At 43.0% G+C, this 144,179-nt stretch overlaps 3 protein-coding genes and 2 long non-coding RNA genes across 9 annotated transcripts in view; 3 read left to right on the forward strand and 2 right to left on the reverse strand.

Moving 5' to 3' along the window:
- Positions 1-3,637: 3,637 nt before the first annotated feature.
- On the reverse strand, positions 3,638-77,959 carry enpp2 (ectonucleotide pyrophosphatase/phosphodiesterase 2). Of its 2 annotated transcripts, XM_040034898.1 has the most exons (25): positions 77,739-77,954; positions 76,952-77,057; positions 56,145-56,300; positions 53,093-53,218; positions 49,184-49,244; positions 48,981-49,078; positions 48,750-48,829; positions 47,308-47,427; positions 46,882-46,937; positions 42,368-42,433; positions 41,216-41,288; positions 40,997-41,105; positions 39,957-40,082; positions 33,960-33,991; positions 33,681-33,808; positions 16,576-16,651; positions 15,082-15,169; positions 14,756-14,925; positions 11,287-11,332; positions 10,917-11,056; positions 9,247-9,382; positions 9,001-9,078; positions 8,791-8,923; positions 8,510-8,663; positions 3,640-6,225 (listed from the first exon to the last, which is right to left on the reverse strand). In XM_040034898.1, exons 1-25 carry the CDS (start codon positions 77,754-77,756, stop codon positions 6,055-6,057), a joined length of 2,547 nt encoding a protein of 848 aa, XP_039890832.1. In that variant the 5' UTR covers positions 77,757-77,954; the 3' UTR covers positions 3,640-6,054. The 2 variants fall into 2 exon arrangements, with proteins under 2 accessions (XP_039890833.1, XP_039890832.1); XM_040034899.1 differs by lacking the exon at positions 56,145-56,300 and having other exon boundaries at positions 3,638-6,225; positions 11,287-11,422; positions 77,739-77,959.
- LOC120735517 lies at positions 60,562-61,351 on the forward strand. Its single transcript, XR_005696291.1, has 3 exons — positions 60,562-60,783; positions 60,955-61,026; positions 61,129-61,351. It is a non-coding gene; the product is annotated as an uncharacterized LOC120735517 (long non-coding RNA).
- Positions 62,201-63,447, forward strand: LOC120735518. The gene is made up of 3 exons (XR_005696292.1): positions 62,201-62,567; positions 62,671-62,759; positions 63,315-63,447. It is a non-coding gene; the product is annotated as an uncharacterized LOC120735518 (long non-coding RNA).
- Positions 77,960-83,020: 5,061 nt separating the features above from the next.
- taf2 (TAF2 RNA polymerase II, TATA box binding protein (TBP)-associated factor) lies at positions 83,021-117,283 on the reverse strand. The gene is made up of 27 exons (XM_040034901.1): positions 116,756-117,283; positions 116,511-116,565; positions 115,363-115,523; positions 113,215-113,333; positions 111,378-111,519; positions 110,984-111,215; positions 110,245-110,429; positions 109,999-110,112; positions 106,538-106,637; positions 106,166-106,251; positions 105,922-106,057; positions 105,667-105,821; positions 105,309-105,423; positions 105,099-105,208; positions 103,634-103,699; positions 102,659-102,785; positions 101,374-101,499; positions 98,966-99,106; positions 97,382-97,492; positions 96,806-96,999; positions 96,382-96,521; positions 95,744-95,813; positions 94,828-94,937; positions 89,331-89,560; positions 86,654-86,818; positions 86,075-86,177; positions 83,021-84,072 (listed from the first exon to the last, which is right to left on the reverse strand). The coding sequence occupies exons 1-27, from the start codon at positions 116,803-116,805 to the stop codon at positions 83,774-83,776; spliced, it is 3,642 nt and encodes a 1,213-aa protein (XP_039890835.1). The 5' UTR covers positions 116,806-117,283; the 3' UTR covers positions 83,021-83,773.
- Positions 117,284-126,437: 9,154 nt separating this feature from the next.
- The window catches only part of LOC120735525 (hemicentin-2-like), a 23,926-nt gene continuing 6,184 nt past the window's right edge, over positions 126,438-144,179 (forward strand). The window contains exon 1 of one of the 4 annotated variants that reach the window (XM_040034912.1): positions 126,438-126,616. In XM_040034912.1, coding sequence (XP_039890846.1) covers positions 126,562-126,616 — 55 coding nt within the window. In that variant the 5' untranslated portion in view covers positions 126,438-126,561. Of the gene's footprint in view, positions 126,665-141,405; positions 141,705-144,179 lie in introns of those variants that run through there. The other 3 variants (XM_040034911.1, XM_040034910.1, XM_040034913.1) reach the window with 3 other exon arrangements.

The raw sequence follows: 144,179 nt of genomic DNA on the forward strand, positions 1-144,179 counted from the left end.
AATGCAGCCCTCAAATGTGTCCTTCATTTCCCCGAATTTGAAGGATGGGTCGGGTGTGTCCTTTGTGGCCCACCATATCCCAGAATTCATAGCGCATCCCAGCCAAATTTCAGCTGCCAACAATGGCGGCCGCTACTAAGTTTTAAAATTACTCTTATTAATCTTTCTGGGTCACAAAATAAACTTTTAACATATTTCCAGGGGAGAAAGTAGCTGTGTAAATTACAAATATCTGCTTGGTTTATCAAGACATCGTATATTTGCAAAAGTGTGCCGACGTTTTCAGCGACGTCTGTTACCCACCAGCTTGATAGCAAGCCAGGGGTTCAATTTTCACACAGCTGAATAAACGTTAAACAGAAAACTGATTAAACAGAAGTGTGAGACGGTCGAGAATTTACGCCAGTGTCCTGTTATATTTTAGATAGCAAGGAGCAGACGGACGAGTTTATTAAACTCCACCGTCCCAGCGGTGACGCAAATCTGAAGGCTAGACCGTCCCATTTCACAGCCTCGCACTTCCGGTCTTCTCGGTCTTCGAAGGACCCGGCCCACGTAGACCACGAAGGCCGGGTCCTCCGAAGGATGCAGCCGACGTTTTGGGACACAGCTACAGTCTTTACACTTCCAACACGTCTGTATAATAAACTCCACAGGCATGAAAACGGAGAATTTTGTAGAATGGACATTGCTGCCACTCACGGTGAAAGAATTTGGTCAATACGACTTGTAGTTTTTTCCTGGGAAGCATTTGTTTCAGGGTCGGTGAAATGTCTCACTGTAATGTTACCCAGCTAAATAGAGAAAATAAAGAAAGAGACAGTTATTGATCTAAAAGCCTGTAGCATGAGAGATAATCTCGTATTTTCTGGTATTCCAGAATCTGCTGGAGAAGACGCGGAGACTACAGTGAAAAGCTTCATCAAAACCCACCTGAAGCTGCCGGAGCTGATGATCTAAATATTTGATCTAAATATTTGCAATATTTTCTTTATCTTCTAACCCTGGATCTTCCTGAAGATTAATTCTTCCTCCTCATTACACCAGAGGACAATATATGCATTGTTCTACCGGTCTTTCCTTTGCACAACATGGTAAAAAAATTAGCTCACAAGCCTCCAGTGCAATGGAGGGGAACTTTCTGTGTATGTGTTATTGTAGGGTCTACCTTACAATATGAAGCACCTTGATGCAACTGTTGTAGCGATTTTGTGGTATATAAATGAAATTGGATTGAATGTAGAGCACCTGCCTCCTCATTGTGCTGCCTGTTGTTGTTATGACCTTTGTTTGACCCCACACATCAGTGATCCAAGATCAAAGATGTTTGAAAGCAGTATGGTGTGAAAATATGGCCCTTTGCAACATTTTGTACTTTGTGGACGTTTTTGTCCCCGGGGACAAGAGATGTCATAAAACCCAATAAAAACCCCATAAATAAATCAAATTACTTAAAACTCCAATTGTGCACAGCATAGTAGTGAATAACTTGTTATTTTCAGATCATTTGATGAATAAAAAACACATTTTTGATAGGATTTCTTTTGGGGACAAAAATGTCCCAAGGACAACACAAGTTAATCGTGATGACGCATTAACTCGTTAACCTTGACAGCCCTACAAAAAAGTCACTTTCTTGAAAGTCATGAAACCAGGTTCTGCTGTTTTCCTGTCTTCCTCCTCCACTTCATAACCATCCACTGCACCCACTTCTAACTCATCAGCTTACACTCATTTCATTTTTCAGCACTTCAGTTACATCAACTTTATTTTCTTCTTCCTATACTCACTGACACTGTCATCCACATGTCCTCAGCTCAGAGGCGTGACCAGAGAACAGAAGAGGATAACGTGGTTGTTTGATTTACGTGTGGGTGTCAAAGAGAAACTGTTGAGGATGGATTCCTTAATATACATCAGAGTTAAAGAGAATATAGTTTGTGATTGCTTGCAACATTATAATATTGCAGTTAATGGGTGTAAGAATACAAAGACCTGGGGTGCAGGGCAGGAGGGCAATCAACCCCCACCCCCAGGGCAGGAAGCAAGAGTTACTGAGAGTGAGGGGCAGACAAAGGGCAAACGGACACTGCCTTAAAAGGAGGTGGGGGTCAGGGTGTCAGCACCCTTGGCCACTGTACTAGTGTATTTCCATTGTGGGGGTGTTTACTTTAGGGGGGAGGAGACCAGAGGTTATAACTGTAACTGTTGTGTGGAGTTCTTTAGATCAGCCTTTAGCATAGGACTGCATAGGAATGCAGTGTGCTGGTCTCCATCTGTAAGAATAATAGGTAATAAAAGGATTGTGTAAAACATGGAAACATCTCTAGCAGGACCGAAAGAGTCTCAGAGACCAGCTTTGTCTCAACAAAACCAAAAGAACAAAAAAGATAAGATCAAAGACTAAGGCATAAAACAGGTGAGGGTCTAGGCTCAAACACTCCAGGACTCAGGAAATTGGGATGTACCTTGAGAACTCTTCTGATGGTTATTGCACCTGAAACAATAGCGTGTGAAAAGATTCAGACAACAGTGAGCCTGGCTACAAGGTCTCCATCAGAAACATAGTCACAAATGTAGCATGGGCCATTTGAGATTCTCTGTTGACTAAGATTATGTCCATCGCTACCAAAGAAGACCGGAAGAGGGATGCTGCCAAATTCTTAAACGCTGGAATTTTCCAAACTGTGTGTGGTCTATTGACGAAAGATGGCCCTTAATTAGGTCCTGCAAATTGCAGTATAACAATATATATTTTTAGTATTACAGAGCTACATGCTGATCTCTTATTGTAACTTTTGTTCTCATCCTACACAGCCTGAGAAGACCATAATGTCACGATTTGCTAAGGCGACTCGTGCGGAGAGAGTGAGGAGTGGACCCAAATGGAGGCAAACAGAAAGAAGTGGTGGCTCGCTTGAAGCTGACGCTCCGGTGCGTGTCACAAATAACAACACACTGCTTCAGAAGCACTGTCCAATCCAATTTTATTCATAAAGCACTTTAAAATAGCCAGGACAGGACCAAAGCGCTGTACAGAAAATAAGTTAAAAACAACAGAAAACAGCAAAAATAACTAAATAAAACACATAATACATAAATTAAAACAGCCCTATATTAAAACGAGATAAAACTGCATAGAATCAACTAAAAACAACTAAAATCAAACTAAAAACCAACATCGCTCATGGTGTCAAAGGCCAGGGTAAAGAGGTGGGTTTTCAGGAGGCCTCACCCAGCTGATGGTCTGTGCACGCCAGCGTCTTCTGCTCCATGTGAGAGGATTTCCTCTAAGGCAGGAGAAATTATCTCCACGAAAAGAAACAGACTCGACAGTCGCACAGTGGAACAAATTCTCCTCTTAAATAAAAACCAAACAGGTTGACTTTAAATGCATCACTTTTACTTTACAAGTTCATGATCAGTTCTACCCCCGGGTCAAAAATGCGTATAAGAAAACTGGCCTAATTTAATGTGATTTATAAACATAACTGTCCAGCGATTGATTGCATAAGTACACGGAGTCAGGACGTCACAGCATACCGCATAATGTTTTGTACATTATTATATGTATTTTTAATCTATTGCATTTACAAACGCCGAGGAGTCACGAGCAAAGAAAGACCACACCATGGCACATGTTTAAACAAGGAATGTTTATTGATCAAAATTATTTATTAAACAAATAGACATGGCAAGTTTTTCACCCCCCAAAAAATACATGCTCAAAGCAGCACAACGGCGGCCCAATATCAGACAGAACTGTGAACTCCACTCTGTAGAGTGGCCAATCATAATGAAGCAGTTCATTTTATTTTGTAGATTCAAGCTGCTCGTCATATGTTTGGCCACCAGATGTCACCAGAGAGGACTGTGTTGAAAAGCTTTGAGTAATGAACCGTTTTTCAACACGAGCTTCAACGCTTCAGAAAGCGTTGTTTGGCCATCACTAACAAAAAGTCAGCCTTTATTGACGGCAGAACAAAACAATCAACAGGTGGAACACAGAAAATGAGCCAAAACCTGAAATACCTGGAAACACGAGGGGACGGAGAGAAGCGGTTACACGAGGGATGACAAGCAGACAGACCGACAAAGAGCCAAGGACAACGCAAGCAATAAATACACACCAGGTAAGGAGTGGAAACGCACAACAGGAGGGAGACACAGCTGGGATAAATGTGACAGGACGCAGGAAGTAAAGCAGACTATACTGACAAAGGACCAGGACTATCAAGGTAAACCAGGAAACACAGAGCTGAACTCAAGACACGTAAGCTAAAGACAATGACCCTTCCCAAGAACACAGAGGCACAGAAACAGAACAGCAACCATAATCGTAACATAAACAGGAAACCATACCTCACTGAATAAAACTTGAACCAAAAAGACAAAACACAACAGGGATTTCCTCTTGTTGACAGCACCCCAGCAGACAGCACAGCTCTTTTAGTAAAAACACTTGTTTATTGACAAATCTCCATAAAGTTTAAATAAGTCGGTCTCACAGGTGGTGTGTGTTTTTTTTCCAAAAACAATAAATCATCATCAACACTGTTATTGGACACAATTCACAATGAAACCCACATATTTGACAATCAAAAATACAAAGAAAAATCTGGAATTTACCTTCACAATCACACACAAACACCAGTGTCACTCCCTGTGACACACCAAAGACATTTTTAAAGCACTCATCATGTCGAGGAAGAGCTGAATGCATCGTACACAAGACAGCTTTGGTTTTACAGTCCTTACTGCTGATTTCTCTGGGGCTCTGTGGTGCAAGGCGCTTTTCCTTGACATCATTCAAACGTCGCTTCTCTGTAACATGTGGATTCTAGCTCTCTACATCTGCAGTCCCAGATTTGTAAAAGCGTTTATGGATGGGCCTAGTGTAATCCCACAGCCTCACGGTCACTTTGCTTTCCATTTGAATTCATTTTCACTTGATTTGGAAAGTTGACTGAATTGGACAGAAGATGAAATTCCACAGCAAATAAACTTTCTTGCTCTAATGCTTGTGCATTCACAGGAAAACTGCCCACACTCTGACCAAGGAGACCAACGAGGAAGAGAGGAAACAGTGAAAATACAAACCTCCTTTGTTTCTTCATAACCATGAAAAACATCATGATGTCAAGAGAAACGCAGTGCTCTGAGAACCTGACTTACAGCAGGTTTCTTAATGATGTGACAACAGGTCTTATTGATGAATGTCAGCCATGTTGAAGTTACAATGTCCAGAATATGGAATGAAAAAGAATCGTGGATTCTTGACACCGTGCTGTTTCAGGCACCTCCACGTGCAAAAACATCATTTCTTTATTTAGCCTCCTAACAGCCTCCAGGCTGGTGAAACACTTAAACAACTGATCTGATTGTGCACTGGTGCAACATGTAGATCATTGTGTACCTGACAATACACAAACGTGAGGACGTAACCAATGTAACAAAATCCACAATGGCCTTTTATAGACTTTTGAAAACTGATTTCATTGAGTGTATCCAAAAATAGTGGTTGCTTAAAGATGAAGGGAAGTGAGAAAGTTTGTGTTTCTCTTGGCATGTCATACAGCCACACACACATAGGAGAACATCTTACTTATATTCAAAGAAAAATAAAAGCTTTTATCTGATTGGTCAGAATCTGTCTCTACACCGATCTGTTTGTTATGGTGTAACTCTACTCGAGTATCTCGAGACATATTTAGTGATGCTGTGACTCATTTCCAGTCACAGCCTCTGACACATAGGTGGGTACAGTCATGGTTGGATGAAATGAGTGTCATTGTGCAGCAGCATTTCTGCGAATGGATATCGATCTCTGCCTTTTGAAAAGCTAAATATTAAACTCGAGTGGCCTCTTAGCTGAGTGGTGTTCAAAATGTATGCAAAATAACAGTTACTGAGATGAAAGCACATGAAGGAGTCAGTGAAAGGGCCACAGCATAGATGCTGCAGAGCAGCTGGTGGGGTGAGATGACTGCAGCTCCTCCTGGTACCACATGGATCCACCACGGCAGAAGATAACGTCAGGAACATTAGCAGAACTCAGATCTCGCTCTCATAGGTGTGCATGTAGGTCTTGAGCGAGAGGATTTCAGCGTAGCTGCGGCTGGTCCTGCGGTACAGGTCCAGGCCTGTCAGGAGCTCCACGTCTCTGACCCGAGCTGTGTGCATCTTCATCAGGCTCTCCACCCAACGAGACTCCTCCTCTGAGCTCTGTGGAGGCAGTAAGGACGAGCAGCGTTAGCAGCAGTCACCTCTTATTAATGGACATCAGATCGAAAATGTTTCTTTGGTTCATGTTTTGAAAGGCTGTCTTCAGTTGATCTTAAGACTTTGCACATACAAAGTTTCTTATTCACAAGAACATGAGCGTAGTTTGGGGTCCCGGGAGAACAGTTAAAGCTCAGTAACTGTTGAGTTATTATTTCCTTTCAAAGACATGTGATCAGCGCAGCTTTTTATTCAGTTTTTGGACAATGTCTTTGATTTATTGTCCCTCCAGCTAATGCTCTAAACCTCACAGATGTGGAGTTAATCAGCTGTGACGTTGGTGGGCCGTCAAACGAACCACCAATCCTTCACAGTCACATGCTTGTGGTCACTGCATCGAGATCGCTGCACAGCTCAGCAGTATTGGTGTGCACTTTTGTGTCATTTTGAACCTTTTACCTTCATTTTGGAATATTAAAAAATGACACAATGCCATCTTGCCTATCCCAGCTACCACAGGGCAGGAGGTGCTCCAGTTTTGAAAGGTAAAATTATAGTATTTTACTAGTTTGAACTCTCGGCGAAGGCAGTCGCACTTTTTCTCCTCTCCTCTCCCTTATCTTCCTTGCTTGGCTTCTTATGTCCTTGTCTTGTGTTTTTACTTTTCCCTGGAAGACTCTCTCACAGTCTGTTTCTAAACCTAAAAGAGGAATTATGGATTTGATCAACCGGTCTCTGAATGCAATTGACACCCTTTTCTCAACGAGAAGTTTGGGCTCGGGTGAGCCTGAGTGCTGAAGATATCTATCTATTCGGAACCATGGTAACAGGGTTCTTGCTGATCGGAGCTGGCTTGGCCCTGACTTATCGAAGAATTAAGAAAGCAGAACCGGCTGTTCAAACCCCCACAAGGCTGCCCGCTGGGATTGGAACGATGGGAAGAGGCGTGAGTTTCTCAAAATGGGCTCATTGAGTGCAGCACGGATAAGATCTTGGAGAGGCTACGGCTGCTGTGAATACTCAGAATAAGAACTCTGAGCACAAATTGATCACATCATGGAGAAGCTCGCGGCTCTCCAACAGGAGATTGAGAGACCAGTGTCGGACTGTAGAACTGCTTTGAAATTGATATGAGTTGTTCGCACTAAAGGAAAAACCACCATCACTTCATGGGGATACCCCTGTGGCACCAGCTGCGGTCTCAAGGCTGGAGCTGAACAACAACACCCTGATAACGACTGTGTTTAGACTGTTCTTCCCATTCTATGCATCCCCCTCCCTTCCCAAACGCCTTCGATGCTTGTTGCCTCCTGGGAACACGGTGGGTCTGAGCCCGCGCTGGAATGGTAGCGCAGTGCAGGATGGCTGCTGTGTTTGCTTCGGATTACTCCTCACCCCCCACCCGACCCTGTGGCTTGTCACGTGCTCCATAATGTTGTGCTGTGGCTTTCTGTGCAGAGGAGTTTTTTTGTTTCCTGTTCTCATGCTGTCCTCCCAGGAGCCCAGCATGAGTAGAGGTCTCTTTATTTCCTCTTGTACTTTCCCATTATAGTGTACATTTCAGTGGTTTTCTGTAATGTTACCGATCTCCAACCTGTATCACCATGTGATGTCTGTGTTGTGTGTGTAAGGTCGGGGGAGAGGGTCCCATTTCACTGCAGGGCAACCTGCATGTGGCTAATAAAGCTTTGATTGATTGATTGATTGATTGATTGATTGATTGATTGATTGATTGAATACTTCTTCCTAAACTTGCTGGCTGATACTCCACCCTCTAGCCCTCCAAATATGGAGATGTGTTAAGGACCCTCTACAGCTCTGTTCAGCTCTCCTAGAATAACTTTCTGTCTCCTGGAATATCCTCCATGCTCTTGACACTGTCCTTGGAGACACAGCAAAGCTTATTGGCAATAGCACTTATTGCTGTGCAATACTGGAGGACTAACTGTACAGCCTCTTTGCGGTCTGATGGACGGATTTCCTGAAAGACTGTCTGTAAAAAATAATAATATAAGTGCAGGAAGTTGTGTTTGCAAGAACACCCACGCATTAGAGCGTTCCAATTCCCCTGTCGGACTGAAGCTGAGTATGTATTTATCAGTGCTGTTTCTTTATGCAAAAGCAGCTTGAGGAGCAACCTGGTGTGGCTGCAGCTCAGCTGTGTGGTTTTTTAAATTTATTTGTTTGGTGCGGGAAACATTTTTCATGTTATGTTTGCAAGATTGCTCTGCTGTGGATGAGGAAAAGGAAAAGAGCAGAAGGAAAACGTAAACGTGACCATCCGTACGTTGCAGCTCTCATCGTTGGTGGGTCTGTGCGGCAGGATGAAGGTGGCGCTGTTGAGCGGTCCGTTACACGAGTCTGTAGCTTGTGTGAAGTCTAAGCAGCTGGTCAGAACCACAAAGTAGTGAGTGGGGATTGGGATTGTACCACTTATATACCTGCAAGAGAAGATCAAGGTCAGGAAGCTGTTCCACACACTTTCCGAACATTAGCACTGTCCACAGTTAAAAATATACATGGAGTAAGGAGGTTTAACAGAAACGTGGAAATATTAAGTGTGCTTACTCTCGTATCTTCTCAGCTGAGTCTCTGACACCGTCATAGTTGTAGTCAAATATGGGTCCAGTCAGTACATTCACTCCATTTCTCTCAGTGGCGTATTTCTTCACCAGCACTCTCTGGAAATAACCCCATATCTCTGAGAGAGGGAGAGAGATGTTGGTGGTGGACTAAAAGCATAAAACAGAGTTCACTAAAGCTGGGGTAAAGACTTACTCTTGAATGCAGGATACATGGGAACAGTGTTGGTGATGAGGACAGCATCGGATTTTTTGTCTAGATTTGACGACAGTTCTGTCAGCAAGGAAAAAACAGGATTAATGTGGTAAATAAAGTCATGGAATACGATCAAGTGTGGGAAAAAAGAATAATAATATGACTGTATTATTATTGTAGGGATAAGAATCCAGTAAAACCTTCACCAGACATGCTGTGTTAACTCTGCTGCAGGGGCTCACTTACGTGGTGGGTACAGAAAGGCGTACGTGATGTGTTTATCTGCTCTGTAGTTGGTACATGATTGGCTGTAAGCTGGAGGGACTCTGGAATCAGGTCTCACACAGTTGGACAGAGCTTCAGGCAGAGGAGACACTTCTACCTGGAAGACCAGCAGAATACAAAGTTCTGTTAAACATATCGTGGATTTGTTTCAAAGACCAGAGAAAGAAAAATGGCACAGAAAAGATACAGTCAGCAGGCATTCAGGTGAGACAGGTGACACTGTCCAGCACCTGCACGTTTCCTGCTGTGCAGGAGGTTCATAGCATCCTTCGCTGTTTAAAGATACTTAATATAACTGCAGTGATGGAGCTCGGGGCTGAATGTGAGGACAACCGCTGTGTAACAAAGGATTGACTGTATCCTGCAAAACGTGGCTGTGTGAGACCCGGCTGTCTGTCAAAGAGTTGTCAAGTGAACAACAGTTGTAGTTAGATGAGTGAAAATGGAAAATAATGGAAATAAAACAAAATCTTTTCATGGATTTTTAAGATATCTTCAAACTAAGAAGCTAACTTTAAACAAACTCAGGGCGAGTAAGAAGCCTTGAAACTGACAAAATAAGAACGACAGCCGTTATTATTTCAGCCTTTTATCACATTATTACAACAACGTTGGCTCACAGTGAAACCAGAAGCAGCAAAAGATGCAAATTTTCCAAATGTCTTTGATCCAGGTGCACAACCAGACTCATGAGAAATATTGGTGAAAGTCACCAAGAATGAATGTCATCCAGTTTTTGACAAAATGCTGTTAGTACAAGCTGTTTTGTTCTGAAGACAGCCTTTCAGGCATAAAGATTGCTGTTTGGTGTCTGGATCGTAACTGGAGACCAGTAACCACTAAATCATCAGCATGGTAATCGGAGATTAAGATCTCACACAGGAGTTGGTGTTTTCTCTGTCTGAATGTTAAATGCACTGCCTCTACTCTGCTCTATACAACTTAATAATAGATTGGATTTATATAGCGCTTTTCAAGGCACCCAAAGCGCTTTACAATGCCACTATTCAGTCACTCTCACATTCACACACTGGTAGAGGCAGCTACAGTTGTAGCCACAGCTGCCCTGGGGCAGACTGACAGAAGCGAGGCTGCCATATCGCGCCATCGGCCCCTCTGGCCAACACCAGTAGGCAAGTAGGGTAAAGTGTCTTGCCCAAGGACACAACGACCAGGACAGAGAGCCCAGGGATCGAACCAGCGACCTTCCGGTTACAGATGCGATTCCCAACCCCCTGAGCCACGGTCGCCCACTTGCATCTTGCATCCATTCACACAAGCCGTGCTTTCCATCTAACGTTCACAGTCCGACGGATGCATCAGAGAGCTTCCTGGGTTAGTGTGTTGGCATGAAGACTGGAGCAGCAAGGGATTGAACCACCAACATCCTGATCAGTAGATGAGCAGCTCTACCTCCTAAGCTACAGCCCCCCTAAACTAAAGCCTGTTGTGAAATCAGTGACATGACGGCACTCAGAAGAGGTTTCCCCAATAGTAGCAATGGTGCTGGAAGCAGGAGATGAACTTATAGAAAAAATTCGGAAACATCAAATATCTGCTAAACAGTTAACTACACCTAAGCACTTGTACTTCCAACAACTGAAAGACAGAGAGGACGGAGAGAGCAGTACCTGTCTGCTGGCAGTGTACGATGTCCAGATGGGCATGGACAGAGTTTCACTGTAGCCACTGATGTAGTCGCTGTGGTGCAGGATGCAGTATTTGGTACGGAAGAGGACAGCAGGCCGACCGAACGGCAGGTTCCTGCTGTCTATGAGAGGAAGAGCGCAGACAAGCAGGAATGTAGCAAAAGACATTTACAGATCGATGCATTAAAACGACGACTGAGCGTTCATGACAGAATGATGAAGAAATTTCAAATAAAACAAGACGAGCTACAAATCCAAACTTTCACTGCAACTACGCTTAGTTTTATCTGCTGGGACTGAAAGGAAAAGTCACTTATTAATGACATTTTCAGTAGGAGCGTTAAAGACTGACCATCCATAGCTTGCCTCAGTCGCTGGTTTAGCTCCTCCACTTTGTTCTGTAAGAGACAGAGCCAGAGTGACTCCAGGTTATAGCCTCGTACAAGGGTCACTTTCAAACTTCTCTGGCCCCTACTTTTTACACGCAACTGCAAAAAGATCGGAGATTGAAACAATCTCTTGCCAGAGATCTACATGGGAATCACAAACACAGCATAAAGTGAGACAGTGCAGGGCAGAGCTGGGTCTAATTCACCTCAATACAGCAACTACACACACAATATCTGCACTAAGAAGGCTGTTAAACTCAAAAATTGTCAATAAACTATTGATTTTGACGAGGTGAACCGACCCCAGCTCTGCAGCAGAAAGCAAAGAAGCATCAAGGTTATTTAGGCTTAAAAGAAAACAGCAATCGCACATTAAGAAACTTTTTTTTACAAGTAAAAAAGGCACAAACAATCAAATCCTCCTGAATGACAGACCCATGCAGATGAATCTTTTTACACTGTGTAAAATGAAGTTAAACTGCAAAAAAGCAAAACTTCTGCAACAAAAAGCCCTTCAGTCACCTGCTATGGTATAGATCAGCTGATAGCACATTTGACCAATCACACACACTGCTCTGCACAACAAGACGAGCAGCTAACCCCAGTTATGGTTAATAAATCCTGCTGGGTACAGGCAGGGAAACATGGATCTGGGGTCTTACTTTTCATACCAGGTTTATGCTACAGCTTATTTCTTACTCTCCGTTTGCACGATGACTGAGGAGTTTTAATCTGAGGACGTCATCAACACTAAGTGCCCCAGCCCACACCACTGATCGTATAATGTCCAAATGTGTGATTTTGTTGCAATCGGGATCAAAAACAAACCAACACAAAAATTAATTTCTTATTTTATTGTCAAAAAACAAGCTTGGGTCAGGGTAGAGTAGCCAGGGAACTTTAAGGGTGTTACAAATAAGGTCCGAGGGCCAGAAACCAACAATTCAATTCAATTTTATTTATATAGCGCCAAATCACAACAAAAGTTGCCTCAAGGCGCTTCATAGATACAGAGAAAAACCCAACAATCATATGACCCCCTATGAGCAGCACTTTGGCGACAGTGGGAAGGAAAAACTCCCTTTTAACAGGAAGAAACCTCCAGCAGAACCAGGCTCAGGGAGGGGCGGGGCCATCTGCTGCGACAGATAAACAATAAAATGTTTTCACTATCTACAAAAGTAATTACCATACAATTTCTTTTTTGTTTTTACGGGGGGGTGTTACCAAATCTCAGGGATTAACTGGAGATAAAGTATCTGAATTTCAGGAGCTGGACCACGCCTCCAAACACGCCTCCTTCTGGTCCTCATCTACACATGTTCCCCCAGCTCCACAAGCTGTTCGCTCTCGTTTATGTGCCCCACCCTCCCTCCCCTTTTTAATTCTTTACCTTCTTCATTTCTGTTTTAGTCCATGAGGATCTGCCAGGCCCGGGAGCTGCCACCAGTCCCCTTCGAGGACTTCCCCAAACCACAGCTCATGTCCAAGCCATTCAGCTTTATCTACTAAAACTGTGTCAAACCTCAAATAAGGACGTGGGGCCAGTGAGTGAAATATGTTGGTCAACTTCTGTGCACTAACAGAAAGTTTCACCGCACCAGTACAGATAAACTGGGCTCTACGTCACCTTCAATGTTAAAGGGTTGTAGTTCTTGTCCTTGTAGTTCTAATATGTTTCGTATAAAGAGCATCTGTGCTGACACCTCCGATGGGCCAAAAAAGTGTTACTGACTTGAATACATACTTGATAAAAACTTTCTTGCATTCCTTAAAGAACTCATAAAACAATCAGACACAAAGACACGCTGATGTCTCAGCTGAGCGCTTCAGCCTACAGTTACCATGTTCTTGCAGCCTCTCTGCATCCCTGCACCTCCTTTCATGCTTTATTCGATTTCATGAGCTTCGTATCTCTGGGCACCGATGCCTGCTTTCTTCTGTGAGCAGCTCTTGTTGCTGCTCTTCCTTCCTCTAGATTTCATGTATGTACATGGAGGGAGAGGTGCCAGAACAAAGCCGTATTACTAAATATGCCTGAACTCTGGTGTCCTGATATTTCCTGGTTGACCTTGGGCAGTCAAAAGCTACTCCTTGCCTCCTGCGGCTCGTGGCCTCAGTGGGTCCGGTTTGTTCCGGCCCAGGTCGACCTCTTAGGGTCTTTGTTATGTTGCTGTGGATATATTGCAGTGTGGACAGTGTCTGTGTGAACACAGAATTTATATTTGTCATCCTACTCTAAATGCTGGCTGCATTTCGTTTCAAGTGATGATCCTGTTATTAGCACGGGAAATAAAGTGTAGTGTTTCAGGATACCTGTCAGGAGGATGGTTCAGAACCCTAAAGAACTTGTTCTTCTCTGGATTCAGTCTGGTGTCTCGTGACATCGCAGGCTCACTTCCATGATGTCAGGGCCCTTTCAGGCTCTCTGTAATCTCTCACAGCACCTTGTTCTAGCTACAAATGTTCATTTATGAGTTGCACTGGATGTTTGCTGTTCTTTTCTCTGTGTGTGTGTTTATACAGCACACATTTAATGCTGATCTCTCTTTCATGGTGTATCTTCTGTGCTGTCTCCCTCCTCTCACCCCAACCGGTCGCAGCAGATGGCCCCGTCCCTCCCTGAGCCTGGTTCTGCTGGAGGTTTCTTCCTGTTAAAAGGGAGTTTTTCCTTCCTACTGTCGCCAAAGAGCTTGCTCATAGGGGGTCTTCTGGTTGTGTGGGGCTTCTCTGTATTATAGTAGGGTTTTTAGCCTAAAATATAAAGCACCTTGGGGACTGCTGCTGTCATATGGCACCTTATAAAAAAAAATTAATTAAGTAAATAAGCTGACCAGATGGATCCTTTTGTGGGATTTAAAAGTCAAGGGAATGTTTGGCATCTGGCCAGTCATACATGCAGGTTAGTCATACTTTGTAAGGGGCTAATTTGGCCTATGGAAACAATTTTAGAGTCAACTCTTTTAGGCCAAAAGTGAAGAAGAGGGAGTTTTAAAAAGAGGCGCTGAGGTCACTTCAAAAACTGCTGATCTCATGGGATTTTCCTGGACAACCATCTTTAGAGTTTGGCCCAAAAAAGGAGAAAATATCCAGTTAGTATGAGTTCTGTCAGTGAACATGGTGTGCTGATGACAGAGGAGAAAGCCCAGACTGTGGGGTGCTACTCCTGTGAGTCTCAGAAACTGAGACTGCAATTCATACAAGCACCAAATTGAGCAGCAGAAGATGGGAGGAATTTTGCCTAGTGTGACAATATGGATGTACAGCCAAGAATGTTGCTGCATCTGCTGAACATATGATTGAGTTGAGAAATTTAAAAAACAGACAAAAAAAATAGAATAGAAGAGGTTTAGAAAAATAGAAGAACAGAATTCCCTTCAGGGACTGACAGGAAGTTGGGCTCAGGTCTGCCTCTGAGTCATCGTGGCTGACCTTTTCATCACAGCTGCACCCCAAGCTGTCTGTTCCTGCGGGTACAACACCAGACGCTGTTGGTCTGGAGACCTCCTCTGGCATGGTGGGTCTGTACGGGGGGGTTCTTAGCAGGTGGTTCAGACTGCCGTGAGTTCCATTATTAGGGGCTGGTTTCAAACCTAGAAGATCTAAGAATGGGACAAATGTGACTGAAATCAGACTAAAGACGTCACACACACGTAAACATCAGCTAACGCATTCTTATTGTGGAAAAATATCAGATATCAAAACACACCCAGACACCTGAACACAGAAATGCAGATGGAAAAAAAGGGACTCCTCACCACACATTACGTTATAAAGCTCGATGTTTTCAAAGGCTGGAACTTTAGTCTTGAACTTAAACGTAGGCCCATAGCCAACGAAAATAGTCTGGAAGCAAAAGTTCATCACACGGGTTAGTTTGTTACAACAAATGCAAGAAAATGTTTGATATATCTGAAGTTTTTAACGAGAGTTTAAAAAAGGCTATTCTACATTTGCATACATTTCATTACATAAATAAAGACAGTTGCCTTATATTGTGGGAAGAATCTCTGGGCTTTATCCTCAGAAATCTCAAGAATATTTAATTGTTTTTTATAAATTATTATTATTATATTATATATTATTATTATATATTGTACATATATTTATTAGTTTCAGGTTGGCCATTCTTGTATTTTGCTCGTTTGTGTTGTTGTGTTTGGCACATCTCTGTTGCCTGTGGGGCTCGCACACAAGAATTTCACTCGCATGTGCTGTGCCAGTGTGCCTGCACATGTGATGTGACAATAAAAGTGATTTGATTTGATTTGATTTGAAATTAGTTCCCTGTCTTCTACTTATTATTATTCCTTCTTACATTTCGTGTATTTAAGAAGACGATTAAAGTTCCTGTAATGTTTATGAAATGTGCACATACTGTCTTTTTGTTTGTTTGCTTCCAGCTTGGATTCAGACACCTTCTCAGTTGTTGGTAATTAGGTTAATTAGCAGTTAGTTGTAGTTAGGGTTGGATCAGGTGCCCCTCAATCCTCACTTATTTACACTGCATTAGGTCTGTGCTGTTGGGGGGTTCCCATGATGCATTGAGCATTTCTTCTTCACTCACTTTGTGTTTACACACTGCGGCTCTCTTCCACAGGAAGTCTTTCTCCTGTCTTCCTCCCCTCATCCCTGACCAGTACGGCACATGTCTGCCCCCCCCCCCCCCGCCTGGTTCTGCTGGAGGTTTTATCCTGTTAAAGGGGCGTTTTTTCTTCCCACTGTTGCCTAAGCAACAACTTGCTCATCATTTTCTCTGTATTATTGGAGGGTCTTTACCTTATAACAATATTTATAAATGTTGAAATTGAATGTTTAGACAGTCTGAGCTTTAACCTCCTAAGACCCGAACTCTTCCACGGCATACATTTTTAATTTCTCTTTGATATTTGGGCTGATTGGGACCTGATGAATGTAAAAACAAAGAATTAACAGATTTTTTTTTTTTTACCTGATTTTTGTTTCTAAGAAAAATGAGATCCACATATGAGGATATTCGTTTAAAATTTCGATATAACAGTGGCAGTATAATGTCCTTGTAATTGGATATCAGGCCCTTGTAGAGCAAAATTTAGTATTTTGGTCTAAATAACCCAAAATGTGATGTCCACATATGTGGACGCCAGGTCCGAGGAGGTTAATACCGGTTTCAGTGTGTAACCGTGTGCACAGTGCGTGTACGCTGTACCTAGCTGATGTTTTAGAAAGCTGAGCTGGTATTGTGAATACAAAGGGAATCTTGTAAACAGTACCTGCATGCTGTTGATCTTATTGTCATATCCATGATCTCCAGCAAAGCCACAGTGCCTCCTGCCTTCAGGGACCTTCCTGTAATGACAGAGGTATCTTCTCTCATTCGTAACCAAGAGGACAGTGACGAACTTTGTTTCTACCATCAGTGTTGCTAAGGTTGGCAACAAAGAAGCCAAACTGTGTGACAGATATATAAAAATGTTTATTGTTTTTCTAATAATGTCACCTTCTGCTTACATTGATAAATGGACTGATTCTTCTATAGCACTTCTCTACTCTCCCAGAGTACTCAAAGTGCTCTATACAACATGCCACATTCACTTTCTCTACACTTAGTGCTTTCTAACTACATGCAAACTCTGATGGATGCATCAGAAAGCAACTTGAGGTTAGTATCTTGCCCAAGGATACTTGGCATGCAGAGTGCAGAAGCCAGGACTCGAACCACGAACCTTCTGATCAGTAGGTGACCTGCTCTTCCTCCTGAGCTACAGCGACCACAAAATAACTAAGACACATCTCTTTATTTCCCTCAAACCCACTGCTGGAGCAAAATTTAATCACGCAAACATAAACATCGTTTAACAGGAATTGAATGAAGTATAATCATTTGCTAAACTACATGTGGCTGGTGTAACTGTTGTATCGTAAGTGTCAAAATAGGTTGTCATATGATTTACTGGTTAACAAGCTCAGGCCTGAGAAAAGCAGCTAACACAAATATGCCAAAAACTAATAGTGCCCATATAATCCCTCTATCATCGCTCTAATCACAACGAACATTTGTGCATGTGTTTGGCTGTGTTGTTGTTTATAGCTAATTTCTCCCTTTAAAACAAATGTTTGATTTTTCTTTATAACTCAATAACTTTAGTATGATATAAAATTAGAGGTGTGGACGCTTGTACAGACAGACTTGCTGAAACAGGCTGTCTTTCACACCACAGCTCTGAGTTCTGTTATTTCTTGTGGCTTGTGCCGAATCCAAAGATGAGGATTAAAAATAGCCGACTGTTTTGCTGGCCGCGACTGTTTCCAGGTTATTCAGTTTCTTACAATTTACACCTACATACACTGTTTAGGCAGCTGATTTTAATCATAAATTCTAAGCTTCTTGTCTCACTTTGACCTTTCTTCATTGTGTAGCAACTTAGAAAAAGTCTAAACATAGAAGACAGAGAGTTCCTAATCTTCTATATTATTACTGGGCTTCACAAATAACCTCAGGGTGGTTATCTTCCTTTTTACACCAAGGCAAACCACCCATAGATACCTGGTGCTGTGACCCTCTTTCGCCTCTTAGTCTTTTATCTATTGATCTGGACGACCTTCCTCTTGGTGTCAGAAATCATTTTATTTTGATGTCTACACTTAAGGTTTGGCATAATATTGCTGCCCACGTTGGAAGAAGAGGTTTTTCTAGTGCACTACAGCCTCTGATTAGGAATAAAGCTGAAACACTTCTTGGGGTTTCTGCAAGTAAGACGTTTTGTAAAGTCCCTTAAATTTCCAGCCAGTCAACCTGTTTTGAATCCTGTTGAAAGCTTTCTCCTTAAATTTAATGAGGAAATAATCACAAAAAAGAAATGTACCTCTTTATGTTATAGGGAAATTATTGTCTCCGAATTTTGTAACCACCGATAAGACCAGGGTTCAATGGGAAACTGACATTGAAGTTGAGCTTAGTACAGAAGGTCTAAAATTTTAGATCTGCCAAGAAAATGTTTTCCTGTAACCAACTGCAGGAACGCCATTACAGAATCGTACATAGACTGCAGCGTACCCCAGAGCTTTTAAATAAAATTCATCATTTGTATTGGGCTGTGCTGATTTGTTGCTGTTTGTATTGTTTCCAAAAAATCAATAAATCATTGTTTAAAAAACGAAGACAGAGAGAAGCCTGATTATGAAACATTAAATAATGATATGTAGATCTGCAGGACTCCTCACTCGCCTGTCTATGTGTGTGTCCACTACTGACTTTATCTAATTATTGAAGGCCTCAGTCACACAGGCCTAGAGTCAGTGAACCCTCTGGAACTTCTGGTTGTTATGGAAAATGACATATTTGTTGACCAGTTACTGAGCGGTTGCTGGAAGTTTCTGTCTGTTGTCACATTGCATCAGTTACAAAGAAGCTGCTGCATGAAAAACCTCAAACTGCAACTTTTACTTTCACACCTTTCACAGTTTCACTTCACAAACAGAACAAAATAGAGATTTTAGAAGCATTTCACAGAACTTTTAATGGCACACTGTGAAAGAAAGTAGCAAATATGTGGGATATTAGAATATTCTTTACAAACACGTAACTTTAATTTGCAGCATTACAGATTTCCTGATACTAAGAAGGTAAACTACAAGGTCATGGTAGAGGTCAAAAGATCAAGTACTATAATATCATGACTTTTGAAATTTGGCAGTTATGTTTCCTACCTAATACAATTTCAATTCACATGGACCAATTTCATCCAAAGGTGTGAATGTTTGATGCTTGATCTACAAATTCAAGGCTCAAAATGGATTTTAGTAACTTCTGGTTTTAGTTAAGCACTTTTGGTTTAAACCTGACCTAAAACCATATCACGAAAACTAGAGCAAACCAACAATTATATACATCAGCTTCAGTGAGCACATTTTGGCTGTAGACCGGTGATGATCGTATTCAGTGGAGTTTGCACTGTTGGTTACTTTATGATAAACACCAGGTGTTGCCATGTTGTGCAGACCATCCAGAAAGTGTCTGTCCCCGTTTTTGTAAGTGTAATTCTAGCATTTCTTTCATCTGTTACTTAGAACTGATTAGTACGTATTTCTGTTTGTGTGTAGCCTTAGCCTTAGTCTAGCAGTCCAACAACAACATGGTGGTGGTGACGTTTTTAAATGCTGCTGCAGGAACCAGGCTATTCAGTCTGTTCAGTGTAAAACCTCTCATGGATGCAGTTCATTTGTTATTGAGCAACTTAGCTTAACATGTAGCAAATGAATCCAGTGTTTCTGGTTCTGTAGTCTTCATACATCTACAACATTAGCCCTTCAGTGTGTTGCCCGTATCCACCTACTTTAGTCCTTCAATCAACTCGAGCCAAAGTCCTCTAATTGAAAAAAAGAAGCCACTTTTTATTAGGTGTCCATTAAAACAAAAACATGGCTGACTCACCCCCCGTGTCACCTATTGTAGCCAACCTTTACATGGAAGAAGTGGAAAGAAAGGCTCTTGGCTCTTTTAAAGGGAGAGTACCCACCCACTGGTACAGATATGTAGACGACACCTGAGTCAAAATCAAGACACAAGAAGTGGAATCCTTCACTGCGCACATTAACGCTGTGGATAAAAACATCAAGTTCACCAGGGAAGACACAAAGGACGACTGTTTGCCTTTCCTGGACTGCGCTGTGCACATTGAAGAGAACGGCAACCTCAACATTGAAGTTTACCGGAAGCCCACACACACGGACCAGTACCTCCTCTTTGACTCCCATCACCCTCTGGAACACAAACTTGGGGTAATCTGGACCCTACACCACCGGGCACAACATGTTCCCTGTAAGCCTGAAGGGAAAAATAAGGAACACACACATGTAAAGAAAGCACTCAAAACATGCAGCTATCCTGCTTGGGCGTTTATAAAGTCAGCAAAGATGCACAGAAAAGAAGATCAGACACCAGCGAGGGAGGATAAGAAAGACAGATGCAACAACATTGTCATCCCCTATGTAGCCGGTGTATCAGAGAAACTCAGGAGAGTTCTCTTTCATAGCATTAGTTTTGTGTCTCACTACGGGGAACGCCTCCTGCGGACCTCAGAAGCTGAAATACCATTACACCCTTACAGGCTGGCTAAGTGACGCCCATGTCAGCAGGGGCTAGTGCCTCCCTATATAATAGGCTGACATGGCGTCAGATGTCATTGAAAAACCTCTTCTTGCTTCTCACAGAAGCCTGTAAGACAACTGTGCTATTGGGTGCTAAGCTAAACTGTCTACAGATTCAAGTGAACAACTTGGTCACTGGTAGGGTTGCCAACTCCCTGAAAAATAAATAAGGGACACCTCGTGGCCAGGGCCGGGCAACCCAGTTGTCTCCACCCTTCCCAGTGTGGTAGCTCTTTTTTTTGTGTGTGAAATTATTTTTTAACCATTTGATTTGAATTTGATTTAAGCAGATGCATATTCTTTGTGATATGACCATATGGGGAACAAATGATCATTTAGCCATTTATTTTTAGCTCAAAATGACAACATTAACACAGTAAAACAGGTCTCTTCCTTAAACAGAAGCCTGTCATAATTAACTTTTGAGAATATAAGTAAATCTTTCTTTAAAAGAACTCTGTCCTGCTTAACTTAAAATTATATAAATTAATAGAAAGCAATAGAATGAAAAATATTCTTGTAACTGTGCACATACAGGGAGAGCAGAATTATTAGGCAAATGAGTATTTTGTCCACATCATCCTCTTCATGCATGTTGTCTTACTCCAAGCTGTATAGGCTCGAAAGCCTACTACAAATTAAGCATATTAGGTGATGTGCATCGCTGTAATGAGAAGGGGTGTGGTCTAATGACATCAACACCCTATATCAGGTGTGCATAATTATTAGGCAACGTCCTTTCCTTTGGCAAAATGGGTCAAAAGAAGGACTTGACAGGCTCAGAAAGGTCAAAAATAGTGAGATATCTTGCAGAGGGATGCAGCAGTCTCAAAATTGCAAAGCTTCTGAAGCGTGATCATCGAACAATCAAGCGTTTCATTCAAAATAGTCAACAGGGTCGCAAGAAGCGTGTGGAAAAACCAAGGCGCAAAATAACTGCCCATGAACTGAGAAAAGTCAAGCGTGCAGCTGCCAAGATGCCACTTGCCACCAGTTTGGCCATATTTCAGAGCTGCAACATCACTGGAGTGCCCAAAAGCACAAGGTGTGCAATACTCAGAGACATGGCCAAGCTAAGAAAGGCTGAAAGACGACCACCACTGAACAAGACACACAAGCTGAAACGTCAAGACTGGGCCAAGAAATATCTCAAGACTGGTTTTTCTAAGGTTTTATGGACTGATGAAATGAGAGTGAGTCTTGATGGGCCAGATGGATGGGCCCGTGGCTGGATTGGTAAAGGGCAGAGAGCTCCAGTCCGACTCAGACGCCAGCAAGGTGGAGGTGGAGTACTGGTTTGGGCTGGTATCATCAAAGATGAGCTTGTGGGGCCTTTTCGGGTTGAGGATGGAGTCAAGCTCAACTCCCAGTCCTACTGCCAGTTTCTGGAAGACACCTTCTTCAAGCAGTGGTACAGGAAGAAGTCTGCATCCTTCAAGAAAAACATGATTTTCATGCAGGACAATGCTCCATCACACGCGTCCAAGTACTCCACAGCGTGGCTGGCAAGAAAGGGTATAAAAGAAGAAAAACTAATGACATGGCCACCTTGTTCACCTGATCTGAACCCCATTGAGAACCTGTGGTCCATCATCAAATGTGAGATTTACAAGGAGGGAAAACAGTACACCTCTCTGAACAGTGTCTGGGAGGCTGTGGTTGCTGCTGCACGCAATGTTGATGGTGAACAGATCAAAACACTGACAGAATCCATGGATGGCAGGCTTTTGAGTGTCCTTGCAAAGAAAGGTGGCTATATTGGTCGCTGATTTGTTTTTGTTTTGTTTTTGAATGTCAGAAATGTATATTTGTGAATGTGGAGATGTTATATTGGTTTCACTGGTAAAAATAAATCATTGAAATGGGTATATATTTGTTTTTTGTTAAGTTGCCTAATAATTATGCACAGTAATAGTCACCTGCACACACAGATATCCCCCTAAAATAGCTAAAACTAAAAACAAACTAAAAACTACTTCCAAAAACATTCAGCTTTGATATTAATGAGTTTTTTGGGTTCATTGAGAACATGGTTGTTGTTCAATAATAAAATTATTCCTCAAAAATACAACTTGCCTAATAATTCTGCACTCCCTGTATAGTGCATTTAGTACAATTGGCTTCAGCTTAGCTACAGTGGGGCAAAAAAGTATTTAGTCAGCCACCGATTGTGCAAGTTCCCCCACCTAAAATGATGACAGAGGTCAGTAATTTGCACCAGAGGTACACTTCAACTGTGAGAGACAGAATGTGAAAAAAAAATCCATGAATCCACATGGTAGGATTTGTAAAGAATTTATTCATAAATCAGGGTGGAAAATAAGTATTTGGTCAATAACAAAAATACAACTCAATACTTTGTAACATAACCTTTGTTGGCAATAACAGAGGTCAAACGTTTACTATAGGTCTTTACCAGGTTTGCACACACAGTAGCTGGTATTTTGGCCCATTCCTCCATGCAGATCTTCTCGAGAGCAGTGATGTTTTGGGGCTGTCGCCGAGCAACACGGACTTTCAACTCCCGCCACAGATTTTCTATGGGGTTGAGGTCTGGAGACTGGCTAGGCCACTCCAGGACTTTCAAATGCTTCTTACGGAGCCACTCCTTTGTTGCCCGGGCGGTGTGTTTTGGATCATTGTCATGTTGGAAGACCCAGCCTCGTTTCATCTTCAAAGTTCTCACTGATGGAAGGAGGTTTTGGCTCAAAATCTCACGATACATGGCCCCATTCATTCTGTCCTTAACACGGATCAGTCGTCCTGTCCCCTTGGCAGAAAAACAGCCCCATAGCATGATGTTTCCACCCCCATGCTTCACAGTAGGTATGGTGTTCTTGGGATGCAACTCAGTATTCTTCTTCCTCCAAACACGACGAGTTGAGTTTATACCAAAAAGTTCGACTTTGGTTTCATCTGACCACATGACATTCTCCCAATCCTCTGCTGTATCATCCATGTGCTCTCTGGCAAACTTCAGACGGGCCTGGACATGCACTGGCTTCAGCAGCGGAACACGTCTGGCACTGCGGGATTTGATTCCCTGCCGTTGTAGTGTGTTACTGATGGTGACCTTTGTTACTTTGGTCCCAGCTCTCTGCAGGTCATTCACCAGGTCCCCCCGTGTGGTTCTGGGATCTTTGCTCACCGTTCTCATGATCATTTTGACCCCACGGGATGAGATCTTGCGTGGAGCCCCAGATCGAGGGAGATTATCAGTGGTCTTGTATGTCTTCCATTTTCTGATGATTGCTCCCACAGTTGATTTTTTCACACCAAGCTGCTTGCCTATTGTAGATTCACTCTTCCCAGTCTGGTGCAGGTCTACAATACTTTTCCTGGTGTCCTTCGAAAGCTCTTTGGTCTTGGCCATGGCGGAGTTTGGAGTCTGACTGTTTGAGGCTGTGGACAGGTGTCTTTTATACAGATGATGAGTTCAAACAGGTGCCATTCATACAGGTAACGAGTGGGGGACAGAAAAGCTTCTTACAGAGGACGTTACAGGTCTGTGAGAGCCAGAGATTTTCCTTGTTTGAGGTGACCAAATACTTATTTTCCACCCTGATTTACGAATAAATTCTTTACAAATCCTACCATGTGAATTCATGGATTTTTCTTTTACATTCTGTCTCTCACAGTTGAAGTGTACCTCTGGTGCAAATTACTGACCTCTGTCATCATTTTAAGTGGAGGAACTTGCACAATCGGTGGCTGACTAAATACTTTTTTGCCCCACTGTATTATTTCAGCTTTTCTAATGCTAATCAGCTGCTCCTGTTTGTAAACCCGCTTGTTCCCATGATTACACATCATAACTCATCATCATTATTCATCTGTGTATTACTTTTATGTATTAGTCATCAATTTGTTGTAATCATCTATCCTTGCAGTTGTTTATTACACAAAATAAATTATATTATCACACTTCTGGCCACATAGCGCTGATATTCACTGCACATGCCCATATTAACCTTAACCAGAGGCTTTAAAAAAAACAAACCAGTGTTTACATACCATATCTGCTTCTGCCGTGGCCTGGTAGACAAAAAATTGGTTAAGGGTTCCCCAAGCTTTCACGCCCCTCATGTTCTTCATGTGCCAACCATTAGAAGCATGCCTATGGAAAAAGTGCGCCGGCACACAGTGCAGTGCGCTTTATAGGTGTTATCGTGCACTTTTCCAGCCAGGTGTTTTCCTTTTCCCATTCCTCCCTGTACTTTTGCAGCCTTTTTTTCTTTCTCTGTGCGAACAAACATTGCTGCTCTAATGCTGGGCTCACACTGTGCGATTTTTGGCCCATTTTGAGCCGATTTTTGAGTCGTGCGACCGATTTGGTGATCGGCCCGATTTTGGCCTTCATCGTGCATCGTATAGTATACGTGGGGTAACGAGAAGTGATTAACACCTCACGACCAGCTCCCGATCATCAATCGCTCGTGAGGGTGTCACCGCAGCCGCTCACACTGCTCACTCGCAAACACGTAAACGTCGGTGAAAAAGACGGAGCAGCACAGCTGTGCAGCGTGTGATCTGGACACAAGCGATGGAGGCACAACTTGTAGAACTTTGGAAAGCTCATCCGAGCCTTTTCGATGTGGCCTCACAAAATTATCACGACCACAACAACCGTGAAAATAGTTGGATTTACACTGCTGCTCAATCACAGCTGCCTGATCAATGTTTTTCATTAGCAATTTAGCAAAGTTGATGTCTTGTCTGTGTGAGTGAAAGACAGAGAGACGAGCGAGCGAGCGAGAGATTTTCTGTTATAACCTTCATTTTATGGAGGCACAGTGTGCGCACTCAGGTCGCATCAGAGCATCGGGCCGTATAGTGTGAGACCTGCATCGTGACCTACCAACTTCTAACCCCTGCGAGTCAATCGTGCAGTTTGAGCAGGAGCTGAATAACGTGACTGAAAAAATCGCACAGTGTTTGCCCAGCTTTAGGTGTACTGTCGTCCGAGACTTGCACCGCAGTGTCGGCGTTTGTTTCCCTGTTGGCCATGCTTCTTGTTGTGGTCATCTGTTGTCTTCCGGTATTTTCTCCGCAAGCGACCTTTCCTCGACCAATGAGATAAGCGGTAATCTGAATTGTCATACTCGAATTGTCATAAGTGTGCTGTCAGCTCATAAAGCAGGTCACAAAGCAGGAGAGGGGCTGGGAATTATGTTTTCAAACAAAGCGTTAATTCCATAAACATTTATAGACTACTTTTGATTCTCACTGTATTACGGGACAAAGTGCGTCCCTTATTAGCTCAATACGGGACGTGTACTTTTGTTTCTAAATACGGGACGATTCCGTTTTTTAAGGGACGGTTGGCAACCCTAGTCACTGGGTGCTTTGTTCCCAGCATTTCAGTTGTCCACTAGCATACAAGCAGTAGCAATACTGTTCTGTAGCTAGTGCTGGTGTCAAGTAGCAATACTTTCACCCTGGGAAGTACCAATATTTTCCCAAAGCGAAGTAGCAACACTTTGCTAATAAAGGTACCACTAGCTTCACCGTCAGGTAGCAATACCCTTCGGCGCTAGTGGTTTTACACATTAGGTAGCAATACCTGTAGTAAAGTAGCACTACTTTTCACCCCACGCTAGCTGAGGAATAGCAATATTCTCCACACTCAGTGTCGGTCTCACTAACATGCGCAACCCTCTAGCTAACCATGGCTATGACTGACAATGAAGTTGCAAAACTTTGTCCTTGCGGAAAGAAAATTTCTGCCGGGGATACACACCCCGTGTGCGCAGCAAGCCTAGGCTTATCTCGCGCTCAGGCTGCCGTGACACCCGCACATGACTGCGCGGCTTTCCCACGCAAACTACTCCGCCGCAGGCTAGCTCGCCAGGCTAACCTGTCGGGTGGCGACCCTTTGCTTTGTGAGGCTGCTGCGGTGCAAGGATGATGCCCGATGATTTGGCCACAACGCCAGGGCCGAACTGGGCAGAGGCAGACCCTCAGCCCATCGCGACCGCTTTCCCATCACTGGAGGCACACGGAGAATGTGAATCCCTCCCCTCCAAAGCAGACCAGTTCCAGTCTAGCCTTACAGATACGTGCTACAAGGCAGCGGCTCTGTCAGTAAGAACCCACAACGCCTCCTCTATGTTAATGGCTTACCAAGCTGAGCTAGAAGAGGACATGACAGCTAAACCAGATACCACAGTGTGGGAAGAAATCTGCGTTATAACTGACCACGTCCTCCGCCTGGGCGGAGAGCCATGGGCCTCATGGTTCTTCAGGAGCGAGCACGCTGGCTCGGGCTCACCAACCTGACGACTAAGGAGAAAGAGGAACTCCTCGACACCCCTGTCGTCCCTCAAGGTCTCTTCGATGCGGCTGTTACATCCATGCAGAAGAGATGTGAGGAGAAAAAGAGAGATGATGAGGCTCTGAAACTCTGCCTGCCGAGGAGGGCCAACACGCTACCCCAGCGGCACCGCACCAGTCATTCGCGCAGGCAGCGTCTCGCCCGGTCCCCGCTTTCAGGAACCCCTATAGTGCCTAAGACGCAGGCAGCCCCCCCAGGCTGCTGGGGCTCCTAAGAATCCATGGACTCGGAAACAATCTCCTCAGGCCAGCCAAAATGCCAAAACGCCATCTTCGGTGGAGTAGCCAGTGAGCCCTTTGTCTCTCCATATAAAGAGCTAGGCTACCTGCACTCAGTCAGCATGGGTGCTGAGGACATTGGAAAAGGCTGCAATTCAATGTCGCTCCACCACATTTCAAAGAAATCATTTACTCTCGTGCTCTGGGCGAGTCCGCCAGTTTTCTCCTGGAGGAAATTTCCACCTTGAGAGACAAAGGAGCTATAAGAGTTGTCCCTCCCAAGGAAATGCACAGCCAATTTTATTCAAGGTATTTCCTTGTGCCAAAGAAAGGGGGCAGGGGGATGAGAGCCATTCTGGATCTCCGTGCCCTGAACCGGCATTTAAGGGCATACAAGTTCAGGATGTTGACGCACGCCTCGCTGCTACAGTTTGTACAAGGGGGCGACTGGTTCACATCAATCGACCTGAGGAATGCTTATTTCCACATCCCCATATATCCCCCACAGTATCTAAGATTTGCTTTCCAGGGGATAGCAGCCCCAACCCGCCAGGAAACAGCTTGTCACACAAATGCTCTCATACACCATCTGGAGAGTTTTGCTTTCCAGATAAACGTGGAAAAGAGCACGTTGAGGACAACTCAATGCATTACTTTCATAGGGCTCAGCCTAGACTCCCTCCGGGTGAGAGCTTTTCTGTCCCCAGAGAGAACAGCGACCATACGGTCATCTCTAGCACTCTAGCAATAACACTAGGACGCCTGCACATGAGAGGCTTTCAGCGCTGGGTGGGCTCGCGGGACTAGACCCTCACCGAGACAGCCACCGTCGCATGAGAGTTTCTGCAGACTGTTCACTCGCTGTCCGCGAGTGGAAGAAACCAGGTTTCTTGTCTCAGGGCGTTGCCAAGGGGGCGGTTTCAGCCAGGAAGGTGGTCTCCACAGATGCCTCTCTTTTAGGCTGGGGGGGGCACCCACGAAGGCAGAACAGTGAATGGGGAATGGGGCCCTCACATGCGCTCCACCCACATAAACTGTCTGGAACTGCTGGCGGTTCACCTGTCGCTAAAACATTTCCTCCCTTGGCTGAGAGGTCATCGTGTTTTAGTGAGGTCAGACAATTCCACTGTTGTGGCCTACATCAACAGACAGGGGGGTCTGGGGTCCCCCAAGTTACACACACTGGCACACAGACTGATAGTCTGGAGCAGTGTCCACCTGCTGTCACTGAGAGCAACTCACGTGCCGGGAATCCCAGAGGTGGTGAAGCAGATCTGGCTGCGATTCGGTCAGGCGACCGTGGACGTTTATGCATCCAGGGAGAATGCTCAGTGTCCCGTTTTACTCGCTGCACGATCGGAGAGCTCCACTCGTGGTGGATGCTCTAGCTCACGAGTGGCCAAGAACCCTCCTCTATGCTTTTCCCCCAGTGGCCCTCATTTCTCCAACTCTGGCCAGAGTGAGAGAGAGAGGCCACTATATGATCCTGATAGCCCCGCACTGGCCAGGGAAGCACTGTCTGGCGGAGATTTTTCAGCAGCTGTGCGGCCCACCTTGGCCGTTACCACTACGCAGAGACCTCCTGTCTCAGGCACAGGGGGAAATATTCCACCCCCACCCAGAGAGGCTAGCTCTATGGGCTTGGCCTGTGAGTGGTTTAACCTGAACACAGTGGGGCTCCCTCGTAGTGTTATCGACACTATTCAGTGTTCATACCATCGTCTACTAGGACGCTATATGAGCACAAGTGGCGTGTGTTTGAAAGCTGGTGCTTAGAATCACAGGCCATCCCTTTTCAGTGCTCTGTGGCAATGATTCTGTCATTTCTTCAGGCCCTGATTGATAAGGGTAAAGCCTTCTCCACCATTTCTGTCCTTGAAGACGGCTCTATTAATTGCTTTAGCTTCAGCTAAGTGTGTAGGAGAGATCCACGCTCTCTCAGTGCATCAGCCATGCATTCAGTTCTCCTCGGATAATACGAGGGTCAGTATGCGGCTCAACCCCGCCTTCATCCCAAAGGTTGTCGGCACATGTTCCCCTATAGAACTGCCGGCCTTTTACCCACCGCTTTCTCCTTAGAGGAGCAACAGCGGCTGCATACCTTGTGTCCAGTCCGTGCTCTGCGCATTTATATGGACAGAACCCAGAGTGTCAGACAAAGTGACCAGCTGTTCGTGTCCTGGGCTAAACCACATACGGGAAAGCCTGTGTCTAAATAGCGTCTCTCCAATTTCCCTGGCCTATACTAGCAGGGGCCTTCAGCCTCCTTGCGTTCGCATTCCACTAGAGGTCTGGCAACCTCATGGGCTCTCTTTAGGGGAGTTTAACCTAGCGCATTCAGTCCTTGGTGCAGGTTCTTCCCAGGTGGGAGCTTCTTCCCTGTGAAGTGCTGTTGGGGACAGTTGTCTTCATAACAGGCATGTCTGGCAATCCGGGAGTCAGTATTTCTCCAGTCGTGAGACACTCACTCATGCTACTCAGAGAACCGGGGTTATATACATAACCTTATGTTTTCTCCAAGCATGACATCCCAGTGCATTTCAGATCCAGCAACACACTCAGACAGAAACTGGTTCACCCGAAAGACAAAACTCCTAAACGCAAAACTCCTAAACACAGACTTAACAATGTGGTGTTTGTTGTACAGTGCAGCGAGGAATGCCCAGACCTCTACATTGGAGAGGCCAAACAGCCACTTCACAAGCGCATGGCACAACATAGAAGAGCCACCTCCACAGGACAAGACTCAGCAGTCCATCTGCATCTAAAGGACAAAGGTCACTCTTTGAGGATGCCAATGTTCACATTTTGGACAGAGAAGACAGACGGTTTGAAAGAGGAGTGAAAGAAGCCATCTATGTCCAACAGAGGGGCGGGGCTTACGACACCAACTGTCTGCCATCTATAATCCAGTTTTGAGTTCCCTCCCCAGACGCCTTAACGCCCACTCACATCCTGGGCCATCTGACCTCAGGAAATCACATGATAGGGTGGGGCCAGGTTTCACAATGAGCTCACCCGAAACCCTGGCTGATTGGGAACCACACCCGTTTTCACACCTTGGCTCATGTGATTAGGTAGAGGATCATCAGGGGTCCTTTTGTCCCTCTGTGGGGGGAAACTCCCACGGGGTTTAAATCTGGGACTCTCCACAATTTGACCTTAGAACTGAAGAAGCTTCTCGGTGAGAGGTGAAACGTCTTCAAGCAACTTAAAGAAGTCCAGACGCTTTTCTTTGCAAGCTCCTTAGACTACGATGACCTGGATGACTGAGAACCTTCACAGACATATGTCCATTAAAACAGTACTCCCAGTCATATACTCAAGAGTGTGTGTGTGTGTGTGTGTGTGTGTGTGTGTGTGTGTGTGTGTGTGTGTGTGTGTGTGTGTGTGTGTGTGTTGGGGGGGGGGGGGGGGGGTTGAAGCCACAGGCACGTCGAAAATGTAAATGACAAGATGACGGAGGAAAGAAGACAAACATCTTTTCATTTGGTGTGAACAGTTTTTGGTTTGAGATTCACAGACACTAACGTATATGTGCCTGCACTCGTGTGTGTGTATGAGCGTGTGTGTTAGCGCTGTACCTCTGCTTCCACTGCAGTGCCAACGATTGGCCCGCTCTGCCTATCAGAGCTGCACACAAACCTCAGAGATCTCTTTCATTTAGCAGCCGTGTGTGAGACAAAGTGGCCGTCCTGCAGTGTACCACAGCTTAACGTTAGGTGGCGTTACAGACGAGACCAATGCAAGTACACACACCCACACACACACACCCACACCACACCCACACACACACACACACACACACAGTTAGCTGCTGTGGTTTGTTTTCACTTTCACTCAGGATGACTTCATCGTTTTCTTTGTCACTGGATCGCTGCAGTAAGACTTTTCACCGCTCTGTATCAAACGCCTGTCACAGTTCATTTTAGAGCCTCATTAAACTTTCAGCAGCTGCTCTTTTGAAAAATGCAAGCGTGTTTTTTTTTCTTTACCGTGTGCGTGTGATTCGGGACGCCACATCGTACAGCTTTTCAGCACCGCATGTGTTAATGATGCGTTGATAGCAGCGCACGTTGGCATAAAATGTGTTTTTAAGTGATCCAAGATGTGCAGTAAAAGCCTCGGCGCTGGGTGGGCTGAAAACGCCACATCAACACCAACTGTACGCGACGTTAGAGCAGCTTTTTGGATAGCAGGAGCAGCAAATTCAAACTAAATGAAAACTCCTTTAAAGTAAGCAGGCTGCTTGATTTTACTTGGTCTCTCTCCAGTTACTGGCAGACAGATCCACTACACACCTTAACTACTTGTGCCTAGGTTGATATTCTCACAATCTTTCAGACATGTGGTTTTCAAACCTGCACGCAAGCCACAAAAGATAAGTCCTTAATCACCACGAATATTCATAACTGCACAAAACAGCATCTGTAGCATCTCACTGGTCAACTATTCTTTTCACTCTGTTGTCATTTAACCATTTAACTGCCCACCTGTGTTACCTGGACCTGCACCACTAAAGCATGCCATGTTTAAATATCCTTTTTTACCATGATATGGACCAAATAAACATTTTAGTTTTATTTTGGATGCTTAGATGATCTCGCTTTGCACACAGAAACAGTTATTTCACAAAAAACTAACAGCCCCTCCCGAGTCGGTTGTCTATCCTTCTTGCTTGATAAAGGCCTGCTGTCACTCCAGCCCATTCGTCTTAGGAGAATCTCTCAAGCTCCTCCAGATTTGATGGTCTTCTGGCATGGTCCTGTTGGTGTTCAGTTCACCCCACTGTGGGATTCTCAGTGGGATTCGAGGGCTTTGTGCAGGTCAGTCATTAACATTCACTTTGGTCTTCTGGAGATCTGGAGTTCTTTACTATGAGGACCCAGTTTACTTTCTTTATGATTCCTTTTACCTTGACCAGATTCCCAGTCCAGAAAACATTAAAACATCTCCACAGCATAATACTCCCACCATCATATTTCACTGTGGGGACGGTGCTCTTTAGTTGTACTCCCTACTTTCTCCAAACACGAGCAACATTTCTGTGGCCAAAGAGCTCTAGTATTGTCTCATCTGACCAAAGGACATGCTTCCAATATGCATAATCTTTTTCCAGGTTCTTCAGGGCACACTTCAGCCTGGCTTGATGGTGTCTCTTCTGCAGTTTTGCTGCAACCTCACAGTCCATTCCTGCTCCGGATTCCAGTGACTGTCTCCTATGAGACTACAATTCCCGACTTGGCTAAGTCATTGCCGAGTGTCTTGGCAGTTGTTCTGGGGTCATCGGACACCTCGTTGAAATCTTTGCTTCTTACCTCTATCAGGCTCGTTCTGTATTGTGTGGCTTGATGATACTTCTTACTCCAGTTCTTGACACTTGTGATAACTCTGTATCTCCATCTTCTGCTTAGTGATCAACAATTTCTTTTTCCCGACTCTAAATATTTTTCCTTGGTTTGTGTCATGATGCTTTCACAGGTGACGGCTCAAACACTTGCAGATTTTTATATACTTTGTGTAAATTGATAGATGACCCTCAACTTGATTTTACAAGCTGAGTCTTATAAAGCACATCATTGCACAGCTCTGTTTTTCAAGTGGCTAATAATAACCAGCCTGGCCATCTTTTCCTGAAATAATTCTGTTATTGTGTGTGAATAGAAATAATTCATGCTTTCAAAAGAAAACATATGTCTAATAATGCTTTGTTAAAAATCTGTTGCTCTTTTGTAAAATGGGACTTTTTTGATACACACTTTAAATTTAATAGAGGCACTAATAATTTGTCCTCATGTGGATCCATTTATATACAATCTATGGGTAATAACATTTTGTTTTATCTGCTCTACAGCGAATAACCACTGTGAGAAATAAGCATTAAAACCGTGAAGAAGGATTTCTGCCAAACTATCACCTGGATGACATCTGACAAAGAAATAGTTTTGAGGAGGACCTTCTTCATGATTTCCACGCAGGCTGAGGGAGATTCATCCTCACAGTTCTGTAGTGAGTATGTGATTACTGTGTGCCCTGACTCAACTGAGAGAACTGATAAACTCGGATTTAAACCCTGAGCTGAAGTTCCACGTGTCCTATGTCAGGTGGGGCGTCATGTGAGACGGTATCTGCTCACGGGAGGACGGACACAGTTCTCATCCCATATCTAGCCTAAAGATGTCCGATCACACAAGATTTATCAACCATTTTATCTGATGCTCTGTAGGTTTTATTCTAAAATATTAACTGCTCTTTTATTAAACTCCTCGTGATACTTGCTGCTTTACTTTGACCGTCTCCTGTCCTGTGCAGCTTGTCCCTGTCTTGTGAGTTAGATCTTGTTCCCCAGGTCTGACCTCTCTGCATACTGTCTGTGTCTCCCTCATTGCTGCTGCTGTGTGTTCTGTGGTCCCAGTATTTAGTGAATCCAGCAGTAAAGCTGAGTTTTGGATCCTGCCATGTCTCACACAGCGTTTTATGACATTACGTAGATTTTCGCTGCTCATTATATTCTCATTAAAAAATGTCCATCAGCCTAAAACAAGCTGCGTATGTCAAATTGATCCAGTTGTGTTTTCAGGATAAGAGTCAGGAAAAACAATCTTCCTCTTAGAGTGTTCAAGTTTGCCTCGTGTGTACTGTATGAGTATTTCATGTTTAAGTGTTCCTCTTGTACCTGGCAATGTGCCACTTCCTGTCCACCAGGAGATGGACATCCTCAATGCGTTGATTGTTGGCGTAGTGCAGTCTCTTTGGCAGGTGCTGCTTCAAGTACGCTTTGAAGTGCTGGTCTGCTTTCTTACACTACAAGAAAACAACACGAGCAGAGAGCTGACTGACACGTCTATTTCATGTTTCTTTCTTTGCATCATTTTTGTCTTTTACAACACTGCACATGCTTTTCTGTCTCCACACAGCTTACATGTTCCTATATTATCTTAAAAACAGCACTTACCGTTAGATTGGCCACAACAGCTTTGGGGTCATCTGAAAAACAACAATGAACAGAAGTGAAAAGCATTGCAAAGTAATAATAATCATTTTAAGGGCATACTGTGTCAGACTGTGACCCGTCCAAGGTGTTTGTCTGCCTACAAACCCCCCATCTCTTTAAGCTCTGACACGGATACAGACAGCCAGAATCGGGGTAGGATGGGAAAGATTTATGTTATATCTATATATACCTGTGACTGTCATTAACACAATTCAACATTATGACTCCATAATAAAACTCTTATTCTGCTGCTTAAACTCCACAGACGAGGAGTAACAACTGTAGCTGACTGGAGTTGGGCCGTTTTAATTTCTATGCAGAGTCCACTGTTCAAACACAGGAAGGTACGGGGACAACATGTGAGAGCAAACACATCATTAGCATTAACATGGAGCCTTTTCATGCACATATACAAGCCTAAAAGCTCTCAGCCTCCACCTGCTCTCTAACTTTTTGCTCCTGCTGCCCGGTGTCACCGTCACTCTGTCAGTAAATATTGAAGAGAATTCCTTTTTTTGGGAAAATCACATAATAAACCAAATGCAGAGACATTATTTGGATATAAAGGCTTTATTTAAAAATACTGGTGGTGACCAGCGCTACCCCTCAGCCTCCAAGTAGACGCGCCTGTGGTATCGTTTTGAAAATCCTACGTGACTTCTTTCTTGAGTTACTGTGTTCACAAAGTTGGTGAGAATACAAAACTATGAACTATGAAAACTCCATAAACTGTAGAAATGACTAAATACGGCGTTATCTAGCCTTTAAATGTGACAGTATGCATTTACTGGGACTCCTAAGTCTTTCATTTGTTTGGTTCTGGATTTTGTGCCTCTGTTCAGACAGACTGGGAAACCTCTGCTGTACACACGGTAACTCCTGTTTTCACTCGGGCTTCACTCCGGTTCAGTTTTGATTTACTCCAAATATCATCAAAGTCTCTTTCATTCCTTTAACTGGCAGGCGAGTGTCAGATGTTGGACGGGTGAAGCAGCAGGTAAGGAATGATAAGTGAAGGAGATAGAGACGTGACTGGGAGAAAAAGCCATCCGTCTACTCTTGGAACTGGCACAGTGGCACCGGAGCTGTAGATGAGGGGAGGAGAAGTGGGTCCTCTCTGGGTGTTGGAGATGAGCCTCTGCCTGTTCCAAACTGACGTCTGGCAGCACTCTCAGGAGGGCGTGCTTCTAAGACACTGAGTCTTTTCATCATGCTTTCCAATGTGGATCTTAAGCCAGCGCATCTTTTGCACTCTTAGGCGAAACTGCTGCGCCTCGATGGCAATGAACTGACTCCTTCTGTCACAAAGTCGTTGGACGTAAAGTTGTTTTTGAGTCCACTCCTTTTCCTGTGCTGATGGCGACGAACAACAAGAAGTAGTGTTATTTATGTCACATGTAAAAACGTGTCTTTTTATTATGATTTTTACAGCAGACTGGACGTTTTGATCTTGGTTTGTGAAAACTTCCATTCTTCCAACGAGGAGTAAAAAGAATGCATAAGAGAAGATTGCAAACGCAAACATTTGTTTGCAATGTACAGGCTCATAGTGTCAACACCAGTCTGCTGTAGAGACGACCGACATCAGTAAGGAGAACTCCTCACAGATCCAATGAGGCCGAGTGAAAAATTAGCCCATTAGATTCAAAGGCCTTTTACAAGCCTGGTAATTAAAGTGTCACTGTGAATGTTTGCTAGCACTATAAGGAAAGATGATCCTGACAAACTAAAACAAAGCAAGTAAGCAAAGTAAGCAAACGTAAGCAACAACAAGCAGTGAATGGGAAAAGCAACAAGTGCTCATTTTAACTCAGCAGTCAGAACTATTAAAACACTGCTAGAAAAAAACAAATGCACAAATTAATAAAAATAAAATATATATATATATATATATGCATTGCATATACAGTCCTGATCAAAAGTTTAAAACCACAAAATGTCTAAAAAATCATATTTTGCATTTTTTGATCTTAACAAGTAGAGCTTCAACATGCAACAAGAAGAAATGGGAGTGAGACAAAACAAAGCTTAAACCGCGACGGCTGTTTTTACAGCGCAACCAAACTTTACGACCACATCCTTTTAAAAGGCCAAATCTGTGAAAAAATGTGAATTCATTGTCATTTTCTGTCAGGTAGTCACACTGTCAGGATGTTCTGATGGCAAAAGCAAAATAAAAACCTTCCTTTTTGAACGTGGTCGGGTTGCTGTTGAACGGCATCAGCGGGGTCTCTTGTGGCGCGCCATCACTGCTGAGGTGGGACGCAGTACGACGGTCATTTGGAATTTCTAAATGATCCTGAGGGTTATGGAACAAAAAAGTCAAGTGGAAGACCCCAAAAATTTCACCAGCACTGAGCCAGAGGATCAGTGCTGTCCGTCAAGACACTGGACGATCCTCGACCCAAATTAAGGCTGGTTCCTACTGCAGCCCCAAAAAAACCAGACGGCATCTGAGACTGAAGGGCTTCAAAACCAAACGTCTTCTAAGGCCTCGTCTCCTTGGACGCCACAGAACCGACCGTTTGCACCAAACATGGAACATGAAAGGTGGAAAAAAAAATTTATTCTCTGATGAGAAAAAATGTAACCTTGATGGTCCTGATGGTTTCCAACGTTACAGCAGATCCCACCTGAGATGTTTTCTACTCCCCACAGTGGAGGGGAGGCCACAATGGTCTGGGTTGTTTTTTCCTTTTGTGGCACAACGGAGCTTCAGGAGGTGCAGGGGCCTTCTTGAACCCCTAATGGTGCGTTCACACCGAACGTGATAGACGTCCCTAGCTGGTCGCGTGCACATTCGACCAACATGAATTGGTCGCGCTTCAAAATATGCAATTTTCACGCGCGTGAAGCGGAAATGTGGGAGGAAGTAGTGCCAGACAGTATGTTTGCAAGATGGCAGCTGTTGATCGTTTGAAGAGAGAGTCTCCCTTCTCTCTGTGGAGAGCAGAGCAGCGGCGTAAAGGACGTCCTCGCCATACCTGGGTCCATCAGGTCCTCCAGAGGCGTGAGCAGTTTGGTCGCTTTCAGCGGTACCACCGTCTTTCACTCGCCCAGTTTGAGGAGCTGCTTGAAAAGCGCTATATAAATCCAGTCCATTATTATTAGTCCTTTATTGATACCTGTGCTACTATATGCTCATTTGAAGTCCCAGTGACGTCCCCACAACAGCTCTGAGCCACTCACAAACCTCTAAAGAGCGTTCCTGCCTTTTTAAAGTTTTCTTAATAAATGGAGCTTGCCTCCAAAATAAACTAACCTCTCTTTATTCTCTTAAATAATTGGTCTTCACTATGTTCCTATATAGTAGTATATTTTTTCATTAGTATGATATGAAATCAATTCTACATGTTTCAAGTTGTGTGCCAGTATTTGCTGTGTAGTAGAACTGAGACATTAGTCATTACAAAACTTTATTTGAAATAATATTAAACTTCTCGGTGGAGAAAGCAGCTGGTGTTGTACAGCTCCGGGTGATTTGCTATGGCGTTGATGAGCCTTTCCTCCATATTGTTAATGGCTTTGGCTGGACCCGCCCCTTTGAACTAGGTCAGAGCATCACGTCACCAGGCTCCTGATTGGTTGTCGCAGTGCGACTTGAAGCTGGAGTTCAGATTCGCGGTAGACGCGATACGCGCGAATGAACAAAATGCACCACACAAACTGCTGCGCGTATTTCTATTCGCACTTCAAACGCGTCAGTCGCGCTACTTGCTCGTTTTCGCGACGCAAATCTGCTTCTGAATTTTCGCGGGGCCCCCAGTCGCGCTTCATCGCGCTCCTCCATTGACTTCATTTAAACCTGACGCTCTGGTCGCGTCTGTCGCGTTCAGTGTGCACCGTAACCAGTGTTGGTCAAGTTACTTAAAAAAAGTAATCAGTAACTAATTACTGATTACTTCCCCAAAAAAGTAATCCCGTTACTTTACTGATTACTTATTTTCAAAAGTAATTAATTACTTAGTTACTTAGTTACTTTTTAAAAACACGATTTACAACCTGAAGAGGTGATAAAGTGATAGATCTTTCAGCCCAATTCTACTTTTTTTACATAATCCATCATACAAAATGTAATCAAATGGAAAAGTCTCTTTTTAAAACTTGTTTTATTAGTTTTAATCTTTTAACTTTATGCATCAAGCAAACATGTAATTATATGCAACATTCTCTGACTGGAAGAAATTAGTTTAACATTTAAACCTATTTTCTGCACATTCCAGCACATAAAATAAAATATTTTTTGTGTTTACACTCAGTCTTTCAAATAGACGCAAGTAAAACACAGCAGAAAATAAATAAAATCAAAGACTCAGCGGTCCTGTTGCTCTATTTTCACCTGTAAAGCAGGAGTGGGGTAGGCGGAGGTTTACCCTGGTGCAGGTGTGCCGCGGTCAGTGGAAGAATCCGCGAGTTTCTCTGTGAGTTTCCCATTACGTCGTAGCTACTCGGTGCTTGTTGGAAGTTTAGGGGTTTTTTCGCTGTAAAAAGAAGTTTTCTTCCCACGCACAACGGACACTAATGTTTTTGTCACTTTTTATGGAATCAAACTCAAAGTAAGGTCAGTACTTCCACGCTTTAAACGCTGCACGCTCATACTCTCTCCCACAATCGATATGTGATCCATTGTTGATCTGCACACAGCTGTTGTCACTAACGGCGCACTCGCTTACGTCACTGTCATGAGACATTCTCGCAAAAAAATCAGTTTTAGTAACGCAGTAACGCAGCGGTCTACGGGAAAGTAACAGTAATCTAATTACCGTTTTTGCAATAGTAATCCCTTACTTTACTCGTTACTTGAAAAAAGTAATCAGATTACGCGTTACTGCCCATCTCTGACCGTAACACTGCCTCTCTAACCTAAAGCTTCAATTCTGGGCCCATTGTTATTTTCTTTCTGCATTCTTCCTTTAGCTCTCAACCTAATTCAATGTATTTACAACTGTCACTTTAGGAGATATATATTGTAAGCTGGCATTCAGCTCTATATGTCTTTAACCGTCACCAGTTGGGCAGGCTGTGCACCCTACTCCATCGTTTAACCTGGATACGTGACCGGAGCTTTAGCGCTGACCTCATTCTAAATGTAAACACAGCTGAGACCATGATTACAGCTCTGCTGTATCGTGAAATCATTCATCTTGCTTCTTCTTTTATTCCTCTGTGGCTAAAATCTTTCTCTCGATCCCATTTCCTTCTTTTAAGGAACATTTCTAAACTACGACACATGGTCTCCGCGGCTGAACTGGAGAAAATAATTCTTGCATTTGTGTCATCGTGCTTAGATTACTGTGATGTCCTGTTGACCTGCCCAGATAAATCATTTCTTCCACGTTTCTGAGCAATATTAAAAGCTGCAGCCAGACTATTAACACGTTCTAGTAGCAAACCTACATCACTCCTATTTTATATTCTTTACATCGGCTCCCTGAAGATTCATTATAAAATTCTTGTACTTACATATGACGCACTGAACGGCTCAAGGCTGCCCACTACACAAACTGCTGCTCGCTCTGTTTGATCACAGGCTCTCTGCAGTCTGTGGCACTAAGACTGTGGAACGGTCTCCTGTGACAGCTCAGATTAGCTGACTCTGTCCTTCGAAGCAGATCTAAACCTCCCTGTTTCAACAGGCTTTTTGTTGAGACTTGGACTGATTGGAACTTCTTACTTAACCACCTTTTACTTTTTTTCTGTGTCTCGACTGGATGTTACCTTCATTTTCATCTTTATTTTTTCTACTTTGATGTTCAGCACTTTGTGACTCCTAGCCTGTGCAGAGTACTTTCTAAATAAACTTTACTCACTTATTCACTAAGAGAGACTGCGTACACTCCCAGTGAGATCACATGAGACACTTATTTCTCAACCACAGTTATTTTTTCATGTTTGCTGAACAAAAGTGAGAATAAGAGTGAAAAGAAACACAACAAAGACGCCAACTTGACTTCTTACATTTCCTGTTGTTGGGCTGTCTGGAGCGTATTCTGCCTAGGGACCCAGGGACGAGGATGATGTCATCAACGCTGGTCATATAGTTACTGAGGAACTCGGTGCGATCGCAGTGGGCCTCTTCCATACCTGTGAACATGTGGGAATGTGAGCAGCTGAAGTCAAAAACCAAGTTCATGCTCCAACAGCTCATTCCAGTTTGGGTCCGGTTTCTAATCACTGGACTAAAGATTGTAAGTAAACCTGGTGGAAACTTACCTGCCCTGATTATTATTGTCACCATACATATCTCAGCTGTAGCTACGTGATATAACATTTAATGTAGGAAACTTTAGTGTGTTGGTCAGAGTGAAACGTTAAGATCAGCTGATGTAATTGCTAGGTCCCATCAGCTGACGGCTTTTAATGTCCTCTACACGTCTAATTAGCTGTGAGCGAAATAATGTTTTGACCCCTGCTGAGTTTGTAAGTTTTGTAAACTAACATAAAAATTAGAGACTGTTCATTTCAAGTGATCAAAATTACAAATGCAGGAGAGGAACATACAATCACTTCTTCCACTTGTATAGGCTGCGCTATTTAAGCTGCTGGTCTGCAGTTGATGAGCAACTTCACCCCACTCCTCCTTTCAATCTGAATACAGCATGTACTGCTCGTTCACTGTGGCTTACACACAGCAAGCAGAAGGCAAAAGTGTTGAGTTAGTGTGTATCCACTGTTATTTCATTTCCTCACAAGAACTAATGTGAATGATTCCTGAAGAGTTCAGATCTTCGGCTGGTTATCTGTCTCAGGTGATTACATTAACTGTTTTAATGTGTATCACCTGCGTTCACTTGACCTTCCCTGTGTGTATTTAATCTGTGTTCCTCCGTTAGCCCTGTGTCTTAGTCACTGGTAGTCACGCAACTGGAATGAAGCAATGTTATTCTGTATAAGCCGCTTCTGCTTCACAGATGCTGCTGTGCGTGCTGAACATGCCTGCAGTCCTCAAGCATGTAATACCTCCGCACACACCTGTGCTGGTGTGTGTGTGTCCGTACCGTGATCCCCGACCAGGACGATGTTGACACAGCGGTGCAGTTTCATCTGCTTGAGTCCATCCATGAGCTGGCCGATAATTCTGTCAACCATCCTCAGAGAGATGTTCAGCTAGAGCACACAGAGCGAGTCATCCTCCAAACAAACATTTTGGATGTTCCTTTACTGCATGCTTTCCACAAACATGCCACAAGACGTTTGTGCAGATACAGAGTACTTACATCAGTGCTCATGGGCCCCGTTTTGTGTCCGTATATGTCCGGCTGCTCAGAGTGCATGGCGTAAACATAAGGCCTGCAACAAAAGGTGAGTCAAAGTCGACTTCTAGTGGAAGTAAAATCAAGAAATAAAGTTTCCAGAGGCTGGTTTGGACTCTTGTGATCCAGCTGCCAACATGGTGAATATCTCACATAGAAAATAGGTTTTACTGCACACGCTTCTCCTGAGCTGTTTAACAGATAATAATTAGCAAAAAAATAACCAAAAAAACAACTATTTAATATACTGTTATTGGCCGGATACTGACAACAAACAGATATAACCAATGCCACCGACTGCTATGTTATTTAGGTGATGTTAAAACTTGTTGTTTCTTCATTTTTAGCTATCAGGCAAACTCACCTTCAGCCAGCATTACTCACCAGCTCGTTAAGCAGAGCAACAGAAATGAGCACTGAATGGAGAAATGACTCCAACTTTTATTTAAATGAAAAACGATTGTTTCCACACTTAGTTTGAGCTTAAAGTGCTAGAACATTATATTAACGTTGGCTGATAATAACGATGTTTGCGTAGATGTTTCCTTCTTTAAGGTCACAGGCTTTTTGGTCAAAATCTGTAACTGTAACTCTTATTACTTAATTTAGGTTGTAACAAAGTGAGGCAAACTGGCAAGGAAAAGAAAAGAAAATGGCAAGAAGAGAGTGAAGTCATCCTGTCATCCTTTAAAGGTATCCAGGCAAATTTCAAGTTTGGGGAGGAGCTAAACAAACCATGAAACCCGTGAGCTGAAAGCCCCGGTTTCAGACTGCTTGAAAAGCTTTCCACACTTGGCACTTTATGATGTCAGCAAGAGCAGATATCCCTCAGATATACATCAGAGGACTCCCATGCACAAGTGGCAGCCAATCAGAAGAAAGCTCATTTAAAGGACTCAAAGGAGCTAAAACGGTTTGTTTTGGACATTCGATGAACTGAGGGTCCCGCTGTGGTACGCTGTGGTACGTATCCACTGCATGGAGCTATTCTACTTTACATCAGTGTCACTTTCTCTCTCTCGATTAAAGAGGGAACAAGCAGTTCCAAATGTCAAAGAAAATGAAAAGGAAGGTAAGAAGATAAGAAGATGTAACACAATCAAACATACAGCTCACCTTTCTCCTTCAGGGAGGTGAAGCCACTGCAGCATAGTCAGTATCCTCCTCTCCAAAGGGATGGCACTGGAACACACACCCACACACACACACACACACACACACACACACACACACACACAAACTGAAGACTACGATCTACGATGTCTGCACAGTCTCCAGCTGGCTCATCACCTGGAGCAGCTCCCTCACCTGCTGAGCACCTGTTCGCTGGAGTCGAGCTCCAAGCCATTTATAGTTCAGGTCTGTCACACATGCTAGAAGATGCTGAACTCCATCACTCTGCTTAAAAAGATCTGTACGCTTTGCCTCATTGTCCTGTGAAAATCTCAGTCTCGCTGAGCTGAAACCAGATGGGGCGCTGTGTGAACGTATCAGGCTGTCCTTTTCTTTGTTTCTTAGCTCGGTCCTTCTCAAAGTCTCGCTGTGCTCGTGTACTCGCAGTGGGTTCACAGAGCCTCCACCCAACAACTAATGGTGAGATCTGTCCTTATAGTAAGAGCTCTAACATGAGCTGTGCTTAATTGTTGATTTCCAAACTCAGTGAACTTTTCCTCTGAAGCGCACTGAATTATTACCCTCAGGAGAGCCAGCTTCATACCAGCATGCAGGGTTATGCCATATATGGATCAGTAGAGTATTTGAACACAGCTACACAGCACAATTTATGGTGTCAAGAGCAACATACCGACATGTTATTATGCCACTCCTCACGCATGTACAGTCTTGCTCTGTTTTGCATTATTGACTTTCGCCTTCTCTTCCCTGTAGCTTGTGTTTTGTGCTCGATCTCTATATGCCACTCTTTCCCCTCCAAACCGGTCATGGCAGATGGCTGCCTCTGCCTGAGCCTGCCAGAGGTTTCTTCCTGTCAAAAGGGAGTTTTACCTTCCTGCTGTCACCAAGTGCTGCTCATAAGGGGCTGTCTAATTGTCTGGGTTCTCTCTTTAATACTGTGGGGTCTTTACATTGCAGTATAAAGTACTTTGAGGTGACTAACATTGCAGCCTGTATTTTAGAGAAGGGCAAAGTGTGTCTCAGCATCTAATGCACCGACCGAGCTGCTGGCTGTCATACAGTCCACAGCTGTCAGCTACCAGGTCTGAGACGAAGCCCGGATGTGTGACACACGGTGGGAGTGGGTGTGAGTGTGGGGGAACAGCAACCTGTGGTCGCACAGTTGTAACACTTTACAGCAGGCATTTCTCTGCCTGTCTGCTGCCTTCCTGTATTTTTGTCGATGCTAACATTTTCAGTTCTGTCCCTCACACCTCCCACTGGGTTTTTAGTGCACTCCCACTCGTTTTCTGTGCCCGTGGTTAGTTTGAGGACCTCCCAAAAAGCTGAACCCAACACAGACTTTGAAACAGGCAGCCAGACAATCCCTGGTCCCTGTTACTATCCCAGGGCCCATAGCGTTGCTGCTAAATCATCAAACTATGAAATAGGTTGTATAAAGAAGGCTTTCTCAAGCACACAGAAATCTCATATGCACTCTCCTGCCTCTTTCTCACACAGCTCCGTCAGTGCCAAGTGCAAGAAAAGCAATGTAAACCAATCTTTGGCCCCCACGGCTCTACAGAGTGGCACGTCTGCGACCCGGCTTCACAGAGGAATCCTGCGCAGTGTAAACAGGCCCATTTGCACTAATTGCTATAAAAACAGCCCACTGCCATCTCTCTGCAGAGATGTACCCCCTGTTCTGTAAAAGCCTGCTTTGCTGATAAATGTGGGCTCCTCTGAGTTGTAGGTGTAATGCAACAGCCCGAGGGAGCATGAACAGCCACATTCTGCAGTCCTGGACAGCTCTGAGGTCACTTACACACATTAACGCTAAGCATGTTTACTTAAACTCTGCAGACTTTCACTGAGCAGGTAAGGACAGCACGACACAAGCTCAGTATTATTTGGTACCCACAGATGCAAACAACACACTAAATGACTCGAACTGTAGAGAATCATTCTTAATGTTCTTAGTTGTTCCTGAAGTGAAGCCCAGCTTAACACAAACCTTTTTACAGGGTGAAAAGTTCAAAAATGTCCTATTGTTGCAGAAGTGAGCAGTTTTCTCTAAACATAGTAAACGGGCTGGTACTTCTACAACACCTTTCTATTCAATTTGAGCACTGAGAGCGCTCATTTACCTGAGCCTACACATAGGAAGCATCAGCAAATGATGCTTCCCCTTGGACGGGGCTCAATCCACCGACATTCAGACTTTAGACGACCTGCTCTACGAGCTGAAACACAGCCACCCACAATTATGGCATCTTAAGCTATATACAGATGTTCCTGTTTGGTTGGTGAATGCTGCAGCTGCATCACAGGCTGGACATACAGTGTTAAACTTCAGTGTGGTTTAAAAACAGATGATCTACATTACTATTGTCTAAAAGGCTGCTGGGTCTGACTGAGAAGCCAAGGCTAGGAATCATTTTTGACTGTAATAAAACTGAGATTTACTGAGTAAATATAATTATACTCATCAAGACTTGATCTGACAGACCATCAACTCAAGAAAGAGTTTACTAAGGCCACAGATCAGGAGAACTGAGGGAGCCACAGAGTCCTGTTCAGGCGAACTCCTTTTTACACCCGAGGCGTCGCCTCCTACTGGCCATTAGAAAGACTGCAGGTTAAAACATTTTGTTGTGAAGCTGGAGGTATTGGCACGCATCGCCCAGCAAATCCTTTGACCATTACGCTGTACAGGGGGTGGGACAGTAGGCGGCTATAGACAGGCATACAATGCCCATAGGAAATGTCATTGGGAGGCTGGAGAAGAACTCCAGGACACGTTTAAGTGTTTCCAACAGACAAGTGGGCAAATATTTCCCCTTTTCCAGAAACTATTAATCTCCCTTTGTTACATCTCACCAAACATTTACTAAAACTGCCACATGGTGGCAAACCACAAGAAAAATAAGATCAGATTATTACAAACAAAAAAAAAGTGTAACCACGCAGTTACTTTTAAGAAGTGTAATTAATAAGTGTGGACCATGAAGTAAAAGCAAACAGAAAAAGATAACATATAATTTCATTTGGTTTATCAAAATGAAGCACACATTAGAATCTCCATTCGTTTGCATACAAGAAGGCTGATGAGGTTTGTCCCATCTAAAGGCAACAATACAACATTTCATAGTTTAAATGATGGAACTGGAAAATCAGCCTTTGAGTGGATGATCTCTGGCCTACCAGAGCTGTACGGACAGTTTGTCACAACAGACTTACCATCACACACACAGTTACATGTCAGTGATACAGAGATTTAGTGTTTGCTGGAGTTTAGCAGCTTCGATATTAGAAAATTAGCAATGTAGTACTTCTCCAGATATCCATCCCCTTGACCTTGAGCACAGAGTGAGTGAAGAACCACGAGGTGATCATTGTGTGCACGTGTTTCACTCGAATTTGACCAATACTGTAGGAGGACTAGCAGTTCTTGTAAAACTGAAACAAAATATGAAGTTGACCTTGGTCACAGTTTGACTGAAGACAACCAAGGTGATCACTGAAGCTGAGTTAGACTAAAGTCTCACCGGTCCTGTAGGAGGACAGACGGACGGGCACCGAGGGCCTCAACATGGTAAGAGCTCATTGGTTCCTCAGTCAGCGTTCATATCAAACACAGATCAAGTATGAAAAATAATTAGCAAAACTGCTGAACCGAAGTCAGCTGGTAACTTTTCACACGGATCAACAAACAGAATATTTTCCAAAGGCAGTCGTGACATTCCAGCCACGGCTTTGATCAACCAAGAACTTCATGGTGATGTTGTGTGTGTGTGTGCGTGTGTGTGTGTGTGTGTGTGTGCGTGCGTGCTGTGTGTGTGTGTGTGTGTGTGCGTGCGTGGTGTGTGTGGGTGTGCGTGCGTGTGTGTGTGTGTGTGTGGTGTGCGTGCGGTGTGTGTGTGTGTGTGCGTGGTGTGTGTGTGTGTGTGTGTGTGCGTGTGTGGTGTGCGTGTGTGTGTGCGTGTGTGCGTGCGTGTGTGTGTGTGTGCGGGTGTGTGTGCGGTGTGTGTGTGTGTGTGTGTGTGCTGCGTGCGTGTGTGTGTGTGTGTGTGTGGTGTGTGCGTGCGTGTGTGTGTGCGTGTACGTGCGTGCGTGTGTGTGTGTGCGTGCGTGTGTGTGCGTGTGTGTGTGTGTGTGTGTGTGTGCGTGCGTGCGTGTGGGTGGTGTGTGTGTGTGTGTGTGTGTGTGCGGTGTGTGCGTGCGTGTGTGTGTGCGTGTGTGTGCGTGCGTGTGTGTGTGTGTGCGTGCGTGTGTGTGTGTGTGTGCGTGCGTGTGTGCGTTGTGTGCTGTGTGGTGCGTGTGTGTGTGCGTGTGTGTTGTGTGTGTGCGTGCGTGTGTGTGTGCGTGCGTGTGTGTGTGCGTGTGTGTGTGCGTGCGTGTGTGTGTGTGTGCGTGTGTGTGTGCGTGCGTGCGTGTGTGTGTGCGTGCGTGTGTGTGTGCGTGCGTGTGTGTGTGCGTGTGTGTGTGTGTGTGTGTGTGTGTGTGTGCAGACTTACACAGGCCAGAAGAAGGTAGCAGCCTTCACTCCTTGTCCTTGCGCTGTGATCCAGATCTAAACAAAGGTCTCAGTATTTATCAGGCCAACACAGATTATTAGGATGCTGCTGTAACACAAACAGTAACATGAGTTCGAGGAAGCCAAGCTCATAAACTGCAGCATGAAGGTGATCCCAGTGTGTGAAGGCACCGGCGTCTATTAGTCCACCTGACACTAACGCCTCTACAGCAGATTGCTGACACACATCAATTACTTTTTAATATGCTAACAGTGCTGGAATGCTCCTTATCAACACTTTAGCTCAAGTTTGAGTAAATCTACAGCTGATTGCAGTCACTCCAGCCTCTGCTCTGACTGATTTGTCCTTCCACTTCTGTAGTCGACTCTAAAAGAAAAGCTCTCGCTGTTTCCTGGCAGTACTTACTGGCTGTCCTCCCCACCAGCGGTGATTGAGCTTCTCTCGGCCTCTCAGGGTGAAGATTGCATCAAACCCTGGGTCATACATGGAGTTTCCAACGATGCCATGAGACTCCGGGTAAAGCCCCTTGGACAGAATCAAACCATTATGTTTCGGTCAGTAATGTTTGCTGTCTCACGCTAAATAAGAGGAAGCCTCGAAACCCTGCCTTATCTAAACCTCAGGCTTGGTCTCAAATTTCAGCAGTGATGTTGTTCCAAAGGCATCACACAGAGCCTGTACATTTAACGTCTATAGTAAAATGCAGTCGCTTACATCTGTATGATCAGGACACTATTATTGCCCCCTTTGAAATGTAAAATCTGTCTGAAAATGCATTTTAACAGAGCAAGGATAACAAAAACAAGAAATTAGTTTAGACTTAAGAAAAGAATTGTTGATGTTCACAAACCAGGAGATGGATGTACAAAGTTAGCACAGAGTTTCCAAGTGTCACGAGCTGGAGTGAGGACTGTCATCGAGAAAGACAGTACAGAAGAAGCCTGACAGAGGTGGGAGGTGAAACAAAGGCTGAGAGGTGTGTTTAAAGACCCCGGAGCAACAAGACACTAATGAATGAGTTAGCTATGTGAGGAAGTGCAGTCTCAAAGAAGACGATCCTGAACAGGAACTGACTGTGAGGCTGCAGACCAAGGAAAACCCAAGCCAGACTGAAGTATGCCAAGAACAACCTGGAAAAAGACTATGCCTGCTGGAAGGGCATTCTTTGGTGAGATGCGACAAAACTAGAGGACTGAGGTCACAGAGATGCTGCTGAAGTTTGAAGAAAGAAGGGAGAGACCTGCAAGCCAAAGAACACCGTCTCCACAGTGAAACACGGTGGTGGGAGTATCGCTTCAGTGCGTCCGGAACTGGTAATCTGGTCAAGGTGGAAGGAGCCAAGATGAAAGAAGGATTTATGAAGACTTTAAAGAAAATGTCAAGCAGCCAGCGACAAAACTGGGTCTGGGTTTTGTATTGTTTTCCAACACAACAGGGACTTGAAACATACGTTGCTCCTGGTAACAAAGTAGCTCCCGAAGACCAAAGCGAATGTTACTGACTGGACTGCACAAGTAAAATAATGTAAGCATGCAAAATAAAAGCAGGACATTTGGAAACGTTGTGATAAAAAGTCTTTGCTCTGTTTAAAAGCACTAAAAAAACAAAATCTTCATAGACTGCAGCCGGATCCATGAGAACATCACCAAAGAGCTTTATCCATTTGACACAATTACATTATTAATCACAGATAAATACAAATAATTTGTTGACTTCATAAATGATTTCTGTTACTACAGTCTTGTGGCACGTCTTACTTTGCTGAAATGAACATGTAACCCTGTGGGACAGACATATTTTATTACAACAACCCAGTAGCACAGAAACACAAGTGTGCCATGACTTACTGTAGCCAGCGAGTAGAGATTGGGGAAGGTTTTCGTGGGGTAAACAGGTCTCATGTACGGCGCATGGGTTCCACATGTTCCTCAAAAGGACACAGCAAAACAAATTCTTAGACTACGGCAGACGCACAGCCTGCCAGAGCTCGTGGCTTCATCAGTGTCACGTTCACTTCCTAACAGGGAACTCTTCACTCCTCGTTTCAGAACCGAAAGCTCATGTTTTACAGAACTTACTGAGCTTCTCAATGTGAGGGATGACAGTGTTCCCTCTCTTCACATACGAAGCTCTAAATCCATCCATGGACAGGATGATGAGCGGCGGACGCACAAACCTGCATGTGCATGGAAGAAGTTTTTTAAATGCATGAAATCAGACTTGCTCAACCAAGTTCAACCCGCTACCCTCCTGTTGCTTTACTGCTAAGATTTCAACATACCCGGCAGGACATTCAGGAGCCTTGATCTCCTCACAATCATCCTGCAGCCACGAGGTGTCTCCTGAGGGAACGTGATGAGAGATTAACATGAGCTTTTGTTATGCTTGTATGGAAAAGTGGGAACCAGTGGTTGGTTGTCATATTTTCTCACAAACTGCATGATTCTTGAACGTACTTCTACTTGAGTATTTCCTCTGTATACTATTTTTTTCTCCTCCAGTAAATCTAAAGACATTGAGAATCTTAAATAGATTAATTTATCAGCTGACCCCTGAAAGGAAAAAGAGATTAATGTACAAAGCACCAATCTCAAGTCTTTCTCTAACAAAGTCCTTTTGATCCAAAATAAATTTAGCTGATAACACTGGACCTAGAATTTTAAATGCAGTATTATTTACACTTTTTAAAATTTCATGCACTTTTAGCTTCATTAAATCTAAACAGGCTGAACCACAGAAACAAACACAAATAAATTAGTTACCCAGTAACTACCAGGTATAACTGTTCGGTAACAGTGAACTGAAGGTAAAGGAACTCGCTGATATGCTGGTATCCTTGATTATATTCTGTTGTGGTCATGGACAGCTGGGGAAAAGATGGCAGAGCAAGCATTTGTGAAGTGCTGGAGTACAATACTAACTTACCTTTACAGTAGCATCAGTATCATAGCACAGTTTGTCATTCTGAGTCATTTTGAGCCAGCATTTTGATTTTCTTGTGTTTTGGTGTCATTTTGTATTAAGGTTAATGTTTCTGCTTCATTAGTTTAGTCTGTTTTGAGTTTTTTATATTCTCTGTTTAGGTCCTTGTCCATTAGGTTTCCCTTGTGTCTGTGTGTGTGTGTGTGTGTGTGTGTGTGTGTGTGTGTGTTTATCCAGCCCATCATGCCTCTCACCCTCTCTCGCCCTGTCGGTTCCTCGCTCTCTCTGTGTCTCGTCTCCCTGAACTATTTCTGCGTCCCCCCCCTCGTTGTCTCCTCCCCTTATCTCCCTGGTCCATCTCGTTTCCCTGAGCGTTCTTTTCCTCCTGCGTCATGTTGTGTGAATTATTCGGAGTCTTAGTACTTCCTGTTTTACTTTGATAGTTTCCTGTCTGGTTCAGTTTTGTTTGCCCCTGTCTCGTTAGTTAGATCATGTTCAGCTGTGTCCCCCCTGTGGTTTGTTCCCATGTTTGCCCTTCTGTGGCTGCGTCCCAATTCAGGGTCTGCAGCCTTAACGGTCCACAAGGGCCGCGTACCCAAAGACCGCTGAGGCCGGGAGTGCGAGGCTTGTGAAATGTGACGGTCTAGCCTCCGTCGCGATGCCCAGGTTGCCGAGCAACCATGATACTAACAGCTGGAAACGTTTCATACAGCTTTGTTTGACAGAAATGAAGGAGAAAATCTTTTGTTCATTTGTTTGTGTCTACATGAGCTTTGATCATTCTCTGTGAGATTAAGCTCAGCTGTTGAACGGCGTATATTTTAAAGTAAAGGCTTTAAAACCAAGTTAGTACAAACGTCACTAATGTCACATAACTTTGCAGACACGGTCCCCCGCGGGGCTCCGTATATAACTATAGTGGTTTAAATAACCAAGTAACCATCCAATAATACTAAATATTACATATATTTATCGTTTACTTTTAGAATATAGACATGTTTGAAATGTATGCTTAGATCGGTTTGTTTATGTGTAAAAATTGTAACTTTCTTTTTCTTTTGCGGGGGTGGGGGCTCCTTTTATAAATTTAAAGTGTGGCTAAAATAATAATAATAAACATTTACATTAAAAAAAAAAAAAACTTTGCCAACATGTGGCCAACAGGAATGTTTTAATGAAGGACGCATTTGAGGGCTGCAATTCGAGCAGCCTTTGAATTGGGACAGCCTTCGGCACGCTGCTGTGACGTAATCGGCCTTAAAATGCGGCCTTTAAGGCTGCAGACCCTGAATTGGGACACAGCCTGTGTCTCCCTCGGTCCCGCGTCGCCATCTCCCTCATGGCCGTGTGTTTCTCTGTGTATTAAGTTTCGTTTTGTATGTCTGCAATAAAGCTGTGTGTCTGCGCGTCTGCATTTGGGTCCATCCTGCCTGCTTCACACAGTTAACGTGGTTTTAAAAGTTACAGAAGTGCTTTAAACTAAATTCTTTTAATCAGCAGCAGGGGGCGCTCCCGTGGTTGCACATATGGTCATACAGAAGTCTACAGGAAGTCCATGGCTTTCTTTGGAGTTGAGTCAGTGAGTGAGCAGCTTCACAGTTTGACTGCACCTTGTTTTTGGTTTTTTTAAAACCACGATGGTGTCGGCTAATGTTTCGCTCAGGCTTCAGGCTGGGACGACAGCAACGAGTGGATGACAGTCAGTAACTGACTTTAAAGTAAAAGCTGTGCCTTTTGAAAATGTGTTCACAGCAGTGCTGCGATGTAACGTTGAAGGCTAACGCTCCCTGTTTCTGATTTGCATTGCACTTTTTCAGGTTTTGCTTGACTAACTACAGCTCAGCTCATAGTTAGCGAGTGTCCTAGCCATCTGCGAGTGACCAAAGCAGTCACCAAGAGGTTTTTGGTGTAAGTGATTTCACCTGGTGACAGCGAACAACCTCCAGGAATCCCTTATCAAACAGTGAGAGAATACTCATTTTTCAGATCGACTGGTTATTTCATTTCATACAACAATCAATCATGTATACGTGGAGGGATTAACACCTTCAATGGACCGTTCAAAGTATTACCTATTGTAAACTCTCAGCTCTCACTGTGTATGTATGAGTGAGAGCCTGATACATACACAGCTGGATAACCACTGCAACCCAACATCTTATTCTACCCAAATCAGCAGGAAAGGAATACACAGAAAAATTCCACATTTCTGTCCTCAGTGACTGTTGGAGCATAAAATCAGCTAAATGCTTAACAGTGCAGTGAGGTACGGGTGCCTAATGGAATTATCTGCGTAATAATTATGCTAATAAATAACTATGAGTCACTGTATCTAGATCGGTTGGCGGTTGAGATCTGGTGACCAATACCTGCAGCTACAGTGTGTGGTTTTGTGTGTGGAGCACTTACAGTTTAGGGATGCAGCTTTAGTTGACTTACAAAGTTAGCGCTCCAACTTTGTCACTTCTGGCATCCATTAAGCTAAATATAGGCCACAGACCAGTGGGTGACACCACAGTGGCTACTTTCATCTTTTACACAGTACTCATGAGTCATTCCTCATTTCTTAAAATTTGCTTTACAAAAGACAGACTTCCTTGTTTGTTGAAGCACTCAACACTGATTACGACTCATTCAAACATAAAAAGGCACCAAACTCAAGCACTGTTGTGTCTACTCAGACAGCTTGGCAAAGAACCAGTTTTAAATCGTATCTTGTTGTTACCGGTTATTTGGATATCCGTTTATTCCCATTTCTTTAGTTGGATCTATGATAACACAGTCTGACAGGCATAAAAAGGTACTTTTGCACCAACAAGGTGAAAACGTGGCATATCTCAGCACGGTGTGCGACTGACACAGAGGCAGATGAAGAGTTTCTCAACATCATGTCCTTAAGAAACAGAATTAAACCCAGCAAAGAAACAGGACCTGAGAGATGCATCTGGCCCCAGTTAAAACGCCCCAGTATGGATTTTAAAGCCAGTAATTGTGACCATAAATGACCTGCTTTTTTTGGCCAACACCAATATAAAAACATATGGTGTCAATAAATTCAAATGTAGTATTTTCTAAACTCCAGTCTTTGAAAAGCTTTCCAGATCCACAACACTGATACTATGTTCATATTTCTTTACACATGTAACACATACACATGCACTTTTGTAATAAAATGAGACGTCCTCATTACAACACATGGTCGGACTAATTAATAATGGACAAAATCCTCTGAACATTTGAAGTCAGGAGGTCAGGTAAAGTTGCAAACCTTTGCACAGCTTCTTGTAGTTGGTACAACAGTCTCCTCTGGCCAGACAGTCATCAGAGCAGTGGCAGGCATGCTGTTCATTGCGAGTCTCCCCGCACCGATCCCTGCTGCATTCATAACCGCCCTCTGTGTGCAAGAAGAACATAGCAGTTATGTTCAACATGAATCACTGAGGTTTAAAACGCCAAAGCTTTCTACGTGCACAGCTTAGCTGGAAGGTTAGTGGTGAAACCAGTGAAAAATGAAAGCTGAGATATTAATGTGACAGCGGTTTGGCTGCACACTGAGTGGGAAGCAGCATGCGAGCAACAATGGTGATGGGGTCCGTGTTTGAACAGTCCTCAAGCTGAAAAACATCCAAAGAAGGATTTGACAGAGTCAGGAAAAAGACGCAGGCGACCAGAAAAACAAGTCAATTATTGCTTTCAGGCAATGGGAGGTTACTGGTGGCGAGGCGGTGGTGAGCCAAAGACCACCAGGCTGAAGGAGTGGACATAAAATCAGACCACCAGCAGCAGAGGGAAAATGTTGACAGAGAGAGGGAGCAGGGGGGGGGGGAACAAACCGCTCAATCAAAAAGTGAGAGACCTGTCGTTAAGTCTACGACTCATTTCCAGCTCAGACAACTGAGCTGCACAGCAGCACAGTCAGCCTCACAAAAATATATCAAGTGGGTATTTGTAAGCTTGATTATAGCAGGCGGTCCACATGAAAACAATTCAAACTCATTACTGTTCAAGAAATGTCTGCAGGTTAGAGAAACCTTCACTGTAGGAATAACATACAGTAAGATGCCAACGTAATCAGGATCTGGCTCACTTTGCAAGAAGTGTGTAATTCCACAGAGATTAAAATCAGCTAAATGTACTTTATCAGATACATCTTTGTGCAGACTTTAGTAGCTGGCTGCCGTCAGCTGGAACCTGACATGTGTAGCATGTATGTGTCTGATGGGTGGTTTGAAGGGGGGCTGTCGTGTATTTTGATCTGGTTTAAACAGATCGTTTCGTGTGATTCAAATTTCAAACTGGTCCTTTTTTATCACACACTGGGTGTCGGTGCGCCGTCCACTGTAAGATGCTTTAGCAGCTGCCCCTTGAAGCCAGGTGTCCTCTGACTGGCTGCTTCTCACAAACCAAAGGTTTAAATGGTGCAGGGGTGTGAACCAGCTGTCTGCCTGAGGTGACCATATCAGGGAACTGTGGGGTGGCTGCAGGTCAGGTGGTGGAGCAGGTCACAGACTAACCAGATGATTAGTCAATCAATCTTTATTTATAAAGCACTTTTCATACAAAGATGTAGCACAAAGTGCTTTACATGGTTAAAAGCAGCCCACCCCGCCCTCCAACTCACTCCCCACACTCTCATTAACATAAACGATCATGGATACATACCCCCCCCCACACACACACACACACACATGCACACTTAAAGAGTAAAATTGGGCTGGGCACACATGAGCCAGGTGAGGAAACACTATCACAGGGAGCCGTCTGCACCGGGAGCCGGTCACAGACTGCAGCCTCCAGGCTGGGCACACAGCAGGAGGGAGGCAAAGAAGCCCCCCAGCCAGGCTGAGAGGACCCCCAGAGCCCCAGCAGCCACGGTCGATCACAGCCCCGGTGCAGAGAGCCCCCTCCGAGGAAACACTGGATGTGTGGTGGTTCAGTCCCAGTCTCCTCCAGTCAGTATGCCAAATATCGTTGGACAAGATACTAACCCCATGTTACTCGTGTGTGTGAATGCTCGTTAGCAAGCACGTAATAAAGAGCAATTATAGTTTGCTGTTTGTTGAACTTTAACTTCAAATTTCTCCCTTTTCAAAATATTTTCAAAGCAATTTTGTAGGAATTTAACCTCCGACAGTTTTAAAATTCACGTTTAAATCCCATAAATCTCATAAGTGCTGACAATAGGAACATCATAGCTATATTACAGAAAGTTAAATATGTGATAAAAGCCTGTATGTGTGCTTTAATCACTCATTTATAGACTGTATAAACACAGAACTATTTAAATACTTTACTGTCCCTCTAAGTGCTACAGGAAAGACACACTATCCAAATAAAGGCTTCCTCTGTGAAGCTCGGCTGGTTGGCACTTAGCAGCGCTCGTTTATCTTTGTTTGCTGTCTTTACCAGGATGAACTTCAGGTACCGAATCTTCACTCCAGTTTTTTCATTCATGTATTGTTTCGCCCGGTTCCATGGAAACCATCAGCTTTGTGCTGATCAACAAGTATTTAAATTTTTAAAAAGAATACATAAGCTTTAATGTCATATTATGTTACAACTGCAAATATAATGTAACGAGAAGTATAACACACTGCTTTTAGGAATTAAATGAGTGAGGTAATACACGGTAAAACATTATTTAAAGAGTAGCATGTAATCTATTACTTTTTTTGAGTAATATTCCCAATATTGCCCATCAGGCAGCTACACAGGATGGTCACTGCTTTTTGTCTTTGTATTGTCACATAGATGATGCATGTGTACAGTCTCATGTTCATATGTTTAGGTAAAATATCAAAACCTAAAATTCGGTTTGAGCCAAATCTGAAAGGAGTTCAGACGCGTGCAGGTCAGCCACATTACTCTGAAACTGCCGGTCAATCCAGCCGCTCTGTAGGTCCTGCAGACTGCAAAGCGAGCACAGCCTGACCTATCTACACACAAAGAGAAACGCCAGAGTCTCCGAAACACAAGAAGGACATCGTGTTACATGTTGGAACAAAATTCTCGACCACCTGATGGATGTTAAAAGTAGGTCTCTGAGCATTTCCTCCAGCTTAATAAGTGACTGTTTGGTTTGGCCTCTCCACCCTGACCTGCAGGGGTAGGTGCAAGCTCAAGGGAAAGACAGCCCGGTGAATATCTCTCAGCTGAACAGATCACTTTAATGTTTTTTAGCCCTTCATTGCCAAGACTTGGAGGAACAACTCTCAGGTATCAGAGATAATTACCTCACATATTAGTTTTTTATTACAAGACAACACAAATTAGGACCAACACATTGTTAGTGGTGTCAAAGTCAAGTTTTATAAGCATACCTGTGCGTAGGCAGAGCTGGTCAAAGTCTGAGCAGCAGCCATTGTAGGTTTTACACAGGTTGTCGCAGCGACAGTTTGGCGGCTCCAACTCAACCAGTTCGAAACACCTGTTTCTGCAGGAGCCGGAGGTCGCCACGTAGTGAGACGCAGAGCGAGCTGGGGAGGAAGAAACAGAGGTTCTAATGGGTCTTTAAAAATGTCCAAAAAAAGAGGTGAGAGGTTCAAAATGACACAAAAGTGTACACCAATACTGCTGAGCTGTGCAGCGATGCAGTGACCACAAGCATGTGACTGTGAAGGATTGGTGGTTCGTTTGACGGTTGAAGACGGCTACACAAACAGATCACTAGTCATTCTGCCACGTGCAGGTTGTTCTTCACTCCTGTGGCTGCTTCCTGGAGAAACACCTGAGCTGTTCAGTTTTAGCAACCAGTGGTGCCCACCAACGTCACAGCTGATTAACTCCACATCTATTTACACGTGAGGTTTAGAGCATTAGCTGGAGGGACAATAAATCAAAGACACTGTCCAAAAACTGAATGAAAAGCTGCACTGTTCACATGTCTTTGAAAGGAAATAATAACTCATAACAACTGTGACAAAAGCTCAGTTTGTGTCATGGGCCAAACTCAACAGTTACTGAGCTTTAACCCTTCTCCCGGGACCCCACCTACGCTCACGTTGTCTCACTGTGGGAACTCTCAGTGCCTAAGACACAATCATGCTTTTGTCCTCCATATATCCAAAGGAACATGGCCTATTTTGGCTCCTCTGACCTAACTGAAGACATCCTGAGATCTGAGAGTGAGACAGAGTGAAGCTATTGCTAAACAACATGCTCCTTGTGCAGCCGCTTACAAAAAAACAGTTTTCCTTGCAGAAAGTGCCTCAGGATGCCAGCACGAGCTTTTCAGCCCGTGGATATATATGTATGTGTATTTTTGTAACTACATGTGACTATGCATATGTACTCTAGGCGAAGGAGCTGAGGTGTTGCCCTAGCCAGTTGGCACGCCGGTGTAGTGTGTGTGTGTCAGTGCAGTAAAGCCTGAATAGCTTCTTTGCTATAAGACTCAGGCCTACTCTGTACCAGCAGCAGTGGACTATAGGTCAAAGGTGAAGTCTTTTAGTTTATCACAGCACAGCGAGTGCGATTTCCACACGTCTCTTTACACTAACGTCAAGAGAAAATGAGGAGAAATGAAGACTTCCTCAGAGCCCATAAAACCCGTCGACTGTGCATGCACTCGACTATTAACTGAAAGTTTAATAGTCGAGTGCATGCACAGCTCAAGTTTCCCCAAGAGACTGCCACTGTCACAGTCCATTTTCACACACTGCAGACCTGAACTTTACTAACCATTGCCCAATGGGACTGAACGTGAGAAGGAAGGACACGGTCTAACTGGACATTAAAGGGTGTTTAATCTGCCAGCTCCCTCGGAAAAAGTCCCTGAGGTGTCCAGTTGCATCATTGTAGGAACAAGAGCAGGTAATTGTCTGGTGAGGTCATACAGCACACTTGTCTGAAAGTCTTTCCACTAGTGTGCTGAGTCAGGTCAACGCCGGATAATTCGACCTGATTCTCCACGTTTCATGGAGTCCATTTGTAAAAACAGCTCAACCCTCACTGTTTAACAGGGGGACAGCGTCTGAGAAGAAAACAAAGTAAAGAAAGCAAAATAAGCAGCGTAGGTTTGTCAGGTTCCACAAGGCTGGCCAGAAAGACCAGTTTTGTGGGTTATGACGTATCTAAGCTGTAGATTTAAGTATAGAAGATATGGAAGACGAATGTTGCTGCTTTTTAGCTCGTTTTGAAGATTCCCACCAGCTTTCCATCTTGAGACATTCTATGAACAAGATTTACAAAAAAGCTTTATTTTTTATTCAGTATAACCCAAAACGAGTGAACAAGTCCATGAACTCATGAAGAAAGCGATCGCAGAGGTCAAATCAGAAAACTGTTTTCTCATAGACTTGTATAGGGCCAGTAATCTTTTAGCAACCGCAACTATCGTCATCTGGTGGGCTCCAGATGAAATGCACGTTTGAGGCACTGCTTATGTTCTCTATGACAGTGTTTCCCAACCACTGTGCCAGAAATGATCAGGTGTGCCGTGGAAGATCATCTGGTTCCATCTGATTAGTACTCTAAGCGATCAGCGTGAGTAATGTGCAGAACAATTACATTCTCTTCCACTAGAGGGCAGTACAACTACCTGCTCTAATTCAATGTGTTGCCAACTGCCAATAAAACAGAAGAAGATGAAGAAGAAATGACTTAACAGTCATGCTGTGAGACGACACAGCGCATAATAGCAACAGATAAATGTTTGAAAATAAAAAATAGTCAGTCTGACCTGGTCATGGAGAAAACTCCGCCCCGATGAAGACCCGAGCATGAGTAGTGGTCAAAAGAAAGCAAAACAGGTATACTGGGGACAAACCGAGCCAATTCTACTACGCCTGGTGCGCAGGGAAAAATTATCAATATGCTTTTGTGACATTTTTGTTTGGTGGTGTGCCATGGTGTGTTTAATATATAAAGTCTTACACTCCCTTGCTCCACCACCACTAAAGCAGTTCATTAGGCATAAAGAAAGCTCAGACAGGACCACTCGAGCTACAATCCGAGGAGACTTGTTTATACCCCACAGACGGACAGCATTTGGGCAGAACGTCCTCTCTGTTAAGGGTGGCCATCTGTGGAACAGTCTTCCTCAACCCATTAGAGAATGCTCGACATTCAATTTGTTTAAGGCAAAGGTTAAAAACTGGTTATGGACAAATCAAGTGTGTGATCATGTATGAGTTGTATAGTTTTAATGTTTTATTTGGGAACAGAATGGTGTGTATGTGCAAGTTTGGTGATGGAGTTTTTATTATGAATGAATGATGAATTTTTATGAATTATTATGTCTATTTTTATGCTTAAGGACAACAGATGGAAATTAGCCCTTGGCTATAATCTGGCATGTTTACATTCATGTAATTTTTTTTTTTTTTTTACATTTATGTTCATTAACATGCACTGTCCTAAATAAATAAATGTGTTTTTCTAATGTGAAGTATGGTCCATAATACTCCAGAAGGTTTGGAAACACTGCTCTATGGATTTAGCACAGAAGTATTAATCCACTGTATGAGCATATGAGGAGGCGATGCTAGCAGCTGGTGATGTGCCACTCAAAAGTAAACACTGAGCATTGCTGGAACACTTGGTAGTGGTGTTCATGGGTCAGGAAGACAGGAAATTGCTGGAAATTGCCTTTACATGGTGGTAAAGGAGGGCTAGACCCAAGTTACAACATTCACCATGTGACAACAGTGTGCAGACTCCTTACGTCCTAAGGTGTCTGCACACTGCTGTCACATGATAACGTTGTCACGACCACTCCTCAGGCTTAGGAGTTACAAGGTTACTTTAGTCATTTTTCTTCAAGTGTCAAACAACTCAAAGGAGCCACAATTCAAGTTTCAAGCAGCTCTGCTATACTTTCACTGTTTTTACTCGGGGCACTTTATGTGTGATCTACACTGTCTGTGATTAGCTGCTGCCTGCTAATCACAGATAAAATATTGTTTTTTCTACAGCGTCATAAATATTATTACCACAAATTTCCTTAAAAATATGGTGACATATTTGTCGCCAACCCCCAGTTTATACTGAACAATCATGTATTCAGAATAGGGCTGGGCCATATCATACCGTTCACGGTAATACCGGTACAATGTTAGGCAACGATAAGAAAATGAAATATGGCGATATAATATGGGTGAAACGCGCATGCGCAGTGCCTTTGTTTTCATACGCACATGGCCGAAAAAGCATGGCGGCTACAGCGAATGAGAAGGGGAAAAGCGGTGTCGCTACCCGATCCGTACCGGAAACCCGATCGGTACCCCACATGCGCAAATCTTGCGTCACTTCCTCTCTTTGCCAACATTGCGACATTTAATGTATTTGAATGATACGGTTAGCGCCCAGTTAGCTTCTAGCATTTGTCGACAGCTCTGCCTCCTTTTCGACAGCCCGGGACATTTAAACAATGGATGTATACAAGCAAATTCATGCTTTTCTCCTCGATGGAGAGCTTCCCCCGACTGAAGAACTGCGCCGTAAAAGAATGGCACCTAATTACAAACTGAAGGGTAACTACGAAAATTAATGTTGATCTTTTATTTATTTATTAATTTTTTTACTTTTATTTTTTAAAACCCTTTTCTCTCTCTCTCTCTCTATCTATATATATAGATATAACAAAAAAATACAACTCTGTCATATATACCCTGTATATAGTTTTAAAAATTAATTTCAATTGAAGGTAAATGTACCACACTGGTGCAGATACATTATCCCAAATTTTATTAATATCTGTCAGACATTTTATTTTACTTTAGTCAGCAACTCTTTCAGCTTTTTACATTTTCATCTTGTACCAGACAACAGACTCTTCTACACTGGCCCCAGTATGCAGTGCATGCGCCTGGTAGTCATGTAAGAGGAGGACAGAAAGCCCATTTTGATGGAAAGCACAATAACCCTGGTACCGGGAACCACAATGGTGTCAGAGGTACCCGAAACAGGGTTGTTGCTGGCTATTACTGGCCAACATTGAACCAGGACATCAGTGAATGGGTATGGCCTTATTTCAGTTAACAAGATAAAGAACCTTGTCTTTACTTGCACACTTACATTTCAACATTAGTTTCTGTGTGTGTCTGTTTTTTTTTTTTTTTTAATTGTTATCAATTTACATCAACTGGTTTTTCGGTATCCTTGAAATATTTTTTGGGATACATCTTTCAGGTCAGATGCTGTCATCGCTGCCAGATGAATGACCCAATCAAGACTGTGGCACCAGCATTACATCCCATCAAGGTACATCTTAAGGCCTGTTCACCAATTTCATTTTCATGCTAATAAGCTTTTGTGCTGCAGGGTAGCTTTAAATTTTAATTTGATAAGTTCTGTGACCTACAGGTAAAAGAACCTTGGGAGGTGCTGGGCATGGATTTAACTGGACCACTCCCGGAAACACGTCTAGGGAACCAATATGTCCTGACAATGAACGATCTGTATACTAAGTGGGTGATTGCAGAACCTCTTAAGTCCAAGACTGCAGCTGAGGTCTCTGCAATCATGACCTCGAAGTTATACACGTTTGGCATGGTCAAGAAAATCATCACTGACCAAGGAAAGGAGTTTGTGAACCAGGTAAAACTTGTGAAAGTGTTATTCATGCCTTGATATGATATGATATGATGTATTTAGGCCAAGTTAGCTCATGTCACTGCAGCTCTGGAGCCACAGATTCAGTTGCCCTGCCAGTGAATCTGCGTTCGACTACTCCGCCTAGGCTGCACTGTCGAGCGCAGATCCACTGAGCGCTCAACACAGACAGCATCGTCAGAAGGAAAGTTGATAAAATAAATTACAAATGTTGTATTGTTCGATACATATGCGTACCGAACCGAAAGCACTGTATCGAACGGTTCAATATCGATACGAATATCGTTGCACCCCTAATATTTGCATATCATCAGATCCACCAACTGAGAGGAAGTTTCTCCTGGACCACTCATATGGGACTCCTGAATGGCAGATTGATCATCAGTATGTCCAGGAGCAAAGTGGCAGAAAGACTTGGACCCTCTTCAGTCCAGTCTGGTAAGGCGCATTTCTGTGCAGTCACGTTAAACCTTAATAAGTCAAAGTCGTTGATGGTTTTAGAATTGCTGAAGCATGAGAGTAATTCCAGCCTTATTTAGCATTTTCCCTTTCATTCTTTTTCTTTATTATTTTCTATATTATATTGAAGCAAAATCACATGAAATGCTCTTCTCATTTAGCTCGAATATGTTTTGGACCAAAACCGACCTCGAGGAGAACTCCTAGTGAAGGAAGACAATATCTGCCTGACTCGGGAAGACTTTTGGAGCCTGGGTTTGGAATCTACTGTAAGTATATCTTGTTACTTTAGCTAATGCACTGCAAAGAAAATAGTAACTGAAACCGTATTCTGTTGCTTTTTGCTGTTTCTTTCAGATTGGGAATGCTTGTCTGAAGATTGTGGGCGAAGCTGCACAAAGACATGTAATCTGTTGTACTGGTAACTTTTTTCTTTGGTTATAGCCATGAATGGTTGTTGTGTATTGATTTTGGGTTTTTGTGTGTGTGTGTGTGTTTCCTTTAGGGAAAAGATGTTCACATTGCTGACCTCTACATCAGGGCCACCTGGAAGGATCCACAAGTCAACCTGCTGCGTTGCTTGTCGGTATGTTTTTTGTTCATTTTTCTCCTGTGTGTGCATTTTTACTAATTTGTACCAATACCTGTAGGAAAACTTTAGGTCCAAGGATATCCTGCTTTTTCCAGCTTGGAGCAGGCAGGCAGGTGAAGCTGACCATTATCTGCTCTGTGTGAGTGCTTTCTCTTTCTCGCGCTGTGTTTTTTCATCTGATAGAACATAATGGAGGCTGACATGTCGTCTTCTCATGGATGATGCTAACATGTCTATTTCAGGCTATATTGGTAGCTGAGAGACAGATATTCTTTCTGGACTCACTTCGCCCTGATGGTTTTGGAGATGATCTCTACCGAGCCATATTTAGGTTGACACTAAAGAAATGAAAAATTGTTCTGGCCTTGTTCAATGGCCAAGTGTGTTCTTTGGCTAGGTCGTCTAAAAGCAGCCTCGGTTTCAGGCTTAAAAGTTCAGGAGGGAACCTCGTTCTTAGGCTACTTCATGATAGGGATGCACAGATACTGGTATCCAGGCCCATACGGTTCAAATGAAATCGTATCCATATCTTTTGTTAACCAATACCATGAACAGATACTTGAAATGTGAAAATCGGTAAAAGTTTCACAGAAAATGTTTATTTTTCATCCAAATTTAGAATTTTTGGGTCATTTCTATTAATATACATAAAAAAAAAATCTTATTCACCGTTATTATTTGAAAAAAACACACAAAAAACCTGCCTTCCGATTCACTACATTTTCTGTGTGGTAGAAGTATCAGCATTGTTTCTTGGTATCGGCAAAAGCTCAGATCCAAGGATCTGACGGTTTGAAAAACGTATTGTTGCATCCCTACTTCATGAATTTTTTTATTAATGGCAAACATTTGATTTGAGTGTTATGTGTATTCTCTACAATGCCAGGAGAGTAGCAGCCTGTATTGACTCTGGATCCTGGATGGAGAAAACAGGAAGAGACCTTGAGGTATGTTTTTAATGCGAAAGTTTGAAAGCTCATCAGGTACAAAATAATGTAATTAAAAAACTAGCAGGTGCATGTCAGCTCTCTTCATTTAAGGACACATTTTTCTTTTTACAGTTCTTTCCTCAGCAGTTCAATGGAAATTGCTGCGGCATCTTTATGCACTCCAGATGTGGACTGCCAGTCAAGCAGTTTATCTTCCTAACCAGAGACCTTTGCATTCTTAAGCTCTTAACCGCTGCTCCGGATCAAAGCATTACGCTCTGTTGCGTCACTCGGTGACATCACAGTGAGCGAACGCTGCCTTTGATCCAAAAGGTATAAATAGCCTGCTACACCCGCCTACTGACAGAACCTGCCAGCTTCATATTGCGGTCACATTGTTTTGCCCAGGTGTAAAACTTTAGATATATTTGTGGAAAAATGGTTTCGGATTCGCCTTCGTCGTCTTATGACAGTGATGAGGGTTTACAAAGGAACGCCCTCATTCAAAGTAAAACATGTAAATACATGGTATATAAGCTCCTCGGACAAGGAAGTTTCGGGAGAGTGGTGGAATGTGTAAAATTAGACACTTTTGAAAGGGTAGCAGTCAAGGCAGCTAAAAGGGAACACAACAAGTCTGCTTGGAAAGAGGCCGCTGCTGTAAAAGAACTGAGTGTTCTGGATAGGGATCGGTGCAATTTGGTAAAGTACTACGAAGTTTTCGAGTACAAACATCGCACCTTCATTTCAATGGAAATGCTAGACATTAGTCTGCATGATTTCGTGACTAAAAGGTCTCGCGGTCCACTGGATCTCTGTGATATTCGGGTCATTTTAAAGCAGATGTTTGTGGCTCTTACCGCTCTGAAGAGCAGAGGTATGATGCATGCAGACATCAAACCTGATAATATCATGCTTGTAAATCAGTCTCAACAGCCATATAAAGTTAAACTTATTGATTTTGGTTTTGCCACAAGTCCTGCAAAAATTCCACCTGGCACTATTATTCAGGCCCTTAGTTACAGGGCCCCTGAGGTCATGTTGGGCATACCGGTGACTGAATCGGCAGACATGTGGACTCTCGGTTGTGTCGCAGCTTTTCTATACTTGGGCCACCACCTGTTTTTCAACAGGTGTGAATATCAAATGATGCAAGGTTTTGTTCACATGCTTGGTCAGCCTAATAAACGCATGTTACGGGAAGGGAAGTACAGTAGGAAATATTTCTGGATGAGGAAAGGGATAATAGAACACACATGGGTACTGAAGACACCAGCTCAGTATTCAGCATCTACAGGCACTGTGATCAAACAAAGTACAACAATCACAGACAAATATGCATGCATAGATGATTTAGCCAAACACCACCCACAGCCAAACACAGAATCCAAAGTGGAAGACACAGCGGCATTTTTAAGCCTGCTCAAATGGATGCTGTGTGTGGATCCTGTAAAAAGAATCACACCTGTTGAGGGTCTGGGACATCGTTTCATTACAATGAAACATCTTCCTGAGGACCCTGCAGTAGATTGCTACACGAAGTCATCCTGCACGAGCATGGAAGTGTGCCCACTCCTCAGTCTAGAAAATGAAATCGAAAGCTTTGTTACCACCAGTGAAATCAAAAGGAACAGCGAACAGAGCGGTGGGAGATCTAGACTGTCTTCCACTTTTAACAACTGTGTGAATGCAGCTAAAATCCAAAGAAACCGACAGAGAAGAGCAGCTGCACGCAAAAAGAATCTGCCTGCATTTCGCAGGTTGGCATGGCAAGAAGAAGATGACATGTCTTGTAGTCTGGGTGTCAAACAAAAGCCTGGGATGACCCAGATACAGCTGGTAGGATCTTCCTCTGAATCCAGTGATTTAGATTCTAGCACAGAAAGTACAAACAGCAGAGAAGGAATAATCACAACAAAGCCTCCGAAAGGTCGGCTTTCATTAGGGAAAAGGATCAAAAAGCTTTTCTTAAAGTCCAGTGAAATCAAAAGGAACAGTGAACAGAGCGGTGGGAGATCTAGACCGTCTTCCACTTTTAACAACTGTGTGAATGCAGCTAAAATCCAAAGAAACCAACAGAGAAGAGCAGCTGCACGCAAAGAGAATCTGCCTGCATTTCGCAGGTTGGCATGGCAAGAAGAAGATGACATGTCTTGTAGTCTGGGTGTCAAACAAAAGCCTGGGATGACCCAGATACAGCTGGTAGGATCTTCCTCTGAATCCAGTGATTTAGATTCTAGCACAGAAAGTACAGACAGCAGCAGGGGCGGAGCGTGGGGGTGGCTTACTGGGCTTAAGCCCGGGTTGTTTTGTCAGAAGCCCGGGGTCTTTTGGAGTGTAATTTTTTCATAGTTAGATGCCTGGCTGACAACTGTATAAAACAAAAAGTACATACAATATTCGAAGCACATAGTGCACACTGTGGGAATTTACGACTGTGCGTGAATCCCCCCCTGATATTGGTATGATCCGAGCTCAGGCACTAAGCGACTGAGCGGGGCAGCTGCTGCCTGTGAGTGCACTGTTGGAGAAACGGAGCTAGCCATACTAAGGAGAGCTTAAGTTTGAGCAGGTACCAAAGCAAATCATTCGTACCGTACAAATAATGTAAATATGACGGTGTATCACGAAAGATTGATATCAAACTGATCACTTGACCCATATTACGTTACTCGCTCTTCAAGTGAATCAACAAATGGCGAAATGAAAAGCCGAACAAATGCAATTTTTTTTATAGTCTTAGCTTACGTGTGTTTATTTCATATTTTCAGTTCTTACCCTCCCTGACTAAATCGGTTTCAGTTATGTACTGAAATATAAGAATGGACATTAGAGGGTTCTTTCAAAGAAAAAACTCAGCTAAATGTTATTTTATATATTATGCTTTGTATGTTGTTCAGTATATTTCTATGCAAAACAAGGCTATGTCCACACGTACCCGGGTATTTTTGAAAACACAGATTTTTCTACGCGTTTGCACCTTTCGTCCACACGTAAACGGCGTTTTTGGTCACTGAAAATGGTGATTTTTAAAAACTCCGGGCAGGGTGGATATTTTCTAAAACTCCGTTTTTGCATTTACGTGTGGACGAGAAAAACGGAGAAAACGCAGCGTCAAAGATGTGCGCCTTTTTTGACGTCACAGTGTGCGCCACGTTATTGTTTCGGTGAAATGAATTCCTACAATACTGTTACTGTTAATTGTACTCTCTGTGTAGCCGGTCTGGCCTTAAACTCTTATTGCCGTTAGTTCTCTGCGTTGTGTTGTGCGAATGACCAGAGGAGTCAGCTCTCACTTTGCCAGCTGGGTGGATTTATTCTCCCAGAACTGTTTAAAATAAAAACAAAACAGTACAGCAACTTCACTTTACTGGACTTCTGCATGAACACCTCTCCTCAGCGGGGCCTCTAGGCGACTGAGGAAAATAGCGCGCAGCTACAGGAAGTGACTTCGTGGGAAGTCAAAGGTCACACAAACAAAATAAAAGCTCCCAAAATATAAATACAGAAAATAAACATATATAAATAAACACATATACATAACCAATACTGACAAAGCAAGATAACACTGCAGGATGGATCTTTGGTGAAATATAAATTATTTTTTAATACACCCGTTACATCTGCAGTGTTTAAATGCTTACATATACACACACAGTTACTGTCCCTCCACACATACGACTCGGTTCTGCTTCTATGCCCCAGCTTTGTTTACTTTTTCCCGCCGAGGCTTCTAGACTTCTGATTGGCCAACATTTCTACACGGTTAGGAATCTAGCGCCACCTGCTGCTTTGGCATGTTCCTAGCAGCGTTTTCCTTCATTTCTGCCTTTACGTGTGGACGGGATTATTTTTTAAAACAAAAACGGAAAATCTCCGTTTTCAAAAATACCCGTGTACGTGTGGACGTAGCCCAAGAGGGATTTCAGTACACAGCAGGATATTCACATTTGTAACCAGATATTTACATACACTTTAGGGAGAAAACATAAAACATTTTTACTGTACAACATCAATTTAGAGTAAACTTTTGTTTTAGATAAATATTGAAATATATTTTGAATTAGTTAAATGTCAGAATAAAGAGAGAGAGATCTGTCTATTTTTATCACTTTGATCAAATTTAGGAGCACATGTACACTAAGTTTATTGTTAATTAATAAGAAAACTCCAGACGATTCCATTCTGAGCTGAAGAAGCTTCTGATAGGTTAGTAGAGTCCATGTGAGTAAATTGGTGGCACAGCTGTGGATGCATATAAGGCAAAACACAGAGCCTGTTTCTTTGACATGGGAAAATCAAGAGATGTCAACCAAAACACCAGGAAAAGAACTGTGGAGCTCCATAAGTGTGGCTCAATTTTGAATACAATTTGGTGCCATTTGCAATTAAGAAATACAGATAGTTTCTCTCTTTACTCTTAAAGTTAACAGATATGTTTTTTATATTTATCAATCTAAAAAAAAATAAACATTTAGTCTGATTTGATGTTACAATTAAAAAAGTGTTTGTGTTTTTATCTGAAGAGTTTGTAAATATCTGTATATTTGATGATTGTCAGCACAAAGAGAGAGAGAGAGGAACAGAGAGAGGGAGAGAGAGAATGAGGACAGAACAGAGATGAACAAGAGCAGGTGAGACACACATGTTAGTCAAATGGTTGTTTACTAAAAGTATCACCGTATCATAGGTACTCATGTATCTCGTACCTAGTGTTTCTTTTTAGGTTTGCTATTTTTCAAATTCAACATTTATTAAGCTTGAACATTTATTAGGCTTGTTTGCACAACAAGGCTAAACAATTATATAAACTTTTCTCAATCTAAATAGTGGACTTGGGTAGAATTAAAAAATAAGTGTAGTGCAGGTCTATGATGATTTTTAGTGCTACTATCATCTAGTTCTGATTGTGGTTCTGTCTTGGTTAAATCCCAAGTAGTCCTGATTTTGAACTGTTGTAGTCCTGTTTTAATTCCGGATCAATTCTGGGTCTGGTTGAATTGGGGTTTAGTCCCTGTGTCTTGATACAGCCCCGACTTTGTTCTGCCTTGCTGCTTAATTAAAAAACTAGTTTAAGGTGTCCTGCACATGTGATATATATTTTTCCCTCTATGAAGTCATTCTTTTTTGAACAAAACTCAAAACAGAGCCTATTAATCTTTCAGTCATTTCTACCCCCCCCCCCCCAAAAAAAAAAAAAAAAAAAAAAAAAAAATCCCACATGCATACTACCCTTTTTGGGCTAAGCCCCGGGTGTTTCAAATGTCTGGCTCCGCCTCTGCTTTAGGGTACCAAAGGCGACCTCCTCCAAGCCTTCACCAAGTCTAATCAGACAGGTGAGAGAGGACAACAATGAGAAAACCATTTGTAGAATATAACCACATAACTGTTGAGACTATTCATCACAATGCAGGTTTACATACATGGTGGTAATCTTCATTTCCATGTAATGTGATAATCATGTTTTCCATTAAAGGCTGAGGCTGATAGGTGCCCTATACTGGAGGTAATCTCTTTATTTTCCCTTTTATTTAAATTGTTGATGTAACTGAATTAGTAATTATAATCACAGGCAGCACCATCAGGGCAGAAAGAGGCATTATTCAGTAGTGGAATAAAGTAATAGTTATGAAAACAGTACTTAATGTAATTAGGGCTGGGTTTTAATAATCGATTCATCGATTAAAATCGATTCTGGCTTGGATAACGTGATATCGATTCATTAAAATCCTGAATCGATTTTTTTATATAAATGTATTTTGCCCAAAATTCCAGAATCTCAGGTGAAACGTCACAAAATTTCGACAACCACCAAACATTTAAAACCGTAAATGAGAGCAGGTACACGGCTTCTGCACAAAGACGTAAACACAAAGCGCGGACCCGCGGATCAGAATCAGTGAGACGTCGCCTTTCTCACCCGACGGCACGGACACGGTCGGGGCTGAAAGCCGACAGCTCGCTGATTCTGATGTTTCGGCGGTTCAGCACTTTACGCTTAGCGTGTCTCTAATAAAACCGCTGTAACTTCAGAGGTGATGTTCATAAGTTGATTAATGGTTTTCTTTTGTTTTTGATGTACTGCAGAATATTTTAATAAAATCCAGGCCAGGAAAATCACCTTCATGTTTTTCTGTGTTGCGAGTGTCAGCTTCCTTTTTATAGATACAAAAATATGTAAATGTACTGATCTGAATTATAATATTTCTGACTGTCTGAGGCAAAATTTCCCAGATTCAAATCGAATCGAATCGAATCGATTCAGGACCTTGTGAATCGGAATCGAATCGATTCTAGAAATCAGTGACGATACCCAGCCCTAAATGTAATGTATGTTCAGTCCTCACATTTCTGAAACTTGGTGGACAGATTTTGTATTTTCATTATTGTTGCCTGACCCATATTTTACAGTTACCAGCATGTGTCCTCATCGACATATTGGAAGAGGTTGTTCTACACGAAGGGGATACAGCCTTCAAACTGGCTCTGGTGTGCTCCATGTTCAGAGACCTTGTGTCTACTGAATATTTCAGAAGACGGGCACACTTCAGGGGGCTTCACAGTAAGGGCTTCAGTAAATTATGAAATTATATGTGCATTTTTTTTTTTGCTGTTGTCACATGTTTTTCACTGGCAGAATGTAAATGTTTGTGTTTTTGTTTTTTGCTTGTGCTTTACACAAGCGTCTGCACATGGAGCAGCTTCTCGGAAAAGTACAGAGAACAGTACTTTAACATGTACACAACTGAGATCTGCCTTCAATGGCGAGATCAGTACAAACACTGCCCCGAGGTATACAACACTGTATAATCTTATATTGCTGTCATTACAAACAATGAACATCTCACTGGTGCATGACATGATGAAAACCATACCTTGGAGCCAATTCTTCTCTCTGTTTGATTTTTGTTTTTTTGTATTACAGGATATGTTGGCACAGGTAAAAGAGGACAACCACGGGCATTTTATTCGGTGGCCCCTAGAGACAAAGCACGTACAAACTCCAAAACACATTCCTAGAGTTAACTGAACTTCCAAACAGAGCTATCTAGATCACTTAAATTACACAATTGAAAGCATGTGTGTATTGTTTGTGTATTTATACACAAGCACTCATATATTTTCAAATAATTTAAAAAAAACCTTTCATTTACCTGTTACTACCACACACCAAATCAGGTCGTTGGTACTTGCTGGCTTGTGTAGCCACTAGGTAACAAAAGCTCAACACTGGGCCCAGCATCCTGGAGCACTTCTGTTGTGTTTTGTACGTGTTTTGGAGTTTTTACGTGTTTTGGAGTTTTTACGTGTTTTGGAGTTTTTACGTGTTTTTAAGTTTGTACGTGCTTCGTCTGTAGGGGCCATCGTAAATATACTTTTATTTATTCATTCCACATAAAATGTAATAAATAAATCATATAATACAAAAACCAGCTATTCACATTTCAACTTTTAACTATTTAAAACTATTTAAACTATTTTTCTGCTTTTGCGTTTTAAACAAATTTAAAGTGAAACAACACAAAACACTGCAAACCACAACACAATTAAATATAAATTAAAATATGAAAACAAAAAGAAGATGCATATTCTCTGTCATATGGGCCTGCATGAATAAACTTTCTGAATCCTTTATCATCTGCAACTGAAAATAGTTTTGATTTGATTAGATTTTATTGATTAGCATTCAAATATCTCAGTGAAGACAGAACAAAGATCTACCACAAAGCAAGAAAGCACGAGACAAGGCTAATCAAAAGGTATTGGCTGAAGCATTTGCTTATTACGCCAACCCTTTTAACAAAAGATCTTTTTGCATGCAGCTCCTGTACACAGGGCTCGAAGCAAATAATAAAACAAAGCAAAAACAAAACAAACAAACAAACAAACAAGAAAAACAAAAAAACTTTCTACCTTAGATAAGTAACTACATCAAAGCAAAAGAATCAAGAGTTTGGTTTTTTTTTGTTTGTTTTTTGTGGACGATTACTATACCTTTCTAATGTGACGTTGTTGGCCCTGGCTCTCTTTCTCTGTCTGTGCTACTGTCAGTGTAACTACCCCCTAACCCTCCCCCCTCTGCCCAGGGCAAAGCAGGGTTTTAATAGTTTTGCAATTTTCATTAGTTTTTATTTTTATTTAGTTTTGACTTCAGATTTTCAATTTTATATCAGTTTTAATTAGTTTTTACCAATTGTTTGCTAGTTTAGTTTAGTTTTTATTTTATTTTTTTAAATCCTTAGTTTCAGTTTAGTTTTGATTAGTTTCAGTTATAGTTTTAGTTGTGTTTGCAATAATTAAGTGTACCAAAATCCCAGTTTCATCATATCAGTCATGCTCTTCTGCTTATCCTTGGGTATGTTGCTATTCCAGCTACCATACCCTGCACCCTGCACAGGTCGCCTGTCTGTCGCAGGGCTAACACGCAGAGACAGACAACTCACATTCCCACCTATGGGTTCCTTAAATAAATAAATAAAGGCAGATGAACAACCATTGGTACCAGGCAACTATAAAATGTATATCTTGGCCCCGGGTGTTCGTAATTTTGGTTCAAGTGAATTGATAAACTTTTTGAAGGCAACTGACTCACACAGTTATGTAGATATCCCCATCCTGTTGTCTCGGGATGCATCACGCTGCCTTGCCTGGGGTTAGCGTCTGTTTCTGGGATGAGGGTTGAGTGTGCTCCCTTACCTTCTCAAGATAAGCTAGGTTAGCCTTCTTGTGTGAGCTTTTCAAGTGCACTTTAAGGTTTGTGGGATTAGAAATGTCCCTCATAATTTGTCTCTTTCCACTACAAGACACTTGCTTTATCCAAAACAGAGTCATATTCAAAGTAATCCCAAATTGGACTCTGGCGCTTTCTCCCGACTTTTCGTGACATGATTCTGCGCGTGGACGGAGCAGCAACACTGACGACTCGACTAACGTACTGCCACCTGCTGGCATTCTCTCGCCTAGTTCTCTCCCATCTCAAGACCCTCACGGCCCCCCTCCTGGATCCCCTACAGTTTGCATATAGAGCCAACAGGTCTGTAGACGACGCCATCAACATGGCCCTACACTTCATCCTTCAGCATCTGGACTCCCCAGGAACCTACGCCAGGATCCTGTTTGTGGACTTCAGCTCTGCCTTCAACACCATCCTTCCAGACCATCTCCGAGGCAAGCTTTCCCAGATGAATGTGCCTGATCCCATCTGCCGGTGGATCACTGACTTCCTGACGGACAGGAAGCAGCATGTGAGGCTGGGAAAGAATGTCTCGGACTCCCGGACCATCAGCACCGGCTCCCCTCAGGGCTGTGTTCTTTTTCCTCTGCTCTTCTCCCTGTACACCAACTGCTGCACCTCCACCCACCAGTCTGTCAAGCTAATCAAGTTTGCAGATGACACCACCGTTATTGGGCTCATCTCGGACGGGGATGAGTCTGCCTACAGGAGGGAGGTTGAACGTCTGGTGTCCTGGTGCAGCCACAACAACCTGGTGCTGAATGCCCAGAAGACAGTGGAGATTATTGTGGACTTCAGGAAGCACACAGCCCCACTCCCCCCCATCATCCTGACTGACACCCCCATCACCTCTGTGGACTCATTCCGCTTCCTGGGTACCACCATCACCCAGGACCTGAAGTGGGAGCCCACCATCACCTCCGTCATCAAGAAAGCCCAGCAGAGGATGTACTTCCTGAGGCAGCTGAAGAAATTCAACCTGCCAACACGGACGATGATGCAGTTCTACACTGCTATCATCGAGTCCATCCTCACCTCCTCCATCACCGTGTGGTACGCTGGAGCCACTATCAGGGACAAACAGAGACTGCAGCGTGTTGTGCGCTCTGCTGAGAAGGTGATTGGCTGCAGACTCCCATCCCTGCAGGACCTGTACACCTCCAGGACATTGCGGCGTGCAGCTCGGATCTCAGCTGACCCTTCTCACCCTGGACACAGTCTGTTTGACCTGCTCCCCTCAGGCAGGAGGCTCCGGTCCATTCGCACCAGAACCTCTCGCCATAAGAACAGTTTCTTCCCCTCTGCTGTTGGACACATGAACAATAACCGTATGACTGTTCCCACCACTAACACATGACCCTACGCTGTGTTCACTGCATCATTCCATGTTGGCACTGATCACCACCTGCACTAATGTATATATCTTTCTACGTAGCACTTTTAATTCTTATTCTCATGTATATATCTCATGTATATCTCATGCACATATCTTTCTACGTAGCACTTTTAATTCTTATTCTTATTTTTATATCTTTATGACACTATGTTTGCACTGAAGCACCGCAGCAATTTCCTAATGTTGTAAACCTGCTCAACATTTGGCAATAAACCCCTTTCTGATTCTGATTCTGATTCTAATGAGACACAGCAAGAAAAAAATCTGGAAACTAAACTTCATTTTCACCCTTGACTATTGTATGACACGCACACATCAATGAAACTAAACACATTTTGCTATAAATCCAGTTAATTTTAGTTAGTTTTGTGAACACTCATTACAGTTTTAGTTAGTTTTTCTTTTTTTGTTTTTATTTTTATTTCCGTTAACGAAAATGTTTTTTCACTTCTAGTTTTCATTATTTCGTTAGTTTTTGTTAATGATAATAACCTTGGCGCACAGCACAAGGCTCGCACGCGGAGTGAAGCGGGAAAAAAGTGCGAGAGAGAGGGTGAGAGAAAGAAAAAAAAAAAAAAACAACCCACGGCTCGCGATAAGGAGCCGGCTCACGTCGTTCACGTCAGAGATCCGGCTCTAAGAGCCATTTCGTTCGCGACCGACACATCACTACAGGAAACTAAACAGCAGTGACGTTTGTAGGGTTACTGAAGTTGGGCTAGCTGGTATATAATGATGTGCTACATGATCGCTAGCGACACAGCTATGTTAGCATAACATAAACAGTGAAGCTGGAGGATGAACGCGAACACTTTTCCACTTATAAAAGTTAACGTGAGGGTTCCTGATGGTTAGAGACAAATGCAATCGCATGGCAGGATGCTGTAAACGGACCAAACTTCAGTCAGGAGAACAACTGAGATAATCCATCCACAATAGAAGGTTAGTCATTAATATACTGCAACAACACGGGAATAGAGCAGCTGTGATAGAATACAGTATTAATGAATCAATGGTACAGAAGTGGAGGAAGCAAGAAGAAAGAGTTGAATAAAGTTTGATTTATCTGACTGCTTTGTTTCGCTTAATGTGCCTTATAATCCCGTGCACCTTATAGATAAGATAAGATACCTTTATTAGTCCCACGAGTGGGAAATTTCACTATGGTCCGAAAAATATTTTATTTGGCACACTGCAGTTTCATGTTGCAAAGCTCCTCTTTTTAACTTCAGTGGATATTATACATGGTTATGCTCAGGATATGTCAGCCCGTTTCTACTGGAAATGCCTTTTAGTTAAACTGTCAGCAAGGAATTTGCATTTGCACTGTTAAATTTTTATATAGCTTTAATGCACAAAAAAAACAGCTGCTTGTTTAAGTGAAAATAAATGGATGATGATGATAGAGTTGTGTTTTGTCTCGCGTCAATTATATCGTCAGTTATATCGTTATCGCAAATTTTCAAATATATATCGTGATAAATATTTTTGACCATATCGCCCTGCTCTAATTCAGAATGAGAGATTCTGAAGTGTGATGGAAAAACTGGTAATTACAAGAATGGAAAGGCAAATAGAGATCACAAAACGTCCACAGTTCCTTCCAGATCCACATGAACACAGTGAACAAATTCAGTTTTTAATTTCTTCACAACATGCAGCCAATACACACACAGAAATCCCAGAAACGGCTGCAGCCGTCGCAGACTGCGACAGTCTACGGCGCAGTGCAGCAGAAGTCTGTGTTTGAGAATCTGGGACTGAAAATGAGCTCTGAAGCTCTTAATGTTGACTTAATGCAGAGCAGCACAAACACACTCCCTCCCTCACCACCTCACAGGGTCACACTGATCGTTGTAACAACCACCAGCACACGCTCAGTCCGTCCATTTCATATGCACCGGCAGACACAACCCACTCAGGCTGCTTTCGTTTAGTGTTTGGAGATGTCACTCCTGTCGATGGCTGGGCGACTCATTGCACCTGAGACTCACACAGATTTACAGTGTTTCAACAAAACAGAAAAAAAACAACCTTGTGTCTTGGACGTGGAGCATAAAGTTAGGTATGTCCTCCCTACACGTGGCCAAGACATATTCAAGCATATCCAAAACACACTTCACATTCCCCGTGCTGAGCCACTCTGGCAGCTAAATGAAAGCGTCTAATGCTGTTTCTCGTGTTTGTGCTGCTGGACTTGAGTAAAACTGGGTTGTTTCACATGAGCTTGATGCTCCAAAGTAACACACTGCAGTTCTTCTCAGTTGCCGTACACCAGAAAACTGATTTTTCTATTAAGAAATCTTTCTTGTAAAAGACAAACTGTGAGAAAAATGTCACAACCTGCCTTGAAATTGCCCATTTTATCAAAACACCTTCAGCAATCTTAAAGAAAATCACTTCAATAAGCAGCAACTACAGCAATGAAGAAGAAATTTGGCATTTTTACTTGATAAAGAAATAAAAACTTTGCTGATCTATTTGGTCTTTGACTTTCTGTTTGTGTAATAAAAAATACCACACATAAAGTTCTCGCATTAGGTCTGAGTCGAGTTTTGGCAGCTGCCATGTCTTTTCTGCTAAAGTTAGAACTGATCATGTTTGAAGAGCACCGTTATGAAAGCTCAGCTGTTGCAACTTGACTTCTGTTTCAAAAAATCTGTAGACGTACGGAGTGTGTTTCAAAAAAGTTAAAAATGGACATCAGTGACTTGACCCTGCATTCTATCTGAAGGCCACCAGATGGCGATAGCCATGATAGCAAAAAGGCTCGTGGTCCTATGGAAGATTGTGGGCAGACAGCTTTCTTAGTTGACCTCTGTAAACACTTTACTGCTGAGTTTATGGTCTCAGTCACTGGTTTCAGTTTGCACTGAATGACGAATAAAGTCTGTTTCATAAATCTGGATCACGCTGTTTTAAAACTGACGAGCTCACCGGACAACAAGGAGTCACACCCTTCCCATCACATCTGATTTTTTTTATACCAAGACAGTAACAGTGAAAATGCTTCACGACGAGACTTCACAGACATGTCAACAGTAGCTACATCCATCTTTTTATACAGTCGGCCGCCTTATGTTTAAACCTTCTGTGTGCGTGGAGTGGCCAACCAGAACAAAGTGGGCTTAAAGGGAGGGGTAACTCTTGCTAAAGCAGCTTGTTTCATAACAGAGTAAACTGAGGCAGATAAATCTGGATTAATTTGAACTACAATAATAAATATTTTGGATAAAATATGGAGGTGGGACCTATATCAGAATAGGTCCCCATTAAACATGAAAATCTAATTTTCTGTGTTTGTCAAAATGACTTCATTTTGATACCACCAACCACTAAGTATCATAAAACACCATAACTTGGGAAAACAAAACTCATATCTACATGCATGAGTTCTTATTTTTATAGCACCATACAGTCCACACAGACATCAGCGGTCGGTGTAGTTACAGCAGCGTACTCACTTTCTGTCCTGGCCGAGGTCCCGTCTTCTCCTGAGCGTTTGGGCCGATCATACACAAAACCCCAAAACATGTCAGCCCCGCACAGGACTGACAGGGTCCACACAAGCTGAGGACACAAAGTACCGACATCAGAGCAGGCATTCATACAGTCTACAGGCTGCATCTTCCAGTGGTGCTCAAGCTGGGATTTAAGAGTTACTCTTCTGCTACAGATATTCATGGCAGCCTACATTCACACTCCACCTGCAGTGCTCCGCCTGAGAGCTTAGTGAAAGGGTCATGAGGTTTATTCATCAGCGAGCAAACACAGTGCAGAGGAACAGCAACATGTCACGTATTTGACTTCAAGCACTTTTCATTTGCAAACCCCGTTTTCACCATAGACTGACTTGTTTTCACTGGCTGCTCATAAACGAGCTTCAGAAGTTTGTGATGCATGAAAGCTTTATTTGAGCTGGTGTAACACAAACTGCAGGTTTCCCCCGTGACCTGCGAACACCGCGGGGTGCTGAGCTCAAAGTGGAGAGAGACCACCCCTCAGCTGCATCACAATCGCCTGATAGTTTGACAGATCTGTGACCTTTCGGAAATGACAGAAGAATCCACAATTGTTCTGCAAATGCTCATCAGCAGGGAGGACAGGGGGGGTGTAGAGGTTCCACGCAGAATAACGCAAACTACCAAGAAACACGCGGTCTAACGCGTCACTGCACGGGGATTTACGCACAAAACATGCAGATTTTTCCGAAGTCAGCTGCAGTTAAAACTCTTCCACGTGGACTCTTACCAGTTTGTGCAGCAACATGTTCCTCTGTGCGTCCTCGGTGTTGCACCGCGCTGTAGGTCCGTGAGTGACTGATGCTGACTCTCCACACCGAAGGACCACCGGAGCGGAGGACCGTTGAAGAGGAACAGCAGCGAGGGAGGGGGAGGTGACTGAAAGGAGCGGACAGGATTCTGATTGGTGCAGCTGTGGAGGAGGGCTCCGGGCTGAGACATGAAACGTCTCCACAGCCACTGAGCTGCGGTTAGCTCCGACTGAGAGTATTTACTCACAGGACAGTAAGGTGCTTAAGAAACACGACAATTATTTTTATTTTTTACAGTGTATCAATAATCTCTATCTCTTGGCTGCCGACACTCGTCTATAGCCAAACCGCTTCTGTAAAAGTGAAACTTGACTAAAGTTCGGGCCCTGAAACTGATGCTGGATCAGTTCCAAGATTTTTACTTGAAATTAGAAATGAATAAAATATACGCCGAAGCCTAAATTTAACCAAAAGTTCATTTATTAATTAATTTATGTTGTCGCGGTTCGAATTTTGAGGAAGAGACATACGACTGAAAGTCCATAGTGGGTCAACACAAATGATTTTATTAAAACTAGAGATGGACCGATCCGATATTACGTATCGGTATCGGTCTGATACTGACCTAAATTACTGGATCAGATATCGGAGAAAAATAAAAAATGTAATGATCCATTATAAATATCAGGAAAGCAGCTCACAAAACTTGCAACACGCCGTAACTCACCTCAGAAGTTAGCACGTGGGAGCAGTATGCATCACGTGATAGAGCGGCTGTGGCATGCGGGACCTGTCGGTGGTCTGGATAGCATGTGGAGCTTCGCTAGCAACCCGGCATTTCATCTCCGACAAAGTTATCCCCGAGAGAAGTAAAGCAAGTGTGTAAGTCCATCTCTGAATGTTTGTAAAGCATTCCTGCGTTAAGCTTAACAAGCGACTGCCTCTTCTTGCTGCTACTTCAATCATGAAACTGCTTAACGATCAGCTGATCGTCTTTTCTGTCGCAAGTCCGTCTCTCTGGTTTGTTTTTGCACCAGAAAGAGGAAACCAGCGGCTGAACAACAGCAGCACGTTTAAGCTTGATAAGCTGTTGTTAGAATGTATTTAATATTACTTTCTACTCGAGGATCTTTTTCTACAGCTGACGTAACTGTGCAGGGGCGGATCTAGCAAAGTTTAGCCAGGGGGGCCGATAGGGCATTAACAGGGAAAAGGGGGCACAAAGACATACTTTTCTTTCTTATTCTCATTTAAAATGTCGAGCTTTTAATAAATAATTATCTGACACCCAAAGTTTTAATTTGATGTAAAATGAATAGAAGTCCATTACTGTATATAGTAACTATTAAGTCTAATATATATACCCTAGTAAGCTATAGTACTTTTTCCTTTGGGAAGGTACCATCTGTGCAGTCTGCAATTTTGTTGAAGAAAGATGTTGAATCTATTTAATATTTCTTGAAAAGTAATTTATTTCTGTGCATTTTTTTCACACTGCATCAAATTAAGGTTGATTACGTCGATTAAGCATCATGAGGTGGAGCGTGAGGGGTGGTTCCCTATTTTTTATTTATTTATTTTTGTTGTTGCTGGGAGTTGGAACCCTATTAGAGGTTGTAATATTTATGCTAACTTTATTTTATCAACCAGAATACAGGGGATGTAGTTTGAAGTCATTAGTGCTTGATCAGTATTGTGACTATGAGGTTTTAATTTTTTTTTGCATTTGTTGGTTTTTTTTTTTTTTTTTTTTTTTTTTTTACAGGTATAACAGAATAGCTTTATGTAGTTGTGTGTTTTAAACTGAGTATGAACTTATACAAAATGCAGCAAGATATTTAAAAAAAAACAGTTTGTTGATTAAAAAACACCGATTCATATCGGTATCGGCAGATATCCAAATTTATGATATCGGTATCGGTATCGGACATAAAAAAGTGGTATCGTGCCATCTCTAATTAAAACACACACATGTGGTGAAAATGGGGTCTGCAAAACATCAGGCTCCATCTCCCGCCTGACAATAGGTGGGTGTGATATTTATACTTATGATGACCAGTAACTCGCATCACCGCAGATGAAAAACAACATGCCTGTTCCAGTAATTCTATGTCAGATATTCTTAAACAGAACAGTTCCTCTCTCAGTTCCTCCACCGCCTCCCAGATGCATCCTGTTATTACACTTTTCTAGACTTAGACAACACTTGCCATCAGTTTACCCAGGCAGGCTATGTGTCTGTGTCGTTAATCTAAGTGCATGACCTCCCTCTAGGTCATCTGTTACCAGGCAAACTCCAGTGCAGCAGCCTGCTAAATGCACACAGGCAACATGTAGTAAATTATACTGTAAACATGTAGGCACCCTTTCAATAGCTGAACTTTGCTCCATTGATCGGCCAGACATCGCGCTGCCCGTAGCTTCAAACCATTAATTAACTTAACCGAGCTTCAACCCTTTAATTATGCAATATGTGTATAACATGATTACAGTTGCACCTGCAATGAAAGATTATGTGCTTATGCTAACACCTGAAATACAGACTTTAATATAACCTCACCAGTTTCAATAAATGTGTCAATGAAATGATAACAATGATAAATCATAAATGATGCAACAATAATAATAAGGATTATGAAATCAGAAAAAGCGCATTATGTTAAAGTAATGATTTGCATGTCCACCCATCCATCCATCTTCATCCGCTTATCCGGGGCCGGGTCGCGTGGGCAGCAGCAAAGAGGCCCAGACCTCCCTCTCCCCAGCCACCTCCTCCAGCTTATCCGGGGGAATACCAAGGCGTTCCCAGGCCAGCCGAGAGATATAATCTCTCCAGCGTGTCCTGGGTCTGCCCCGGGGCCTCCTCCCGGTGGGACGTGCCTGGAACACCTCACCCAGGAGGCGCCCAGGGGGCATCCTTTTCAGATGCCCGAACCACCTCAACTGGCTCCTTTCGATGTGGAGCAGCAGCTGCTCTACTCTGAGCCCCTCCCGGATGGCCGAACCTCTCACCCTATCTCTAAGGGAGAGGCCAGCCACCCTTCGGAGGAAGCTCATTTCTGCCGCTTGTATCCGCGATCTCGTTCTTTCGGTCACTACCCACAGCTCGTGGCCATAGGTGAGGGTAGGGACGTAGATCGACCGGTAAATTGAGAGCTTCGCTTTTACACTCAGCTCCCTCTTCACCACGACGGACCGGTGCAGCGTCCGCATTACTGCAGCTGCAGCCCCAATCCGTCTGTCGATCTCCGGCTCCCTTCTCCCATCACTCGCGAACAAGACCCCGAGATACTTGAACTCCTCCACTTGGGGCAAGAACTCATGTTTGCATGTCATTGAGTGAAATAAGTATTTGGTCCTCCGGCAAAACAACACTAACAACACAAACAACACAAACAACACTAACAACTCTTATTGGCAAGCACAGGTTTGCACACATCTCAGGGGGGATTTTGTTCCACTCTACAGAAAATCTTAACCCTTTAGGTTTCTTGGCTGCTGCTTGGCAACTTCAATTCAGTTTTATTTATATAGCACCAAATCACAGCAACAGTTGCCTCAAGGTGCTTTATGTTGTAATGTAAAGACCCCACAGTGCTACACAGAAAACCCCCAACAGACGAGCCCCTTCGAGCGAGCACATGACTTGAACTCAAAGCTTCCCTCTACAATTTTCTGCAGGACTGAGATCTGGAGAGTCTGGAGCCACTCCGTGACCTTAATGTGCTTCTTCTTTGACCACTCGGAAATATTTTTATATCACTGCTAAGCTGGAAGAACCATTCAAGGCCCATCTTCAGTGTTCTGGCTAAGGGACCGTGGTTTTACGATACACAAGTCCCATCTCTTATCCCCTACAGGGCAACATGAAGTTGTCCTGTGTCATTAACAGAGAAACAGTCTCAAAGCGTAATGTTTCCACCTCCATGCTTTACTGTGGAGGTGGTGTTTTTGGGATATACTCAGCATTTCTGTTCCTCCAAACACGATGATGCCAAAGAGGTCTGTTTGGTTTCATGTTCCCACAACACTTTCTCCTCTGAATCACATTGTCATGGTCCTGGGTCGTTTCACCCAGCGTTTTGTGTTTAGTATTATTCTTTTATGTTCTAGTTTATTCTGATGTTGGTATCCTGTGTCCTCCCCCGGTGCTCTGTTCGTGTCCCTGAGTTTGTGATTGTCCTGTTTTACTCTGAGGGTCTGTCTCTGTTGTGTCTAATCAGGTTCAGCTGTGTCCTCCTTCAGTGTGTCATTCCCCTCTCTCTCCCTGCATATTATGATTTCAGCTTTACTAGTTTTTTCCAGTTCAGGTTTATCTTAGTTCCTGTCCTCGCCACCTCCGTTGTATTATCTTTATCTGTATTATCGCCTCATGTAAATCAAAGCTCACCCCTCACGTCTATGTCAGTCCCTGCATTTCGGTCCTTTTTTTCACAACACCGTACGACTGCTGCTGCAGCTGCGACACACGTGCACTGGCGAACGTAAGATGAGCCTGCGCACCTGCCTCCTCAACAAGCTCCTCTGGTGCAGTTAGTCTGATTCACCACATTTCTCATGATCGTCCTCACACGAGGCAAGATCTTGTAGAAAGCCCCAGACCGAGGCCGATTGATGGTCACTTAACATTTCTTCTATTTCTGAATAACTGCTCCATTATTATGTCAGTCATCTCACCTGCTCATCGAGCTTTTTTGCTGATGGCATCGTAGCTCATTTCAGCCTCCTGCAGGTCTACGATCTTATCCCGACCTCCAGCTCTTTGGTCTTACCGACGGTGGAGGAGAGGTTGGAATGGCAGAAACTGACTGGACTGGTGCCTTAAACACATATCAAGCTGAGATCGGGAATAGCTCTAAGTGATTGCTTGTAATGTGTGTGCAACACAGGCGCACAGACCTGGGGGAGCCAGAATTCTGGCTGCGTTGTGGAGGAACAAATCCTTATTTCACTCAGTGACATGCAAAACAGTTCAGAACAAAGTCTTTTTTCTTGATGCTTGGCTGATATTCTGGCTCTATTCAAATAAAACTACAATAAAAAATTACATTGATCTCTTACAAAAGTTCATCTTGTAGTTGGTACGCTCTACATTGTGCTGCAGTCCATTTACATTTTACAGGTTTTGGACTCGTACAACTGTCATTAACTCAATGAAAACACTACAATCCCATCAAGGGAATTTCCAACCTCCTGACAGGCTGAGGAGGAAGCTTCCCACAAACATTCACATGTACACAATGAGGAAAGAACGGCAACATTTGAAGAGTGACACAATCTTTTTCTTTTATTGTTGGATTTCGGCATGGTGAGGTGAACCAGAAGATACAAAAACCGTTTTTGGTGACAGAGGGCCGGTGCTCAGCTGTTTATCTAAATGCTGAATGACTTCTGTTCTTGGTTAAAACCACCTAATCAAAGCTAAGACATGATGCCAGAGTAAACCCAGCCACGAACGCTGTTTAATGCAGTTACAACGTCTGTGGATACCAAAACATATGCAATTAGGAAGCAAAGTATAAAACACACACGCGCGCACACTACTCGAGTTTCAGTGGTGCAGTGCAGTGAAATCCATCAGTTTAATGTCTCTGCACGCCGTCCATGCAGAATCCACAACACGAGCCGTCACTTCTCCCCTCAGCAGACGCTGAATGCTGGGATTGAGCTGTGGGGTGAGGCTGTTTGTGGAGAGAGGTGTGTGTGGTTGCACGCCCCACACAGCCTGGAAGTGGTGTACGTGTGTGTGGTGTAAGGACACAGGGAGGTCTCGGGAGGGTTTACCTGGATGACATCACAGCCTCAGTGGAAGTTTCCCTGGCGTCTGTGCCGAGGACTTCGGTTCTGAGGCTTACACTGCAACAGCAGAGTTCCTGTCTCATAATACTACTGAGGAATCAATGTTGAGTCCAGACATGGAAGCAACGGAGGAAAGTGTGCTGTTGCATGCCACATGCAAGCCGTTAACCCAGCCGGCGCCAACAGCAGCTGGAGAGCGCCAGCCTCTGGACGCTCAGTCGGACAGAGAGGGCGAGCGCAGCGACCTGCCGCTGGCCGGGCTGTTGCTGTAGGTGTGCGAGTTGTCCCGGTCTCGGTCCTTCTCCTTGTCCTTGCTCTCATGTTTGTGCTTGTGCTTGTGTTTGTGCTTATGCTTCTTCTTCTTCTTCTTATGCTCATGGTGATGGTGGTGGTGATGGTGGCCGTGGTCGCCTCCATGCTTAGAGGATGAGGAGGTGGTCTCTTTGGGGAAAGATGGCACGGGTGTGGCAGGCATGGACAGCAGAGCCTGTTCAACAGATGATGGCTCTTTACCTGAGATGAGAAAGACAAGTGTCAGATTTAAAGCTGGGGTGTGTCAAAGGCCTGTTCATTGCCACGCTCTGATAGCTGGCTACCTTTCTTTGGTCAGGTAGAGCCACTCGTGCATCACTAGCAATACAGCGAAAAGCAGGTTTCTTTTAAAAACAGTGCAGTCAGGCAAACGTGATAACCACTACACGACAGAAACTGCTGACGGACTTACGTGCTGCACAATAATATTTAGTGTTTACTGTTATATTCACATAGATCATCGCGATGATGTTGTTTATTATGTTGCTCTCTTTCTTTTTGCTCGATTTCTCTTTTTTCTTTCTCAACAGCTGATCCAGGTGATCGATATTTGGATTTTTTGTCTGTTTGTTTTGTTGGTTTTTGTTTTTTGCCCTTTATCACCGTCCCTCTTCCCCGCTGTTTTTCTTTCCCTCTTTCTTTCTCCCAGTCATGTCTGTCCCGTGTGGAGCAAGTGAAAATAAAATAAACAATAAACAATAAAAGGTGAATCAAACAGACCAATACAGCGAGGCTGGGATGGTCCATTTGGTAAAGTAAATCCATTGGGCATCTTTCTTTGCCTTTAGACAATAATTCTGATGCTAAAGAGCCAAACGGGACAGGCGGGAAAAAAGAAGAAGAAGAAAAACGTGCAGTCAGTGCTGTGTGCATAGCCCCAAATACACAACAGTGCTTTGACAGTTTTCCTACTGCCGCCATCTTTGGTAACTCGAGGCTGCTGTGGCTGCTTCAACTTCTGAGTTGGAAATCTGAGTTGAGTTACCAGTTTAAAATTCTGACTGGGAACCTGCAAATATTGACCTCATTTGTTACTCACTCCAAGTTTATTTGCAGAGCAAGTTTACTTTCTACAGAAACCCAAAAAGGTCAGGTTTCTGCAGGTTTCTATTCCCTGGCTGGACTCAACCCAAACCAGTGGCCCGAGCTCCCCTTTAGGTTCAGATTAAGGTTCTTCAGCCATCAGTGGATGTGTTTAATAATGCCCCAGATGTCCTGTCGAGGTGGCTCTTCTATGTTCTGCCATGTGTTTATGGAGCGGCTGTTTGGTTCCTCCAGTGTAGAGGGATGAACAGTGAAGGCTTCTACTGCTTGGGTTTGGATTTTGACCCAGGTATCATCCATGTAGCTGTACCAGTGGTTAGGTTCTGTCCCTTTGAAGAGCCCAGAGCTTCACTTTCCACTTCCTCCTTGTGAAGCTTGGCTACAATGGGTGATACTGGAGATCCTGTGGCACAGGCATGTTTTTATCTGGATTCAGCATAACGTTGCAGACCTTGTTGGAGAAGTTAGTGGAGTGTTTGATGCGATGGGGTGTGTTGCCCACAAGTGAAGCTAGGCTGGTGTTTGCAAAAAGTTGTAGGTGGCTGAGTTTATATTGCTAACGATGGCTCTGAGTGGAACTCCACAAGGGTTGAAATACCTGGTACTCTTCACCGTGTTAGAAATAACGAAGCCTCGTGGATGCGAGGGGAAACGTCTTCAAGACATTTAAGGAAGTCCAGTCACTCTTTCCAAGCGCCTTAGCCTCCTATTCACTTTGTGTTTATACACCACTGCATTTATAATCATTAGTTATTATTAATCGCCCTCACCCCCGACCAGCTGAGGTACTGGTGCGCCTCACTGAGCCTGGTTTTGCTGGTTTCTTCTTGTTGTCAAGTGCTTGCTTGTAGGATGTGACGTGAATGTAATGTCCTCTACAGTGGTGTGTGTGTGTGTGTGTGTTCCTGTCTAGCTATCTTTGTGAGGACCAAAATCTGCATTCTGCTATACTTGTGAGAACCAACAGTCACTTGTGAGGACACACAACCCGGGCCGCACAAGTTTGAAGCCTTTTTGAGGCTCAAAATGTGGTTTTAGTGTCAGCGTTACAATTAGGTTATGTTTAGGTTTAGGGTAAGGGTTAGGCATTCGGCAGTGTGTGTGTGTGTGTGTGTGTGTGTGTGTGTGTGTGTGTGTGTGTGTGTGTGTGTGTGTGTACCAGGTGTAGAAGGTCTCTCCAGCAGATTTAGGTGATGGTGAATGAAGGCCTGACTGTCATGAACAGTTTCCATGTCAATGTCTTCATCTTCCATAGTGTTGAACTACAACAGAGCAGAAGTTAATTAGAGATAGTGAATCGTTCAGTTTCAATGAAAGCAGTTTTTATGGATCATAATGCTTTTGTGAGCCACTATAAAGAGGAGACGTTTCTTAACGTGTTATTCCAGATTTCAGTGGAACAGCCCATCGAGTATAAACTGCACAACAGTTTTGTTTAACAGACTTGACATGTTGGAAAGTTTTACTGTGAACAGAGACATTGTTAAGCAGTTTTGTTTTTCAGATTTGGTGGACAGCTTAACAGAGGTATAAAGCATCAGCAGTTGTCCAGCTGATCTGAAGTTACTACGGCTACAGTAGTGATGGCTTCTTGTTTAAATGTCCTGCATTACCACTATCACCTGCTGTCACCATCAAGAGACGTTGGTGTTCGGTGCAGATTATACTGTTCTTTTCTGTTTAGTGTTTTAAAAATATGGCTGATGAATTTTTCTTTAGTGTGTCATTAGCATCTTACTCTGATCTTGTAGCGTGCTCCCCTTCCATCATCATCCTGCTGCTGCAGTACCTGTCCTGGCTCTGGAGGAGATCCCAGTGGGGTGTCAGCCTTCCTCTTCAGGCCCTGAGGGGGCTGGCCTACGCCACACACACCCAGTGAGACAGGATCTGGCTCGTCGTCCACCTGACAGACACAAAGAAAGCAATCAGAATGAGCAGCAGCTCCAGCTCTGACAGCAGGACAGGGCAGTAAAGTAGCTACAGCAATAGAATACACACTTTATTAGAGAACTGTTATAATTGCTATTAACATTTAGGCTAAAACAGCTCACCAAGTATCACAAATAGCAAATCCAGCTACACAAGGACTTGAAACTTGGTTGAAAATGAGCAGTTATGATTAGATTGAAGCATCTATGGGCCTCTGCCTGTGCATACATACCTAGCTCACATTACTGTTAGAGTCCACGTGTTTTTCAACACTGCCACTGTCCATCCAACAGTACGTGACTACAACAAGTACAGCTGAGTGGGAGCTAAGCAGTCCTACAATGCTACCACGTCAGGGCTTTAGCGCTAGCGGCTTTGGCTGATGCTAGCTTGCACACAGAGGTTGAGCATTTGAAATGTGCCTCCAGTTCACTTTAGTCCTGCAGAGGCGATTTTAGAGGGTGAGGCTTTTATTTAAAAAGATTAACACCGTCTTAAAATGTAACATGTGCATGTTTCGCCATACTGTACGCTTTTCCAACGGTCACTCGGGAATTAAGGTGTGGGGCCAACGTGTTGGTAGAAAAACTGGGGTTAAGGGCAGTGAAGAGGACCGAGTCCTAAAATTCTGGGCACTTCATGTTAAACAGAGTCATGACACACTTTACATGATTTCAATCATATCTTTGAGAACCTGCAGACTTCTGAGTGTGCGCTGCAGTTAACGTGTGTAATGGAGTGGTTTAATCAACCGCCGCAGAGATTTTGATCATGAACAAACAAGCAGAAGGCTGTTCTGTTTGGTGATTCTGGCTGACGCAGTGATGATGGGGTACAGCCAAATACTGCTGGCAGCATTATCCTGTAGTAGCCATAATTACACAGGGTCCAACCAAAAATAATACCGCTTTTATGAGGCAGCTTCTACGTGTGCGCCGTGTGAACGTTTCAGTGTGGCACACGTAAATCAAAAACAACTGAAGGAAAAGAAACGACCACAGAGCAGTTAGTTGCTGACATCACCGCTGGAGTTAAAAACGAGTGAAACCCGACACGATAACTCATCACACCGTCGTAAGGCTGCTGGAGACACTTAAACCGCCAACATTTACTCCGCTCCAAGTTCAACTTAAGTTCTCAGGTTGGTCTTTGGTATAAACTCCTCGTCGTCTGTTTGGGAGCCATGCTTCAGAATATTCACTCACTCTCATCCTTAAGACACCAGTGTGCAGTGACCCGAGGTTTGTCACGCTGTGTGTTATCCTGCTGGAAACAGCTGTCAGAACATGGTACATAAAGACAGTGTGGGCATAAAGGATTTGGACATGGTCAGCAACAATACTCGAGTACGCTTGGGTGTTGAAACGATGCTCAGCTGGTACTACGGGAGAAGAAAGTGCCTGTACCGTGGTTATAAAGTAGGATGGATCCATGTTTTCTGATCCTACTATCTAACTGTCAAAGCAGAAACTCAAACCAAGCAACATTCCTCCAGTTCATCGGGGATCTGCTGTAGAGGATTACAGTCAGTGATCAAACGGTATGAGCGCTGAGCAACAGCTGCTTGGTTTAGGAGTCTGACAGAAAACTGTCCAGTCAGACACGTGGAAGTGGGAAGTTATTTATCGCCGTCTTTTATCAACCAGACCAAAAGTGATCGGTTTCATGTCGTTGTGGTGATGAGAGGATTATAAACTGCAGTTATTATGCTTGATAGAAATAGGTCTTCACAGCCTCCTGCCAACATGGAATAATAAACAAACTCTGAATAAGCAGCAACGAAGTCTTTAAATATGATCTGGAAAACACCGTATATGGACCAGTAAACTACTTTTCCTGAGATCCCTGAAAGTACAAGAACCCACAGTCCTCCTGCATGCTCACTGAGTGGGGGTAAAGGCAGCTTGTGGAGACGCCCTGGTGGCTCCAGCCTTCATGTCATACTGAGGATTTCGGCTAAAAACACAATCCAGTCTCAGTTTGCTGTTCTTAGCAGCCAGTGTGTCCTTTGCTGCTATCGCCCATCTGCTTCAAGCTGTGACATGTTCTGTGTTCACAGACGGCCAGGTTGGATATCTGCATTAACAAGCAGTTGAACTGATGTACATAATAAAGTGGGGAGTGAGGATCCAGCTTTCGAGGTGAAATACTTGATGGTTTTTACTTCCTGTTAGCTTCTTGGTGGCTGTGTAGCAGCTAGAATCCTAGGTTTGACTCCACTGGCCAGCTGAGGCCTTCCTGTGTGGAGTTTGCATGTTCTCTGGTTCCTGGGTGGGTTCTCACCAGACACTCCAGCTTCCGCCCACAGTCCAAAGACATGGATGCTAGGCTAACTGGTGACTTGACTGTGGTTGTCTGTCAGCCCTATGATAGGCTACAACCTGTCCAGAGTCTGCATCGCCTTTCGCACCATGACGGCGTGGACAGATGGAGTTTTGCTTTTAAAAACAACAAAATTGGCAATGAAGTGACTGCCCAACACTTACTGTTGCATAGCTCATGCCCACACCGTGGATGCCTATGCTGGCAGGCGTGTCCATAACAGCACCGACTCCCAGCTCAGGCTTGATGGTGGGATTAAGTACTGCTTTCTTCTCCTTCAGGTTGAGTACCAGGCCCAGTTCTGGCAGCGGAAGGCACGAGGGCCGAGTCAGACCAAACAACATGTAGTAGAGATTGACAGCATCGCAGCGCAGCCGCCAGTCATGGGACGTACCTGAGAAAGAAGAGGATATATTACATCTCCTGAGCCTGCTGTCGTACTCTCTAAGACGGCAGCTTTGAGTGCAGTCGTTTGGAAATCTACAAGCATGTTAAGCTTTTTTCAACGAGTACATGCCCGCATTTAATCCTGAGCTGCATACTGCTCGACCACACGCTTTATTTGACATCCCCGGAGAGACAATCCCAACACTACTAAATACAGATAATAGGCTCTCAGTGACAGCAAGCCTGAATGTCTCATTATGTGAGTCATTTGAGTAGTTTGGATTTGGCATGAAGTAAACTCCAAATCTTGCTGAAGCCAGCAAACCAAAGGCCAGAGGCTGGCCTGTGGTTTTAGAAGATGATTGAAAAAAACGACTAACAGCAGCAGAACGTCCTCTTAGTTTGTGTTCCCTGACCTTCAGTCAGTGAAACACCATCCTGTGCGAGTGTGCTGGTTTAACACACGGGGGGGGGGCTATGGAGAAAAAGGATTATAAAATGACCAACACGCTATCAGAACATGGTATTTAAGGTTACCACACGCCGGGCAGCTCGGGTTTCAACTGGCAGCCGCTCACACTAACCAGAACGGCAAACAGACATCGTCAGGAAACAATGATCATTAATATTTATGTCCATGCCTCAAACTTGTAAATCAATAAATTTAATAACATGTTGGAATAAAAGCCCAGAAGAACATGAAACTGTGAACATATACTTGTAATTGGCTTCTGACATGGAGTGTATTTTGTTTGGCAGACTAAACCTTTGGCTGAAAGACAGGACCCCCTGGAAGAGAAAGAAATAATGAAAACTGAGGACACAATAGAAAGCAGAGCTTTGGGTTTGTATATAAGCGCTGCACCAAGATGTAGACCATAACTAGTCAAAGGACCTACAGAAATCACATCCATGAAGACCTTTTAACTCTCACAGTTGCCAATATTGTTTGGTTTAAATTTGTACAGTTAGCTTCTTCTGAAGACATCAAAAGATGGCAGCTAGCGCTAAAACACAGAAAAACAATGTTATTCATACAGCGCCCAATCACAGTCACCTCATGGTGTTTTATACTGTAAGGTCGACCCTACAATAATACATACAGAGAAAAACCCAACAATCATATGACCTCCTATGAGCAGCACTTTGGTGACAGTGGGAAGGAAAAACTCCCTTTTAACAGGAAGAAACCTCCGACCAGGCTCAGGGAGGGGCGGGGACATCTGCTGCGACTGGCAGCTAACAACAACTACACAGCAAAGTCAGAAGGACAGCTAGTTACACAAAGTCTAATGCAATCCAATGGAAGCAGGAAGTAGGATGGTAATGAGCGGCCACATGCTAATATGTTTGGAAGGGTTGCCAGGAGAAAACCTCTTGTCTCTAAAGACAACGTGGTGGCACAGAGCAAGTTTGCAAAGATGATTCTGGACAAACCTCTGATCATCATGCATAGCAGCATGTTTGGAGACCCCGAAGCTGATGATTTGCATCATCTTCAGCTTCCTCTCTGTATGACATTTGTGTCATCCCACTGGAAAATCCTATATTTTCTTTACTTAACTTCCTCTCACATTGAATACACTGAATATTTGTTTTAAATAAATCATTCATAATAAACAACAGAAAGATTTATCCATACTGAAACTGATGGGTTACTACAGCCACACTGAGTTGCAGAGCCACACCGCTCTCGAGAGAACCTCATGAAACTCCGCCTATTCACTTATTCTCTCTGTAGTGGACACACAAATCACAAGAAAAGGTTTTTCCCCCTCGGTTCTCAACAGGATGTCCACGTGGCTGTATCATTCAGGGTGTCAGATCTGCAGACACCTGTGTGGAGCTAAAGGTGTGTAGAAGGAATTAAACCAAGGCTCAAGGTCATTCTGGAGCAGAGAATATGCATCTGCAGTTTAATGCCACTTTACTTTAGTGCTGATTCATGCAAACTGGCAAAAGCTGAAGGTTTTTCTTTTATGTTTCTCACTTTCTGGAAACCAGCTGACTGAGAGACTCAAGTGTTGCATTACCAGTTTGAAAACACAAAGACAGAACCAAGTCTTTTGCTGTGATCTGCTGTAGAGGATTACAGTCAGTATCCTGTATGAGAGCTGAGCAACAGCTGCTTGGTTTAGGAGTCTGACAGAAGTCTGTCCAGTCAGACACGTGGAAGTGGGAAGTTATTTATCGCAGCTTCATGTTGTTGTGGTGATGATTATAAACTGCAGTTATTATGCTTGATAGAAATATGTCAGTTGATGGTTGCACTTCACAGCCTCCTGCCAACAATAATAAACATAAACTCAATGAGAAGGCCTTCAAACATTTGGAAAACATTGTAAATGGACCAGCAAACGACTTTTCTGAAAGAACCCCGCGTCCTCCTGCATGCTCACTGAGGGGGTTAAAGGCAGCATGTGAAGGGGCCTTGGTGGGGCATGCTGAGAACAACACAATACAGAGAGTCTGGGTTTTGAAACCATTCAGAGAGCAAGCCTCCTCAGTGCAGATGTAACGACCAGAGGAGAAGTGGTAAAAGTCTGGTGCTTTTTAAGTTCTTCAGTCCAAATACAATCATTTCTTTCAACTTAAACCTCCAAGCCTCTGCTGGCCGTGGCTCCGTGTACAGAGAGGAAACTTTTTAGCTCAAATGACTTTCCTGGAATTGTGTCCCAGAGAAATTAAAGACAGCATGCTGCGAAGAAAACATGTTCTTGGTTCTGGTACATACAGTGTATATTAGCTGTGGGCGCAGTTCTTGCAAGAACAACTGAGTGAGCATTAGCTGACCTCACCATCAGTGTAATTTGCCCTGCCTGTGGTTCATGGGTAGAGCCCACATCGTGAGAGGAGAAGGAAAAGCTACGTTGTAATTTGTTCCCGAGGAACAAAAGCCGTACGGCAGCAGACCAAAACTTAAAGCTCATTAATCAGACACACTGCTGTGAACCTGAGGAGACAGCTGTGCAGCCACAGAGCGAGACTGACGGCAGGGTGAGGCTGTCACGAGACAGGATCAGGTCCTGTGTTCAGTCTGGGAGCTGTGTGCCTACTCCAGCAGCTATTGTGCTTTCTTTCTGTCACACGTATACCGTTCCAGTAAAACAGGTTCACATTAAACATGTGTTCAAATAAGAGTTGTGCTTATGTGCAAGTGCTCCTTGTTAGTCTGCTCTAAAGTTTCATGCCATTGTTTCTGTGTGATGTCACAGAGTAGCTATTTATTTCTCCGTCATGGTGAGAATCAGGTTACGGACTTAAGGTTCTTCTCTGGTTCTCTCCGGTTAGACTAAATGAAACTCTCATCATGCTTGTCAGAGACCTGACTGCTGTTTCAAAGCTCTACAATGATTTTTAATGGCATCTGTTGCAGGTAATTGGTTTGTACCCATTGTTGGTATCTCTGACTCGGCACTTCACTGGTTTTCCTCCTGTTTATCTGGAAGGACGTCCTCTGTTGGAGGAAGCGATTTCTCCTTTTACACATGGAGTTCCACAAGGCGTAATCCTGGTTGTTATTTTCTGTTTACATGCTTCCTTTAGCCGGTATCATTCTTTTTTTTGGCATTTCTTATTATTTCTATGCTGATGACATTCAGGTTTATGTGGCGTTTGAGTCACATGATGAGCTGGATAGGCTCTGAACTTTGACTCATATATAAAACTATACCAAGTTCCCATTTCTTTAATTTGAGGAATATTTCTAAATCGTGAGCTATATTCTCGTCCTCTGAGCTAGACAAAATTTCCATTTGTGTCATCGCACCTAGAGTGTATCAACGTGCAGATTTTACTTCTGATGCTTTACACTGGGGCTGGGTTTTGATGATCGATTTATCGATTAAAATCGGTTCTGGCTTGGATAACGTGATATTGATTCATTAAAATCCTGATTTTTTTAATATGAATTTATTTTGCCCGAAACGCCAGAATCTCAGGTTAAACCTCACAAAATTTCAACAACCACCAAACAGCTGAAACAGTAAATGAGAGCAGGAACACGGCTTCTGCACAGAGACGTAAACACAAAGCTCGACCCGCCGACGCATCAGAATCAGTGAGCTGTGACTTTCTCACTGACGGCACGGACACGGTCGGGGCTGAAAGCCGACAGCTCGCTGACGCTGATGTGTCGGCGGCTCCGAGCTTTGTGTTCACGCCCTTTTTGTGCTGATTCTGAAGCTGTTAGTTTGATCTCTCTCCAAACAATATTGACTGAACCAGCAGCAAAAGAAGATCCAAACTACGCTTCACATAAACATCGTCATGAATTCCCTCTGACTTTTGCTGTTTTGCTTCCACCAGGATAAAATTCGCTTGCTTGTTACGCACAAGTCTGTCGTTGTTTACAGGCTGTCGGCCGCTGTTTTTTCCTTTTACTTACTTCAGAAAAGAAAACCTAATTTCTGCTGTTCAATATTGAACAAATTTAAACTTTTTAAAATTATGCAAAATGCAAAACGCCGTGTCTCTAATAAAACCGCTGTAACTTCAGAGGTGATGTTCATGTGTTGATTAATGGTTTTCTTTCGTTTTTGATTTACTGCAGAATATTTTTATAAAATCCAGAACAGGAAAATCTCCTTCATGTGTTTCTGTTTTATCTTCAGCTGCTTTGACACAAAGGCCTCTGCTGTGACGCTCACACCTTTGATAAAGTCTGGAAAGTGTCAGCTTCCTTTTTATAGATACAAAAAGATGTAAATGTACTGATCTGAATTATAATATTTCTGACTGTCTGAGGCAAAATTTCCCAGATTCAAATCGAATTGAATCGAATCGATTCTAGAAATCAGGGACGATACCCAGCCCTACTTTACACGTCTTCATCCAGGCAGCAGAGAAAAGAGGAGTCTGTACAACCACAGTTTCAAGATGACCACTGTAGAGTGTGTTACAATTCAGTGTATGAAAAAGTGTGTAGTATTGTACTATTGTTCTACTGAGGAACCGTGTCAGACAATGATGGACAGAGAAGTGTTTTAGCTGAGCTTCTTCTTGTCAGAGCAAAGAGAGACACTATAATGTCATCACTTTACATTAGATCACTTCATCTTATTAGATACTTGTATCATTAAACTCTAATCTGTTCATTCAGGAGTTGAAATTTGCCCTGAAACACTGCACTCAAGAACAAACAGCTAAAATTTAAACTTACAACAAGCATTTGGATTCAATAAAGAGCCATGAACTAAAACCCTGAAGTTTGGGCACAGCAGAGGCCTGCACAGCAGGGGGCCACTAGCAATGTTTGTCTCGTGTGTTTCTTACCAGAGTTCATGAACTTCCACAGCTGGTCGACCAGCGCTTCGTTACACAGAGCCGAGTCTGTTGTCTTGGTGAATGGTGGATTCTTACAGAGCATACCCAGGATCTTATGTCTGTAGGTCAAGAACAGAAACAGATTTAATAATTCTACATATCAGGTACTCGTGCTCATTCCTAAAATTCCTGAAACGTGCCTGCTGTAAGTTACGCTCAGGAGTACACTACGCTGAATGGGACACATAAAACAAATGTAGAGGAAGAACTTAAGATTGTATTCACAGAGGGATGATGATCATGAAATCAACAGAATTTAGGGATATATTAAGTCTGTTTTAAAAACATCATTATTAATGGCAAAGTTTCAGCCTTAACCCACTAGTTATGGAAGAGACATGATACACACAGACATATATGCATACATATGCTACACTCACAGTAACACATAATGATAACAATGTATAGCTCTAAACAAAATGAGCAAAAAGTATCTTTCTCACTTGTGATGTGTGAATTCACAGCTTTGCTCTAAACAAAAACTTTACAGTCACTCTGTTCCCACAAGAAGCAGAGAAAATTCTGACTGGCTTTGTTGTTGTTGTTGTTGTTGTTGTCCAGGGGCTAAAGGAACTACAACCTCAGATTTTTATTTATAGCACAAGGTTGATAAAAATCTCAAAATCCAGAAAAGGCAATTTTATGATATGAGACCTTTAAGTAGAAGGAATTTTAAAGGCTTTTTTCACAGCCACAGATACCCTGACTTTATTATCACGTCAGGCGCAGCAGCTGCTTCACTATCAAGACTGACTCAATCTCTCATCATATAAAGAAACGCGACAACAAACACTCAAAGAGTGTGAATTTGTTTCAAACATTTTAAGGTGAGGGTGTGAGAAAAATGAGGTGAGTGATGTCTGACCTGACATAGTGAACTGGGTCATTCTGAGCCATGCTGAGCAGCCACTGCAGCTCCGCTGAACTCCGCTCCACTGCAGCACAAACACTCAAAATCACACAGGAATCATATCTGTGCTCAGGCTGTGTCAACAACAACATTCAAATTTGCATTACTTAATAGTGTGTCCTTTACCATGCCTCTACATTACGTTCTTGTCCTTTGGTGCAATACACATAAAGGTAACGTCCATATTTGCACTCCTCAAAGGTTATGGATCACTAACATTTTCCAAACATGTCTTAAATGAACACTGAAGTCATTTTGTGTTTCACTGTGAACAATGGTGTTAAAGAGGAACAGTTTATTCATATAGCACCAACTCACAAAAACAGTAAAGTCAAGGCAGCTTAAAAGGTGAAAATCCTGCAATATTAGAGAGAAAACCTTAAACTAGCAGACGATCCACCAACAAATACGTCTGAGAGAAGCAGGCTGATCTGCACCAATCAGCTGTCTTATTGCTCTGTTTGATTAAGATGTGAAGAAACCCCGGTCATTCTTACAGCCTCAGTAGAAATGCTGACAGGGGACCACAGGTATCATACTGGTGCTGCCAAATGATTGGTTGCCCCCCAGCAAACGTGTATTATTCCTCCTACCTCTAGTGTAGTCCACCAGAGCTTCCAGTGCAGCGATGCGAAGGTCGACAAAGTGTCCGTACTGAGCGTAGGACTTAAAGAGCGACGGGTCACTTGGTATGTGGCCGTTCTTCTGAAGCTGACGGATCGCTCTCAGACAGCTAGAGACGACAGAGAGAAGGAGTGTGACAAGTTAACAGAGAGGATACAAGCTTCTCTGTATCCAAGTAACACAAAACGCTCTTTTCTTTTGTTACACTGACGTTGGACTGCTTTGTGTCAGACACATGAGAACTATTCAGGCATGTAAAGATGAATATGGACTTTCTGACATCCCCACACGATCTTGTTCTTTTTGCAGAGGGCTAAAAAGCTGCGTTTTGTATATTTCACTAACAACTTTGTGTTGTAGCGCTGAAACACAAGGACACACTCGGCGTGGTACCTGACAGTGATGGTGTTTCGGAAGCTTGGCAGCAACTTCTCCATATTTAGGAATCGTGTGATCTCCTCCAAGATGAGACGGACATCAGCATTTAAATTGTCCACCGTGCGCACTTCATTGTTGATGCTCATGGCGGGAGTCAGGGAGTTGGTAAGGGCCTCGATCAGATCTGCTCGGTAGTAGTTATCGGAAAACTGGAGAGGAGTGAAAGGATGGGAAAAAGGAGAATGATGAAGAATGTTTATGGATACATGGTTTGGAGGGGTTTGTGAGAGTCGCGTGTGATTAAATCAAATTCAAACGTAGCTGCTAATCATCTGTCTACAGTTTTGTTCTTTATCTTTTTTTTCTAGATGAATCTTTGACAAAAACACCGACCTCTTTATCTGTTCATATGTCGATATCAGTCAGCAGTTAGTTATTACATTTGGCTCGTCATGAAAATCCCAAAATGGTCATCTCACAGCAGACACAACAGATGTACCAGACTTAGCTCCTCTTTATGCCCACTCACTCGACCAGTCAGCAGCTGACAATGCAAACAAAGAGTAAACACATCACTATGACTGGATTTACCTTGTTTTTCCTGTTGTCGTTATACTTGATCAGATCGAGTATAAAGTTGAGGACGTCTTTGGGACAGATGTTCTGCCCATCTCGGAGTAACGCCATGGCAACCGGCATAGTCTGGCATGAGAAACACAAAACAGGCGTCATGATAGCTTTATACTCGATGGGCTGTTCTACTGAAATCTGGAACGACATGTTAAGAAACGGCTCCTCTTTATAGCAGCTCACAAAATATATGATATTTCTAATTAAGTTCTGCTCTGTTGTAGTTCAACACTATGGATGATGAAGGTATTGACATGGAAACTGTTCATGACAGTCAGGCCTTCATTCACCATCACCTAAATCTGCTGGAGAGACCTTCTACACCTGGTAAACACACACACACACACACACACACACACACACACACGCACACACGCACACACACACAGACACACACACACACAGACACACACACACACAGACACACAGACACACACACACACACACACACACACACACACACACACACACACACAGACACACACACACACAGACACACACACACACACAGACACACACACACACACACACACACACACACACACACACACACACAGACACACACACACACACACACACGCGCGCACACACACACGCGCACACACACACACACACACAGACACACACCACACACACACACACACACACACACACACACACACACACACACCATTATTTGCTTTGAACAAAAACATTCATTTAGTGCATTTGGCCACATGTACATGATAAGAACCCTTTAATGTGTTATTATAATAATAGTTATTCTTATAAAGAGCTTCACTCTGGTTGTTTTACCTATGAGCACGAGTGCCATTTCTAAAACACAAGCCAGTCTTTTTACGTATCTGACTGCAGTCACATCTGGAGAATTTGTGCCCCACACAGAGTATCTCGTAACTGCCACTCTGTCACCTGGCTGTGCTTGTTGCTTTTGCCATATCCAGTGTTTATTGTTAATACCCACCACTAGAATTTCTTTGTAGTTTTACTGATACTCTTAACATATTTGAGTTATTTATACCGGCCCTGTGCATGTTTTATTTACAAAGTCTACAGGATAGAGAACATATTCATGTTTTCATCTTCAATGCAATACATTTATCTTTTTCTTCTTATTTTATTCTTCACTAAGTATCTAATTAAGTCATTACGACTGACCACATGACCACTAAAATCCAAAGAAGGCTGTTTCTTCCACCTGCAGTCATTCGTATTTGGTGGTGTGGCTCTGATTTTGGCACACCGGCTTACCCGTACTCATGTGAAGCTGGGGTTGAGGTGGGTTACAAAGCAGCTTACAGATGAAAGCAAATGTGAGAAGGCTAAAGTGGATTAAACAGGATACCTACATTAGATTTGCCAGTTAGCTGACACTCTTTTACACAGCTGACTGTGAATTCATAGTCTGCAAGTCACTAACGCTGTGCTCGAGATAACAGTTATTTATGTGTTAACGATTAAAACCTCGTGATGTGACAGCACTTATCGTAAGATAAAGCTTCAAGCTTTTTAATCGGACCGTTTAGCTCTGCTTCTTGGCTGTACCTTTTGGAGGAAGTAGCTCTGGAAGTTGATGAAGTTGTTGGTCTTGACGATGTTTGGGCAGCTCTTGCAGCAGAACATTCTGGTGAACAGGGACTTCATAGCTGGTGGACCCTGCCATGTGCTCACCATGGCGTTAGCTATCTGTAAGAATCACAGATACAAACCACAAGTTACTTTATTACACTTTTAAACGCCTGATTGTGCAGAACTGCATCCATCAGCTCCCCTCTGTCTGCTGCCGTCACAGTAAAACAACAAAGAGAAAAGCGAAACATTTCAGATTCCAGCAGAGTGCAGGGAATGAAGAATGTACGGCGAAGTATAATAGCTACAGCAGGAATTTGAGAAACACGAATGACAAGTGAAGAATGTTCTCGCTTGTATAACAATGCTTTGTCTGTCTGTTGCACTTCGTGTGGTGAGAGCTGAGCTACAAAGTCAACAGCAAATGCACACACGGACAGCTCGTGTGGTTTCCACAGGTATGAACAGCGGCCCCACTGGTCTATACGCTCCAACAGGATATTGGGGAATTTATGTTAATGTGGTAAAATGAGGGCAAGGGTCACTCATGCAGGATGTTGTCATTTGGTTAGCTGGATAAGGGGGAGGTGGGCTGTCGGATGTGGGGATGCATTCATGGACTGTATCACTGTGTTCGAAGCATGCTTCCCACATTTTCTACCAACAACACACAACTGATCCCGACACGATCGCAATGCAGCCAAGTCAAGAGAGGAATGTAAAGCCTGCCATACTGCAGTCTGTGGTCAGTGTGAGTGTGGATGCCTGAGTGTGCGTGAGCTTTGTGTATACCAAAAGCCATTATCACAGAGTCTGCTGGGGGCTCTGTGGCCAAACGCAGCGAGCTAGTGAAAGAAGTGAAGTGCTGCCATTTCATCCTCCACTCATGCTGTGAAAATATTGGTTCAGGTGGAACCTGAAGGATGGAAATCCAGTGGGGTGAAAGTTAGAACAGACCAAATCCAGAGAACAGAGAATTTCCTGGAGCCACAGAATTATTCAGTCAACTGAGCTGAAGTGCAGCAACATTTAAAGTGGTGGGTGGCCTCGCTAGCTTGGAAGCGATGGCCTGTACTCCTGCTGCAGCTCTTTTGTAATAGTTACAATCAGTTACATTTTATTTGGTACTAATATACTAAGTGACCACTGACGTAAATGCAGAAGAAACAGAGGACAGGCCCCTGTTTTTGTCATCTTTGATTAAAAAGAAAAGCAGAGTCACACTGTGAAGCTACAGGCTGAAACTGTTCGTTCCTATGTGGATCCTTCAGTCCGCCCAAAACTTTATTCTTAAAACTGTCTCACCTGTTAACACGTTTTCTTTTATACTACTCCCAGAATACCACCCTCCAGTTTCTGTCTGCTGCTAGCAATGAGCCATTTCAAACAGTGACATGTGGAGCCAAACTCAGCATGACCACATCGCTTTGCCATATTAACAACATTACGGGCAAATTATGCTTGCCGTTGTTATTCTGGCTGATGCCGATGACCACCAAAAGTGATGTCATGACTGCTGGCACATAGTGTTGCATACATTAGTGTTGCCTCAGTCTGTAGTTGTGTAACCTGGCTCCTTCCTTGTGCTGGGTTTAGCAGGCCTCTCACTAAGTCTGCGGCAAGAGGAATAAATCTGTGACTGCTTTGTGTCCCGTCTCTTCTGTAGTGTTGAGAAGAGGTGACGTAGCTAGCTTTATAGTAACCTCTAACAGATTCAAGGAGTCTAAACTGATATGTAAGCCCACATTAGCCATTTGGTAATATCGGTATTGGCATTTATGATGGCTGATAAATAATAAAGAGTCAGGAGAAACACCATTCAACCATGTTGTGTTGATGCTGGAGGGTTTGTCCACCAGAGGGCGCTTTGACGCTCCCTGCTGACAGCACGTGTGTCCGAGCGCTCGCAGACTCGGCCTTAGCGTAAATGAGGAATCCACAACTTGTTGTGAGATTAAAAAACCAACGCCGCACATCAGCAACTCTGTAACTGGAGTTATTAAGGTGGTTCTGTTTGAAGTTACTTTGACGATTTAAACTCCAGGTGAAATCACAAACACACGAACATGAAGGGTTAGAAAATGTGGCCGTGCTGGATCCCACATCCATCTGATTTTAGACGGTGTAAGAAGGGCGCACCTCGTTGCTCAGAGCCGCTGACAGGACCAAACAGCGCTAACTTAATCTCACTGGACAGTGGAGCTCAGGTGGATGCTGACAGATGAGGGAAGACTAATTAACAGACGGATGGATGTTTGGGAGTGCCATCATCTCTATGGTTGTGGCTTACACATTGTATTCAACAGATTGTGGAAGAAGCTGAAGCCTTCAAAACCTTTTCATTGTGCTGTTACTGAATCACACACCAACACAGTGACACGTACCTTAGCCAAACAGAAGCACGCTTGCATGCGAACTTTGTAGAAACACTGTTCCTGCTCGAGGATGTCAGTCAGAGCCAGCCTGGAGGCAGGAGTTGGGAATTTTTCAAGTGCTGAGATGGCCTCCTCCTAACAGAGAGATCATTGTTCAATCAGACTTTACACACAAGAAAAAGATGAACATTTACTAAAAACTTGCAGTAGTACGAACAGTAACTTTAACTATGCTAACGTTGCAGTTTTTGTAGCTGCATAACTAAGCAGAAAACATGGCAAAAAACACATTTAATTAAACCATAAAACCGACATTTAAATGAAAGATTGTCCAAACACTTCAAGTTCCTAAAAGACACCTGCAACCCGCATCCTGGCTGTGGCCTCAAAAAAAGATTTCTCCACAGGGACGGTTGTGATTTATGCCAGAGTTGGATTCACAGGCAGAGAAGTCAGGAACAAAACCATCATTACAGACTAGAGGACGCGTGACAGCAAGCAAGGATCAGAGGCCTCATTCTTTACCACAAAGCAACATGCAAATGACTTTCTGCATGAAAATGTCTGCATGAAACAAAAACCAGAAAGGCTGAGCTCTGTTGCATGGAGAGAAGATTAATTACTGAGCAAACAGCACGCCAACCGTCAGGACTGGACGGTGCCTTGATGCTACAGGAACTGGAGAACTTGACCATGTGACCATCACCATGGAGGAAAAATATCAGGAATATGATTGTTGTTTTTCATTTCATCTGCCCGCAGAGGCAGCGCATGTGTGTGAGGAGGTGCACTCACAGTGAAAGCAGTGTGGCTGTAAATAACAGCAGAGCAGTGAAGACTCTCCGACACACGGACACGAGTGCAAGCAAATGTTGTGACAAATAAACACTTTTTCTTTAAATCTGATGCATCTTGGTCCCATTGACACCGTTTAATATGTTTAAGTCTCGTCTGACGTTACATATACAGAATTATTCACAGTCTCTTCCTTAGACTGATGGATACAGTCTGAATGCTTAAACACTGGGCACTCGCTACCTGTTAGACACAGTGATACAATAATGTTCCGATGCACTGGTGTCATAGTGGAAGTGGAAAAAGCTGCACATGTGCATCACTGTGCAGCAGAATGAAGACAAAGAACATTAGTGAGCTGTGATTTTAGCAAATAAAGGGATTCCTTTATCAAATCATTGTGGAAATGACAACTCATTAGAACTACAGGCTCATCTAACACACAGGGGACTGCTCTTTAAGGCCGGTGTGGAGCCCTGCATGCTTACTGTTAGCCCACCTGTGCAACAACATCCCTCTCATAGCGCAGCTGATACTGCCACATGAAGTCAGCCTGCTCAAACTCCACCTTCCTCAGGATGGACATGTCCGGGTCGATTCGGATCCACAGGAGGGGAGAGTCAGCACTGCAGAGGAATGAACAGGCACGGACACCGTGCACCGTATATGTTAGACAGATGTATGCATTAACTTGGCAAGACAATACTCTTAGGCTGCGTTCACACTGCAGGCGAAAGCGCATCAAATCCGACTTTTTTGACCCTCTGCGACCCATCTATCCGATCATGGTGTGACAGTGTGAACGGCACAAATCCCATATTTTCAAATCCGATCTGGGTCACTTTTGTACGGTATGTGGTGCTGAATCCGATACAAATCTGATGTTTTAGAAAGCGACTGCTGTTTGATGGTCAGGTCGCATTAAATCCGTCTTTTACGTCACTGACACAAGACAGATGCCAAATATCAGCGCCCGAGAAGACGTCGCGAACGCTTCCTGTCCATCCCGTGTAGATGTCAGTGAAACTGTTGGGAAGACAACGTTGGAGAAACGTGAGCATGTTATTTGTTCTGTATAATCTGCAGATTCTGACAGAAATCTGCAGCTAGAAGCAGCGCTCCTCTAAAACAGCAATAAGGATCATTATTAGGTTATCTACATTATTATGTCAATAACAAAATAACTTAAAGCAAAGATTGGGAAACGTAAAGTCTTTATATTAAGGCCATCAGTCAAACATACTGTTGCTCTGGGTCTGAACAGAGCGCGTTGTGTGTGACGCCTTCTTTTGCGCATGCGGCCGCTCTGAGCGTTCACACTAGAGCGCGTTTGCTGTCGCATTTTATTTGTAGTGTGAACGAGCAGACAAAAACATCAGATTTGATCAAAAAATCTGAATTGAGCATCAAGACCTGCAGAGTGAACGCAGCCTTAGTCACATAGCAGCAATGCATCACAGCAGTAATGTCTTACTCCATTGCAGATAAATCCATGTCAACTTCCTCTCCATTCATCAGAGGGATCTTCTTTTTCTTGTTTCTGCAAACAGAAATCACATCAGTGACACCAAACACTCCCAGCCTGATATGACAGACGCTCTCGCTGAGGAGAGAAACAAGGAATCAGAACAAAGACTGGAACCATTCGTATATATTAGGAGGAAACAGTGAAGCCACAACCTTCTTCTAAGTAACATCAAATGGTGCATCTGAAAAGTATCCACACGCTTCACTTGTTCCACCTGCTGTCATGTTATTCCAAAATGGATTCAATTAATTTGACCTCAAAATTCTACAAAGTGAATAAAGTTTGTTTAAATTCTTGCAAATGTATTAAAAATAAAACAACAAAAATTGAACACATATAAGATTTTACAGCCTTTCCAGTGACACTCAAAACTGAGCTCAAGTGAGTCCGGTTTCTACTGATCAAGAGCTTCTACGACCTGACTGGAGCCCAACTGTGGTAAATTCAGCTGAGCATGGTTTGGAAAGGCACACAGCACAAAGCAAGCCATGAAATCCACAGAAGGCACAGAAACATTTCTGCAGCATTGAATATTTAACTATCCAATCAGACATATGTGGCAGAGCGGCCAAACAGACGGCACTCCTTAGTAAAGTCCCGAAGGACTCTCAGACCGCGAGAAACAAAATTCTCTGGTCTGATGAAACAAAGATTAAATTCTTCAGCCTGAATGTCGAGCGTCATGTCGAGCAAATCCAGGCTTTGCTCATCACGATCCTACAGTGGTGCCAGCATCACGTTGTGGCGATGCTTCTTGGCAGCAGGAACTGGGAAACTAGTCAGGGTCGAGGTAAAGATGAATGCAGTGATGTACGGAGACATCATTAACCTTCAGAGAGCTCTGCTTCTCAGACTGGGGTGAAGGTTCATCTTATAACTCCAGGCCTCGAGGGCCGGTGTCCTGCAGGTTTTAGATGTGTCCTTGATCCAACACAGCTGATTTAAAGGGCTGAATGACCTCCTCAACATGTGTTGAAGTTCTCCAGAGGCCTGGGAATGAGCTCATCATTTGATTCAGGTGTGTTGACCCAGGTATCTAAAACCTGCAGGACACCGGCCCTCGAGGACTGGGGTTGCCCACCCCTGTTCTAACAGGACAATTACCCTAAACACTGAGTCAAGATGACGAAGGAGGGGCACCCAACCAGAGTCCAGACTTGAAATAGATTACACATTTCTCAAAAGATTTGAAAATGGCTGTACACCATCAAACCTGATGGAGGGTTTGCAAAGAAAATAGGAGAAACATGTGCCAAGCTTGTAGCATCAAGCACTGGCAATACTTTCTGGATGCACTGTAGCACATCTCAGTGTTAGCAATGCATGATTTTCAGGCGCTATAACAGCAATAATGTAAGTGTCCATTGTAATACACAAGCCCGGCAGAGGAGAGCGACGCAGCGTCCGGTACCTTCTGCTCTTTGAGTGGCAGGGAATGTCGTGTTTCAGGCTGTTCTCTTCTATCTGCAGCATGTGGTTGAAGGAGCCGTCCAGCTCTTGTACGGTCACCTTGATTGGACCCTGCAAGGAAACAGAGCAAAGAACGTAGCAAAAAAAGTCAGACAATTTAAGCCTGCTTGGGTCCTGACAGAGTGACAAGGCACAGGGCTGTAAGACTCACCACATATTTCTGAGTTCCAGATGATGTGTAGTCCTGACGGATCTCCAGCTCCAGCACGTTCCTCTTTCTGTTGAAGGCAAAACTGCCGAAGAATTTCACCACACTGCTCTGATCTCTGCATATGAACGGTTAAGACTAAAACCCTCCAAGGAGGTGTCGGACCCAGTGGATAAAGACTCATATCATATTTAATGCCAATATTTGAATGTTTTTATTTGACTGTAATCAGTTTCACATGATGCTGCTATACGCGTTTCATATTTGCTTATTTTCTTTCTTATTTACTGTTTCCAACACTGCAACCTCCACCATCCCTGCATCCGTCTGCAAACACAGATCTGATTGCGATAAAGGATACACCCACTGTTTGATGAGGGGGCCTATGTCTTTGCCAGAGACGTTGGAGATGGATTTGAGGAAGGCATGAGTGGACAGAAGCATCTGGCTCCACATGTGACTCTGGTACTTCTGAGACGAGGCTGTACTGGCCAGACTCAGGAGCTTGTTGAAAACCTAAACAATAACAAAAGGTTAATGAGCTAAAAGAGAGAGCATGTTTGAATGTGAAGCCCAACTGAAAATACTGGCACACACACAAAAGGACCCAGCTGACCTGCAACATGAACTCCATGCTGATCCTGTTTTCTATCAGCCTCATCACCAGGTGTGCCTTACACTGGAACATCTTGTAATACTCCCAAGACAGTGTGTGGGGGTGTTTAATGGAGAAGTGAAGGTGGGGAGTTGGACTAAGAAGAGAAGAAAGTTCAAAATCCAACAAATGATCTGGGATTTATACTCTGAGTATTATGACTAAACACGACACTGCTTACACTTCTTAGAATCTAATATCTTACTTGTCTTTCTCTTTCCCTCCACTGAAGGTGGGGTGCAACAAGACTCCTCCCATTTTCAGCTCATACTCCACAATCTTGTCCAGCTCCTGTGGGCAAAAACAAAAGGTATGTTTTCTGTATCAGAAAGAGATGATAATGAGATTTATTATCAACACCAACATTATTCGATCTGAGCATGTTTGACGTTCCATCAGGTTCCACCAAAGTTTAAAAATGTAATCAAACTTTCTAGATATAGTAAGGCACATTTCTACAGTTTTGTATCTGTACAGCACCACAGTTAAATCAAACACTCAGTATGTGACTGAAGCTTTAACTGTATTAACTGATGAGGAAGCAGCTTTTACAGGGGAAGATTTATGAAGCGCTCACCTCTTTGATCCAGTGCCGATACTCATTGACTCCAAAGGTCTTCTTCAGGTAGAGACCGTAGATGTACCCTGAGATTCCTTTCAGCACCCACTCGTCAGCCCTACAGAACAGAGAACATCTCAGCTCTAAGCTCACAAATGACAAAACATCCCAACTTTCTTCCAACGTTACTGTGAATGAATCATAGTGAAATTCCAGCATTTAGATACAGCAACGATATTAGTGACAATTCAATTCAGTTTTATCACTGCAACTGCAGTCACCTCAAAGCGCTTTGTATTGTAAGACACAGACCTTACAGTAATACAGAGAAAATCCCAGCAATCATACGACCCCCTGTGAGCAAGTACTTGGCAAAGTGGGAAGGAAAAACTCCCTTTTAACCAGGCTGGGAGAGGGGCGGCCATCTGCCGTGACCTGTGGGGGTGAGGGCTCTTCTTCCATCCTTCCTCCCTCACTGATATGCGCTCTTTCATCATGACCAAGCATGATAAATCATTTAAGACCACACTTGTTGCTTCTTCACATTTTAATAATAACTTTTACAATCAGGGCACTTCAAGGATGGAACCTGGCCCCACACACTGCTCTCATTAATTTATCAGCTTGGATTTATTAGCTTGTTAAAAAAGAAAGAGAGACACAATACACTTATTCAGCCTCGGCGGTTTCCCTGCTTGACACTGAGCTAAGTCCAGCCTGGCACACACGGCACAGATGACTTCATCGCTGTATGTCCTGGAGTCAACAGTACACTGTGTGTTTTCTTAAGTATTTTCTTTTTAAGTTGGGTCATGCTCAGGGCGATAATTAAGTCCTAAGTTTGGATTACCTTCCTTTCATCCTCATAGCTGTAAGACACCTTTCTTCAAGAGGAGTCCCAAAAACAGCACAACAGACAATTTCATTTCTCAGGAAGTCTAAGGAGGATCATCCGGTGCACACACGGAGCAGCGACACATCAGAAAAGGTCGTGTTTTTCCAAAATGCATAACCAGTTTAACCAATACGTTTCATGTGCCTTGTGTGTCTGATGGGCTGCTTAGCTTAGCCTGTTCTCAATTACAGCCCTCAGTTAACCCCCTGCTCTGATTAATTGCTAGCAGGCCGCCATGCTTTGTTAAAATCAAAGAGATCTGACTTTTTGTGAGGTTTTTCCTTACACAACAGCAGCCAGCTAGCCCAACAACATAAGCAGATCAAGGCCCCACATCTGATGTGTGTTTGGAGGTCAGTGAGGAGAAGGCAAAGTATGGACGGTGAATGGAAGATGGCCTGTAGGGTAAAGGAGGGACACACAGGGGTTCTTAGACACAGCACAAGACTGACAACCTGAGACTGTTGAGGCCTTTCTGACGGGCCTCTTAACATAATCAAGCCCCTCAGAATCCCTCAGTCTCTCACGGACACTGACCGCACTGGCAGAGCTGCCGAGCGGCGCAGCGATCCATCATGCTGGAGGATACAGTTGTTCAGGCCAGGACCGGCCCAACTTCTGACTCTTGGTACTGACAGAACAGCCTTGTTCTGCTGTAAATCTCTCATCAGCAGGCAGCCTTACGAGAAGAGGTCTGAGGACTAACTGTTACCACACGTTTCTAAAAGCCCAGAGAGCCGAGGGAAGCACTGCTGAGATCTGTTCATAGCGGTTTGTGTGAGAGCGCTTCCAAACAACACTGACGCTTCTTTTCCATTACACAACTCTCTGGCCTTTGAGCCCAATCGCAGCCTGTTTGTAGCTGAACTTGTAGTGCATCTTCTCAGTGCCTTTTCTTACAGCGTCCAAAAGCAAGCTCCACATATTCAGGATACCTTTTCATTACCTGGATCTGCTTATTCTAGCATCACCAGTCAGGCCAAGTAAAGGTTTTCCACATCAATATTTTCCAAGTTAGCTTTTGGGAAACCAAAACTATGTTCAGATAAAAGAGGAGGTGTTTAAAGCCATTGACCAATACTAACCATAAGGAAAACGTCGACAGCTAGTCTTGGTTTGTTGTTCGCAGATTATCTCGGTACATAAACATTTACACAAATATACAACTGCTCGAATTCTAGACGTTCTCAATAACTATAGATCTTTTTACTGCTAGCCTACAGAGGTTTGACTGTTTTCTGGAGAACTCATTGGTCAGCATATATGAACATTACACCTTCTAAATACAAGAACGCCACATTAAATGGGGCGGTCGTGGTTTTAGAGTTGGCAGTTCGTCTTTTTGCCGGTTCGAGACCCGTTGCCTACTGGTGGTGGTCAGAGGGCCCGGTGGCGCCAGTGTCCGGCAGCCTCGCCTCTGTCAGTGCCCCCCAGGGCAGCTGTGGCTACAATGTAGCTGCCATCACCAGTGTGTGAATGTGTGTGAGAATGTGTGTGTGAATGGGTGAATGACTGAATGACTGAATGTAGTGTGAAGCGCTTTGGGGTCCTTAGGGACTGAGTAAAGCGATATACAAATGCAGGCCATTTACCACTTACATGTTCCAAATCCTGCACAGGCCTCTGTTCCACAGGAAAAAGGGGTTTAATATGATGTCACAGTGTGATGTCACCTGAACATTTACGTGCACACACTACGTTGTTTCTTTGTTGTGGACACTGCTTGCTGGACGATGGGAACAATAAGAGTCGGTCACATTAAAGTGGGCCGTAGTTGTGAGGAGGTTAGAAATGACTGTGTTGTGCAGAGCAAACTACACGTATAACTACAAACAACAACCTAAAGGGAACAGACTCAATGGTGTTACACAAGCGATGCATTTTATAGAAACATCTCACGCTGCTGAAGGTTCTTATCTATATCAGATATTAGGCTGACGGATGTTTTTGGAGACTAATTTCTTGGTCGACAATATGAGGGGAGAAATTTGACTGACTAGTCTAACACTAACACACGCAATTATCAAGAAACATTTGAGTACTGTTTAATTGTCTAAACAAAGGTATTTGAACCATTAATCATATTAATCATCGTACTTGCTGTCTAAATCTGTGACACCTTCCACGAAGAAAGAAAAAAAAAGCACTTAAACTGATGTAAAACATGATGTGAAAACATGTTGCTACAAACGATGGTTACGTGTTAGTAAAAAGAAACAAATGTATCAATTAAGACTGAAAAGTGTGGTGCATTGTGACAGAGTCAACATTGTCTTACAGATCATGACAAGCCCAGCCCTCCCTGTGCCCAGCCACCTCCTCCAGCTCATCTGAAGTTCTCCCAGGACAATCAGGTCTCACCAGCGTGTCCTGGGTCTACCCTGTAACCTCCTCCCCGCAGCACATGCCCAAAGCAACTCACACAGGAGGGATCCACCTTAACTGGCTCCTTTGATGTGGAGAAGCAGGAGCTCTACTACCGAACGACAGGACTCCTCATCCTCTTTCTAAGTCTTAGACTTTGGAGACTAGAACTTGTGTCTCAGATTTTGGCTTTACTTCACCATCCCATGTTAACACTCACCAGGACATCCTGGAAATAAAACAGCCGAAGAACTGCTGAGCCAACGCCTGAGCCAGACAGCGGCGAGTCTGGGGAGTCTGGTCAATGATCATAGCGCTGTGGAGCAAGTTGGTACTGAAACATAGAGGCAGCAGTTGAATGAGAGGAATAACGCCTTCAACAGCAATCTATTTGTGTTTTACATTTGCTGATTTCTTCTATCAATCCTGCCAAAAAGGACCAGTGAACTCTGATATCACGACCTACCTGAAGATGCTCATAGAAGCATAGGAGGATACTTGAACGTAGGCCTCATCCACAAACACAGTTTTGAAACAGGAGTAAGGATAGCGGCACGTCAGGATTTCCTCGTAGAACTCAAAAATCTCGTGCAGGTACGACATTGAGTGTTTGAGAAGAGGGAGCAGCTGCGGCAGGCAGAAATGTGTCACCTGACAGGAAACAAAGACGTGCGCGCTTCAGTGGTATTTCAAAGATTATGTGACAAGAGCCGATGTATTCTTCTTTATTTACACCGTTTACCTTCAAAAGACACCTAAGTAAGTGGTCATCAAAAAACACTGCGGGACAAAGCTCCATTTAAACCACTTTAAAGGCATTTTAGGATAAAAATTATATAAAAAGCTGGACTAATCTCATCTGTCTGGATTATTCGACGACTGCATTCTGCATCTGTCGTTGCAGAACTTATTCCAAGCCAGGTGATCTAAAAGCTGTACAGCTGAGGTTAAAGTTTACACAAACACTTCATGGACATGACTTTTAACCACAGCCCAGTACATTTTTTACTGGTTTGGGGTCAGTGAGTCCAATTAAAGTGGTAGCCTGATTTATCTGTTCCAGAGCAGTTTGTGTATTTGTGGTAAGGATCCTTTCCTGCAACTATGAACATGTTTGATGTCAGTTTGTATAAATACCTGCAGGAGGAAATAACTGCAACATTTATTTAAACTCCACGCAGAAAGAACAGAGAACGAGGACCCACCTCGTGCATGTAGGGGTCCACAAGGATTTCAAAGGGGCCCACAGCCAGGGAGATGTTGGGAGCTGCTGTTGGGATGGGAAGGACGTAATGGAAAGTCTTCTTTCTCATGTCATGAGTGTAAATGGTCTCCACCAGATCCCCACATGATACAGCCACCATAGATGCATCCACAGTGAACTCCAGCTTCCATGTGCACAGCTCTGAGTAAGAGTCCACGCAAGGGAACCAGAATCTGTGACAGGAGAAGATTTTCATTTTTTCATCACAACTTCCAAAGCTGGAACATCCAAAACAAAAAGTCACTTCTACATATTGTATCTGTCAATATGGAGCCAAGGAATGCAGTTTTTATTTATTCATCTACTACGGACGAGAAGATTGTTTGTTTGCAGACCTTGTGGAGTTCTGGTACCCAAAGGAGAACACATGGGCTCCTCTCTCCGCCATGCTCCCCTCCACATCAGGAACAACAAAGTGGAGGCCGCCTTTGGGCTGGTCCAGAGAAAACTCTATGTACACCTTCAACACTTTCAGATCTGGATACAAAAAACAAAACATAAAAACATCCATTTTTATTTATGTTCATTCAACAAAAGGCAAAAACCTTATTTTAGTGAACTGGATACAATCAACAGACAAGTAACCAGGTGATGGCTTTTCAAAATAAAATGTCATTTGAAAAAAATTAAAAGAGATGGTAAAGATTATGCTGGCCTTAAACGGGCAAATCATTTATTTTTCTGCTTGTTATTTGTTGAAAACAATAACTTGAGACATACGTGTCAACACGTCTCTAAGCTAGCCACAAACCTTTAGTGTTGCCCCTCAGAGATGTCATCATGAACTGGTATTTCTTTTTATAGTTACACTGACGCTAAGACAAATTTCAGACGAAGTAGGAGCAAATGTTAACTTTTCTGTTAAATTCAACCTGGTGAGCTCACTCTGAGCCACAACACAGGAGACCCAGTTTGACCTCCAAACGTTTTAACACTTCTCCTCTCTGTTCTGGAGCGTTTCTGTCTCTGAATGACACGGAGAAACTCACGTTCACATCCATATTCAGGCAGCCGTCAATTGTTTGTATGGTCTATTTTTTTGGTACAACATGCTAATATTAGGTTGGACCCTCTTTTGTGCAGTGAACTCATCATGACTGGAGTTCAACGGTGTGTAAACCTGCTGGAAGCAGCCATCAGAAGATGGCTACACTAACCATAAGCAGTTGGTCAGCACCAACACTCAGGTAGTGTGTTTATACCAAATTTTGACCCTACATAATGTCACAGAGGGAATGCGATCTTTATTGTATTGTGCAGCCCCAGCTGACAGGAGTGCAGCCTCTCGGTCTTCTGCAGCTATAGTGCATCTATGTTAAACTTTGATAGGTTGTGTTTGCAGGTGCCCTCCTGCTGTAATGAGTAATTATCTGAGCAGCTGTCGTCTTCCTGTTCAAAGCAGTCTGTGCGTTCTCCTCTGACGTCGTCTGAAAAGCTCAGACCGAGCGCCCACGCTACGTTCAAAGTCACTGAAAGCACCGTTCCTCCACCATTCTCTTGCTTGATTTGACTTTCAGCAGGTTGTCTTGATCATGTCTACATGCCCACGTGCAGTTGGGTTGAGTTGCCGCCATCTGATTGGCAGATTTTTGGAACAGCCGAACAGCTGCTCGAGTCTTTACAGTGTATATAGCCATTACAGCCCCTCAGCTCACCTGACATGCATCTGCTAGTTGGTCCAGGTATAAAACGAAAAACTGTGTGGGCACTATTTAGCTTAAATGATCAGAGCGGCTGTAACAGTGAGCCGGGGAGCAGCTGAAGTGTTGAACTATTGAACCTGAAACTTAACGTCTGCCTCTTTAACCAGGCTTTGGGAGACAATGCTGCAGTTCTATTCAGCTGTTACAGTGTTTCTTTATTTTACTGCATTTCATACAGTTTTACTTTGCATGCTTTTAGTTTACTAACAGGTTTGGAGTTTATTGTGTTTTATTTTGTTTTTTTAATTTAATTTAAATTCTTCTTTCAGTTTACTTGCACATTTTATTGCACTTTATCTCAATTAGATAAATAAATATGTTTATTTTATTCGAATGTTTGCTGTGCTTTTAGTTTCAGTTGTGTTTTGTTTACATTTGTTCTTATTATCGGCTTCATCGATATCAAAGTAAAAGCACTAATCTGCATGAAAGGTGCTACACAAAAACACTTGATAGACGACTCCATTACCATCTCCTTGTTTCCAGAGCTCAGAGGGTACTTTGATGACCAGCTCGCCGTGCCCTGCGTCCGGGTCCACGGCACTCACTGCAGCAGTGTAGGCGCTGGAGAAATAGTTGAGGTTCCTCCTGTGTGGACACGCAGTAAGCATTCATTGCTGTTCTTTAAGTATGCAGGTGATGGTAATCACAGCCACCCACTCCGATGGACACAAATCTTAATGTGACAAGATAAGTAAATGACATAAATAAATCTGTGTTCTCAAATCTATTATTTTTGCATGTGTGTTGTTGCTGCCTGTGTTTAACTGAGTCATTTCTGTAACTGTGAGACACTTGCTGCTGCCTATCAATGGGATCTTCCTGGTTAAATAAAGGTTAATCAGTAAAATCTTATTTATATAACTTCTTCTCATTCTTGTAGTCACAACCAAATATTTTCCAAAACAGTTCAAATGATCAGACAGCTCTGCTAGTTTAAGCTAATTCAGTAAATTAAACACACGACCAATCACAGCAGTTCATCGTTCCACTAAGTTTATTTGGCTCCAAATGCAACCACGAGCAATAAAGGGCCCCGACGTGCCAGCCTTCCCTCGCTGAGCTTCTTTTCTAATTCAAAGGGGGTTTTTCCTCCCTACTGTTGCCAACTGCTAGTTCATGCGGCCTGTCCAACTGTTGAGACTCCCTCTCTAGTCTTATAAATGAACCTAAATTTCTTTTGACTATTTTCCACAGTGTAGAAAAACCTCAACGTTATGAATAACAGGGATTTATGATGCAAAGATCAGAGTGTAAATAACGCCAAATATGCAACATTAGAATTTCTTAAAGCTGCTTAATTCTGCTTCAATAACAGCTTTGCACTCTTTACTCTTGAAACTGCTCCAGCAGTCTTGAAGCAGCTGCCACACATGTTGAACACTTGTTGGCTGCAGTCCCTAACCATCTCGCTTGAGTTTATGTCTGTAGCTTTTGGAGACCAGGTCATGTAATGCGGCACTCCATCACTCTGTTTCTTGGTCAAACAGTGCTTACAGCAGGGTTTTTCCAGGCTCACAGATGGTTTTTGGGGTAAACGGGGGTGCACAGTAAAGACAATGAGTCTGTGTTACCTTCTTTGAGTCACCATTTGATAAAAATGAGTCCATATTATGCAGGAGAAATGAAACAAAACAGATTTTTAAAAATCATTTCATTACACTAGCGCGGACTTTCCTTTGGCTCTGGCTAAAACCGCCGATGCTCCCATCAGCCCTTCACGGTTTCTCACAAACACGACAGCTGAATCCAAACACAACCTGCTTTTTCCCTCTCTATTTTTGATCCAAGCAGCTCTCTTCTTCTTATCAGCCTCCCTCACTTAGTGTGTCTTTGCAGCAGTTCCAGCATGAAGGCCTGTTTCTCTCCCTGACTGATGGTCTCTACCTGACCGAGGACTCATGCTTCACCGGGAAATTTACACCGTACCTATGCCGTAACTGCAAACCCCTCCGAAACCCTACAGTGTAACATTTGGGGTAATCTGACGTTCACCTCTCTAGAAATGTCATTACACGTGGGGTTGACACCGCCCACAACCATTGTGATTGGCCTGTTCAACACCATCGATTCCTCCTGGGTATTTCCAACAAGTTTTTCACTGCAGCTTTGAATTTATAAGTATAAAGAATAGTAATGATAGCAAGGACTCACAAATGTGAGAGATTTCTGAAACTATGGGAATTAATGCGAAGGAACTTACAAAGAAGTGAAAAAAGGAGCAAATATGTTTACACCCAAGGACCCTGCCCACAACAAAGAGCCCAGGAGGACCCAGGAGAGAAAAAGTTCCAGCATTTTGTTTGTTACTTGCAGTAACGACAGGCTGTTCCTGCACTAGTTAAACAGCTGTTTGCAGAACACCTGCACCGCCTCCGTACAACACAAAAGACTGCTTCAATATTAAGACAGTCAATTTAACTATTAAACTTCTGATAACTGTTGACTGAAAGACAAACTTCCTTCATCTGGTTAAGATAGCTTCCAGTATAATTCCACATGTGTTATAACCATAGAATCTAAATTAAAAAAGAAAATCAGTGACACTTCCAGATGTACTTTTGTAGACTAACACATATTCTGAGGTCCAAAATAACTAGAATGTGGATCTACTCACTGCTTGGACTCATGGTGGCACACTTCCAGAGTGGGGTCATTGTAGAGGAACGGGGCTTCGAGATCGTTTACTCGGACCCTGTAGATGCGACACTGTTTACTGTTTAGCTTGATCCTGTTCAGGTTGACCACGGTGGGGAAGATGGTGAGCTCAACATAGCCCTGAAGTATACAGAGGCAAGGAAGACATCAGCAAAATATAACAACATGTATTTGAAGCATGAAAAAATGAACTTGTAAACAGAATGTGAAGAAAAAACACCTTCACCACGACAGTGATGGTAAAAGAACCTTAATAACTAAACCTCAATGAAATGAGATGAAGCAGAGTGGGAGGAGGAGTGGGCCAAAGCTCCTCTCAAGCAATGTGAGGCTGATAAAGTCACACAGAAAGCCATTATTTCCACTTACTGCTGCTAAGGTGGGTTTACAAGCTATTGAACCATGAAGTGTACTTAGTTTTTGCACACCCTGCTTCTGTATTTTGATTTATGACACAGGTAATACATCATGTGTTGTCGTTCCTCTGAATTTGTAATAACATCATTTTAAACTTCATATTGCTCAGATGATTTCTGTTATTATGTCCTGACAGATCAAACCTTAGAAATAACAGAGGATGGGCACCAGTTTAGTTTATCTACGCTGTCTCTATCTATGCCAGCTCCAAGTCTGTGCAGAATTCATGTTACTGTGATTCTTATCCAGTTACAGAGGCTTCTTTTTCAAACAACAGAAATATTAAATTAGGTAGAAGTCGTCTTAGAAACAAAAGACTATGATGCGTGTAAAACAGTCACATTTCTGGGAAAATGCTACCACCGTGTGGTAAAGATCTTCATTAAACATTATCTAGCACTTCTTTTTTTAGTAAAAGCGATTCTTGCTAAAATTACTTTTAAGATTGACACGTAATTTTGCTTAATGCTGAGAAATAACAATGATGAATATTAACACGAGACTGCAGGCGTATATTACAGTAAGTAACACTCTTTTAAGCAGTAATGCACCCTTCATAAATGCCGGTAATGTGTGATTAGAGGAACCAAAACAAGAGAGCGCTGCCGTCTCGGCAGATCGCTAACTGAGGAGTATCTGCTGTCCAACGGTGAGCAGATGAGCCATTATGTGTGCAAGTGCTGTACTTACGATGACAGACTTCCTCTGGAAGTTGATGTTGTTGATGCACACCACCTGGTGGGTCGTAAAAGCAGTGACACAACGAAACAGTTAACGTTTCATTTATGAATGTAGCTACCTAAACCCTCTCTGTCGTAGCCAGGTACAAAGTGTAGCTAAAGCTAAAGCGCTATTTACTTCGGTCTTGACTTTGCTTCTGTTACTATAGAACATGACAACAACCAGCAAGAAAGTGATTCTGCTCAGATACTTATAATTTAAAGGGTCGCGGGCTCTCGAAGCCTTTGTCCTTCTTCCTGTTCATCGCTGCTTCTCGCTGTGCTTTGCTGAACTTTTAAGGTGCCATAACTCCGCTCGGTGATGCTTCCCTTGCCTCAGCCGCACTGAGCTGCTCTTCAGGCTCACAATTCAAAGCCCCCTGCATTCATCAGACTCGTACACGTTTACAGGGTGCTCGTCAGTTCTCCCAAAGCACTATATGTTAGCAGTCGGAATGTTTAAACTATCACTGTGTCAGGCTGTCGATGAGTCTTTGGTTCGTATCGCCCGGAGCCCGCTGTGCACTGTTTTCCATGCAAACCACGCCGACGCATCCACGAATTTACATCAGCCACGAGCAGCAATAAGTTGTTCTGTTTCCTTATTAAAAAAATAAGTAGTTTACTCCACAAATGCTCCACTCGACGCGCATCAAAGCATCCAAATATCCCCTTCTCTGCTCGGCAGCTCATAGTATTGTGACGCCCGCTCCAGCGTGTTCGGCCATTTTGTTAGTAACCTTTGACCTCCCGCGTAAAAATGATAATTATATTTTTCCCCCGAGCGGTCGATTGAAAAAATAAAATAAAACATTTTTATTAAAATGAATGTGTGTGCGTTAATAATGTAAATACCGTAAAGTCTAATTTAATTAAACAATACAAATTTCACGTCACGTGAGGGGCGGAGACTGCGTGTCTGCGAAGAAGTGCACGAGATCCGCACAGCTCATTGGTTTATCCCTGTGACGTTCTCCTCTGTCTTTTGCGGGACCAACAATGTTTTTTACAGGCACACATCATTTGTAGGGCATCTTATTGCGAGTCCTGATTGTTCTCTCATTTTAGTTTTAGTAATATTTTTAAATGGTTGTACAAAATGTAAAAAAAACGGCAGGTGCATTGGCTGCATTTTTAGATGAATAGTTGTATATGTTTCCAAATGTGTGCATACGTTTTCAAAATGTACAAATTATATTTGCATTTTAAGTTATATAAATAATTTATTCAACATGTCTGTAGCTGTGTCCCAAAACGTCGGCTGCATCCTTCGGAGGACCCGGCCTTCGTGGTCTACGTGGGCCGGGTCGGCTCGGCCTCAGCTATCACCTTCACTGTGACGGCCTACCATCGCTCGCTGCGCTCCTTCCTGCCTGCCAAAGAAAACCAGAACATAACCTCATCAGTCATCTACTTCATCTGGAACCTGGTACTCATCTCTTCTCGTCTCACTGCCCTTGCTCTTTTGGCCTTCGTGCTGACCTGCTTCATCTTCCCCCACTTCATCTGCACTTGGCTGGTTTTATTCTCCTTCGCATGGCGATCCAAGACGAACTTCATGGAAAGTCCTTGTGGAGAATGGCTTCATCGAGCCACATCCTCATTTGGTATTTCGACTGGTTTAATGTTGCTGAGGGGAAGACGCGGTACAGGACTGTGTTCTAGCACAGGTTTATACTGACTGATATTTGCATCCTCTGTGCTGGAAGATGAGCACACATCCTCCTGATTTTGTGATAGAGCCCATGTAAGCTTTAATTATAGCTGCCTGTGTTGTTGCAGTTTACGTCCTATGTCTAATACTTAAATTGAGTCTTTCATCCAAATATGAGCTGAAAGGGGCCAACACAGAGCAGTGACCTGAAGATGAGGTGGGATTTTGTATGTTTGTCCCTGCACCAAAGATTGCAGACCACCCTCCATCCTCCCCATCAGCACGCTGCAATAAAAGAATGAGAAAGCTGGCTGAGAACGTCTACTGCTGACGTGCACTTGACATCCACAGGACGACTAGAAAGAGACCGAGTCATGCAGAATGTTTTCATCTAGATCGCGTGGCTGTGTTTTGTAGCGCTCTGACCTTTGTCTGATTTAGCCACAGATATAATGTCTCAAAGCATTACTCATCTTAATGTGGAGATGAAATTGAATATGCACTTTCTGCTGTGCATTAAATCATTTCAAGATATCAGTCATTAAATTAAATGAGAGGCTTTAATTATTAAATCTGTATTAAATAGTTGTTGTTTACATGTGAAGAGATCCTTTTTCAAAGGCTATTTCACTGGATCATCTTTTCTAAAGAATCTAACAGGTTAAATGAGGATAAAATGATTGTCGGCAGTGACTGAGTCTGCCATCCCACCTACCAGAAAGTAGGTTTATATGACTGTCCATGAGGTCAGTCTCACTGTGATTAGCACTGGATTAGCTTACTGCTACTAAACACTGAGCATGCGTGTCAACAAAAAAGAGACATTTATAGCAATGTTTCCTCTTCACACAGTTAGCTGGTAGATGGCAGGCATCTGACTGTGGGGTAAACTGCTGTATATGTGTCACAGTACTGGATGTGCGACCCAGTGTTTTGTCTATTTTAGGGTTTTTTTGTTGATAACTATTTTTCTCCATGTTTCTGTTTTATTTTGAAAGAGTCTGATGCAATCTTGTTCGTTGGTGTTAGTTTGACTTTCCCTGTGACGTCATGTTTCATTTTAGTCAGCTGTTTTCCTCATGTGTTTTCACTTCCCCTGAACACATCCAGTGTGTTCATAGTTGATGATAGTTTTTCACAGTCTGTCTTAGTTGTACCTAGTTTTTCATAGTTTCATGTTACTGCTACCATCAGCCAAAATAAAGGCTTTTTCTTTTACCTGCATCTCCTCTCTCTGCATCTGCTTCTGCGTCCTGTTCACGACCCATTGGCGCACACCGCCGTGACACATCAACATGTGGCCATGCAATAAAGACCTTCCTTACCCATATCAGTAAAGGGGCTCTGTAGCTTCATGATTAGTTTGCGGTTTTTCTTCCTTCACTTTGATTTGTGTTTGTGGACATATAATGTGTAACAGGGCGTGGTTTGTGGCACGGTTGCGAAGGGAGGCTGACACAGCGGAGCTCCATCAGTTCAGTTGTGTTGTTGTTGTGTGTGTGTAGCTGGGGCTGAGGGTTGGAAGAGACACAAACTGAGTAAAAAGTGTAGTAAAGTGCGATCTGTGTGGTCGGGTCCGTCATTCATTGTCACTATGTGCAATGTACACTTTCCATTAATCTCACAGTGGAACATTCCTGGAACTCAAAGTCAAATGTTTATCAGTAGAAGAATCAGACTCCTGTTAAACATTATATTTGTACTAAATGTGTGTGTAAATATGGTGTCTGTAGATTTGTGACTGTGTTTCTGTTGTAGTTTATTCCTGTATGAATATTAAAAACTTGACTGAAAGTATTAAAAATGTATTTGCATTGCTTTACAGAAAAAGGGAAAAATGGTAGGACTGTGGGGGAAAGCGTGATTACCTCAGTTAAACAACTGGTGTAATTCTATTAGGTTCATCTTTAAGGAACTCTGCATGTCTCCAAATAGCTTTGAATGTCTTTGAAATGAGAATAATACAAATAGAAAAAGACAAAAAGTGGACACATGCAGACAAAGTAAAGAGATGAATATTCAGTAAGCTATAAAGATTCAAAGCTCTCTCAGTTTTTCTCAAATGTGTGTGAGGACTGCTTGTTTGTGTTCTTGGATGCACTTAGTAAATCCAACAGCTCAGCTATTGTTGTTTGTTGTTTGTAAAAGTTGCAGGAAGAACAAACTTCTTAAACAGTAAATGAAACAAAGCACAAATTCAAAGTTTTTTATTTTATTTTATTTTTTTATTTTTGTTTTTTAACTCAAAATGTCCTGTTGTAACTGGACTTTTTGAGTTAAGAAACAGAACAAATCCCAACAACACTTCCCTCATGGTGCTTTATATTGTAAAGTCAGACCCTACAATAATGCACAAAGACTCCAACCCCCTAGAGCAGGCACTTTGGCGACAGTGGGAAGGAAAAACTCACTTATAAAGAGAGAAACCTCCGGCAGACCCAGGCTCTGGGATGGGGTGGCCATCTGCCTCGGCCAGTTGGTGATGAGGGAAGGAAGTTGGGAAAAAAGAGTAGTTATTTTTAAGCACTCTGGTTTCAAAATCACATTTAGAAAGCCCAATTGAAATGAATATTTGAAGCCAATTTAAGAGTTTTCTCACATAATCACATGCACGTGTTGGTTAGACTTTAGCGTGCACATGAGAAAGCCCTAAAGATGATGTTTTGGCTCCTCAATTTTGCATGTTTTTTGAAGCTGCTGACGATTGCTTCATCCATTACTGGGTTTCTTGACCACATTAAGAGTACTGGAGAATCCCACCTGTCATGGAGTTCATTGTATATTGTCAGGGCGAGTTCTCCAATGTTCTCCAAGGACATTTTGTACTTTTTTGACAGAATTTTGTTCCAGATCTTCTGGAAAAGCCTCTCTACAATGAACTCGGATGCTACTGGATTCATTGTCGTCGTCTCATTTCCTTCGCTGATGGCGTGCATTACCAGATCTTTGGTCACATTTTTTACAACTTCCTTGTACTCTTGCCTGTCTTTAGAGACACTGAGTACTCTTGCTGGTAATGCCAACAGGTGTTTGGTGAAGCTTGAGACGGTAATATTGTCAAGCTGTTCCCTCAGATTAAAGATCAAAAGGTTTTCTTTGCAGTTGTGTGTTTTGCAAAGATCTTTGAGAATGGCCTTGCCCACTTTGAAAATGCTGTTGTGGGATAAATTCAAGTGTTTCTCCTCAACTTCAGGCCAGATTTTCTCAATCAGACGATGGCTGATGCAGTCAGGAGTGAGGCACTCTGTGAAGATCTTGTATTTGGAGGAGACTTTTTCTTTGGCCAGTAAAACCACCAACTGAACAACCCAGTTGACGCGCACCTTTTTCTGCAGCTTCAGTGTCTTTTCCAAAGCTGATACTTCAGCCTGGTTGGTCTCATCTTTGCATACAAACTGCACTTCTTCTAACACTTCCTGTCAGTTTGTTTCTTTGCGTCCTCTACCATTGTCTTCTCCTCTGACAGGACTTTCTTATTTTCTTCCTCCTCGACCTCCAGGTCGCCCAGTGTACTCTTTGGCAGAGTGCACACTAATTCTGGTTTTGCTTGTTGGTTTGACATTTAAGCTACGATGTTACAATGAGTCAGACATTCAAATGTGACTGAGGGTAGCAGAACAAAATCTCATCCAGTGAATCGCTCGTGACTAAGTAAGAAACGCGCTGGTCCAGTGTGGGTTTCACCTGCAATTTATAGACCTGAGTTGACTGTGACGTCACGGCCTGGTTCTCTTGCCTTTCATCTTTGAATCAGGCCCCGCCCACAACAACGTTCCCTATTGGCTGTTTGAAAATAGGTAACGCCCATACAGAACGGGCTGTCGGAGTTTCTGACGTCATGGCCCGATTCTCTCTCCTTTAATGTTTGAAACAGGCCCGAAAATACGGTGGCCCTGAGAGGCCAAACGGACTGCAACTTCAGAAAACACTTGCAAAAAGAAAAATGCTGCAAAAAAAATGCTGCAAAAAGAAAAATGCTGCAAAAGAAAATGCTGCAAAAGCACACAGCACACGAATAGGAAAAGACAACGGAAATGTTTCTGGGGAGACAATAACCGGACGGACCAGCTGCACGAACCAAAACATGCTAACAAGTGCACTGGGACTGGGAGACACTTCAAAGAAGTGGAGCGGCCAAAGAGTAAACTTTCAAAAGTAAGTTCTGAATATGATGTCACTTATTTATGTGCAAATGTTTAATAATGAGGAACATTAAAACTAGTGATGGGCAGATGAAGCTTCATGAAGCACTGAAGCTTGGTTCACTCCAGCGCAAAGCATCTTGAAGCTTCATTTGCTCTAGCAGGACACCTACTGGACGTAAAAATATTAGTTGGCATGAATTTGAAGAGTGTGGCCTTTTGCACACAGCCTGTAAATGTCAACATCAAAAGGAGTGTGTAAAACATCTATATTGTAGTGATGGCAGTATACTGTGTATATTTATACTGGCAGTATGGAAAATGGTCATTTGGAAATGCTTAAAATGGAAATGATCATTTACTGTGAGGTGAGGTGTGGTTGGGGTGTGGACAGCGGTTGTGCTTTTGTAACGTTGAGGTATGGACAGCTACACACTGAGGCTTTGAGCCTCAGTCCTGCCTGTTCACATTTTATTCTGTAAAAACTAAATTTTCACTGCTTTTATGACCTTTTTAGTGGGGAGAACATAGCTAGGATTTAATGATTTAACATATCTTTTGAATCCTTTGTCCTCCACAATGCTAAATGGCTGGGAGTCCTCAATCACCATGCTAACCAGGTCTTCATCTATTTGAGATTGTTCTCCTGAGGAAAGACAAAGACAAAGCACAGATATAAATATCACACACGTAACTTATTACAGTTGTATAATATTGTTATATCATTTAGTAACATTACTGCATGCTATATCATCATGGCATTTGATGGCTCACCTGGTCTTGCTCCACAATCGCTGTTCCCCCTCTTCTCATGCAAAGCTCTGTAGTGCCTAAGCATGGATGAGGTGTTGTTGTTATATCCCAGCTCCCTGGCACATAGCAAACACTTCACCTTGTACAAAAGTAAAGACAGCTTAACATTAATTGTATTGCACCATCAGTGTTATGAAAATACATCTTCTGTAGACATTTACAAACCTTGTTGGGAGGAATAAGATCAAAATGTTCCCACACAGGGGAGGACATCCTCCTCTTCTTAGCTGGCTCCATTCTCTCCTGACTTTCTCTCCTCACTCTCATAAACCTCCAAACTGTCTCCAAACTCTCACTAACCGCAACTCTCCATCAAACACCCACATTTTGATTGAAGTCTGAGGGGTTTATATCGCTGTCATATCTCGCGGCAAAGTTCGAACCACTTCCTGAACCAGTCACGTGGTACAGCCGGGCAGCGAGGCTTCAGACGTCATCATTTTCAGCTCCTCCCATAAATGAAGCAAGCCTTGATACGCGCATCGCGGAAACGCTCCCTCCATTACTCGACACAAGCTTCGAAGCCTCGATACGGAACGTCACATCACTAATTAAAACATTACTGTTGGCCACATGCCGGCAAAGTTATGTGACATTAGTGGTGTTTGTACTTTCAGCATTTACTTTGTTTTAAAGCCTTTACTTTATACGCCGTTAGATAGTCGACCTTAATCTGACAGAGAATGTGATGATTTTGTGGATAATTAAAGTCAGTCATATATCCACAAACACAACAGGCTGAAAGTCAGTGATGCTGCTCGGTTTGCAGTCCTGAACATCACGGCACAAGCAGGATCCACTGCACTGTTAATGTTAGCTGTGTTATATTGCTGCCTTTGTTCGGTGGTGTCGAGCCAAACGGACTTTAACGTGTGTTTGAACGAGCTGACGGTTCACTCGTTAAGCTGAAAGAAAGATGCTTTAATCACAGCAGTCACACATGTGTCCACTGCACCATCTGGAACTCTTCTTGTTTACACTCGTAATAACACAAACACTAAATCCTCCTGTTTGTAGCAGTGTGTACACCTGAGACTGTCACCTGTCTGTCTGTCCTGCACTCTCTCTCTGTTTCTTTCTCTCTGATTGTGGAATAAAAGTATGAACATGTGTTTATAAGTTACACTTGTGTTTGAATCCTGCAGCTTATCACACATTTGATTTCCATGTGTGACGACTGCAAGTGTCCAGAGTGAGGACAGACTGAGGGACCCACTGCTGCACATCATCTGTGAGGCTTTGCAGCCCTGATGATCCACCAGGACAAACTCAGCAGTGTGTGAGGAAGAGGAGGAGGAAGAGCCAGCAGCAGCTGACAGATGGAGAGAATAGACAGACTGTTCCCTGTTTGTGAAGGACTGCTAGGAAAGTTTAACATAACTGTCTGTGCTGAATCAGTCTTATTAGGTAATGTTCAAATAATGTGATCATCCCAGTGTTTTCAGTGTGGGAGAAAGTACTCAGAGTACTCAGGGCCTTCAAGTTACACACTATGAAAGGCAGCAACAAGTTTAATGTTCAGAAACCTAAAGTCTGTATCAGCAGCAGAATGGAGCTAAAATAAATGTTGGTTTCAGTTCTATGAAGCTTTGAGGATTTTGGATCAGTAGCTGCTGTGTTTGTTGCATCATATTGCTGTAACTGTTTATATGCTTTATATATTCTGAGCTAAGTTGATCTATAGTGTTACATCATATTCTATAAGGATGTTATGTGTTTGTAGACTTTCTGCCCAGTTTGACCCATTTAGCAGACGTCAGCCTGTTTAAGGCTCTGATATCTATTCTGTGTGACTTACAGCAGTTATGACATGGTCTGATTTTCTCACCCAATAAAGGAATATTTCATATATCAGTCTACTCGTCATTCTATCAGACACAGTTATCACAGCTCGTACATTTGCTTTTGCCACACATATTGAGCCAAATTTAGTAATGCCAACATATTAAAAGAACAATATTTGTCTCTTATATATATAATACATCTGTATATACACTGTCACAGATACTTGTCTTTAAGTGAAGATTTAAGGTGACAGGAAATATAAATAAATGCAACTTGAATCTTTACTGAAGCTCAGTGTTTGGCACAGAGTTCAAGTTCACTGCTGTAATAACTAATAATGATTAATATAATATTGTCCATATTATATTTACATTACCAAAGTGAGATGACTTTAGTCTCATGAACAACATCAGCTAATTGTTATTTACTAGCTAATCTTAAATGACTGTTCAGCACAGAAATGAAGCCCAACAATCATGTTCACAGTCCTGTGGTCTCAGCCTCAGATACTTATCACATCACACAGAGCTCATGTAGAAACAAATGAACAAAATATGTTCTTCTTCATTTCTGTCAAACAAAGCTGTATGAAACTTTCCAGCTGTTAGTATCATGGTTGCTAGGCAACCTGGGCAGACCGTCCCATCTCACAAGCCTACAAGCCTCACACTTCCGGCCTCAGCGGTCTTTGAGTGCGGCCCTTGAGGACCTTTAAGGCTGCAGACCCTGAATTGGGATACAGCCATACATACATGTTTTGGTTCGTGCAGCTGGTCCGTCCGGTTATTGTCTCCCCAGAAACATTTCCGTTGTCTTTTTTCCTATTTCCGTTGTGTTGTGTGTGCTTTTGCAGCATTTTTCTTTTTGCAGCATTTTTTCTTTTTGCAGCGTTTTTCTTTTTGCAAGTGTTTTCTGAAGTTGCAGTCCGTTTGGCCTCTCAGGGCCACCGTACGAAAACCATTTTCACCACGTACGCAAAAGCTCTTCTCTGTGGTAGAAAACCTTTATTTTCCACGCTCTCTTCACCTCCATCCGCCTCCATCACGTCTTTTTGCCCACTCCCAGATTATTGCCTGTGGTCCTGTGGCTTACTCATAATATTTCAAACAAGCGGGCGAACTGATCTATTAATGTTTCCGACACACAGTTTACTTCCAACTGCGCTGATTTTCAACAATGAATAAATGACGTCTTCGTTTTCTGTTGTATATATAATGAAAACAGTTGAACTCTCCTTTGTTTAGAAAAGAACGCAATTTTTTAAATCAACCTTAAAACCAACCACACCAATAAAAGCTATTTGCTGTTTTAATAATGTTTAATTGCCACTGTATGAGCTCATCTTGTGTTACATCCTTAAGAGAGAGACCTGCGGCTGCCTCCTTCCTTTGGCTCCTTGGGTGTCTTTATCTGAGCATCACTTTTGCCTCCACTATGACGCCCCTGGTAGCAACATTTAACTTTAAAGCCTGTTTACAATCAGACCAAATTCGACCTCTGTGTGTAAATACACAGACGGATTCGTGAGCTCAGCGGTTACTGACTGACATCTACCTGTGTTACTCTCTTTCCCCGTCTTCTCAGAGCCTCCAGGAAGTGTCTCCATCAGCTTTGTAAACCACACTGAGATGATGTTTGAGAATCAGCAGTACACCCTGCAGTGTAGCGTACAGAACGTAGCTCCTGTTCAAAGCCTCACTGTGACCTTCTACAGAGGAAACGCAGCACTGGGTCACCTACAGTCCAACAGTGAACAGAAGAAACCAGTGAATGAGACCTTCACTCTGAACATCACTCCCAGTAGAGATGATGGAGCTCAGTACTGGTGTGAAGCCAAGCTGGAGCTGGGACCAGCTGGTCCACAGCGCCCTCCAGTGGTGACATCAGAAAAACTCCCTGCTCTAGTTCACTGTGAGTCTGAGAGAAATAAAGACGCTCTTTGATCTGTTTCTCAGAGTTTGACATTTTGAGCATGATTCATAGTTTAATTATTTATATAGCACATTTAATTACAACAGGAGCGTTGACCAAAGTGCTGTACAAGAATACAACATACATAATAAAACAATTTAGAGTATTAAAAGCAAACACCAAATATGAATTAACAAATAACTCTCATGCTGTATTAAAAGCCAGTAAATAAAAATGCGTTTTAAGATAAGATTTAAAAGGATTGACAGTATGAGCCTGTCTGATGTGTAGGGTCAAATTATTCCACAGCTTAGGCGCTACGACTGCAAATGCTCGATCGCCTCTATGAACCAGCCTCGACCTTGGTACAGCTAAAAGCAAAAGATCACTTGATCCAAGAGATCTAAGGGGGGTATAAGTCTGCAGGAGTTCAGACAAGTACCCGGGAGCCTGTCCATTCAGGGCTTTGTAAGTCAACAATAAAATTTTAAAATTAATTCTGAAGCGGACAGGGAGCCAATGAAGGGAGGCAAGTACCGGGGAAATGTGTTCACATCTTTTAGTACGTGTCAGAAGACGAGCTGCAGCATTCTGGACCAACTGCAGCCTTGCCAGGCAGGTCTGGCTGACTCCAGCATATAAGGAGTTACAATAGTCCAGCTGGGATATAATGAAAGCATGAATCGCCCGTTCGACGTTTTTAAAAGATAAAAATGATCTCACCTTAGATAAAAGCCTCAGTTTGAAGAAAGACCGCTGTACAACTGAGCTAATTTGTTTTTCAAAGGTGAAATTGCTGTCAAGTATAACCCCCAGATTTTTGGCATGCGATTTGACAAAAGGCTCAAAACTGTGCAGGTTAAAATTAGAAGTGTTGGGATTGCCGCTTGGTCCAAAAATTATCACTTCGGTTTTGTTCTCATTGAAGTTAAGGAAATTAGAGGCCATCCAGGATTTAACTTCACCGAGACACTGAAGTAAGGGTTCTAGTGAGGCAGGACTGTTTCCCTTCAATTGAAGATAGATCTGAGTATCATCGGCATATGAATGAAAACAAATGTTGTATTTTCTAAAAATTAGACCTAGACGCAGCATATAAATGGAGAACAATATTGGCCCCAGTATAGATCCCTGGGGAACACCACAAGTAAGGGGAGCTGAGGAAGAGATAAAATCGCCAAAGCTCACAGAGAAGGTCCTGTCAGACAGGTATGACCTGAACCACTCTAATGGGGTGCCCTTTACGCCACAATGCTCCAACCGTGAGATTAAAATGCTGTGGTCAACAGTATCGAAGGCAGCGGTCAGATCTAAAAGCAGAAGCACAGCTGAGTCACCTGAGTCAGTGGCTAATAAAAGATCATTAAGAACTCTTAAAAGTGCACGTTCTGTACTGTGAAGAGTTTTAAAACCAGACTGAAACCTCTCAAGAACATTGTGTCTGTTACAAGATACCTGAACAAATACAATCTTTTCCAAAATGTTCGACAGGAAGGGGAGCTTTGAAATAGGCCTGAAGTTAGTGAGGACAGAGGAGTCAAGATTGGGTTTTTTAAGTACAGGCTGTACACTAGCATGTTTAAAAACAGGCTGGCACAACACCTGAGCTAAGGCTGCTATTAAAAATAGCTAAGATGTCAGAGCTGACAACCTTAAAAATCTTTTTTAGAAGATGTGTTGGAATAATGTCATTTGGACACAGGCTCAAACTGATCAAAAACAGCAGAGCAGGTGAATATTTTAGACACGTCATGTCAAGGCAGGGCGATCATAGATCAAAGCTTTTATCTTATTGATAAAAAAGTGCAGGAACCTTTCACAGGTGTCTGAGGAACTATTAATACAAGAAGCTGGGGAAATATTAAGGGCAGAGTCAATAATTGAAAAAAGAACCCGAGGATTATTGGAGCTATTCTCAATAACATTAGAAAGAAACCTTGACTTTTCTGCTTTAACAATGTCCTGATACCTGTACAGACTGTCTCTCAACATGAGAAAGGACACCTGCAGCCCATCTTTTTTCCACTTACGTTCAGCCTTCTTGCACTCTCGTCTGGCTGAACGAGTGGCCTTTTTTATCCATGGGTCTGGTTGTGGTTTTGAGCTTATAGTTTTAAAAGGAGCGACCTCATCAAGGACAGTTTTGCATTTATCATAAAAATTAACTGGCATTTCCTCGGTACCAAAGCCAAGGGGAGATCTTAAAACTTTTTTAAAAGCAATAGAAAATTGTTCTGTTGCACATGGGTTAAAAACACGACAACAACGTGTTGAAATAAGAGGTGTGAAATGGCGGGGAGATGAAAATATATCAAACACAACAGGACAGTGATCAGAAAAAACAGCATCACATATTTTCATGTTTAGGACCGGTAACCCTAGAGACAGCACAAGATCCAATGTATGACCCTGTTTCTGGGTTGGCCCCGACACAAGTTGAGCAAGACTAAAGGAGTCTATCAAGCTTAAAAAGTCTCTGGCCAGCGAAATGGAGGGACAACACATATGAATATTAAAATCTCCAACGATTAAGATTCAATCGTAGCTTGGCACAGTTCGAGCTAAAAAGTTTTGAAAAGTCTTGAATAAAATCCTTGTGATATTTTGGAGGTCTGTATACAGCTGCAACGAGTGTCGGGCAGGGATGCCCCAATTCAAACGTCAGAAGTTCAAAACTAGAATACGAGTCAGTTAAGAGATGTTTGCAAGAGAGCTTCTTCCTGAAAACAGCCGCCACTCCACCACCACGCCCAGTCATCCTCGGCACATTAAGATATTCACAGTCCGGTGGTAAAAGTTCAGTAAAACAGCTGGACTCACCGACTCTGCCAAGTTTCCGTTAAAAGGATTAGATCCAGTTCCCGATCAGTAAAGAAGTCCTTAAGGATAAAAGTTTTGTTTGCTAGCGATGGTGAATTAACAAGACTTAATCTCAGTGGTACCGGTGGCTCAGCGGCCGATGTGGGTGCCCGACCTATCGGCCGTAGATTCTGAGGGTTTACTCCACCTGAGCAAAGACGGGGGGGACGCTGGCGCGGGGTTATTGTTGTAAGCCCAACAACAGGTGTCAGGCAAGTGTAAGCCGTGTCCAGAGAGTGCCAGTAGTTGACGCGGTCAAATCCAGTCGGGATAGGGTGAGGTATTTTTCGAAATCGTGTCCAGGTAGCCTTCATTCTCACCAATAAGCCACTGCGCTTCCCACGGCGTCTACGGCGCCCTCTCAGTTGAGGTAGCGCCGGAACGCAACGGAGACAAGCTGCAACTCCTGACAGGAGCGGTGGGGAGAAGGTTCCCTGATATCCACGATTACAATAAAGAGTTTTTAACTGAGATTCATGTCACTGGTTTGGTTTTCTGTCCTCGTGAGCGCTTTGAGGAAGAATCAAAACAGTAAAGAAATACTGTTTGGATTCTTCCTCATGGTGCTCATCACCAGTGTTGGTCAAGTTACTTGAAAAAAGTAATCAGTAACTAATTACTGATTACTTCCCCCAAAAAGTAATCCCGTTACTTTACTGATTACTTATTTTCAAAAGTAATTAATTACTTAGTTACTTTTTAAAAACACGATTTACAACCTGAATAGTTGATAAAGTGATAGAACTTTCAGCCCAGTTCTACTTTTTCTACATAATCCATCATACAAAATGTAGACATACAAAAATACAAAAGTCCCTTTTTATAACTTGTTTTATTAGTTTTAATCTTTTAACTTTATGCATCAAGCTAAAACTTAATTATATGCACCATTCTCTGACTGGAAGAAATGTGTTTAATATTTAAACCTATTTTCTGCACATTCCAGCACATATAATATATATAAATATATTTTGTGTTTACACTCACTCACAAATAGATGCAAGTAAAACACAGCAGAAAATAAATAAAGTCAAAGACTTTCTGATGGCCTTGTGAGGATTATCACCACTTCTGGTTTAACTCTCCTTGCCTCTGATGGCCCTCAGGCTTTTATTCGAGGCTTTGTCTTGTCTCTCCTGACATCTTCAAGTCTTCCTGAAGCCTTTTTGCCATCAGTTTCAATCTGTATCCTTCTCACTAACTTCTCCTCCCCATATTCTCTTCACGTATTATGTCAGTCTGTCTTTAACGTTGAGCTGCAGCTAATGTCATGTGACTTATTTTTCTTAGAGTTGTTTCTCCCTGCCACGGTATGACTGGTCTTATTTTTTGGCGGAGGGACTCCACTTTGCTCTGTAGCTTCATCAGACTTCAATCAACAGCTACTTCCTTACTTACATCTTTTCCTTTCTTTTCAACTCTTATCAGTCACTCAATGTTTAAATTCTTAGTATTTTTTAAAAACTGCTTCTCAGGTGGGGTATCAGCCCCTAAATGATGCTCAGATCACACTTTTGGAATAGATGCTGCTATTTCTGCAACCAGATTTCCTCAGTATTTAATGACTGAGCTGCTGGTCATCATCAAGCTATTTGTCGTACATCAGTAAAGGGGCTCTGTAGCTTCATGATTAGTTTGCGGTTTTTCTTCCTTCACTTTGATTTGTGTTTGTGGACATATAATGTGTAACAGGGCGTGGTTTGTGGCACGGTTGCGAAGGGAGGCTGACACAGCGGAGCTCCATCAGTTCAGTTGTGTTGTTGTTGTGTGTGTGTAGCTGGGGCTGAGGGTTGGAAGAGACACAAACTGAGTAAAAAGTGTAGTAAAGTGCGATCTGTGTGGTCGGGTCCGTCATTCATTGTCACTATGTACAATGTACACTTTCCATTAATCTCACAGTGGAAAATTCCTGGAACTCAAAGTCAAATGTTTATCAGTAGAAGAATCAGACTCCTGTTAAACATTATATTTGTACTAAATGTGTGTGTAAATATGGTGTCTGTAGATTTGTGACTGTGTTTCTGTTGTAGTTTATTCCTGTATGAATATTAAAAACTTGACTGAAAGTATTAAAATGTATTTGCATTGCTTTACAGAAAAAGGGAAAAATGGTAGGACTGTGGGGGAAAGCGTGATTACCTCAGTTAAACAACTGGTGTAATTCTATTAGGTTCATCTTTAAGGAACTCTGCATGTCTCCAAATAGCTTTGAATGTCTTTGAAATGAGAATAATACAAATAGAAAAAGACAAAAAGTGGACACATGCAGACAAAGTAAAGAGATGAATATTCAGTAAGCTATAAAGATTCAAAGCTCTCTCAGTTTTTCTCAAATGTGTGTGAGGACTGCTTGTTTGTGTTCTTGGATGCACTTAGTAAATCCAACAGCTCAGCTATTGTTGTTTGTTGTTTGTAAAAGTTGCAGGAAGAACAAACTTCTTAAACAGTAAATGAAACAAAGCACAAATTCAAAGTTTTTTTTTTCATTTTATTTTTGTTTTTTGTTTTTTAACTCAAAATGTCCTGTTGTAACTGGACTTTTTGAGTTAAGAAACAGAACAAATCCCAACAACACTTCCCTCATGGTGCTTTATATTGTAAAGTCAGACCCTACAATAATGCACAAAGACTCCAACCCCCTAGAGCAGGCACTTTGGCGACAGTGGGAAGGAAAAACTCACTTATAAAGAGAGAAACCTCCGGCAGACCCAGGCTCTGGGATGGGGTGGCCATCTGCCTCGGCCAGTTGGTGATGAGGGAAGGAAGTTGGGAAAAAAGAGTAGTTATTTTTAAGCACTCTGGTTTCAAAATCACATTTAGAAAGCCCAATTGAAATGAATATTTGAAGCCAATTTAAGAGTTTTCTCACATAATCACATGCACGTGTTGGTTAGACTTTAGCGTGCACATGAGAAAGCCCTAAAGATGATGTTTTGGCTCCTCAATTTTGCATGTTTTTTGAAGCTGCTGACGATTGCTTCATCCATTACTGGGTTTCTTGACCACATTAAGAGTACTGGAGAATCCCACCTGTCATGGAGTTCATTGTATATTGTCAGGGCGAGTTCTCCAATGTTCTCCAAGGACATTTTGTACTTTTTTGACAGAATTTTGTTCCAGATCTTCTGGAAAAGCCTCTCTACAATGAACTCGGATGCTACTGGATTCATTGTCATCGTCTCATTTCCTTCGCTGATGGCGTGCATTACCAGATCTTTGGTCACATTTTTTACAACTTCCTTGTACTCTTGCCTGTCTTTAGAGACACTGAGTACTCTTGCTGGTAATGCCAACAGGTGTTTGGTGAAGCTTGAGACGGTAATATTGTCAAGCTGTTCCCTCAGATTAAAGATCAAAAGGTTTTCTTTGCAGTTGTGTGTTTTGCAAAGATCTTTGAGAATGGCCTTGCCCACTTTGAAAATGCTGTTGTGGGATAAATTCAAGTGTTTCTCCTCAACTTCAGGCCAGATTTTCTCAATCAGACGACGGCTGATGCAGTCAGGAGTGAGGCGCTCTGTGAAGATCTTGTATTTGGAGGAGACTTTTTCTTTGGCCAGTAAAACCACCAACTGAACAACCCAGTTGACGCGCACCTTTTTCTGCAGCTTCAGTGTCTTTTCCAAAGCTGATACTTCAGCCTGGTTGGTCTCATCTTTGCATACAAACTGCACTTCTTCTAACACTTCCTGTTCAGTTTGTTTCTTTGCGTCCTCTACCATTGTCTTCTCCTCTGACAGGACTTTCTTATTTTCTTCCTCCTCGACCTCCAGGTCGCCCAGTGTACTCTTTGGCAGAGTGCACACTAATTCTGGTTTTGCTTGTTGGTTTGACATTTAAGCTACGATGTTACAATGAGTCAGACATTCAAATGTGACTGAGGGTAGCAGAACAAAATCTCATCCAGTGAATCGCTCGTGACTAAGTAAGAAACGCGCTGGTCCAGTGTGGGTTTCACCTGCAATTTATAGACCTGAGTTGACTGTGACGTCACGGCCTGGTTCTCTTGCCTTTCATCTTTGAATCAGGCCCCGCCCACAACAACGTTCCCTATTGGCTGTTTGAAAATAGGTAACGCCCATAAAGAACGGGCTGTCGGAGTTTCTGACGTCATGGCCCGATTCTCTCTCCTTTAATGTTTGAAACAGGCCCGAAAATATGGTGGCCCTGAGAGGCCAAACGGACTGCAACTTCAGAAAACACTTGCAAAAAGAAAAACGCTGCAAAAAGAAAAATGCTGCAAAAAGAAAAACGCTGCAAAAAGAAAAATGCTGCAAAAAGAAAAACGCTGCAAAAAGAAAAATGCTGCAAAAAGAAAAATGCTGCAAAAAGAAAAATGCTGCAAAAATCAAAAATGCTGCAAAAAGAAAAATGCTGCAAAAGCACACACAGCACAACGGAAATGTTTCTGGGGAGACAATAACCGGACGGACCAGTTGCACGAACCAAAACATGTATGTATGGCTGTATCCCAATTCAGGGTCTGCAGCCTTAAAGGTCCTCAAGGGCCGCACTCAAAGACCGCTGAGGCCGGAAGTGTGAGGCTTGTAGGCTTGTGAGATGGGACGGTCTGCCCAGGTTGCCTAGCAACCATGATACTAACAGCTGGAAAGTTTCATACAGCTTTGTTTGACAGAAATGAAGAAGAACATATTTTGTACATTTGCTTCTACATGAGCTCTGTGTGATGTGATAAGTATCTGAGGCTGAGACCACAGGACTGTAAACATGATTGTTGGGCTTCATTTCTGTGCTGAACAGTCATTTAAGATTAGCTAGTAAATAACAATTAGCTGATGTTGTTCATGAGACTAAAGTCATCTCACTGTGGTAATGTAAATATAATATGGACAATATTATATTAATCATTATTAGTTATTACAGCAGTGAACATGAACTCTGTGCCAAACACTGAGCTTCAGTAAAGATTCAAGTTGCATTTATTTATATTTCCTGTCACCTTAAATCTTCACTTAAAGACAAGTATCTGTGACAGTGTATATACAGATGTATTATATATATAAGAGACAAATATTGTTCTTTTAATATGTTGGCATTACTAAATTTGGCTCAATATGTGTGGAAAAAGCAAATGTACGAGCTGTGATAACTGTGTCTGACAGAATGAAGAGTAGACTGATATATGAAATATTCCTTTATTGGGTGAGAAAATCAGACCATGTCATAACTGCTGTAAGTCACACAGAATAGATATCAGAGCCTTAAACAGGCTGACGTCTGCTAAATGGGTCAAACTGGGCAGAAAGTCTACAAACACATAACATCCTTATAGAATATGATGTAACACTATAGATCAACTTAGCTCAGAATATATAAAGCATATAAACAGTTACAGCAATATGATGCAACAAACACAGCAGCTACTGATCCAAAATACTCAAAGCTTCATAGAACTGAAACCAACATTTATTTTAGCTCCATTCTGCTGCTGATACAGACTTTAGGTTTCTGAACATTAAACTTGTTGCTGCCTTTCATAGTGTGTAACTTGAAGGCCCTGAGTACTCTGAGTACTTTCTCCCACACTGGAAACACTGGGATGATCACATTATTTGAACATTACCTAATAAGACTGATTCAGCACAGACAGTTATTTTAAACTTTCCTAGCAGTCCTTCACAAACAGGGAACAGTCTGTCTATTCTCTCCATCTGTCAGCTGCTGCTGGCTCTTCCTCCTCCTCTTCCTCACACACTGCTGAGTTTGTCCTGGTGGATCATCAGGGCTGCAAAGCCTCACAGATGATGTGCAGCAGTGGGTCCCTCAGTCTGTCCTCACTCTGGACACTTGCAGTTGTCACACATGGAAATCAAATGTGTGATAAGCTGCAGGATTCAAACACAAGTGTAACTTATAAACACATGTTCATACTTTTATTCCACAATCAGAGAGAAAGAAACAGAGAGAGAGTGCAGGACAGACAGACAGGTGACAGTCTCAGGTGTACACACTGCTACAAACAGGAGGATTTAGTGTTTGTGTTATTACGAGTGTAAACAAGAAGAGTTCCAGATGGTGCAGTGGACACATGTGTGACTGCTGTGATTAAAGCATCTTTCTTTCAGCTTAACGAGTGAACCGTCAGCTCGTTCAAACACACGTTAAAGTCCGTTTGGCTGACACCACCGAACAGAGGCAGCAATATAACATAGCTCACATTAACAGTGCAGTGAATCCTGCTTGTGCCGTGATGTTCAGGACTGCAAACCGAGCAGCATCACTGACTTTCAGCCTGTTGTGTTTGTGGATATATGACTGACTTTAATTATCCACAAAATCATCACATTCTCTGTCAGATTAAGGTCGACTATCTAACGGCGTATAAAGTAAAGGCTTTAAAACAAAGTAAATGCTGAAAGTACAAACATCGCTAATGTCACATAACTTTGCCGGCATGTGGCCAACAGTAATGTTTTAATGTTCCTCATTATTAAACATTTGCACATAAATAAGTGACATAATATTCAGAACTTACTTTTGAAAGTTTACTCTTTGGCCGCTCCACTTCTTTGAAGTGTCTCCCAGTCCCAGTGCACTTGTTAGCATGTTTTGGTTCGTGCAGCTGGTCCGTCCGGTTATTGTCTCCCCAGAAATATTTCCGTTGTCTTCTTTCCTATTTCCGTTGTGCTGTGTGTGCTTTTGCAGCATTTTTCTTTTTGCAGCGTTTTTCTTTTTGCAGCATTTTTCTTTTTGCAGCATTTTTTCTTTTTGCAGCATTTTTTCTTTTTGCAGCGTTTTTCTTTTTGCAAGTGTTTTCTGAAGTTGCAGTCCGTTTGGCCTCTCAGGGCCACCGTATTTTCGGGCCTGTTTCAAACATTAAAGGAGAGAGAATCGGGCCATGACGTCAGAAACTCCGACAGCCCGTTCTTTATGGGCGTTACCTATTTTCAAACAGCCAATAGGGAACGTTGTTGTGGGCGGGGCCTGATTCAAAGATGAAAGGCAAGAGAACCAGGCCGTGACGTCACAGTCAACTCAGGTCTATAAATTGCAGGTGAAACCCACACTGGACCAGCGCGTTTCTTACTTAGTCACGAGCGATTCACTGGATGAGATTTTGTTCTGCTACCCTCAGTCACATTTGAATGTCTGACTCATTGTAACATCGTAGCTTAAATGTCAAACCAACAAGCAAAACCAGAATTAGTGTGCACTCTGCCAAAGAGTACACTGGGCGACCTGGAGGTCGAGGAGGAAGAAAATAAGAAAGTCCTGTCAGAGGAGAAGACAATGGTAGAGGACGCAAAGAAACAAACTGAACAGGAAGTGTTAGAAGAAGTGCAGTTTGTATTCCAAGATGAGACCAACCAGGCTGAAGTATCAGCTTTGGAAAAGACACTGAAGCTGCAGAAAAAGGTGCGCGTCAACTGGGTTGTTCAGTTGGTGGTTTTACTGGCCAAAGAAAAGGTCTCCTCCAAATACAAGATCTTCACAGAGCGCCTCACTCCTGACTGCATCAGCCATCGTCTGATTGAGAAAATCTGGCCTGAAGTTGAGGAGAAACACTTGAATTTATCCCACAACAGCATTTTCAAAGTGGGCAAGGCCATTCTCAAAGATCTTTGCAAAACACACAACTGCAAAGAAAACCTTTTGATCTTTAATCTGAGGGAACAGCTTGACAATATTACCGTCTCAAGCTTCACCAAACACCTGTTGGCATTACCAGCAAGAGTACTCAGTGTCTCTAAAGACAGGCAAGAGTACAAGGAAGTTGTAAAAAATGTGACCAAAGATCTGGTAATGCACGCCATCAGCGAAGGAAATGAGACGATGACAATGAATCCAGTAGCATCCGAGTTCATTGTAGAGAGGCTTTTCCAGAAGATCTGGAACAAAATTCTGTCAAAAAAGTACAAAATGTCCTTGGAGAACATTGGAGAACTCGCCCTGACAATATACAATGAACTCCATGACAGGTGGGATTCTCCAGTACTCTTAATGTGGTCAAGAAACCCAGTAATGGATGAAGCAATCGTCAGCAGCTTCAAAAAAACATGCAAAATTGAGGAGCCAAAACATCATCTTTAGGGCTTTCTCATGTGCACGCTAAAGTCTAACCAACACGTGCATGTGATTATGTGAGAAAACTCTTAAATTGGCTTCAAATATTCATTTCAATTGGGCTTTCTAAATGTGATTTTGAAACCAGAGTGCTTAAAAATAACTACTCTTTTTTCCCAACTTCCTTCCCTCATCACCAACTGGCCGAGGCAGATGGCCACCCCATCCCAGAGCCTGGGTCTGCCGGAGGTTTCTCTCTTTATAAGTGAGTTTTTCCTTCCCACTGTCGCCAAAGTGCCTGCTCTAGGGGGTTGGAGTCTTTGTGCATTATTGTAGGGTCTGACTTTACAATATAAAGCACCATGAGGGAAGTGTTGTTGGGATTTGTTCTGTTTCTTAACTCAAAAAGTCCAGTTACAACAGGACATTTTGAGTTAAGAAACAAAAAACAAAAATAAAATGAAAAAAAAAACTTTGAATTTGTGCTTTGTTTCATTTACTGTTTAAGAAGTTTGTTCTTCCTGCAACTTTTACAAACAACAAACAACAATAGCTGAGCTGTTGGATTTACTAAGTGCATCCAAGAACACAAACAAGCAGTCCTCACACACATTTGAGAAAAACTGAGAGAGCTTTGAATCTTTATAGCTTACTGAATATTCATCTCTTTACTTTGTCTGCATGTGTCCACTTTTTGTCTTTTTCTATTTGTATTATTCTCATTTCAAAGACATTCAAAGCTATTTGGAGACATGCAGAGTTCCTTAAAGATGAACCTAATAGAATTACACCAGTTGTTTAACTGAGGTAATCACGCTTTCCCCCACAGTCCTACCATTTTTCCCTTTTTCTGTAAAGCAATGCAAATACATTTTTAATACTTTCAGTCAAGTTTTTAATATTCATACTGGAATAAACTACAACAGAAACACAGTCACAAATCTACAGACACCATATTTACACACACATTTAGTACAAATATAATGTTTAACAGGAGTCTGATTCTTCTACTGATAAACATTTGACTTTGAGTTCCAGGAATTTTCCACTGTGAGATTAATGGAAAGTGTACATTGCACATAGTGACAATGAATGACGGACCCGACCACACAGATCGCACTTTACTACACTTTTTACTCAGTTTGTGTCTCTTCCAACCCTCAGCCCCAGCTACACACACACAACAACAACACAACTGAACTGATGGAGCTCCGCTGTGTCAGCCTCCCTTCGCAACCGTGCCACAAACCACGCCCTGTTACACATTATATGTCCACAAACACAAATCAAAGTGAAGGAAGAAAAACCGCAAACTAATCATGAAGCTACAGAGCCCCTTTACTGATGTACGACAAATAGCTTGATGATGACCAGCAGCTCAGTCATTAAATACTGAGGAAATCTGGTTGCAGAAATAGCAGCATCTATTCCAAAAGTGTGATCTGAGCATCATTTAGGGGCTGATACCCCACCTGAGAAGCAGTTTTTAAAAAATACTAAGAATTTAAACATTGAGTGACTGATAAGAGTTGAAAAGAAAAGATGTAAGTAAGGAAGTATACTGTGTTGGCCGTAGTTACATAATATAGCAGAGCTGGTCCATTTATACTGTATACAGTATAAATGGACCAGCTCTGCTATATTATCTGCCTGTGGTAACCAGTCAGTTGTACAATAACAATAATGGGCTATTCTGCTGTATTCTAAAGATTGAAAGATTGCCACCCTTAGGAGGAAGCTCATTTCCACCACTTGTATCCACGACCTCGTTCTTTTGGTCATTACCTACAGCCCGTGACCATAGGTGAGGGCAGGGATGTAGCTCGACCATCTCCCATCGCTCGTGAACACACCATGATATACAAATAAACAGGAACTCGTCCCTGACCTGGAGTGGGCACTCCACCCTTTTCCAGTTGCAGACCATGGTCTCAGATTCGGAGGTGCCGATTCTCATTCCCAGCACTTTGCACCCGGTTGCACTCCAGTGTGAGCTGGAGGCCGTCACCTGATGAAGCCAATAGAACCACAACATCTGTGAAAAGCTGAGATGAAATTCTGAGACCACCTAAGTGGAAGCGTTCCTGGCCGAGAGTGTTCTGGTGCCACGTGCACTTACGGACGCCCTTATGTTACAACATAGTGTTTGCACAGAAGTCCAGTAACAGGACACCGCTCGGGTTCAGATCTGGGAGGCCGTTCCTCTCAATCACGCCCCTCCAGTCTCACTCTTGTTTCCCACATGAGCATTGAAGTCTCTAAGTACGACGGAGTCCTCAAGTGGAGCACCCTCAAGAACTCCATCCAGGGGTTCCAAGAAAGCCAGGTACTCTGGCACAAACGACAGTCACAACCTGCTTCCCAAGACGCAGGAAACAGACCCACTCCAAACCCCAACGTACAGGGAGCAAGCCGAGGAGATACTCAGATAAACACCCCAGCCCACCGCCGTTCATTATTGCAACAAGATCATGATGGTGTAGGCATTTGATTTCTAAAGGGAGGTGTTGAAAGAAGAAGAATTTATTCAAAAAGTAAGTTCAGGGCTCAAAACACAAGTTTACTTTTTTTCCTTAGTCCTGCTGTGAAAATATATCGTTGAGACATCAGGTCATATACCAACTCCAAATTCTTTCATTTTGTTGCTATATTTTACCTTTTGAACTGTGTAAAGTATAAAACAAAGTTTTTAATTAAATTGTGACCATGTGCATCTTGTACCTGATTAGTTCTTTTATAATGTGAGAAAAACAAAATGCAGCACACAGGCAACAGATTTATTCAGTAAAACAGACGAAACATGATCCAGCACTAAATGCAATCAAATGCAATATGTAAACTGCTTTTTCCAAAAACATCTTCTTCAGTTGCATGCTGTGTGAAAAGCTCTGCTGGTGTTAAATGTGAATACTGGACAGAGAGCGAGGTGGTGTTTATGGTGTCCAAGATAACAGGACCTATAGCTTCTCGTGCCAGTGAAGGGTGCTCAGTCTGATCGATTCAGGTGAACCTTGGAAATGACCAGAAATCTTCATTATTCTGATCTTTTGTGTCAGCAGACCTGAGTCAAAGTGGTTCGGGATTCATCTCCCAAACGGACTCTGTAGTCAGGGTTTGCAGAACATACGGCTCTGTCTCTACACATCCAGCTGAGCGCCTGCTCTGTATGTCTCATTTTAAGATTTACTTTTTTAACAGTCAGATTACTTTCATAAATGCTTTGTATGTCAGAAAGAAAAAATGGATTTTAATGAAGCTTAAAAGAAGAGATAAAAGTGAAATGTCTGCAAATCTGCATATTTACTGTGAACCCACTGTTTGTTAATTTTATCTTGTGTTTTTGTGTTATTGTTCTTCATTTTGTCATTTTGTCATTACGTGTTTTATCCTATTGTAAAGTGTCCTTGGGTGTCTTGAAAGGCGCTTTATAAATAGAAATTATTATTATTATGTGAGGGTCTTTCTATCCTTGTAGTGTCAGCATCTGAACAGACTATGACCAGTCGAGGGCTGACTCACAAAACTGCTGTTCTTACGTTTTCTCTAAAGCCCTGTTAAAAAGGTGTAACGCTCCATACTTACTCACATTATGTAAGGGCAGTTGAAAAAAGTATTCTGCAGAGGGATACATGGGAACCTTCCCAGGAAGCAGACCTGACCGGCCTCTGTCGGGCTTCCTGTTTGGTGATTTTACGACACTCGCTTTCACTGAAGGCATGGCTGCTATAACAAAACGAGCGGATGCAGTGCTGGAAAAACAAAAACAGCCTTCACTGCCAGCATTGTTCTCTGCAACAGAAAAGCAAAGCAGGAAACTCAGAGCCCATTCCCTTTCAAGGCACCTTTGGACTTCATGTTTCATAATTTTCTTCAACACATTTGATTTCCAGAAATCTAGCTGGGACAATGTTTTTTCATTTTATTCTTCTGGTTTCCTCCTCACTTACGTTTCTGTGCACCCACCAAGTGTCCAGCTCTGGTAAGTGAAATGTTTTCCAGCTATAAAACACTTCTTTTGTTATTTTCATATCATACAGCTGCTAAATGTTAGCCTGATGAACTCAGAGGCATTTTTACAAGTAATTTAATGCAGAAGGATTGCATATTTATTTGAAGGCAACATGAGAAACTGGATCTGTTGTGGAGGGCAGCACCAATAATCTGAATTCAGTCATGCTCAGGATTAATTTACTCTATGTATAAAGTGCTGCTGGTAAGAGCAGATGTTACAGTTAGAAAAATCGAAAGGTGAAATAGATAGTATTAGTAGCAGTAATAATAATAGTAATCATCCATCCATCCATTTTCTTCCACTTATCCGGGGCCGGGTCGCGTGGGCAGCAGCAAAGAAGCCCAGACCTCCCTCTCCCCAGCCACCTCCTCCAGCTTATCCGGGGGAACACCAAGGCGTTCCCAGGCCAGCCGAGAGATATAATCTCTCCAGGGTGTCCTGGGTCTGCCCCGGGGCCTCCTCCCAGTGGGACATGCCCGGAAAACCTCACCCAGGAGGCGCCCAGGGGGCATCCTTTTCAGATGCCCGAACCACCTCAGCTGGCTCCTTTTATGCGCAGGAGCAGCGGCTCTACTCTGAGCCCCTCCCGGATTGGCTGAACTTCTCACCCTATCTCTAAGGGAGAGAAAAAAATCAGAAAGGGTTTTATTGGCAAATGTTGAGCAGGTTTACAACATTAGGAAATTGCTGCGGTGCTTAGTGCAAACATACCGTCAGATAACGCTTAAATAAACATAAAAATAAGAATTAAAAGTGCTAAATAGATAGATATATACATGATATATACATGAGTGCAGGTGGTGATCAGTGCCAAACATGGAATGATGCAGTGAACACAGCGTAGGGTCATGTGTTAGTGGTGGGAACAGTCATACGGTTATTGTTCATGTGTCCAACAGCAGAGGGGAAGAAACTGTTCTTATGGCGAGAGGTTCTGGTGTGAATGGACCGGAGCCTCCTGCCTGAGGGGAGCAGGTCAAACAGACTGTGTCCAGGGTGAGAAGGGTCAGCTGAGATCCGAGCTGCACGCCCCAGTGTGCTGGAGGTGTACAGGTCCTGCAGAGATGGGAGTCTGCAGCCAATCACCTTCTCAGCAGAGCGCACAACACGCTGCAGTCTCTGTTTGTCCCTGATAGTGGCTCCAGCGTACCACACGGTGATGGAGGAGGTGAGGATGGACTCGATGATTGCAGTGTAGAACTGCATCATCGTCCGTGTTGGCAGGTTGAATTTCTTCAGCTGCCTCAGGAAGTACATCCTCTGCTGGGCTTTCTTGATGACGGAGGTGATGGTGGGCTCCCACTTCAGGTCCTGCAAACTTGATTAGCTTGACAGACTGGTGGGTGGAGGTGCAGCAGTTGGTGTACAGGGAGAAGAGCAGAGGAGAAAGAACACAGCCCTGAGGGGAGCCGGTGCTGATGGTCCGAGAGTCAGAGACATTCTTTCCCAGCCTCACATGCTGCTTCCTGTCCGTCAGGAAGTCAGTGATCCACCGGCAGATGGGATCAGGCACATTCATCTGGGAAAGCTTGCCTCGGAGATGGTCTGGAAGGATGGTGTTGAAGGCAGAGCTGAAGTCCACAAACAGGATCCTGGCGTAGGTTCCTGGGGAGTCCAGATGCTGCAGGATGAAGTGTAGGGTCATGTTGTAGAGCCATGTGAAGCCAGCCACCCTTCGGAGGAAGCTCATTTCCGCCGCTTGTATACGCGATCTCATTCTTTCGGTCACTACCCACAGCTCGTGACCATAGGTGAGGGTAGGGGCGTAGATCGACCAGTAAATCGAGAGCTTCGCTTTTACAGTCAGCTCTCTCTTCACCACAACAGACCGGTACAGCGTCCACATCACTGCAGCCGCTGCACCAATCCGACTGTCTTTATCCTCTCGAGGATACTTGAGGGCGCATGGGAGTTTGCCCAACCAGCCTACATGTGTTTTGTGGACTTGGAGAAGGCATTCGACCCAGTCCCTCGGGATGTCCTGTGGGGGGTGCTCTGGGAGTATGGGGTGTCTGGCCCATTGCTACAGGCCATTCAGTCCTTATACGACCGTTGCAAGAGCTTGGTCCGTATAGCTGGCAATAAGTCGGATTTGTTCCTGGTGGGTGATGGTCTTCGCCAGGGCTGCCCTTTGTCACCGACTCTGTAGTAAACATTAATAGTAATAATAGTAATTTTATCACTATTTAGCCAATATTACCCAAAACAGCTAACAACAAAATGAGCACATTTGTGTCAAATTTCAAAGACTTTTCATTTTTTACAAAGTGCTGTTGCTATTGTGTTTTAATTTATCTGCAGTTTTTCACCTGTTTTCTTGTTCAGTCTGTTTTTGGCTTGAACAACTGCATTAAAGTCAGATCAAACACTGTCTGTCCATATGTGTTTGTTCACATATGGAGGTAGATCCAAAAAGAACAAAGAATAAAAATCCAGCAGTGA

Source organism: Simochromis diagramma, unplaced genomic scaffold (assembly GCF_900408965.1).
Source record: "Simochromis diagramma unplaced genomic scaffold, fSimDia1.1 OVJJ01000084.1, whole genome shotgun sequence".
NCBI classification, from domain to species: Eukaryota; Metazoa; Chordata; class Actinopteri; order Cichliformes; family Cichlidae; genus Simochromis; species Simochromis diagramma.

Bases quoted from the DNA above. Each gene is read 5' to 3' on its own strand.
- enpp2 (XM_040034898.1), bottom strand. The intron at 49,079-49,183 runs GTATGTTGAAAT...ATGCACATGCAG, and splicing joins GCTCCTGAATGTCCTGCCGG to GTTTGTGCGTCCGCCGCTCA. The intron at 11,057-11,286 runs GTCAGTCTTTAA...TTCCTCTCATAG, and splicing joins ACTGAGGCAAGCTATGGATG to ACAGCAGGAACCTGCCGTTC.
- taf2 (XM_040034901.1), bottom strand. From the start codon at position 116,805: ATGAACAGGAAGAAGGACAAAGGCTTCGAGAGCCCGCGACCCTTTAAA. The intron at 115,524-116,510 runs GTAAGTACAGCA...TGTATACTTCAG, and splicing joins TCCAGAGGAAGTCTGTCATC to GGCTATGTTGAGCTCACCAT. The intron at 96,522-96,805 runs GTACCACGCCGA...TGTCGTCTCTAG, and splicing joins CGAAACACCATCACTGTCAG to CTGTCTGAGAGCGATCCGTC.